The sequence below is a fragment of the Carya illinoinensis genome, chromosome 13, assembly GCF_018687715.1.
Source record: "Carya illinoinensis cultivar Pawnee chromosome 13, C.illinoinensisPawnee_v1, whole genome shotgun sequence".
Taxonomy (NCBI): Eukaryota; Viridiplantae; Streptophyta; class Magnoliopsida; order Fagales; family Juglandaceae; genus Carya; species Carya illinoinensis.
Window position 1 is genome coordinate 11,204,829 of NC_056764.1, and position 144,179 is coordinate 11,349,007.

A 144,179-nucleotide genomic window follows, 5' to 3' on the forward strand; every position below is an offset into this window, starting at 1 on the left:
TCGTCGTAACTGTCCAACAAATCAGTCCCACATGTAGTACTGTTGATTCTGCTCCTTCCACCTCCAGTGATGATGAGGAGGCCGTGACGCCGGTGAGTAAATTCTTGAGATCATTCGTAATAGCTAGCTAGCTAGTTTTGACATGAGTTTGCATTAAAAAAAAAAACAAAAGAATTTTTTAATATTAAACCTCCGTGAATTTATTTTATGGCACTTTTATTAAATTTTTTACTAACACATGCTTGCATGCATTCGTACGTGCTCTCTGCTTTTGGTGAAGGACTTGGAGGAGGATGAGGCAGCAGATACAGAAGAATATACCTCCGCTAGCCTTGTGGTCTCGATGCTGGCAGAGATAGGAATTTATGTTTTTTTATTTATTTATTTTTTATTTTAAGGATGTTAGGAATTTATGTCAGTGACGACGAATTAACGATCTAAGTAAAATTAGTTATAATAAATAAGATCGATTTTGTTCTACCTATTTTTTTTATTATTTTATTTTCTCATTCAGTAAAAACATAAAAACCCTTGCCATTTATGTCTTCTAAGAGATTTAAAGACAATGTACCATGAATGATTGGTATTTAAATTACAGAACATGGGCAGCTCTCCTTCGTGGAAAATGGATGGGATGCTAAGTGTTTATTCCATCCACATCCTTTTTTTTTTTTTTTTTTTCTTTTTGTTTTTTTAATTGTATTAACTGATTTAATATGATTGTTGGCATCTTTCATCCTTTTTGGGTCTAGCATCTTATAATTATTTCGTGTGAATCTATATACGTATATATATATATATAAAATATGTTTGCTTAATAAAATTGAAGTCGTACATCAATGGTACTAATTTGTATTGTTTTAACTTCTTATATGAATATTATATTGTATTGGTTATGAAAAATGATAGACTACCAACCACTTAACAATTTGTTTACAACTTTAGATTAAAGTAATATATTTTTTAAATTTTAATTGGACTTTTGTTTGTACAATTATATTCTAAAGGCTATGTGTAGAGAACATGTAGTAAAATGCTTATATGACATAATTTAATTTTAAAAATAAATTTTAAAATCTTATAAACCAAATATTCTCATTTAAATAATATGGATGGTGTGTTCTAAACACATACTTGAGATAAAATAACTCATATATATATATATATATATTAATCATTTAAATAGTTTAAGACTTAATTAATTATAGAATAAGGAAAGCTGCACAAAATTAAGCTTCTTGGCCAACGAATTTATTGAGACATATCTATAAAATTTTGTGCTATGAGTATGTGGATTTCTTCAATGATGACAAGCCATCCTGACGCTGATTCAGATGAGTGCCTTCTGCCATTTGTGAATCTTGTAGAGTGATGGTTACTTGGGATCATTCTTTATACCAACTGTAATAAAATTTTTTTGATGGAATGGTGTAAAGTATGATATAATAGCTCAATTAGAGGGTGAGAGTCTCCATGAATAAAGAAGGAAGGCATCGAGAGAAAGAAGGAAAATGAATAACAACTTTCATTCAGTTTTTGCATGAAAATGACAGGTACCATAGTGTTCCACCCAAATAGGTCTGACACTGCAGACATAACTAACATATTCCCCTTCTAGAATATTCTATAAAACAACCTACATATTACTAAAACGATATCTAATTGATTAATACTGTAATAGGCCTTAGGCATTCGGACTTAAACTAACTCTGGACTAACCAACGTTTATTACTACGGCCCAACACACAAAAGCAATAACATAGATTAGTTACAATAAGTGGACCCAAAGGCCCGTCACCTCTTCTGACCCAGCCAACTCCACATGACCAAACCCTAAGTTAGGGTTGCTTCACTTCAATTCAGCTTCTTCATTCAGTTTCCCCTTTTGTCTTGCTACTGAAGTGTCACAAAGTCACCCCCATTAAAGTACCTTGCCCACAAGGTGTGGGGAGGAAACTTCAACTGTTCGTATGGCTCCCATGTAGGATCTTCAGTGTGCTGACCCTACCACTGCACCAAGCACTCCGTGAGGGTTTTGTTCTTGCATTTTTTGACCTTGCGTTTGAGGACTCGTTCTGGCTCTGGCTTAGGAACTCCTTCAGCATTAGTGGGGAGTAAGGTGGGTAGAAAGACATGCCTCCTACCTAGTTTCTTCTTCAGCTACGATACATGGAAAATGGGGTAGATGGCCGCCGTTGGAGGAAGTAGTTGCTTGTCTTCTAAGTGATGGGAAAAGGACCGTAGTACCTTGGGGCTAGCTTCAAGCTTTTGTGATGGGCTACATTGAATTGCCTTTAAGGCAGCATGTGTACGTAAACTAGATCTCCCTTTTGAAATTGCTGATCTTTTATTCTTAAGTCATAATACTTCTTCATTCTATTTTGAGCTCTCTATATATTTGAGGATGTTGTTCATGTAGTCTCGGGTCCTTAGAGCATCTTCCACTACTTCCACCTTAGACAATCCTAGCACATAACTGGTTAGCTTAGGAAGGGGGAGGGGGGAAGGGGGGTAGCTGTATAGGGCTTGAAAAGGGGGTTACTCTTGTGGATGAATGTTGGGTGGTGCTATACCACCACTCAACTAGAGGAACCCACTGAGACCAATCTCGGGACCTATCCCCTGCAAAGCACCTTAAAAAATCTTCCACACACTTATTTATAGCCTCTGGTTGCCTATTTGAATGTGGGTGATAGGCATTGCTAAAAGCCAACTGCACCCCTTGGATTGTAAACAATTCTCTCTAGAAATGACTTGTAAAAGTACCATCTCTATTAGATACAATAGAGTTAGGCATCCCATGGAGCTTGAGCACATGTTTGTAAAATAATTGGGCTATGGTTTTGGTTATATAGCGATGAGTGATGGGGACAAAGTGGCTATATCTGGTGAATCTATGCACAACAACCCATATACTATTGAACCCATGGGATGGAGGCAAGCACTCTATAAAATCTATTGAAGTTTGAGTCCACGGTTGAGATGGGATGGGAAGGGGTTGGAGTAGGCCACTAGGCCTTGTTTGGTCAGTTCTGATACCCGGGCAAGTTTCACAATTTCTAATGAAAATTTTCACATCATTCTTCATACTTTCCCAATAGAAATCTCTTCTAAGCCTGTGGAAAGTTTTGTCATACCCCGAATGTCCCCTAATGGAACTTCCATGCAACAACTGTCCCCCACTAATTTCTGCTTAAAACTTGTGGCTTCTACCCTCTGTTCCCCACTTTCCTCTCTCCTACATAAGGCATCTGTTGCACTGTTCTCAGGACCCCTTTCATACTCAACTAGCATGTCATATCCCAATAATTTTGAGTTCCATTTTTGCTTCATGGGTGTCCCCACCTTTTGCTCCAGCAGATACTTCAAACTCTAGTAGTCTATTCATTCCACAAAAAGATGGCCCAGCACATATGGCCTCCATTTTTTGCACTGCCATGACTAGTGCATAAAGTTCCTTCTCATATGTCAACAAGTTCAGAATTCTGCCCTTCAAAGCCTGATTGTAGAAAGCTATGGGTCTGTTTTCTGCATTAATAGAACCCCAAATGCTCTTCCTGAAGCATCACATTCAATTACAAAGGGGAGGGAAAAATTAGGGAGAGCCAAAGCTGGAGGTTGACTTACTATTTTTTTAAACAATTGAAATGCCTCCTTTGCCTCCATACTCCAAACAAATTGGTTTTTCTTTAAGAACTAAGTAATGGGGCTGCTATACTCCCGTGCCCCTTAATAAACCTTCGATAATACCTCGTTAGGCCAAGAAATCCTCTTAAGGCCTTAAGAGATGTAGGATATGGCCAATTTGTTATTGCTGCCAACTTATCTGAATCAGCCCTCACTTCTTTAACCTAAATCACATGGCCCAAATAAGTCACTTCTTGAAAAGCAAACCTGCACTAAGATAACTTTACCAACAAACTGTGTTGTTTTAACACTTCAAAAGTCAGCTGCAAATGCCTAAAATGATCATCCAAGTTAGTACTATAAACCAAGATATCATAAAAAAGACCAATATGAACTTCCTTAAATATGGTCTAAATATTTCATTCATCAAATTTTGGAAAGTGCTAGGGCATTTGTCAACCCAAAAGGCATAATTAGGAACTCGTAGTGCCCTTCGTGTGTCATAAAAGCAGTTTTAGGCACATCTTCATGTTTAACCCTGTTTGGTGGTACCCCAATCTCAGATCTAGCTTGGAAAACAACCTAGATCCACTCAATTCATCTAGCAATTCCTCTACCATGGGAATGGGAAACTTATCTTTAATGATCACCTTATTCAAGGACCTATAGTCGACACACATCCTCCATGTTTCATTTGCTTTCCTCACTAACAACATGGGTGATGAATATGGGCTTTGGCTCGGCCTTATCACTTCTAAGGTTAGCAACTCTCTCACAATTTTCTCTATTTCATCCTTTTGGAAGTAAGGATATCGATATGGTTTAACTGAAATGGGTTGAATGTTTGGCTATAGGGTGATCCTGTAGCCAAACTACTTCATGGGATTGTTTCAGGGGTAGGCCTTTTGGGTCACCAAAAACTACTTCATATTGGTTTAGGAGTTCCTAAACAGGAGAGGGTATTTCTGGGTTTGTAACATCAACATTTACCTCCACTACTTGCAACAACAACCCCTTCTTTTCCAGCTTATTATTCTGATTCATGTTCCCTTCCTCAATTAACTTGGCTGGACATAACCCTTTCAACTCAACTTGATGATTGTTATAATGGAATTTCATAGATAAATCTTTAAAATTCCATAAGATTGAACCTAAATCATACAACCATTGCACCCGTAACACCATATCACAACCAGCTAGTACTAGTACAAATGCATTAGTAACACAAACATTCCCCTACACTTTAACTCTTAAAGCTGCACAACTACCATCACTCAACACTTGTACCCCATTAGCCACTCTCACTTTTATGTTTTTACTAGCATCAACTGGAATTTCCCATTTTTTAACCATGGTAGGGTCTACAAAATTATGAGTGCTTCTAGAGTAGATCAAGATTACTACCTCCTGATTACCCACTCTTCCTTTAACCCTAATAGTTTTAGGATTTAAAGACCCAATCAAGGCATGTAATAATATTTCAAGTTGGTCTAAATTTTTCATAAAATCCAGCACCTCTCCTTCATCAGTCACTTGTTCCACCTTCAATGTATCATTCGGATCATCTTCCAGTTCTTTAATCAGGAATTTTGGGATGTTGGCACTTATGGTCTGGATTCCACTTGGAATTGCAATAGTAACAAAGACCCTTATCCCTTCGGTCTTTCATTTGCTGGTGATTTTTTGTATGGGTACTATGGCCTTTTGTGGGTTATTAGAAAAATGGTTGGAATGGCTAGGTGGGTTTCTTAATATTCCAAGTTCTTAATTGTACCCCACTCTCTTCACACCCTTTTTACTCAACCCGATAGTTTCTTCTTGGATCTTTACTAAACTATAAGCCATTAGCAAATCCACTGAGAAAACATGTTAGTTTATACTCTTCTGACAACCCCCTCAGTCTATTGGATAACCCTTCAAAACTGGTCTTACACTCTTATACTGTACCTGTTTATTTTAGCCTTATTTAAGCTTCCATTGGATCATCATAAAAGGATGGTCCAAACCTCATTAGTAAGGCTCGGGTTAACCCCTCCCAATCCTGCACAGTTATAGATTTCTCAACTTATGTTGAGGCATAGTATGGTAATAAGCAAAATAATGGTTGGTTTTGTACAACCATCCATTCAGATCAACCCCATGAAATACTGGAAAATCAATCCTTACCTACCTCGGCATCTAGTCTTACTCCTGCTCACAATGAGTAAATCTTTGTTGTTGGTTGTCTGAAGAACTCTCGCCCCTTGGTGAGTGATTGTTTCTTTCCTGTAACTCCACTGTGATGGTTGCTAACTGTTGCATTACTGAATTTGACTGTCTTTTCAAAGCTAACATTTCGGTCTCTAGGTTTTTGAGCTGTGAGTCTGTGGATTTCTTCGACTATGAAAAGCCATCTTGAAGCTAATTTAGATGAGTGCTTTCTGCCATTTTTAAAGCTTGTAGAGTGATGGCCACTTGGGATAACTCTCTGATACCAATTGTAATACTATAATAAAGCTTTTCTGATGGAATGGTGTAAAGTATGATAAAATAACTCACTTAGAGGGTGAGAACCTCCTTAAATAAAGAAGGAAGGCATCGAGAGAAAGAAGGAAAATGAATAATAACTTTCATTTAGTTTTTGCATGAAAATGACAGGCACCAGTGTTCCACCCAAATAGGCCTGACACTGCAAATGTAACCAACATATTCTTCTTCTAGAATACTCTATCAGACGACATGCATAATACTAAGACGACATCTAACTGATTAATACTGAAATAGGCCTTAGGCCTTTGGACGTAAATTGACTCTAGACTAACCAACGTTTACTACTATGGCCCAACACACAAAAGCAATAACATAGATTAATTACAATAAGTTGACCCAAATGCCTGTAACCTCTTTTGGCCGAGCTAGCCACCCGACCAAACCCTAAGTTAGGGTTGCTTCACTTAAGTTAAGCTTCTTCATTCAATTTCCCCTTTTGTCTTGCTTCCGAAGTGTCACAATATCATGTGATGAGTGGATTGAGATATTGAGTTTAAATCTATTTTAATTTCTTTTAAGGGAAACTCTCATCATTCATTCATTAAGAAACTTACATCCATGACTGGGTACATTTTGGAATGTCCTCATATCAAACATGACATCATAAACTAAAACAATGTATTTGGAGCTCCACCAGTACACTATTTTTTTTTTTTTTTTGTGGCTAGTTTGGTTTTCACTTCTGCTGATACTTTCTACAAACAAACGTCTAAGAGACAGTATTCTCTCTTAAACAGAGGCTCAACATCACCTTTCATAGAAGGAGAAAACTCAACCTCTACAAAAAATCGGAGAGATGGACCTTTTTTTTAAAAAAAATTTAATTAACAATAAGGAAAACAAAAAGGAAATGAGTAAGTACACTATTTTAACTTTTAAGTAAAGGGGGTTATATACCATAGAGTAATGCTAGATATATGCCACAAATAGACAAGCAACATGCATACTTTTTCGTAAAAATGTGGGTCACACTAAAAAAGAAAAAGTTTTCTTACATTTTTTCACAAAGGGCCTACGCAATACTTGTCTATTGTGTCTTTTACAAATTATTCTCATATGCCATATATCTCACTTAATAAAAGAATAACCAAAGACCAGATGGATGGTTTTGAAACAAGGATTTGTATTAATTTGGTAAAATTTAAATTGCTTAGTTGGATAATATATTACTATTTGGTTTTGGATTGCATAAAAGTCATACATAATTTTAATCTTTTCAAAATCTTATGTTTAAAATATGGTGCACATAAGCTGGAACTCAAATAATTCCTGTTGGCAATCTCAATCAAAGTTTTTGGATAAAAAAGAAAAATTATAATATTATTGATTATTCATCTTATTGGATATTTAAAAGCCATTTACATTAATTAGTACAAACAATTATTAGTTTTTTATTTTTATTTTTATCTATATGTTAACAAGCTCGACAATAATAGTATATTTATATACTAAATTACAAGCAATAGAACTTCTAAAAAAATGTATTTTACCAAACAACCAATTAGAGTTGTATAGAAACTAACTGAATTGAACGTCAACGATTTGAACAGGCCAAAATTGATTAAGAACTGGTCAGCCAGTGGTAGGAACTGTTAGGATCAACCGACACTGGCAAGTTCGATTTCGGTTTGAACTATATTCAAACAGCCAAACCAACTGATATAATATAATATAGTTTTTTTTCTTCTAATATAAAATGACGTTGTTTAACTTAAGTGAGTTAAACAATATAGTTTTTTTTTTTTTTTTTAGATATGTTTCATAAAAAAATATAATAGAAATGACATGGCATCGTCGTTTTGTATTAGGGTTGAAGCCCTAACTTAAGCCTCGCATCCCTCTTCGTCATATATTCACATAGCTCTGTTTCTCACTTTCTCTCTCTCATTTATATTGTTGTTTCTCTTAGATATCTCTCTGTTGTCCATTGGTGAGACTCAACTCACCGGCCCTGTCATCTTGATGTTGTCTCTCTCTGCCTCATGACCCATCTCTTTCTCTCTCATCTCTCTTCCATTAAGTTAAATATCTCTCTCTCAATATTATCATGCCTTCTCAAAATTTTGGCAAGATTCAAGCTCATTCACGGAGATATTTGATGTGGATCATTTTAGCAATACATTGAAGAATGAGTTCTTTTGGAAATTGAAGTGTGATTTATAGTCCAAAGGTAATCTAAGTGTGATTTATATGGCTAATCCTAAAAGTTGATGAAAAAAATTATCATCCCAAGGCCCAAAACCAATTGAGAACCATCGAACTGATCAAAATTGCTCTGACAATTTTCTTCCCCATAATTGGTCTGTTTGGCCAATTTTATACAAATAAAAAGTAGGTCGATTCAGTTTCAGTTTTGGACCAAAACTGAATTGGTCAGTTCGATTTTTGACCCCACAACCCAATATGGATATGATACTAAAAGTTTATCTAGACCTTATTCCCCATTTCACTTTAAATATAACCAAAAACAAAGTAACGATAGTGTTAGGGGATTTCCTCCCCCTAGGCCTAGAATCTGAGCTCGATACCATGAGAGGCCCAGGCCGACCAGACAGTTCACCAGCCCAATTAAAGGATTCCTGGCCCCAAGCAGAGGTCGTCTTATAGCTATAACTTTTTTTTTATTAGCAAAAAGTTTAATGAAAGTTCAAAACATTACAAATACTAAAGAAAATTTCACATGCTTTTAATACTCATTTTGAGTGAAGTTTTAACCAACACAAAACACACCCTTTTGTTTAGGATGATGATGGCTTAAATTTCTATATGAAAGTATGCACTCAAATTTCACCAAGGTGCACACTTAACAATTAAAATCACTCTGAATGGGGTATGATACTCTTAACAATGTAATATGTGAGTGGAATAATGTAAGTAAACCCAAATATCTCACATATAAATGATAAGAAGAAATGCTTGCAAGAAAGAAAATGGATAGTCTCATGGAAGGATGCCAAAGATAGAATTTATGCCACACTTCATTTTATAGTCATGTCAATATCTAAATTATGCAATCCTTAAGATCAAATAAGGACTTTATTGGGAGATAATGTAGGGTAAATGAACGGAAACATATACTATGTGGGTAAAGGTAAAACTAAGAAGTGTTTTCAAGAGTAATTAGACTTTCAATTCTCCTTGGAGTTTTCATTTCGCTACTTTTTCCAACTCATTTTCAATGAAGCACTATATACATATATCCATATATTTTTTCATGATACACTTCTTCAATTTTACAATCTTTCTTTTTTTCTTTCTTTTTTTTTTTTTTGCTCTTTTTTTTCATCCTTTTCTACTAATTTTTTTTTTTTTTCGTAATCCCCACACTTTCATTACACTTTCACCACATTGATGTAAATTAAACAAGTCTATTCTTGGAACACTTTGGGAAAAGGGTTTAAGAAAGAAAGGCTAATCAATAGGCTCAACGGGGTGACTAGCGGTAATGTATCAATAAAAAAAGGTTGAGGCTCAAAATAAACAAAAATGGCCTAATGTCATCTCTCAAAGACTAGCATAATTCTTCAACATCCATGACTTTTTGGGATTAAAATGTGGCATAAAAAATTGATTTGGATTCGGCCAAAATAATGTATAATGAGACTAAAGCCACTATATTTTTTTTTTTTCCACATCCAAATGAAATTTAGAGTAGAAGAAAAATAACCCTATGAAAAAAATAGATTGGCTCAAAACTCACAAGGGTTAACAGTCTCCACATTGTCATCTTCAAGATTTTCTAACCACATTTATCCATCAACAGGAGGCTATGTATGTGTAGCTACGTGCTTGTGTAGTAAAGTGGTCATTAAAACAATGAAACTCTTTATATAGAAGTAGTATAATGAATTCCACATAATCTAATACCAATAATCTTTTTATTTTATTTTTTTTAAGAAACAAATAATGACTACACGAAATAAAGGAAAAAAAAAGAGAGAGAATATATTCAACAAATGATATTGACTTAAAATAGAATAACTCATCCCCCAACATAAATTGAACATTGTCCTCGATGCGAAAAGTTCTATGCTCAAATAGATATCTTTAATATGAAAAATCAAAATATAGTATGAACATGAGAATTCAGAACAGTATAAGTGGGTGAGGAGATAACTACCTAATCAAGCTGATTATTAAAAAACTATATCCGGAAAAATATTAGCTAAAAAGAAAAAGGAAAAGAAAACTAGGTACTAAAACAAAGATCAATTGAAAATGAAAAAAGATAGAAAATAAATAAATAAATAAATGCACTTTTCTAAATCCACTAATCTATGAGAAAATTGTAGATCAATCTTGATAAGAATGATCCTCTAGTGCCAATTCTTCAACTTCTGGACTCTCGATTTCTAAAAATGGTTTCAAACTTTGACCATTAATTTTAAAAATATCACCATTTTTAGGATTTTCAAACTCAACTGCCCTATGTGGATACACTATGTGCACTATGAATGGCCCAACTTATACTGGACTCACCTAATTACTATCAAAGATTGGGTAAATGATACCAACATCCAAATGTTTTAACACTTAGGCTCTCACCACCTCTTGCATGACAGGGTTTAGACATCTTTGTGATTCACGAGAAGTTTTAGCATCCTCTTCCAAGTGAATTCTATGCATAACCATTGATGGACTAATACCATTGATATTAGCAATTGTCCAACCTATAGCTTCCTTATGTTTTTTGAGTACACTTATCAACTGATGCTCCATTGAGTCATTTAAATTTGAATCTATAATGACTGGCAAGGTTTTAGAAGAAACTAACAATATATATTTTAGAGTTTCAAGCAATGGTTTTAACTCTAACTTTGGGGGCTCCACATCAGATGGAAGTGGTGGTGTGGAAGATAGAGGAAGAGAGACCACTTTTGATTGCATCTTCAATTGATTTCTCAATATCAAAACTGCACCCAAAATGAGTAAGACAAGCTTCTAGAGGGTCCTCACAACTTGCATGTACGAAATTGTCCTAGAAAAAACTCTCAATCATATTAACCTCACAAACATCTTCATCATCTGGTATTTGCTTGCTGTTGTGGAAGATATTAAGCTCAACAATCATGTTCTCAAAAGAAATTTTCATCACACAACTTTAACAATTAATTAAAGCATTATATGTGGTTAGGAAATGGCGATCCAAAATAACATGAATTTTTGTACTAACATTCCTTGATCAGGACATCCTCAACAATACATTTGGGGATTTTAACAGACCTATCAGCTAAATGAATTGTCATTTGAGTGGATTTTAGCTCCCCTAAGCCTAACTAAGAATATACAGAATATGGTAGTAGGTTCACACTTGCCCCCAGATCAAATAGAGCTTTCTCAATTTGATGATTTCCAATGTTACATGAAATTGTAGGAGATCCAGGGTCCTTATATTTGACTAGATATTTACTCTAAGTGACATAATTAGCTTGCTCGGTCAAAAATGCATTTTTTGGAACATTATTCTTCCTTTTTACTGTAACAAGATCATTAAGAAATTTCGCCTAGGCAGGTACTTGCTGAATTGCATCAAGGGTATATATTAATTTGTACTTGCTTAAACACCTCTAAAATATCATCAAATTTAGCATTTTATTTGAGGATTTTCCAACTTCTAAGGAAATAGGGCTCTAGGAATAAATTTCTTAATAGGCTTAGAATGACTACAATCATTAACTTTGAGGGACGTTGGGTTGACATTTTTTTATCTGCGGAATCTAACTCCTCATCTCTTATTTGATTATCAACCTATTTACCTGACCTGAGGGTGGTAATGGACTGAACATGCTCTTGTCCTTAAGTAGAACTAGATGCATTATTAAGGGTAAACTATCATTTTGGCTTGGGTATAGGTTGACTTGGAAATTTTCCTCTCTCCCTCTCACCAATATGGGTTGCAATTGGCCAACTTGACTCTCTAATTTTGAAATTTCTTGGGTATTCATTGAGCAAAATTTTTCATCTCTTGAATGGCCTGGTTAGTGGATTGCAAGGATGCATTAAGAGACTTCTCTAAGGATGATTGCTGTTGTGGTGGTGCCACAAATGGAGGAGTCAATTGAGGAATAGGAGGATAACTTGGATTTGGTGGACGGAATTGACTATGCTATTGCATCTGTGGTCCACCTAAATTCATGGAAGGTTGATTCTACCTCCAAGAAAAATTAGGATGATTCCGCCAAGTAGGGTTGAATGTATCTGAAAAAGGACTAGCAAACAGCTTTCCAAAATTATTTAGTGCATTTGCTTTCTCAGCCTAGCACTCTGAATAAGCCTGTGAGGAAGGACATGTTTGTGTTATATGCATGGGACTAGAGCATATAGAACATACTTCATCTTGGACTTGATTGACATAATTCATGGTTCGAGTTAGAGTTAAAGCTTCTATCTTACGAGTGAGATTGTCTAATCTGACCTTAATATCATGATCCTCACATAATTCATACAAACCTCATTTTGTGACTGTCTGGGATGATATCTCTCTACTAGTAGAAAAGTTCCATTGTTGTGAGCTCTCTGATAAATTTTCAAAAAACTTATATGCCTCATCATCCGTTATACTAAAAAATCCACCAACATTCATTGACTTAATCATATTATGGTTTGCCTGAGTTAAACTATTATTAAAATATTGTACTAGTCTCCATGTCTCAAAACCATGGTGGGGACACTTTAGAATCAAGTCCTTAAATCTCTCCCAACTCTCATAAAATTTTGCATTGTCTTTTTGATAAAAATCAACCATCTCTCTTCTCAAAGCATTGGTTTTTGACATTGGAAAAAATTTAGAGAGAAGTTTTGTGACAAGGATATCGCAAGAGATGATAGATCTAGAAGGTAAAGAGTTAACTCAAGCCTTTGCCTTATCCTTCAAAGAAAAAGGAAATAAGCATAGGTAAACTAACTCATAAGTGAAGTTCTAAAATCAAAAGGTAGCACAAATTTCAAGAAAATCCTTTACATGCATGTAAGGATTTTCTCTCTCAAAACCATGAAAAATGAGAATTGGTTGAATTATTTGTGGTTTCAACTCAAAGTGTGCTGCAGTAGTTGTAGGCAATACTATACATGATGGAGGCTTGATGGTAATGGGTGAAAACTTGTTGTGAAATTTTAATTATACTCAAAAGTGCACGAACCATACTGAAGTATAGTTTTAGCAAGAATGAGGTCGAATCTACATGGACTTGTAAAAATGTAGGAAACCGATTAAATATAAACCAAATAAATTCTAATCTAGTTGAGATTGATGAGTTGTAAAAGAAAATAAGAAATTAAAAACTAAATAATCAATTAATCAAAGCAAAAAATAATTAATTTAAAGAACTAGTCACAAGAAAAAGAAGAACTAAAATAAACTATAAAGATAAAAATTAATCTAAACAATGAATAAACTATTAATGGAAAGTGAACTAAGGTTTTGGAATCCATCTCATTAATTTTATAATAATATATTTATGAAAACTGATTCTTCCCCAACATCTACATGATAATCTAGAAATCAATTTTGTTATCATAGAAAATTTCATCGATAAAACTCTTTTTTTATTATTAAAATATATATATATCTAAAGTATATTTTTCTTCGCTCAAAGATATGAAATCAAATCATCACTTGTATATGTTAAAATAAATCACAAAAGATATAAGATTTTATTTTTGACAAAATTATAAACCAGGCTCTCAATTGATATGAAGTAATAACAGTATATCGTTGCCAACATATATAATTGGGGAAAAAAAATCAATCTCATAAATAATCCTTATAATTATTAAATCAGGTTCCATCCTCAACCTTAATTAAAAACTTAACTATACATGTTCATGAAAATAACTCTAAAATCTGAATGCAAATAAACATCAAAACAGTATTTAAAAGAAAATGAAGAAGAATAAAAATTATAATACTCTCAAAATGTAAACATAGTTCTAAAACTGGAGGTAAAAGTCTATTTTTGTTCTTCAATCCGCACGGAATGCTCCAGTGGCACTAGGTAATCTTGTTTTTGGAAAGAAAAATGCTATTTGCACACGGCGTCGCGTACCCTTCGCGTACACGCCGTCCACGTGGCAAGATTAATGAAACGGTGCGTTGCGCACAGCATCGAGGATTCCACCGGGGCTTATCGTTCTGCCTCCCCTCTTCCTTCACGTACAGAGTGAGGATGAAATTAGGGCCAGACGGCTGCCAAAACACTTATCTCGTTTCACTGGATTCCAAAAATTTCTAGGTAAACCATTGTTCAGCGAAACCCATTTGAAAACCAAGTCGTGCGAAACCCAATTCAAAACCAGAAATAAATCCATTGAAACCATGTCTACCCATTCCAAGTCGTGCGAAACCCATTTCAAAACCAGAAATAAATCCATTGAAACCAGGTCTACCCATTCCAAGTCGTGCAAAACCCATTTCAAAACTAGAAATTTCAATAGATCTACCAGGTCGTGCGAAACCCATTTGAAAACCAGAAATTTCACCATTGAAACCAGTCGTGCAAAACCCATTTCAAAACCAGAAATTTCAATAGATCTACCAGGCCGTGCGAAACCCATTTCAAAACCAGAAATCTCACCATTGAAACCAGCTTGTGTGAAACCCATTTCAAAACCAGATATGTGGTGCACCTTCACGCTGCAGAAAACACCCATTTGAAGCCAGGTCGTGTGAAACTGATTGGTCAGGGAGCGAAGAAATTTCCCTCACCTTCGCACTTCTCTCGTCGGCAATTCCAGAAGCCTTGCGTCCATTGTTGAGGTACGCGTTTAGAACTTGGTCATCCTACTGTTTAGAAGTTCATCTTCTTTTGCATTTCGAGAATCCCAGTAGATTTTTGAAGGTGCAGGGTTCCAAAAATGTTGAACTCAGGAAACGATTTGAGTGTGGTTTGTATTGTCCACATTATTTTGGAAATCACCAGATCTTGTCCCAAGAAAAAGAATTTGGGCCTAGTTATATTGCTCTACTGAAGAGGTCACAAAAACAATTTGCTATATGTTTTGGCCGTGATTAGTAGGTTTGGCTTTATTGGAAGAAGAATAATCTTGTTGAATGCCTTGTTAGAACTTATAAACTTCAGAATTTTGATGACACAAAGTGAAGTTGTCCTTGAATCCTAGCCTGATGGTTTGGATGATTTTAAGATTTGGGGTGGATTTGGGCGAGCACAAGAAATGTGTCAGGCTATATGTGAAATTTCAACTTGATTGAGCTTTTCAAAAACTACTTCTTCTTATTTTTTTATAAGTACTTTTCAAAAACTGCTTGCACTATCGGGAGTGAGATTAGAATTTTACTTGGAATAAAAGTTATAAAGTTGGGGGACAGAGCCTTCATGGTTAACAATAGAAGTAGTTGCTATTTTTTTAGAAAAAGATTTTGGGCCTAGTTTATGAAGCATTATATTGCTTGGCTGAAGAGGTTAAAAAAAACATTTTGCTATCTGGTTTGCCCGTGATTAGTAGGTTTGGCTTTATTGGAAGAAGAATAATCTTGTTGAATGCCTTGTTAGAACTTTTCAACTTCAGAAATTTTGTTGACACAAAGTCAAGTTGTCCTTGAATCCTAGCCTGATGGCTTGGATGATTTCAAGATCAAAGGTTGATTTGGGTACACATTATATTACAAGAGAAATTTTTAGGAATTAGGAACCCAATTTTTAAGACATTAATGCAAAACATGAAAGTTGTGGGCTGAGGATGATGAAGAAGAGGCGTTGCATGTGAGACCTATATTGTTCATGCAAGTTGGCACATTAATTTGGTGAATTGGGTGTGGAAGTTTTAATTGGAGAAGTTACTCTTGGACATGCCGATATTTTTGTTTATTCTGGTGTTAAACTTATGTCTAGTTTGAGGTGATATACTTTGGAGTTGGCTTACTCTAATTGATATCATTATTGGGATGAAATAAAAATATGAGTAAATTGAATAATACTACTCATCAATATTATTATCTTTTCATCATCTCATAATATAAAATTAAGACTGTATGAGAAGATGACTAAAAAAATTATGAATAGATTTTTTTTATATAAATTATAAAATTAAAAATATTTTTAGAGAAATTATATTGGTTGATTGTAAAATAGGATATAAAATAATTATTTTTTGATGTTCATCTAACATTTTTTGCTTCAAATGTGTATAAAATCCCAGGGATTACCATATTGTAAGTATTTCAAATGGGTAGATGGCCATGAATACCCATTGTCGGACCCAAGTGAAACTCACATTGAAATTTTCAACAAGGAGAAGGAGCTGAATAAAAAACTGGTCGATATTGAAAAGATCATTATTGATTTGCGTAAAAGAGTAGACGACTTCGAGTTCATACTATCCAATAGAAATGAGGAGTTACTGAAAGAGTTGGTGGCTGTTGTACGTGAAGCAGAAATAAGACGTTCACGCATATTAGTCCGTGGGTTTTGGGCTTTAGCATTTGTTCTAGCATATTACTTGGTGGTTATGTAGTAATTTCAGATTAGTGTTAGAATTTAGTTGCTGCTGTATACATAATGAAACTTCATATATTAGTGAAACTTGTGAACCATGTTTGCCACTGCACCTGAAACATGGTTCTCTTACAAAATCCATGCATTTTTTGTCATCCATTTCTTGTATTGCATGGAAATGATTAATGGGATGGATGTTGTAGTTATGTCAAAACTGTAATTATTTTGTATTACTGAATGACTTTGCATGGAAATGATTCATGCGGCCAGTGGGAATTTAATATCAACTTCATGATGAGACTTTTGCATGAAGTTTTGGTAAATTATATGGCCTCAAAACGCCAACCTGTAAATAACTTCTATTATGTCTTGCCTTATTGTCCAATATCCTGTAAATGAGAAGCTCTTCAATGTCAAGATAGAAATCCAAGTAATTTCAGATTATCTAACCTCCAGAATAGGAGGAAACGGGTCTATAAGAGTATTGTCTTTACAAGAGAAATTAAATCAGCCCACATTCTATCATTCACCTCACTTAGTTAGTGAACGACAATCCGAATGCCACAAACATGAACTTGGGCAGCAAGAACCCAGAATATACAAACAATACTCAACATGTAATACTGTCTCAAATTCCCTTCCCGACCTGGTGATTCCGACAATAAATACATCCAACATTTTTAATAGCCCGTACGCATGTTCCACATGAACTTCATTTCCCTGAATGACTTTGGCTAATCACGTACAATCCAGACAGTGCCCCTTCAATATACTTCCTGCTAGGAGACATTCGGATTATATTCATTAATGAGTACCTACACAACACAATCCGAATTTTGTGTTAGATAAATTACAAAATTAAATTATGTGATTTATTGGTGATAAAATTATTGGCTATAGTCTGTATATATAATTTAAATTAAATCATTTTCCTGCATTCATTCATAGCTTCTGTAGCTATACAACTAATTAGGCCAAGCAAATTCAATGACTATTACTAATAATTCAAATACTCTAATACCAAGATTACCAAAGTATCAAAGTATTTGAATACTCAAATGATCCACATTACCAATAATAAACTTAAAAGTCACTGACCATCTACGGGTTGTGATCCATCAATTGGTTGTGATCCATCCATCCCAAAGAACATCTGCAAGGAGTAATAGCAGTTTCTTAGTGTAATGTCAATATTACATTTCTCGCTAAAAAAGCAATAGAAATATTACTATTTCTTGACTCGCGATCATTGATTCTTGGCGCTCCATTCGACATTTTTCAATTATTGAGTTGTCTTCAACAAGCTGGAGATAACATAAAGATGGGCAAAAATATAATACAACCCAAATATCATTTTCCTGGCAAATAAACTAGCAACCGAAAAATGTAAACTTTCTAAAGTTAATATACCTGCGACAATCCAACTTCACACATATCTTTTTCAGATGGGCCAAATAAATTCCGACGCGTATCTGCAATGGTGTATCTCCTCCATCCCTCTAAAATAAAACAAGTAATCTGTGCATGTTATATATGGAATGCGTTAATAACATATCAAAACCAATTAATAACATGTGATATATTTGGACTCCCAAGTTTCGATAGTGAAGTACCTGTTTCCGTTTTCCCTTGACTGTTGCATTCTTCGCCTTCGCTTTAACTTTCTGCATCTCTTTTTCCATTATCGATGCTCTCCTCAGAGATGGTGGTCTGTCTTTCCCTCTTACTACTAGCGGACTGAGTACTTTCTGTGAACCCGCACATGTAGCTGTCTTCGGTATCGAAGGAATAACATTGGAACCAGTGCATGTTCTTGATGGAGGTTCTTGGCTGAGCCATCAGCAACTCCATCATCTAACTGAGCTGTCTCGGCAACGACATCCGTGGTGGTTTCCATACCATCAGCTCTATCTTTTCCGCTTTCTTCAACTTCAGCGGAGGTCCTAGGGATATCAGTTTCGGAGTCTTCTATATCATCTCTTTTGTTTGCGGTGGATCCAGTAGTCATAGCAGAAGTTGGGTAACCAGCATCGTACTAAAAGAAAAGCGAGCATTTTTTAATAACATATGACATTAATATTAAAAGTCAAACTAAAAATTTACAAAAGTTTAAGAATACAATTGTATCACCTCTTGAATATTGCATGGATATTGGTAGCCATCTAGCTGTTGCATTAGACCTGGTGACCACGTAGGAAGTTCTCCATAGTAATCGTGCATGTGCATGTAATTTTTGAATGTTAGAGAAGTTGACGATATGCCCTAACATGTTATTACACAAGTTATTCATGTACAAAATCCATGGATATCAACCCAACATAGTCCAACAAATTTACTAAAAAGATAACACACCGTGGTTGAGAGATTTGAGCTAGATGGTGTTAGGGGAGATGAGTGTTCTTCCCCTTTTTCCATGATGAGACGATATGAACTGTAAAATTCTACAAAAGTAGATAAAATATGCCTTACAAGTAGTACAAATTTAATGAACAACTTGGAAATAAACACAACTGAACTTGGAGCCGAAATTTAGAAATACTTAACTTAATTGGTCTAAAAAGAGTCTGAAAATAATGTCATAAGTTTTCCAAATTAATACCAAATTGACCCTTTGATTTCAATTAACAATATCAAAATCGATTCAGCCATAGCATTGAAACTACTCAAATGTTTGTCTAGATTTCTACCTTCATCAAATTTGAATGAAACTTCAAAATTTTGTTTCTAACATAAATAAACGTCACTGCCATGTATATAATTAAGCTCGGGATTTTAGCTTAACATATAAAATGGAGATAGATATGAAGCCAACGACAACACTTGAAATTACCAGTAGTTCAAAGTTTTAATTCGAATTTAAAATAGCAAAAACACGTCTTCTTCAATTAAACTAAGAATTTATTTTGGTACATTTTCCATAAACCAGCATGAAGTGAAAATGCAAAGATACTTATCCTTAAAAAAAAATTGCTGAACACTTTAGCACCACGAAATTTCTTACAGACCCGGATTTTCAATCTGATGCCTGATTATCAAGATCATCAACATGCCGCCAAAAGGTTAAGCAAAAGTTGATGAATCATTTAGTTCCATCAAACCCGGGTGAAGTCGATGAGTTAGATTTTATTTTATTCTGTTGATTCAACTCATTGAGTTGTTTTATTATACAGATTCAATGGCATCTTTATGATAAAGATATTATACATGAAGAAGCTGTGCTAAAGTGGGATGATGAGAATCTATCAAATATGCTGATGATTCAGATAAAGTTTTGGTTAAGCAGTCAGAAAAATTCTTTCAAGTAAGTATTATTATTAACTTAACTTAAATTAACTTAAATTAAATTAACTTAAATTAACTTAAAAAAAAAAACAAAAGGGGAAACATATACTAACTTAACTTAAATTAGTTGTTCAAGATATGTTAACGACTTTGTAATTTCATTTCTTTCACAACGACTCTTCTTACTTAGTCAACAGATGAATATTTCCCATTCATTTTCTCCTCTTACCTCTAAGCCTACAGATGAATTTCCTATTCATTTTCATTCATCAAACTTAAAATACCATCTCTCCCATATTGTTCAACTAGAGATAAGGTTAGCACAACCTGAAAATCAATGGCCATCGTTGGAGCCATGCAAATACACAAGCAGTAAGTTTTTAAGTCCGAAATCACGTTAACTAACTACACATTCTATACAGAGCATTCTATACAGAAGATTTTCAACATGAAAATAAAATTTGACCCAAACGTGAGACCCATTAGATTTTGTACACAGACCCAAACGCAAATCTGCTGATTTCTAGAATAATGTGGACAATACAAACCACACCACACTCAAATCGTTTCCCGAGTTTAACATTTTCGGAACCCTGCAACGACAACAATCTACTAGGATTCTAAATGCGTACCTCAACAATGGACGCTGAGCTTCTGCAGCTTGAACCAATGGACGAAAACCTTCTGCAGCGTGAAGGTGCGGCTTTGAAATGGGTCTTCAAATGGGTGTTTTCTGCAGTGTTGAGGTCTGGTTCTGAAATGGGTTTCACAGGTTTCGCACGACCTGGTTTCAAGCAATACTGCTACAGCTTCAGTTTTGAAATAGTATTTTTCTTTGAAATGGGTTTCGCACGAACTGGTTTCAATCATTTTTTTTTTAATATATTGGCTGACGTGGCATTAAGCCACATCAGCGGTTTCGCAACGGGTACCCCACAGCGGGTACCTGTAGCAGTATTGTTTTGGAAAAGTCTGAATGAAGACAAGTTGGGGACCAACTGCGCATCAATCGATGTGTACTATTTAATGAAACGGTGAGTTTTAATCAAACACGCTCGCAGCTGCTGCCAACGATTACCCATTTCCATACTTGCCGTTCTTAACATCCCCTTCTGGTTTCTCGCTCGGAATCTCCATCTCCCCAATCAAAAATGTTAGAAAGTGGTTAAAATAGCATCCCTGTATTCTTTGTCAAGTATTAGCATCCCACAACAACTCAGATCAGTATAAAAAATCCACAGAAGAAAATGCACAAAAAAATGTCTGCTCAAATTAGAAGTACTTGGAAACCCAAAAGCCAATTGTCAATCTGAAAACCAAGAACAAATAACCACGCAACCTTGACAGTAGTGAGAACCACAGTGGCATGCTTCTCCTGCCACTCCGACAGATCTTTCCTCATGTTCGAAGCTGTCGTAGCCCCATCGGACGCCTCTGCTTCTACTGCATCTTCAACACCAATTCATCTATTACAAAATGAAACTCGATTACGAAATGAAACCTCCAGACAAAATCCAAATAAAAAGAAAGAAGAAAAGTACAAAATCAAAATGGAATTCACGGATTACCTTGCATTGGGGAATTCCGAAATGTAATAGCGGTGAGTCTTTTAACGAACTCACATAGATCGTCGGTGACCCCAAACTTTTGGCGTTCCGACTGGCAGTATGCGGCGAGGGTTGATGAACTGGCGACCGAGAGCGAGGAGAGCTGATAGGGTAGAGTCGTAGACTGAGAGTGCGTAGTCGGTGAGTTCACGTTTTTTCTCTGTCTATTTTCTCTTTTACGACATTCTATTTCGCCGATGCCAATTTGAGTTGCTAGTCTAATTAGTCCGGGAACAGGGTGTAAGTCTTGACATGGCAGTACACCATGTCATCTTGGTGCACGGATCGGTCTGCCAAGACGCTGGTACATAGAAGTACTGTACAGTACGTGGTCTATTTATAAAGAGTAATATTACATATAATCATTTTTACATACTCTCTAAACATTCTATTAATATAATTGACTGAATTAATTTTTTTAATACATAATCAATTACATCACTTGAATACATAAAAAAGTATGTAAAAGTGACTGTACATAAAATTTTTAATTTATAACATGTAAAGAGCCCAAAGTCCCGTTTCTTTTGCCCTTGCACGCTACTTTCTTCTTATCCTTTCATTTTTATATGAGTTTTACTACGTATAAATAAAATAGTTTATTAATTTACGTATTAATATTAATTCATTCATATTTAAAATTTAAATTAATACTGTTTTTAATAAAATTTACTTGTTGACCAATCATATTATATTTATATACATATTAGTATATAATTATACTTGCAACTAAATTTTTTTTTATATTTTTTTTTACGTCAATTTCACGTCAGCCTTTTCCGTGAGTTTGTAGTGTAGGACTCCAACTTCAATCGCTTTACACTCCGGCCATCAATCCACAGTACCTATTATTTTATTTTTCTTACTTCACTTTAATTCAACGCCGGCTGCTTTGTTTATCTTCCTTTTTATTCTATTACCATTCTCAGTAAAAGCCTAAAGTCTATCTTCTCCCACAGCTCAACGAATATTAGTCTTGCAATATAATTCTTCCTCACTTCAATTCCTAATCAAGATAAAGATAAAGATAAAATTTAAAGTTAAGTGAGAAGATTAAAATATTTCAAAACTAATAAAAAAATATAATTATTAAAACTATATAATTGTGATAATGTTTTATTTAAAATAGTAAAATCATGCACAATTTCGCTATTATCAACAGCCTTGGAAGCATGAGAAGTCTATGCTTGAGTGAAGAAGGGAGCAACACGCCACCTCACTAGAATTGAACCCTAGATAACCCTGAGGGGACAAGTGAGTGTAGATCATTAGGAGCTCTTGATCCTTTGACGGGAGAAAAAGGAAGAGTCTGACAGTGCTCATCCACAGGCAGTACAAGGCAGAGAGTCATTACACATTAAGTATACCTCCTAGAGAGACACACCACATTAAATGAACACGATGGAAGGAACTACAGAGGGGACACCAGCCTCTGACACAGAGCATGGGCGACTGATCCCATGGACCAGGTATAAAGGGGAGACTCTCAAGTATCAAGATACTCTCTAAACACTCTAGATTCTCTACTTTCCTATTCTATGCTCTAAGAAGATACTGATTTTGGTATCAGAGATTCCCTGTTTTCTTTGTATCCACCAGCCCAAAACTGAGGACCCGAGCTAATGAGGGCTTGGCCTAAAGGTGTATGAAACAAGACATTAACAGTGGCGCCGTCTGTGGGATTCTGATAAACTTTATGTGTCCTTCTATGCCTATGAGAATCTGTTCTTAGGCAACTCGGGAACAAGACGAGACAACGGTATTAATAAGCACGGAAACAAAGATCGTGGAAATAACTCAATGAGGAGGGAAGGAGAAGAAGACGAGTGATAAAGCCATCAATAAGCTGAGAGACAACGTGACACTAAATGAATGAGCAGACTCTAGTGGTGTTGGAGGGGGAGCCAACACCATGATAGAAAGGGAGCATGCGCAGGGTGTCCTCCCACCCCTACCTGAGTGCGCTCCAGCAGAGGGCAAGGTGCGAGACGAGTACACACACTTAGGAAGGTGGAACCAAACAAGCTACTATAATTGGTCTTGCTGGATCCGAATTGCCTAGAAGCCATCACCACGATCGGCAGTGGAATGACCCTCGAGATGAGGGCCGCTATGCAGTAATTTCTCATGGAGCATTACAACGTCTTCACCTGGAGTCATGAGGATATGCTAAGAATTGACCTAGAGATCATGCAGCACCACCTAAGTGTGGACCCTAGGGCTAAGGGGGTAAGGCAGAGACACAGGAGCTTCAACTCAGAAAAGAACGCCACCATTGTGGTGGAGGTTAACCAATTGCTCACGACATGATTCATACGGAAAGCTCACTATCCAGACTGGTTATCCAATGTAGTACTAGTAAAGAAACCTAGTGATAAGTGAAGGATGTGCGTGGACTTCATCGATCTGAACATGGCCTGCTTGAAAGACAACTTTTCTCTTCCTCGCATCTTCCTAATCGTTTACTCAACAAAGGGTCACCGCAAGCTAAGCTTTATGGACGCCTACTCGAGGTACAAAAAAATTAGCAAGAACCTGGATGATAAGGAGAAAAAGTCGTTTATCATAGACCAGGGGCTAAACTACTACTTAGCCATGCCTTTCGGGTTGAAGAATGCTGGCAACACCTATTAGTGATTAGTCAACCGCATGTTCAAGGACCAAATCAAGAGGAATATGGAGGTCTACATGGATGACTTACTGGTCAAAAGTGGGAACCCCGAGTAGCACCCAGACAATCTTCTATAAGCCTTCACGGTGTAGAGGCAGTATCAAATGAAGTTGAAATCGGCAAAGTGTGCTTTCTCGTTGGCTCCGGGAAGGTCCTAGGCTTCATGGTTTCAGAGCGAGGAATTAAAGCCAACCTAGAGAAAGTGGAAGCAATACTCGATATGCCTGCCACTTGGAGGATTAAGGGTCGAGTGGCGGCCCTTAATCGTTTTGTGTCAAGTTCTACCGATAAATGCCCCCTTCTTCAAAGTGTTGTGGAAGGTCCAAAGTTGGAATGAGGAATGCAACAAAGCATTTGACGCTCGAAAAAAAATACCTCACTAGCCTTTCATTGCTCAGCCAACCCAGATGCGAGGAGGTCTTGATCTTGTACCTATTTGTCTCCTCGTAGGCAGCCTTCTGGTCCCTAGTACACGACGATAGTGGGGTCCAAAGGCCAATGTCCTACACTAGCTGAGACTATAAAATGGTCGAGGCTAGGTACCCCTGTATAGAGTAGCTCACCTTCTCCTTGGTAGTAACCTCTCAAAAACTCCACCCCTATTTCCATTTCCAAGTCCACCCAGTCAAAGTCCTCATCAAGGCCCTCCTGAAGAAGATCCTACAAAGACCAGATGTCTCTAGTTGCCTCACGAACTGGGCCTTGGAACAGACGAGTTTGACATCAAGTACGCCCAACGCACCTCGATAAAGGGACAGGTGTTAGCAGATTTCATAGCAAAATTCATAGGCTTCCCCGAGGAAACTACCTATGTACAACCCATGAAGCCCTAGCAAGTCTTTGTAGACGACTTGTCTTGTCGGGTTGGAAGGAGAGTGAGAGTGCATATAATTATATACAAGGGCTAGGAGCACAACTACGCAGTTAAGCTGGCATTCAAAACTACAAATAACAAGGTAGAGTATGAAGCACTATTCTTCAGCCTAATGATTGCCAAGTTTCTAGGTGTTGAGGAGGTGGAGGTTCGGGCCGACTCCCAAGTGATAGTTGTGTGAGGGGAATTTAAGACGAAAAGTGAGAAGTTGAAAAAGTACCTAATGCTGATAGAGGTCGAACGCACTTCTTCAAGTATTTCCATATTTAGCAAATCCTGAGGGTCGAGAACCACAAGGCGCACAGGCTGGCAAGAACTGCATCTGGGCAAGAGAGTGCCCCACTCCTAGAACCAAAAAGTTTTTGGACCATCAAGCTACCTGCTATAGGCATCAAAGTGATGGGGATCAAGCTGAGAGCACTAGAATGGGCGACGAACATTATTAGATACTTGACACCAACGAAGTACCCGACGACAGATGGGGGAGCCAGGAAGGTGAGGAACCAAATGACGTGATACATCATAGTTGATGTCATCCTATATCGCAGTGGATATAGCATGCCCCTCCTGAGGTGCATCTCTTTTAATGGGTATGTCCGAGATCGTTCAAGGTTAGGGACCTCGTGCTGAACTAAACAGAGACTACCACCTGAGATGAAGGAAAGCTAGGACCTCAATGGGAAGGCCCCTACATAGTTGTCACCTGCAATCGCCCAGGAAAAAACCTAAACTGCTGAGGGCCTAGCCTAAAGGTGAATGAAACATAATGTTAACAATGACTCCATGTGTGGGATTCTGATAAACTTTACGTGTCCTTCATATGCCTACAAGAACTTGTTCTCAGGCAGCTTGGGAACAAGACGTAAGTATGGAAACAAGGATCGTGGAAATAATGCAACAAGGAGGGAACGAGAAGGAGATGCGTGATAAAGCTGTCAACGAATTGAGGCAACATGACGCCAAATGAATGTGCGAACTCTAGTGGTGCTGGAGGGGGAGCCAACACCGTGAGAGAAAGGGAGCACATGCAGGACATCCTCCCAAACCCACCTAAGTGTGCTCCAGCAAAGGGCGAGGTGCGAGACGAGTACACACTTAGGAAGGTAGAGCCAAACAAGCCTCGAGAACTAGTCTTGCTGGATCTGAGCCACCCAGAAGCCACTGCCAAGATCATCACAAGAATGGCCCTCGTGATGAGGGCCGCTTTGCAGTAACTTCCCATGGAGCATCGCGACGTCTTCACTAGGAGTCATGATGATATGCTAGGAATCGGCCTAGAGATCATACAACACCACTTGAGTGTGGACCCTAGAGCTAAAGGGGTAAGGCAGAGACACAAGAGCTTTAGTGCAAAGAAGAACACCTCCATTACTACAGAGGTTGACCGATTGCTCACGGTAGGATTCATACGGGAAGCCCGCTACCCGGAATAGTTGTCCAACATGGTGCTAGTAAAGAAGCCTTGTAGTAAGTGGAGTATGTGTGTGGAATTCACCTATCTGAACAAGGCCTGCCTGAAAGACAGCTTTCCGCTTCTTTGCATCGACCTGATCGTCAACTAGCCATTGGGTCACCGCATGCTAAGCTTTATGGGTGCCTACTTTAGGTACAACCATATCCGTACGAACTCAAATTATGAGGATCAGAGGTCATTTATTACAGATTGGGGGCTATACTGCTACTTAACCATGCCTTTGGGGTTGAAGAATTCTAGGGACACCAACCGAGGATTAGGAAACTGCATGTTCAAGGAGCAAATCGAGAGGAATATGGACTTCTACGTGGATGACTTGTTGGTCAAAAGTGGGAACCCTGAGCAACACCTAGACGATCTTTAAGAAGCCTTGCGGTGTTGAGGCAATATAAGATGAAGCTAAACCTGGCAAAGAGTGCTTTTAGAGTGGGCTCCGAGAAGTTCTCGGGCTTCATGGTATCGGAGCGTGCAATCAAAACCTACCCAGAGAAGGTGGAAGCAATACTCAATATGTCTGCCCCTCAAAGCATAAACGACGTCTAGAAGCTCGCGGTCCGGGTGGCGGCCCTTCACCGTTTTGTGTCAAGATCTATCGATAAATGCCTCCCCTTCTTCAAAGTGTTGCAGAAGGCCCAAAGTTGGAATGAGGAATGAGACGAAGCATTTGATGCCCTAAAAAAATTACCTCACTAGCCCCCCGTTGCTCAGCCAACCCAGATGCAAGGAGGTCTTGATCTTGTACCTATCTGACTCCTCATAGGCGGCCTCCTCGGTCCTGGTACAAGATGACAGTAGGTTCCAAAGGCCAGTGTACTTCACCAACTGAGCCTATAGAGGGGCTGAGGCCAGGTACGCCCTCATAGAACAACTCGCATTTGCCTTGGTAGTAACCTCTAGGAAACTCCGCCCCTATTTCCTTGTGCACCCAGTCAAAGTCCTCACCGAGGCCCCTTTGAAGAAGATCCTACAAAAATCGAACGTCTCAAGCCGCCTCACGAACTGGGTTGTGGAACTGACGAATTCGACATCAAGTACGCCCCATGCACCTCAATAAAGGGACAAGTGTTGGTAGATTTCGTAGCGGAATTCATAGGCTTCCTCGAGGAAGCTCCCCATGCACAACCCATGAAGGCCTGACAAGTCTTTGTCGATGACTTGTCTTGCCGACCTAGAGGGAGAATGGGAATGCATACAATTACAGACAAGAGCAAGGAGCAAAATTACGATGTTAAGTTGGTATTCAAAACTACAAATAAAGAGGTAGAGTACGAAACACTGTTATTCGGCCTAACGATTGCCAATTCTCTAGGTTCAAAGGAGTTGGGGGTTCGAGCCAACTCCCAGGTGGTGGTTAGCTAGGTGTGAGGGTAATTCACGGCGAAAAGCGAGAAGTTGGAAAAGCACCTAATGCTGATAGAGGCTGAACACAATGGCTTCAAGTATTTTCATAGTCAGCAAATCTTGAGAGCTGAGAACCATAAGGTGGATAGGCTAGCAAGAACAGCATCTGGGCAAAAGAGTGCCCCGCTCCCAGAACCAACAATTTTTAAGACCGTCAAGGTACCTACCGTCGGGATCAAAGTGATGGAGATCAAGCTGGGAGCACCAGAATGGGCTACGGACATCATCAATTACTTGGACGCCAATGAAGTACCTGACGACAAACAAGGAGCCAGAAAGGTCAAGAACCAAGCAGCGTGATACACTATAGTTGATGGCATCCTATATCGGAGTGGATATAGCACGCCCCTCCCAAGGTGCATCTCTTCTGAGTTGTCCCAACATGTGTTAGCAGATATACAATAGGGAATCCATGGCAATCACTTCGGCGTAAGGCTGCTAGTAGGTGAAGTAATGCTGGTGGGGTAACTCTGGCCACGTGCCCTTAAGGATGTCGAGGAATAGTGCGAGGGTGCAAAATATGCCAAGAGTACTCTAGAATGCCCCATCGCCAACTGGAAAAGCTAACGTTGATCACCTCACGCAGACCCTTAGTTCAAAGGGCAGGTGAAGTTCATGGTGGACTATTTCATCAAGTGGGTGGAGGCTGAGGCGCTGACAACAATCACGACGAGTAACATCATTCGTTTCTTGTGGAAGAACATCGTTTGCAAGTTCGGCACGCCCCGCAACATCATTCTAGATAATGGGAGGCAGTTCGACTCAGATTACTACCCAGACTGGTGTTGTGACTTTGGAATTAGGTTCCGATACTTCTCCCAAGGACAACCCCATCCAACAAAGAGGTGGAGGCGATCAACAAAACTTCGTTGAGGATACTAAAGAAGAAGCTCAATGACTGGAAGGGAACTTCGGTGGAGAAACTCCCTACGGTTCTATGGGTGTGTATCGGGTTACAATAAGGACGCCGACAGGAGAAACCCATGAAGAAGGAAAGCTGGGACCTTAGTGGAAAGGCCCCTATATAGATGTCACCAACAACTGCCCAGGCACATAAAGAGAGTTTTTGAGCAGGTGCCATTATAATCTCTGGAAAAATTTAAAAAAAAAAATACCATTTGTTAACCTTTGTCATGAAAGAGAGGCCAATTAGAAACAAAAAGACCAATTCAGACCTATAATCTGGAATACCATTATAGATCAGGTTTCATGTTTTGATAATTAAGTAAAAGCCAATCTTTAATGACACTAAAAGGCATAGTCCAACAAATAATAGGAAGTATAAATTATAGGTCAAGTTTCACTCTTTCCTTTCCATATATACGTAGAAGATCACAAATTTTCTTCATGAAAGGATTCTAGAAAATTTTGAAACAACAATTTAACGGATTTGGATACCATAGAGTTATTGTCCAAACTTTAAGACTTAGTGTGATAGAAATAGACATACAAAGTGCGTTTCACAATATTTGTGACTCTCTGAATTAATATCTTGAGGATTATCAAATGCTCAAAAAATAATATGAGATCATTTTATATATCCATCTCCCTCATGCTTTAATCCTTAAAGTTCGGACCAGAAATCTACAAAATCTAAGTATGAATCAAACTAACAGTGGAATCTAAGGGCTAATTTGGTTTCATTTCTATACAAATATCATTTAAATATAAAATATTCTAAATTTTAAATTTTAAATTTTTTTCATATAATCATAACGTAATGATTATAAATTTCTCGAACTTCTAAATAAAACATAAAAAATAATACTAATTTTTTAAATTTTAAAAAAATATATTAAAAAAATTATATTTTAACTTTATAATATTATTATTTAATTTTTTTCTCTTATTTTTTAAAATCTAATAAAATATCTTAACACAAATTATTTTATTATTATTTACAAATTATTTCATTAAATCTTCTATCTTCTAAAATATCGTAAAAACACGGGCTAATTAAATATAATTCAATCTAACGGCAATTCAGCAGGAGAGAGAAAAAAAAAATAGTACTTCAATAATTAGCGGAGACAGAGATGGGTCATGGCTATTGTATCTGACGAGCACTGGTCTTCTCTGCACTGTGCTTCAATTATTAATTAATGATAATCCATTACGAATCCTCTTCAATCTCCAACTCCTAATCCTTCTCACAAACCACGTCTATTATAACTTCAATTTATAATATTCCAGACATTAATTTCACTCTTACTAAAATTCTGCTTCTCCAAATCCTAGTCCTAATTAAACAACATATACAAATCTTAGTCCTGCCACTCTATATATACATCTTATCGATCCAATACGTTTAACTGCACTCCAATTCATATCTATCGTTCTTCTACAGAGAGAGCTCAACTGCAAGGAACTAGGATTATTATTATTACTACTTTAGAGTGAGAAAGAGATCATATGGCTGCAAGGTACAGTGTCTATCCCCCAATTCCTGCTGAAGAATACTACCGTGGATTGATGCAAGCATATCTGGATCAACTCCAAGTCGACCTGCGTCGTCAGCGGCAACAACAACGATCCCAATCAACACAAGACGAGCCAAACCAGGCGGAGATCGTCGTACCTGTCCAACAAATCAGTCCCGCTAGTAGTATTGTTGATTCTGCTTCTTCTACCTCCAGTGATGATGAGGAGGAGGCAGTGACGCCGGTGAGTAAATTCTTGAGATCATTCGTAATAGCTAGCTAGTTCTGACATGAGTTTGCACTAAAAAATATATATTTAATTTTTAATATTAAACCTCCGTGAATTTATTTTATGGCACTTTTATTAAAGTTTTTACTAACACATGCTTGCATGCATTTCATGCTCTCTGCTTTTGGTGAAGGACTTGAAGGAGGATGAGGAAGCAGATACAGAAGAAAATCCCTCCACTAGCCTTGTGGTCACGATGCTGGCACTTTTATGTCTTTTTTTATTATTTTTATTTTTCTTATTTTTTACTTTTTTATTTTTTTATTTTAATTTTTAAGGAGGCGCGGTTAGGAATTTATGTTAGTGACTACGAGTTAACGATCTAAGTAAAATTAGTTATAATAAATAAGATCGATGTTGTTCTACCTATTTTTTTTATTATTTTATTTTCTCATTCAGTAAAAACATAAAACCCTTGCCATTTATGTCTTCTATGAGATTTTAAAAGAATACGTACTACGAATGATATATTGGTATTTAAATTACAAGTACTCATTCCATCTATATCCCTTTGCATGAAAAGGACTGGTACCACAACGTTCCCCCCAAATATGTCTGACACTGCAGACGTAACCAACATATTCTCCTTCTAGAATACTCTGTAAAATGACATGCATATTACTAAGACGACATCTAACTGATTAATACTGAAATAAGGCCCCAGGCCTTTGGACATAAACTGACTCTGGACTAACCAACGTTTACTACTACGGCCCAACACACAAAAGTAATAACATAGATTAATTACAATAAGTGGACCAAAGGCCCGTAACCTCTTATGGCCCAGCCAGCTCCACACGGCCGAACCCTAAGTTAATTCAGTTTTCCCTTTTGTCTTTCTGCCGAAGTGTTACAATATCATGTGATGAGTGGATTGAGATATTGAGTTTAAATCTATTTTAATTTTTTTTTTTTTAAAACCGTCATCATTCATTTATTATGAAACTTACATCTATGATTAGATACATTCTGGGATGTTCTCATATCAAATATAACATCATAAATCAAAATAATGTATGTGGAGTTTCACTAGTATACTATTTCTTTTAGTGGCCGGTTTGATCTTCACTACTGTTGATATTCTCTATAGATAAACGTCTGAGAGACAATACTCTCTATTTAAACAAAGATTCAACTTCACCTTTCATAGAATGAGAGGACTCAACCTTTAATTTTAATTAACAATAGAGAAACTAAGAAGGAGAGCAGTAAGTACGCTATTTTAATTTTTAAGTAAAGGGAGATATATGCTATAGAGTAATGCTAGATATAGACCCCAAATAGACAAGCAACATGCATATCTTTTTGTAAAAATGTGAATCACACTAAAATAGAAAAAGTTTTTTACATTTTTTTACAAATGGCCTAGGATTTGTCAATTAAAGCTTGTACAAATTATTTCTCATATGCCATATAAGTAGAACCCACTTGTAGATCTCACTTAATAAAAGAATAATCGAAGCCCGGATGGATGGATGGATTTGAAATGAGGATTTGTATTAATTTGTTAAAATTTAAATTCTTTAGTTGGATGATATATTACTATTTGATTTTGGATTGCATAAAAGTCTTACATACTTTAAGCTTTTCAAAATCTTATGATTGAAAAATGGTGCACATAAGAGGGAACTCAATCAAAGTTTTTGGATTAAAAAAAAAGAAAAATTATATTTACAATATTGTTTATTGATTATTCATCTTATTGGTGATTTAAAAGCCATCTACATTAATTAGTATAAACAATTATTAGTTTTTTATTTTTATATTTATTTTTATCTATAACCTTAATAAGCATGACAATAATAGTATATTTATATGCTAAATAACAAGCAATAGAACTTCTAAAAAAATGTATTTTACCAAACAACCAACTAGGGTTGCATGAAACTTATGGAATCGAACATCAACAATTGGAACAGGCCAAAATTGATGGAGAATCGGTCGACCGACGGTAGGAACTGTTATGATCAATCGATGTCGTCAAATTCAGTTTCAGTTTGAACCGTGTTCAAACAACCAAACTGACCGATATAATATAATATAATTTTTTTTAATTTTCTTATAATATAAAACAACACTGTTTAACTTAAGTGAGTTAAACAACATCGTTTTTTTACATATGTTTTATAAAAATAATAATAATAATATTAGAAATGACACAGCATCGTCGTTTTGTATTAGGGTTGAAGCCCTAACTTAAGCCCCGCATCCCTCTTTTTCATATCTTCACATAGCTCCATTCCTCACTTTCGCTCTCTCATTGATATTGTCGTTTCTCTCAAACATCTCTATGTTGTCTATTGGTCAGACTCAACTTACTGGCCCTATCATCCTAATGTCATCTCTCTACCTCCCAACCCATCTTTTTCTCTCTAATCTCTCTTCCATTAAGTTCAATCTCTCTCTCTCTCTCTCTCTCTCTCTCTCTCTCTCTCTCTCTCTCTCTCTCTCTCTCTCTCTCTCTCTCTCTCTCTCTCTCTCTCTCTCTCTCTCTCTCTCTCTCTCTCTCAATATTATCAAGCCTTCTCAGAATTTTGGCAAGATTCAAGCTCATTTACGGAGATATTTGATGTGGATCATTTTGGCAATACATTGAAGGATGAGTTCTTTTGGAAATCAAAGTGTGATTTATAGTCCAAAGGTAATCCAAGTGTGATTTATACGGCTAATCTTAAAAGTTGATCAAAAAAATTATCATCTGAAAGCCCAAAACCAATCGAAAACCATCGAACCGATCGAAACTGCTCTGACGGTTTTCTTCCCCTTAATTGGTCGATTTGGCCAATTTAATACAAATAAAAGTAGGTCAATTCGGTTTCAGTTGGCCAGTTCGATTTTCAACCCTACAACCTACTATGGATTACATGATACTAAATGTTTATCTAGACCTTATTCTCTATTGCACTTTAAATATAACCAAAAAAAAAAAGTAACAATAGTGTTAGGGGGTTTCCTCCCCCTGAGCTCGAGGCCCAGAATCTGAGCCCGATATCATTAGAGGCTCAGGCCGACTGAATAGTCCACCAACCCAATTAAAGGATTCCTGACCCTAAGCAGAGGTCGGCTTATGGCCTTGGAAGCGCAGGAAGTCCACGCTTGTGCGAAGGAGGGAGGAACACGCAACCTCACCAGAATTGAACCCCAGGTAACCTTGAGGGAACATGTGGGCACATATCACCGGGAGCCCATCCTTTGAAGGGAGAAAAAGCAAGAGTCTAATGTTTCGCATCCCCTGGCAATACAAGGCAGAGAGCCATGCCGCATTAAATACATCCCCCTAGAGAGTCATGCCGCATTAAATGAGCATGGCAGAAGAAACTGCAAAGGGGACACCAACCTTTGACGCAGACATGGGCATCTGATCCCAAGGACCAAGTATAAAGAGGCGACTCCCAGGCATCAAGACTCTCTCTAGACACTCTAAATTCTCTACTTTCCTACTCTCTACTCCAAAACGATTTGACTTTGGCATCGGAGACACCCCGGTCAATATCATGTCCCCCATCTTGCAGTGTTTTCTTTGTATCTGTAAGCCCAAGATTGAAGACCTGAGCTTCTAAGGGCCTGGCCTAAAGGCAAACGAAACAAGACGTTAACAGTGACATCGTTTGTGGGATTCTGATAAACTTTATGTGTCTTTCGTATGCCTACGACAACTTGTTCTCAAGCAGCTCGGGAGCAAGACGAGACAACGAAATTGGTAAGCATGGAAAAAGGGATCATGGAAATAACACAACAAGGATGGAAGGAGAAGGAAACGTGTGATAAAGCTTTCAACGAGTTGAGAGACAATGTGACACCAAACAAATGTGCGGGCTCCAGTGGTGCTTTAGGGGGAGCCAACACCGTGAGAGAAAGGGAGCACACGCAAGGCGTCCTCCCACCCCCACCTAAGTGCGCTCCAATAGAGGGTGAGGTGCGAGATGAGTACACACTTAGGAAGGTGGAGCCAAACAAGCCGCCAGAACTAGTCTTTGTTGGATCTGAGTCGCCTAGAAGCCATCGCCAGGATCGGCATCTGAATGGCCTTCGAGATGAAGGTCGCTATGTAGTAACTTCTCATAGAGCATCAGGACGTCTTCACCTAGAGTCATGAGGAGATGCCAAGAATCGACCCAAAGATCTTGCAGCACCACCTAAGTGTGGACCCCAGGTCTAGGGGGTAAGGCAGAGATGCAGGAGCTTTAGCGTAGAAGAGAACGCATCCATTGCCGAGAGGTTGACCGATTGCTTACGATAGGATTCATACAGGAAGCCCACTACCCAAACAGGTTGTCCAACATGGTTCAGTAAAGAAGCCTAGCAGTAAGTGATGAGCATGTGTAGACTTCACCAATCTGAACGAGACCTGCCTAAAAGACAACTTTCTACTTCCTCGCATCAACCTGGTCATCGACTCAATAGTGGGTCACTGCATGCCAAGCTTTATGGGTGCCTACTCTAGTTACAACCAGATCCACATAAACCTGGATGAAGAGGAGAAGATGTCGTTTATCACAGACCGAGGGCTGTACTGCTACTCAGCCATGCCTTTCAGGTTGAAGAACACTACGGACATCTATCAGCAATTAGTCAACCATATGTTCAAGGACCAAATTGGGAGGAATATGGAGATGTACGTGGATGACCTGCTGGTCAAAAGTGGGAACACCGAATAGCACCTAGACAACCTTTGAGAAGCCTTCGCGGTGTTGAGGCAGTACAAGATGAAGCTGAACCCGAAAAAGTGTGCTTTCGGCGTGGGCACCGAGAAGTTCCTGGGCTTCATGGTGTGGGAGTGAGAAATCAATGCCAACTCTAGAAAAGGTGGAAGCAATACTCAATATGTCTACCCTTGAAGCATAAACGACGTCCAAAAGCTTGCGGACCGGGTGGCTGCCTTTAACTGCTTTGAGTTAAGATCTATCGATAAATGCCTCCCCTTATTCAAAGGGGAGGCCCAAAGTTGGAATGAGGAATGTGACGAAACATTTGACGCCCTCAAAAAATACCTCACTAGCCCCCCGTTGCTCAGCCAACCCAGATGCAGGGCGATCTTGATATCTGTCTGTCTCCCCACAGGCAGCCTTTTCGACCGAGGTACGAGAAGATGATGGGGTCCAGAGGCCAGTGTACTACACCAATTAATCCTATAAAAGGGTTGAGGCCAGGTACCCCTACATAGAACATCTTGCTTTTGCCTTGGTAGTAGCCTCTCTGAAACTTCGCCCCTATTTTGAAGCCCACCCTATCAAAGTTCTCATTGAGACCTCCTTCAAGAAGATCCTCAAAGATTAGATACCTTAGGCCACCTCACGAACTGGGCCATGGAACTGACGAGTTCGACATCAAGTACGACCTATGCACCTTGATAAAGGGACTGATGTTGGCAGGTTTGATAGCGGAATTCATTGGCTTCCTCGAGGAAGCTACCCAAGTACAACCCATGAAACCCTAGTAAGTCTTTGTTGACGATTCATCTTGCCAGACTGGAGGGGGAGTGGGAGTGCATATAATTACTGACAAGGGTGAGGAGCACAACTATGCAGTTATGTTGGTATTCAAAACTACAAACAACGAAGCAGATTATGAAGCACTGTTCTTCTGCCTAACAATTGCAAAGTCTCTAGGTGTTGAGGAGGTGGAGGTTCAGGTCGACTCCTAGGTAGTGGTTAGCTAGGTGTGAGGGAAATTCGCGGCAAAAAGCGAGAAGCTGAAAAATTATCTAATGCTGATAGAGGCCAAACGCTTCAAGTATTTTCATATTTAGCAAATCCCGAGGGCCGAGAACCATAAGGTGGACAAGCTGGCAAGAATGGCATATGAGCAAAATAGTGCCCCGCTCCCAAAACCATCAATTTTGAGGATCATCGAGGTACCTGCCACAAGGATCGAAGTGATGGAGATCAAGCTAGGAGCACCAAAATGGGCTATGAAAATCATTAGATACTTGAACGCTAATGAAGTACCTAATGACAGAAGGGGAGCCAGGAAGGTCAAGAACCAAGTAACATGATACACCATAGTTGATGGCATCCTATATCAGAGTGGATACAGCACACCCCTCCTGAGGTGCATCTCTTTTAAGCTGGCCCAACACGTGCTTGAAGATATACAAAAGGGAATGTGTGGCGACCGCTTCGGCGAAAGGGTGCTAGTAGGTAAAGCAATGTTGGCGGGGTATTACTAGTCGTGCACCTTGACGGATGTCGAGGAATATGTGCAGAGGTGCAAAAAATGCCAAGAGTACTCTATGGTGCCCCATCGCCTGTCGGAAGAGTGATGTCGATCACCTCACCCTGGTCCTTAGCCTAATGGGGGGGTCGACTTGGTGGGCCCTCTCCCCCCAGGCAGATGGGGTGGAGTTCGTGGTGGTCGTGGTGAACTACTTCAACAAGTGGGTGGAGGCCGAGGTGCTAGCAACATTCATCGTGAGTAACATCACCCGTTTCTTGTGAAAGACTGTCGTCTACTGGTTCAGTGTCCCCCATCATTTTAGACAATGGGAGGCAGATCGACTCAAATTACTATCGAGACTGGTGTCAGGACTTAGGAATCAGGTTCCAATACTTCTTCCCAGGACACCCTCATCAAATGGACAGGTGGAGGCGACCAACAAAACTCTGTTGAGGATACTAAAGAAGAAGCTCAATGGTCAAAAGGGAGCTTGGGCAGAGGAACTCCCTGATGTTCTATAGGCATATCGGGTTGTAGTAAAGACGCCGACAGGAGAAACCTCGTTCCTTTCTTGCCTGCGGCTATGAAGACATGCCGCCAATTGAAGTTAAGATTCCCACCTACAGGGTACAACACCTCGAACAAGACTCCAACAACAAACTGCTTGAGCAATAGCTTGACCTAATGTAAAGGGTTAGGGACGAAGCCGAAGTGACGATGGTTGCCTACAAGAAAAGGGTGGAGCGTTGCTTCAATCGAAGGGTATTTTCGAGATCGTTCAAGGTCAAGAACCTCGTGCTGAAGCAAGCAGGGATCACCACCCGAGACAAAGGAAAGCTGAGACTTCAGTGGGAAGGCCCCTACATAGTTGTCACCAGCAACCATCCAGGCACATAAAGAAAGAGTTTGAGGAGGTGCCATTATAATCTTAGGAAAAAAAATTTGACCGTTGGCTAACCTTTGTCATGAAAGAGAAGCCAATTAGAAACAACAAGACCAAATATTAGACCTATAATATAGAATACCATTATAGGTAAGGTTTCATGTTTTGACAATTAAGTAAAACTTTATTAATTAATTATCATAACTTTTTCAAACTTTCAAATCAAATATAAAAGGTAATACTATTTTTTCAAATTAAAAATATATATATATTAAAGAATTATATTTAAATAATATTTTAACTTTATAATATATTTATTCAATTTTGTTTCTCATTTTTCAAAATCTAATAAAATATTTTAACTCAAATTATTTATTACTATTTATAAACTATTTTATTATATCTCCTTGTGAAATATTGTACAAATGTGAGCTAAATATATATAAATCAAACTAACGGCAATTCAGCTGACAAAAAAAAGGAGAGAGAGCGATAGTGATAGACGTCATAGCTATTCTATCTGACAAGCACTCGTCTTTTCAATATCCAACTCCTAATCCTTCTCACAAACCGCGTATATATATAAATATAACTTCAATTTATAATATTCCAATTAAACATTAATTTCAGTCCTACTAAAATTCCGTTTCTCCAAATCCTAGTCCTAATCAAACAACATAAATCTTAGTCCTGCTCACAAACCACCTCATAAACCCACTCTATATATACATCATATATATCGATCCAATACGTTTAACTTCACACCAATTTATACTTATCGTTCATCCACAGAGAAAGCTCAACTGCAAGGAACTAAGATTATTATTATAATTACTACCTTAGAGCGAGAAAGAGATATGGCTGCAAGGTACAGTGTCTATCCCCCAATTCCTGCTGCAGAATACTACAGTGCATTGATGCAAGCATATCTGGATCAACTCCAAGTCGACCTGCGTCGTCAGTGGCAACAACAACGATCCCAATCAACACAAGACGAGGCAAACCAGGCGGAGAGCTTCGTAACTGTCCAAGAAATCAGTCCCAGTAGTCGTAGTACTACTGCTGATTCTGCATCATCCTCCTCCAGAGATGATGAGGAGGCCGTGACGTCGGTGAGTAAATTCTTGATTGAGATCATTCGTAATAGCTAGTTTTGACAAGAGTTTGCATTAAAAATTAATTAATTTTTTATTATTAGACCTGAGTGAATTTATTTTTATGGCGCTATATTTTATTAAATTTTTGACTAACACATGCATGCATGCTGTCTGCTTTTCGTGAAGGACTTGACGGAGGATGAGGCAGAAAAAGATCGCTCCACTAGCATTGTGGTCTCGATGCTGGCAGAGTTAGGAATTTATGTTAGTGACGACGAGATCTAAGTAAAATTAGTTATAATAAATAAGATCGATATTGTTCTACCTTCTCTTTTTTACTATTTTATTTTCTCATTCAGTAAAAAGGAAAAAAAATCCTTGCCATTTATGTCTTCTATGAGATTTAAAGAATATGTACTATATGAATGATTGGTATTTAAATTACAGAACATGGGCAGCTCTCCTTTTTTTTTATTAAGTGTATTAACTGGTTTGATATTATTGTTGGCATCTTTCATGCATCTTTTGACTCTTGCATCTTATAATTATTTCGTGTTTATAAATCACTACATGAAAAATGAAAATTGGTCACAAAAACTCGTTTTTTTGTATAATATATATATAAAAATATGTGTGTGTAATATGTTTGCTTAAAAAAATTGAAGTTGTACATCTATAGTAATATGTATTGTTTTTACTTCTTATATGAATAGTAATTTGTATTGATTATTAGGTTTCTGTCTTTTTGCACTTAATTAGATCTAGATTAAAATTGTGTGAAGCGTAGATAGACGAATAATTAAAATTTAGAAAATAAATTTTAAAATCTTACAAATTAAATATTATCATTTAATTGATATAGATTGTGTGCGCTACACACAAACTTGAAATAGAATAACTCATATATATATATATATATATATATATTAATCATTTAATAGTTTCGGACTTAATTAATTAAAGAATAAGGCAAGGTGCACAAAATTAAGCTTTTTGGCCAATGAATTTACTGAGACATACCTGGGACATTGAGTTTAAATCTATTTTAATTTTTTTAAAGAAAATTGTCATCATTTATTTATTAAAAAACTTATATCCATGATCGGATATAATCTTATATGTTCTCACATCAAACATAACATTATAAACTAAAATAATGCATTTAGAACTTCATCAGTACACTATTTCTTTTTGTGACTATTTTGGCCTTCACCATTACTGATATTTTCTACAGACAAACGTTCAAAAAATAACATTTTCTACCTAAATAGAGACTCAACCTCATTGTTCATCATAGAAGGAGATGACTCAAATATCTCTACATACAAAAATTAGAAAGACGAATTCTTTTTTTTTTTTTAATTAATAGTAAGAAAAGCAAAAAGAAAAGTAATAAGCACACTATTTTAACTTTTTAAGTATAGGGGGATCTATGCCGTAGAGTAATGCTAGGCAGCCCCAAATAGACAAGCAACAAGCATTCCTTTTTGTAAAAATGTGGGTCACATTAAAAAAAAAAAAAAAAAAATTTACACTTGTTTACAAAGGGCCTAAGCAAGACTTGAACAAACTATTTATCATATGCCATTATACAAGTAGATCCCACTTATATATCTCAGTTAATAAAAGAACAACCGAAGCCCACTGGATGGATTTGAAATGAGGATTTGTATTCATATGGAGTTTTTAAAATTTAAATTCCTTATCTGGGTGATATATTACTATTTGGTTTTGGATTGCATAAAAGTCATACATTTAAGCTTTTCAAAATCTTATATTTAAAATATGGTGCAGATAAGAGGTAACTCAAATAATTCCTCTTGGCAATCTCAATCAAAGTTGTTGGATAAAAAAAAAATTATATTTACAATCTCTTTTATTGATTGATCTTATTGGCGATTTAAAAGCCATCTACACTAGTTAGTACGGACAATTATTAGTTTTTTATTTTTATTTTTTATTTTTATCTATAACCTTAATAAGCTTGACAATAATGGTATATTTATATACTAAATTACAACCAATAGAACTTCTGGAAAAATGTATTTTGCCAAACAACCAACTAGGGTTGTACAGAAATTGGTGGAATCGACAGTCAATGATCGAAATAGGTTGAAATTGATGGAAAACCGTTTAGCTGATGGTTTGAACTATTAGGATCAACCGACGTCAGCCAGTTTGGTCTCAATTTGAACCATGTTCAAATAGCCAAACCTATCAATATTATAATATATATTTTTTAATTTTCTTCTAATATAAAATGGCACTATTTAACTTAAGTGTGTTAAACGACATCGTTTTCTACATATGTTTTATAAAAAAAAATATAATAATAGAAATGACGCAGCATCGTCGTTTTGTATTAGGGTTGAAGCCCTAACTTGAGTCCCTCGTCCCTCTTCTTCATATCTTCACACAACTCCATTTCTCTCTTTTTCTCTCTCATCAACATTGTTGTTTCTCTCAAACATCTCTCTGCTATCCTCTGGTGAGACTTAACTCATCGGCCCTGTCACCCCAATGTCATATCTTTCTGCCTCATGTCCCATCTGTTTCTCTCTTATCTCTCTGTCGTTAAGTTAAATATATCTCACTCAATACTATCAAGCCTTCTTAAAATTTTGGCAAGACTCAAGCTCATTCATGGATATATTTGATGTGAATTATTTTAGCAATATATTGAAGGATGAGTCCTTTTGGGAATCGAAGTGTGATTTATACTGTTAATCCAAAAAGTCGATCAAAAAAATTATCATCACAAGGCTCAAAACCAATCAAAAACTACCAACCGATCAAAACTAGTCCAATCGGTTTTCATCCCCTTAATCAATTAGTTTGGCCAGTTTTATACAAACAAAATGCGAGTTGATTCAGTTTTGCCAGTTCAATTTTCAACGCTACTACCCACGTTTGTGGAGACTGCACATTCCAAGACTGCAAATATCATTTCTCTGTCATGAGTTGTGTAAATATTGCATATTTTTTTTAAAAAGATTGGGGTCCACCATTAAAAAAATTAATTTTTTATGTGAATTCCATATCTACTCACTATTAGAACTGAAACCGGCCGCCAAAGTCAAGAACCGGCAAATTCAAATACTAATATTAATAAAACATCTCAATTGTTGGAGATAATATCAAATCAAATTCTCTTTTCTATAAATCAAATTTTCTATAGATTCAAATTAAATTTTTTATTTGATATTATCTTGATTTGATTTTTATAATGATGATCTTTATCTCATCTCAATATAATTTTCCTACAAATAGAGATATATGCTTTGTTTTTTAATAACAAATGAAAATAGCAAAGATTTAGCACTCAAATTCGCTCTCCTTCATTTTCTTTTCTATTATAGTTTATTTTTTGTCATGGTATCATGCCATTGGCTAATGTCAGGCTCAATCATATGGATTTTCTTTTCTAAATTCTTCATCTAGTTGTACTCTCAAAAAAATTTCATCGTCTTTCAACCACATTTCATTCAAGTCAATGTAGTTGGAATATCTTTACCACTTATAAGTCTTTTTATTGGATTTTGGTCTGTTGTTAGCATTGCTTGAAACTTCAAACCCATTTTTAGCATTTTGAGTTTGTTCCTATAGTGCTTAACCAAGACCATAATTAAAACCATTATTAGCTCAATCTTTCAGCCTATTGTTAGCTCTTTTTTGGTTTTGGCCCATTATCAACTTATTATTGGCTACAACTCTAAATTTGATATTCCAGGAACAAGTCGCTTTAGCACCAACGCTTCTTTTATTATTTCATTGGTGACCAACGAAACGGATATGAAGGCTACACTCAAACTTCAAACTCAAGATTTCAAAATTTTCCACCTTAAGTTTAAGGGTATGTTGGAGATAATGTCACATCAAGAATTTGATTTGATATTATCATTATTTTATTTTCATAATTATCAAATAACTTTAATTTGATATTATCTTGATTTGTTTTTTTATTAATATTTATCTTATCTTATTTCAATGAAATTTCGTTATAAATATGTTAATGTCTTTAAAGATCCATGGATTCTACATTATATTTTGCATTTCAATAATTCAGAGATTGAGAAAGATTTAAAAGTTCATTCTTTAATTGATGAGCATACGGGTTGGTGGAATATACAAGCTTTAAGAGCTTTATTCAATCCAAATGTGGTTCAAAAAATTTTGCAGTTGAACGTTTCTATTAATGCAAAAGATTCTTTATCTCATGAGAAAAATGGAATATATTTAGTCAAGAGTGCTTACAAAATGCTACAGCAGAGTTTATCTCATGAAATGGGGCAGCACTCAAGGGAGAGGATGGAATAAGCTTTTTGGAGATGTTTGTGGCACCTGAAAATTCCAAAAAAAATAAAGATCTTTATATGGAGGGCTTGTCATGAAAAACTTCCAACTTTCAAGAATTTAAAAAGCAAACATGTGCTAGAGGATGATAATTGTGTTATTTGTGATAATTGTATTGAAGATGCTGCTCATGCCTTATTTTATTGTACTGATGTGAGAGAGGTGTGTTGCTCTAAATTAGGTGAGGTCAGTTCTTATCTCTCTTTTTGGGAGTTGGCAAATTTGGCTCACGATAGAGGTTCAAATGATTTGTTGGTCAGATTTTTAGTAGTTGCTTGGGGATTATGGCATAAAAGGAACAAGTTTATTTATGAAGATGTTTCTCTGAATACTCATATTGTTGTTAATAATGCTCTTTCTTTACAGCAAGAGTATAACAAGGTGCACATGCTTTCTGTTTTTGATAAAAAGAACAATAAAGTTTTGTGTTGGAATCCCCCTCCAACAGGTTTCTTGAAACTAAATGTTGATGGGGCTACTTTTAGTGATAATTTTTCTGCTGGGGTTGGGGTCATTTTGAGATGTCATAATGGGGATGTTGTAGTAGCTGTTAGTAAAGTGGAAAGGGAGGTTTCCTCTGCTGAATTTATTTAGGCCCTTGCTTTGTTGAGAGGACTTCAACTATGTGCTCGATAGGGTGTTCCAAAAATCTTGTTAGAATCTGATTATTTGATTCTTGTCAACACTTTGAATGAAACTTCTGAGGTTTTAACAGAATTTGATTTTATTTTACAATATATTCGAAAGCTTATGTAAGGGTTTGAAGAAGCAAGACTTAAGCATGTTAATCGCTTGAGTAATGGTGCTGCCCATCGGTAAGATGTGCAAGGGAGGTTGATGACATTGTAATGTGGTGGAATTCATGTCCTTCTTTTGTAAGTCAAGCTATTTGGCTTGATAGAAATTATATTTGTAAGGACTTTTTGATATGAATGAATGATTAACTTGTTATTAAAAAAAAAAAAAATGGTTTGTATTCAATCACAATTGAAAATAGTAAAGATATAACACTCGAATTATCTCGCCTCCTCCTCTATTCTCCATCTTTCTTCTATTATATTTTATTTTCTATCACCAACAACAAAACAATACATAGAAAACTAAACATTTATAAAATTTAAAAATAAAATTCATTCGTATTATACGAGTTGATTGCAGATTTTGCTTGTTGACCTGCAATTGACCTGTACATTAATTAATTGTGTCTTATCAAATTAATCTATTTTGACACAAACTCATTTATATTAAATCCAAACCCACTTATTTTGTATTGTGCTCGTGTTGAATTCTTGACTCGTATCATATATTGTCATTCTAGATATCAATTATCAATATATATAAAAGTGAATAATATTACGTATAGTCGTAGAGTGAATAAACGCCATATAATCTTTTTAAAAAAGAGTATAGTCTACCATAAAAAACTAATTTTTTTCATACGAATATCTTATTAACTCACTTTTTTTAAGGGATTTTGTGTCACTTATATATTTTACAACTGTAAATATCATTTCTCTATAAAAATTAGATAATTTTGCAACGTTTAATTAATTCTTCCTCTTTTCTCGTCGATCACTTGACTAAATTTGAAAGTCAAAACAAACCTTTCAACTCGATCAAAATTCTATCTCCAAATCCTAGTCCCAATGAAAAACCATATTTTATTAATCCATTACAAATCCTGTTTAATCTCCAAATCTTCCTTATCCTACTCAGAAACCGCGAGTAGTACTCATTGTATTTATGTCAAATACGTATATCTGCACCCTCCAAACTTAAATTCAAAGCGTTCATCGACGGAAAAAGAGAGATAACAGCACTCTGTATATTGAATACCTGCAATTGCGCGGGAAAATCGTCATAGAAATCAAAGACTACTGAGAGATATGGCTGGATGGTATATTTTCTTTCCTCTTATTAGTGCCGAAGACTACTACTACATGAGTTTACTCCTGATGCAAGCATATCTGGAGCAACTCCAACGCGAGCTCGAACTCGAACTCGAACTCGAACTCGACCGGTATCGGCAACAACAATCCCAATCAATACTTTTCGAGGAAACCGTACCAGTCGAAGAATTCAACACCGGTACTGTGGATTACTCGCGACTCACATCCTTCTTGAGAGTCGAAAACTCGTTCCTTTCGCCGTGGCATTGGAACCCGCCGATTGACGTTTATAATGACTACAATTCAAATATATACGAGCTAACCGATTTGGATGAATGGCTTTTTTACGGTTCCGATTCCGGTTGGGGTTCCGATTCCGACTGGGGTTCCGATTCCGATGATGATTCATTCGGTATTCAGGAAACGGTGAGTAAAATCTTGCTATTCTTTTCGGTTTCGGCGTGAATTTATGGTACTTTAAATCATTTTACTATATTTTTACTTACACATGGTCGCTGCTTTTGGTTAAGGTCATCACGATCAATGACGAAGAAATAGACACCTACACTAATTAACCAGGTGATCAGCTCGTTCATGGCTGCATACGATTCTTACATTAATAATGGAGGCGACGAAGTCTAAGTAATATTAATTAAGACAAAAAGATTGATATTATGAAATTTCTTGTAGAATATTTCCTAATTCATTTTTTTTTTATTATTGTTGGTTTTTTTGGAATTTTTGCATGTTTATTAGATTTAGGTTAGAATTTCGCGAAGCCAGCTATATACAGATTGGCCCTCTTTTACATAAATATATATATATATATATATAATTTTTATTTATACTATTTTACCTTGTATTTTTGTGATTTTTTTAGTATTTTGATCTACTAGTTGTACTTTTATATATATAAACGAATTTACATATTTAGGCTTCATTTGTTTTCGCAGATAAGATGAGATAAGTACTTGAGAAGTTAAAAATAATATTATTAGAATATATTTTTTATTTTAAAATTTGAAAAAATTGAATTGTTTATTTTATTTTATGTAAAAATTTAAAAAAAATAATAATTAGATAAGATGAGATGAAAAATTTTATAAAAGTGAATGAGACAAATAAAAAATCAAAACAGGTATATAATTTGTTAATTTTTCAATAGATTTCCACCTATTCCGGCCTTCCAAATGGGGTTGGATGGAAATCCGGATTCCGAGTACGGATATCTGGATATTTTACCGTGAAATTATTCAGGAGGAGCAATATTTTAGGATTTCATAAAGGAAATGGAATAAAAATGTACAATTTGTGACAACTCAATAAACTTTTTCTTAATTTTCTTTCCAATTTCAATCATAGGCGGTTACGCCCACCATTAAAGTTGAAAATTTTTTCTCTATACAATAATAAATTAAAATACTCTCAAAATGATCCAATAATGCTTTTTAATTAGTGGGTGTAGTAAAAAATATTACAAGTGTTTTGTAGGAAAATTATATATAATTGATAATTATTTGTTTAAGCGAGTCTTGGTTTCTTAAAATGTTGCTGCTAGGGTGACCGATACCATTGTCCCCAGTGTGACTGATAACTGCAGTTTTAGAGGTATATATTTGGAGGAGCAAGCTAGTATTTTTTCAAAGAAATTTCTTTTTTATTTTTTTCACAAGGAGGCAAAGTGGTATAATATGCTTTTGGGACATAAAAATGACAAGCGCCTATTTATTTGCGACAAGTTATTTTTGTCGCGGCTATCGAAAGTCATTTTTGTCAAAATTATTTGCGACAAAATAACAAATGTCAAAATTCATTTAATTAAATCAATTCTCGTCGAAATTTATTTTTGTCACAAATAAATAGATACTTGTCATTTTTATCTCCCAAGGCATATTATGTCAAATGATAAGGCAATCAAAGAAGATGACTCACAGCAAGACCAACAGCACAATCGGACTATAGAGAAATCATCTCCAGTACACATACGCACTCCGCAGCAGTAACCTGAAACTTCTAGAAAGAATATTGCTCATAATAGAATGTACAGATGGACCAATCACATTGTAGTAGCTGATAGGAATTTGTTCTATAAATAGCTGATTGTATTACTCTGTACAGTGTGTGGAAAACAATATATCAAATACATCCTCGAGGAATTTATTAAGCTTTCTTCTCTACTTGCTTTTGGCCTCTGATATCTTTCTCAATACAAAGTATATTATGTACAGAGACGGGTCATGACCACATGAGGCCATACCAGTGTCAAGGGCTATATATGGACAAGTTAAGCTTGCTTGCTGCATCATGCTTGCATAAATGGACCATTTCTACAATTATGTGCGTATATAACTATGAAGTTATCAATTCACACTTAACAGTATCCGTATATATATATACATATATTAATCAATCATTTAATAGTAATTTGAGTTTGATGGATTTATGGGTATTATAATTAAGTTGCCTGTGGCATTGTGCCGGTACTGAGCAACCAACCTTTAAATTTATCTATATATGTAGATATGATGAGTGGATTGGGATCGAGCTTGAGTTTAAATTTAAATTGGAGATTTATTTGGAGCCAAAACAAGCATTCGATCAGTACTCCTGCTATAAACCTCCCTCATAAACATGTTATAAATATACATATCGATCGAATACGTTTTGACTTGACTGCATGCATGCACTCCAATTTATATCGTTTATCTACAGAGAATATGGCTGCAAGGTACAGTATCTATCCCCCAATTCCTGCTGAAGAATACTACAGTGCATTGATGCAAGCATATCTGGATCAACTCCAAGTCGACTTGCGTCGTCAGCATCGACGTCAACAATCCCAATCAACACAAGTCGAGCCAAACCGGGAGAGGAACGTACCTGTCCAAGAAATTAGTACCGCTATTACTACTGATCATGATTCTGCACCACATGCATCCACCTTCAGTGATGAGGAGGCCGCGGTGAGTATATATATAAAATCTTGAGAATATTATTAATAGCTAACTTTGATGACATGAGTTTTCTGTGTGCATGATGGCGTGATCGAATTTATTTTATGGTACTTTTATCAAGTAGTTTTTACTAACACGTACGTGCATGCATGCTCTCTGCTTTTGATGAAGTTCATGAAGGAGCATGATGATGAGGCAGATTATAATTCAGAAGGATATCCCTACACTAGCACGGTGGTCTCGGTTATGGCAGACTTAGGAATCTATCTTAGTGACGACGAATTAGATGACTAAAATAAATAGATTACTGATATTTTTAATTTATACCTACTCTTTTTTTTTTTTTTTTTTCTCATTCAGTGAAAAAATTCATTGCCATTGTCTTCTATGTATGTTAAGTTTAATTCATTTCTCGTATATAACGACAAGGATTCCTGCATGCATGCACTTACTTTTATCAATTTAATGAAAATGAATGATTGGAGATTTTGTCCCTTTTTTATCACATCGCCAATAGTTTGGATTGATTATTTGGATCCTCTTACAGCTTTTTGCACTTTTATTAGATTGACTACTTGTTTGACAACACAAATAATTATTTCATCTCTTTTTTATAATTTTCTTTCCAAACGTCAATTAAATAAAAATATTTTTTAATTTTTTTAATAATCATTACAACTTTTTTAAACATCTAAATACTTTCTCAAATTTAAAAACAAAAATTATATTCTAATATTATTTTAATTTTATAATAGTTTTATTCCACTTTTTATCACTCATCGTTTACAACTCAATAAAATATCTTAACTCAAACTATTTTACTATTGTTCAAAAAAATTCTCGTTTCATCTCATTATCCAAACATCCCGTAAAGTGGCATGCACTTTTATTTTTGAATAAAGCTAGTCACAATGCTGGTAGCTCCTGATGGGATTTTTTTTTTTTTTTACTTCGTGATTAAGGAAATATTTTTTAATGGTTTTTTAATTTTTTTTTAAAAAAATATTTAAAAGTATTAAAAAATACATGTATAAAAAAGCAAAAAAAAAAAAATTAACACCAAAATGATTGGCAGTAATAGCGGGGAGCTACCAGCGGTGGCTGTAGTGCCACCCTTTATTTTTTGATTTTTTACTTTTTACAATTTTACCTTGTTAATTACTTGTATTGTTGAAATTTTTTTAATTAATAAATTATTTCGTCTCGTTTTTAAAAGGCTTGAGTTTATCCAGAATTGTAGTTTAATCTGTTTCCTCAACAAATAAGAAAGTATATCCAAAACTGAAATTTTAAAGTACTAAAAAGATAATCCAAACGAAGGAACTAATTAAGGCAGCTAGACTGATGGGTGTTAATATATTTGAAGTATGCAATATTGAAGGTGCAGATCGAGGACATGAAATATATCCATCGGTTCGATCTGAGAGAATTAATAAATTTGGTATTTTTTTGAATTTGGGTGGGTATAAGTCGAAATGAGAGCCGAAAATGTTGAAAGAGTAGTTGTAATTGATGATAAATCTTAGCTGCAATACTCATCGGATGACATTTGGACCACATTTTATTGTCGCAATTTATAGAGCCTTAATTGCATATATATATAGATGAAGACGTTATGTATTTTCCTCTATAGAAGACAATATAACCACGCACCAAGTCTTCTTTTTATTTATTTCTTTATTTTTATTTTTATTGACAGGACAAAACTCCACTACGTCTTAATTAATAAGTCTTCCAATTCAATTTGAGAAATGCTAAGTGAACAATAGTTTGACCTATAGTTTGATCGGTTGTGTTTTTTTTTTTTTTAATGATTAAGGAAATGATTATTATTGAATTTTTATTCTTTTTTAAAATAATTATTTAAAAATAGATAAAATAAGGAAAAAAATATATATTTGTTGATGCTCCTATCGATACGAGTAGCAGAACTCAATTCAATTTATAGGAAAACTTGATCATCCGTGAAAATGGTTATTTCACTAATTATTATATATTAGACTTCATGAAGTCTATGTTCCTGCACCTGGATATGCACTCTAGGTTCATATATGCTCAATTTCACTAATTATTTATTTGAAAAATTCAAATTAATATTATGAGATAGAGTAGTGACTACAAAAAAAAAAACGGATTTTTGTAACTAATTTATTGTAACGTACTATTCGTTCAAGTACATTTATATATGAATGGAATCCAAATTTTTGGATTCAACTCATTTTCCTCTATTTGTTTAGGGGTCACCTTGAGAGAGTGGGTTCTTTCTCATTCACTCAATATGGAGATATCTTTTTCCATGAAAAAGGTAGAGAGTTGGAGGAGGAATCCACTACTTACAACAAAATTTACCATTTGTTTTTTCCCTTGATGAGTGAAGGTACTAATTAAATGTGACACTTGGTTCTAAAGCCAATAGGGAGCCCACAACCTCGCACCCCACCCCCACATGGTCGGGGGGAGACGGGGCCAGCCTCACCTCCCATGGGTAGGTGCCACGTCCATCCAGCTTCCTAGGATGAATTGACCTTAGGGCTATCTGCCCATTGCCCATGAGAAGAGAGAGAGAGAGAGAGAGAGAGAGAGAGAGAGAGAGTGTGTGTGTGTGTGTGTGTGTGTGTGTTTTGAAACAAAAAATAGGACCCAAACGATGTCATTTTATTAAAAAATTATTTTCTAAATATATATATATATAGGGCTAGGTGGACAAGTGACATGTAAAAACTCGAGCAGGCTTAGGCCCAGCCTGGGCCCTATTCCTCCGCATCTAAATGCGCACACACCTACCATGTGTGGATGGGTACCCCACCCACCCTAGGCGAGGGCCAAACTAGGGGGGTGATTGGGCAAAATGCGATGGCCCGACGCCCACCCCTAAAGCCAATAACATTGATGGTCTTGAAACTGATTTTAAAATCAAAAATTAGCTTTATAACATCTTCCCCCTCGTCCAACTCCTTGCCCATTAGCACTAGGTTGCAGGGCATCCGCTTGCATGACGAAGCCATGCAGGGATGGGGCTTGGTCTAGGCCTACCTAGGAAATCCCTCATTCGGCACACACACACACACATATAAATAGGTTTATAATAAAATGATATTCCCAAAGTGGTGTGGTTTCATAAGAGGGTTACAAAACTCTATGTATAAATTAAAAATATCACATTCTCTCTCTCTCTCTAAACTTTGAGACCCTCCCTTCCCTCCTTCTCTTCTCCACTCTTCTCTTATAAGTTTTCTTCCTCATCTGTCAGGCTTTCACTCCTCAATGCCAATGCCCACGGCCACCATCTTCTTCTCCTCCTCCTCTAAGCTAGCAAAGATGAGAGAACTTCTTTTCGTAACTTTGTTATCGTGGGTAATAACTAATGATTGCGACCATAGGTGTGTCCATCTGTGATAGGTCTATAAGTTTAATTACACATGGCCACGACCATATGCTATACAAATCTACTCACAGATCTGTATGACCCATGACCACGACGGTGGCCAATGGGTCTGTTCTTTGATTTGTTAGATTTTATCGATATTTTAGGTTTTTTTTTTTTTTTGTTTATATTTAGATTTGTAAGATTTATATTCTGTAATGCTTTGTGTGATTTTGTTGGATTTTTTTTTTTTGTAAGATTTAATTATGTAACAATTGTATAATGTATTATGTAGCCGTGTAATGCAATGTTGGACAAGGTGGTGGACAGAATGGGGGGCTAATCTACCTCCGAGCATCCAGACGGGGGCACTCGCCCAAGGGAGATGGTGCTAAGGTTCGAAGGCCCAAATTGTCCACCTTACCCATGCGATCAGATAGGGCACCCCCTTTCAAGGGGTGCAGTGCCCCTAAGTGTGTTTAAATACAAAGCAACCTGAAGATAAGATAATGTAAATATTTTGATTATTATCAAATTCAAGTCTCTTGATTTGATAATTATAAAAATGAAATTGTTTGATTTGTTAATTATGAAAATCAAAACACTTGATTTGGTTAATAACAATTATCCCTAACAATTATGATTATATAACAAACCTTTGAGAAAGTAAAAAATATCTAGAAAAAGAAAAAAAAAAAAAAAACAACTGGTCTATATCTTTTGTGTTCTATCATATGAACATGAATAAAAAAACCCATTACATATATAACTCGCGGATTACAATTAACAGAAAAAGAAAAAGAAAAAGAGAGAGAATGGCTAAACTACACTAATCTTTTATAATTTCCCGATTGAATCGCAGCAATTTCATTATACCCCTATCTGAATCTTCTGCAATTCTCATGTGGGGATTGTATCTAATTTGTAGACCATCTCGGTTCAACGTTCAAGCGATATTCATACATATATATATATATACAAAAGTACTTCAACCGTACCAAAACATTAATCTAACTCCCCCATGATCATCATCACCAACTGCACAACTTGAGGTCATCTCCCTGCAGCGGGTTCAAATTCAAATCCAAGAACAAAACCCTTTTGCTACTCGGTTTCTTCATCACCGGCTGCAGCGCTGCATGTTTAATCACCAAACCTTCACTCATGACGGCCGCCCTGTGCCTCCTCATGTGGCCCCCCAGCGCCTGTCCAATCGGGAACTCAAGCCCACAAACGGAGCACTCATGGGTTTTCGGCTTCGAGGGCGAGGTTGGGACTCTATGGAAAAGGTCTCCGGCCATCAGCCTCGGCTTCTTGTGGCTGGCTCTGTGGCCTCCCAGGGCCTGGAACGACGGGAACTGCCTGTTGCACGTCTTGCATACGAAAGAAGGAGTGCTAGACTTTCTGTTCAAGTCAGTAGTTTCACCGACTCTGGATAATAGCATCAAGCAATTGGCGATGTCTTCGGTCTCGAGCTTTCCATCCTCTCTGCCTCTCTTCATGGCCACCGACTTCAAGAGATGTAAATATACGTGTGTGAAACTTCCTAAGTAAGAAGAAGCTAGCTAGATTTCTGAATGGAATGGAAGAATTGTTTGCCCCAACATATATATATATATACACACACACGTATCACACAGAGACACAGAGGTAGAGTGGCAAAGTATGACTTAAGTGCTGACGCGTAGTTTTGAAGGCCGTAGTTTGATCTCTTGGGGAGTAAGGTAACGAATAGGTTTGGTATGGGGTGTGAACTGTGAAGCGTGCGTCAGCGCGTTGCTTTACTTTTCCTGAGACCGCGTAGCGGAAGGAAGGTACGTAGATTCCTTGGGAAAGGGGCCGTGTAGTGTGTACGGTACGAGTCTACAGAATAAAGATATAAAAATATAGTAATTAAAATTAGAATAATAATAGCCTTGAACTGGTCCAGTTCATAACTTAAAGAATTGCCAATAGATTATAAATATATAAATAATATTTTTGATGAGTATAAGATAAATTTAAATTTAAATTAATTTATTTATATTAATTTTTATATTAAAATAGTTATTTTTTATTATATAATAATAAAATAATATAAGATAAATTTTATTTTAATTATTCACATCAAATATTTACGTTGAATTATCTATTTATTTAGTATATAATAATGAATAATTAATAATTAAAAAATATGTATTTTTTTAATTATTAATTTATTTTATTTTATCATATTTTACTATTCTACCTATTATATATTAATTAGTAATCATATTCTAATTAAATTATGGGTTAAAAAATTATATTTTTCAATTATATGTAGTCCATTTTCTAATCCAATCATATTTTACTCTACCAAACATTTTGAAAATATTCAGAGGAGAGAGGGAGAGTTCCAGAAAAATAATTAAATAATGATTTTCCCCTTGTACAGTAACTATTAAATTTGATTATGACTTTACATTTACTGTAGCTAAAAGCTAAAAAATTTGAAATTAGATAATTCAATGCAAGCTACTTTTATCTCAAATAGTTAAAAAGTTACTTTATTTTTAGATATAGCTATTCTGGTAACAATGCTCTTAGAGCATTGTTAATGGATTATGCATATGTAAAGAATAATTTTAATGAATGTAAGATAAATTTAGATTTTAGTTATTTCATTTATATAAGTCTCCACATTGGAATAGTTATTTTTTTATTATATAACAATAAAATAATATAAGATAAATTTAACTTTAGCTATTCACATAAAATTTTCACATTGGATATCTATTTATTTATTATATAGTAATGAGTAATTAATAATTTAAAAATATTTAATTTTTTTAATTATTAATTTATTTTATTTTTTCATATTATTATTATTAATTATTAGTTTATTTTATTTTATCACATTTTGCTATTTAATTTAAAGAAACTTATGAAAGTTTGTGGATGTAGATATAGAGAAGAGAAAGAGTGTTATAAACAATAATAAAATAAGATTTACTCATTGTACAGTGTAGACCAAATTTGATCTTTTCTTTACAGATAATGTAGATAAAAACTACAAATTTTGTCAGTAGATAATCCATTGCAAGTGTGTTTTATATCTAATAGTCAAAAAATACAATAAATGCTCTTAAGTTTTAGAAGAGTTTAAAAAATTAATAAAATAATTATATACATTGAGTTTTATAATTTTATAAAGTAAAATATTACTTAACTTCTTTAATGTTATTTTTTAAAATTATCGTTAGAATATTTTTTTTTATTTTAATTTAACTTTTTTACTTAGTTGTTAAAAAAATGATTCTTAGTAAAGTTAAATGTATTTTTTTAATTTTTTAATAGTTAAAAATGTTAAAAAAAGTATTTAAAATAAAATAATAAAAAAGAAACAATTTTATTAATTTTATTAGTGGTAAACTGATACAATTCTAAAATAATTGTATTAACTTAATTATAAACCGGTTGTTAACCGGTTGGAATGTATCATTGTCCTTAAAATTATTATGAATAAAACTATTGTCCTTAAAATAATTTATATTATAAAAATGCATTGTACTGCTCAAGTGTAACTTTTAGTATTTTTTTTTTTATTTTTTTATTTAATAATTTAAGAAATAGTTTTTAATATACAGATGTATTTTTTTTTTATTTTTTAGAACTACTTAAATATATTAAAAAATATATGAAAATAAAAATACAAAAAAATAAAAAAATCACAAATTTGCTAGGCGGCACGCCAACGGTCATTGTTGGGCGGTAGCCAGGCACAAATCTTTATATTATTGTCCATGGGCTAATAATTCTAGAAGATTAATATGGTTCAAGCTCAACACCACATACGCGTAGTGAATTTATTTATATGTTAAGTATATGATGTCATTTTAAGATATTTTCCTCTACCATAGGCTAAGGTTATTAATAAAATATCATAGAAATTTTCTTATCCTTTGAAAAATGTCAAGCATATAATTATACACGCAACTATCACATGCAGTGTAATTTCTTAGGTCTAGTGGTCTTGAGTGATGTTGCAAATGGAGCTTTCTTACACTACCGAGTCGTTGTAGACATGGTTTTTGTATTTGGCGAATCATCGTGTGAATGCTTAGAAAACGGCATGAAATTATAATGTTTTGACTTTAAAAAAACTCTATATTGTATCTTCCGGCTGGTATTTGTTAATAATGTTTTTTCTAAGAACTTGATGATTTTGAGATTTCTATTTGTAACAACGCGGTCAATAATTTTAAGATCGAGATATTAATAATGTTTATTAGGCTTAAATTATATTTAATGAGTTATATTGGATAAGCATATAAGTGATAAATTATTGAAGTTGATTAGGAGTTTTAATTAAACTCAATAACTATGTTAAATCTTTTTTATTATTTATTAAATGAGTTAAACTCATTTCAGAATTTAAAGATTGGTTATTAAAAATTTATTTTAATTTAAACTCATCATTTATTGAAATTCCTTACACAGTCTCAGTTGCTGTCAACTCTACATTAACTGAACTATTAGATCATATTTTTAAATTCAGACTCTATTCTTGAATAATCGTGATCGAGTCTAATTCGAACTCAAACTCGTTGGCATCCTATTCCAATAGGGATTCAACTTTACAATTCATCTTCACGTTAAAACTTTTTAACCGAGTTTAACTCAAGCTGGTTGTCTCCATCTCCTAAATCTCTCTATGGATATCTCCCATATGCATGTTATTTGAAACAAAAAAAAAAAAACTATAAACCTCACAATCTAGCACTGTGATTGATGTTGCGTCGAAAATTTTAAGAAGCAACACTATAAAGTAACTAGTTTAATCATAAATTAGGATTAACATACATTAACTAGTTATATATATTATTATTAAAATCAATTCTTTCAAAGTCAGTGTTTACGTACCATATTTATTGATACTTGCAAGCCCGTCATTCATCATGTTTCATTCATTCCGTATATTATGGTTATGTATGTATTATATCTCTCATGTATCTCACATTACATAAGACACATAAGTTTTTATAAGATCAAGTGTAAGATAAACTCATAACAATTAATCAAATAGACATTCAGATGCATGGTACCAATGCAGTTTCAGAGTGGGCGTGCAAGGCTCACTGCAAGCTACTGACTCAAGTGTGATCCACTATCGTACGCCAGAGTACTTCACAGTTGGCTTCCTTTGCTACATTAATAGGGGAAGTTATGTTTATATTATTATGAGTTTCTTATTGAGTCATCGACTCATTTTAATTTTTTAATATTTTTAAACCATCCCAGATCAGAATATTTATGGAGGTAGTGTTACAAAACGGGACTTAGTCCATGGAAGCTCGATAGTGGCCTAGATTATGTACTGAGATTTTAAGTTATGATTTTTTTATGGCACCAATTTTTAAAAAATTTTAATAAATGATTCTGCACTCTCTCATTTATGTTTTCAATATTTTAATTCAAAATAAATTTATTTATTATAAAGAATTTTTATACTTGACACTTCCTTTAGAATAAAAGAAATATTTTTAAATTAATGTTAAGTAGTAGCACTCCAACTTACAAAAATTTTTAAAAATAACTTTATTTTTAAACCTAGATAGCGGAGTGTTACACTATTGTAACTACCTTATTTTGGTTATATATTTTTCCACCACAAGTCAACGTTTATCAATAAAATTGAGATATTTTTTTAAAAAATAAGTCACACTAAAATATATCAAATTAAAGTTATTTCATTTAAATGATTTTCGTCTAACTAATTTATATAAAAACAATTATCTAAAACATGTGGTATCGGTCGATATAAGTGACAACAATCACCCTGAGATGCCAACAATATGAATAATGCATGCATCTTCCACGACGGATTGTGATTAGCATTGCTCAGTTTCCTAGCTAAAGTCCTACTCCCCAACTAACCTTCAAGACTTCGAGTGCCTTCTTCTGCCGTGATTAATCATGTATATATGTGTCAAAGTGTACGTACGTACGATTTATCGATCCAATTTGAAAAAACATGAATTATGTACTGTTTTTCAAACTGGGGCTGTTTCTAGAATTTATAGGCCTGCCAACTTGAACGTTCGTTTCTTTTATCAAACTTTCGCTTTCTGCCGATCATCGATAAATTTCATCCAGTTCTATTGTGAAAACGTGTGGTAATTATAATAAATTGTATAGAAAAGAAAAATTAAAATAATACAGAGATTTAACATAATTTGACAGTATATTTACATTTACAGAAGTGGGCTGTAGCTAAAATTTTATTATATAAAATTAAGGTTACATTATATGCCTTTTACTAACCCTAATTGTACAGGTGGTTTTAAAAAAATCTTAAAATATCCCTGTATCGTGTCCCCTCACTCCACTCCAATATCAGCCTATTTTTTCTAAATATATGTTTCCTCAATATGAGCCGCAGAATACACTAAGTTCCTTGTGCTGCTATATGTGGGTCAAGGTTGCTTTATTGCAGTTGGAATGGCCAGGAAAATTCTTATCAGTTTCCAGTTACTTGCATTCCTTTTTTAAGTGCCTTTTGAAATTAGTATGAAAGAGACCAAATCTTTTAATAACGTGTATGCATAATATAAAAGCAAAGTTTTAAATATCGTATTAATCAAGGTTTTAGAATAGTTAAATATGAATAAATTATATATAAATACATATATATAAATTATAAATAGTCTAATCTGAATTAGAGATAAAAAAAAGAGCTAGCAATTTAAAGAATTAAAAAAAAATAAAAATTGAAATATCGATCAGTATAGACCAAAATTTAAATCGGTACGAAATAAAAGTCTTCTCTATACCAACTAGATTATGAAAACGAAATATTTTAACTGTATTGTCAAGAAATTTAAAATAATAATATAAATTAGTGAATACTTAGGTAATAGCTTTACACACTTTAAAAAAAGCATGATAATGTGACACATAAATTTTTTAATATTATCCAAAAACGCATCAGATGTTCTATAATTATTTTTTTAAAAGAAAATACTATAATCATAAAAAAAATTATAAAAATAAATTTATAGATAACGTGAGTTCACACGATTCTTCAAATTTATTTTATAATATCGTGTATCACATAAAAATGGGATGGTTAAAAGAGGACTATTCTAGATTTTGTCATGTTTCGTGTGCAGCTTTTTGAAAACGATAAACATGGCGGCACCAAACCATGCACACGGATTAAGTACTGTTTAATTACACTTTTTAACAGTCATTGAATTGATTGCGTGCGCGTGTTGAGCGCTGAAAGCTTGAAACAGATCGAAGACAAATGCAACGCATCATAGTATAAGTAGTTCAAAGAAGTTTACTCGGAACAATTAATATTATATTTATGAGTCCAAAGTCAATAGAGTACCAATTTCTCCATCTCTGATCACATGTCACATGTCAGCCATGATGCCAAATGGCAAATGCATGCGTGGTGGGCAAGACAATTTACACAATTTTTAGTTTAATTCTAGCTGACTTCACTTGGGCTATATTAGGCAGTCGGTTTGTGCATTATACTCGTGCTGTTGTAGAGATTAGTTGTAGAGATTAGCTAGTCAACTTGATGATCTATTATCCCATCTCTGCCTGCAATATTTTCTTGTATTTTTTAGAATCCTGTGGACTCGACTATTGTTTTACCCATAAACTAAAGAGATGTAGAAAGATACTCAAACTGATGTCCATTTCGTTAATTTGGTAAACTCGCTTAGAGTCTCTAGAAATGACCAGGGAAAACTGGGGAATGATCATGGGTCTTTAGTCATCCCGTTTGGTATGAGAGAAAATGTGGATGGAAAGAAATTAAAGATGACAGACAAATAATTGAAGATTTTTTTTTTTCGATAATGCTAGAGTGGCTATCAAAAGTGCACATTAGTACAAATGAGTTGTTTAATTCTTTTAATTTTTTTTAAGTAATTTTTAAACATCCTTAACTATTAAGAATAAAATAAAATAAAAATATATAAATTCACTGCTAGTTACTTCTTTAACTATTAAGAAAAAAATAAAAATATATATATGAATAAGCACATTTAGTAAGCATATTTGATAATCATACTATCATTTTTCTTTTTTTTTTTTCCTCCTATAATTTGAAAAAAAATTATAAAATTTAAGTATATATCCACTAGTTCCCAATTTCTATTATATCCACTAGTTCCCAATTTTTCTATTCCTCGCAGGGTTGGAGACAAGCTTGGTAGCTCACAAGGCTTATAAACTCGAGGTCACGGTTCAAATCCTAAACAAATCTTTCTGTATCGGTTTAAGTTTTTTGAATAAAGAGAGTTGTTGCTTTTACAAAGAGATTTTATAAAAATAAATTTAAATTGACATTAATTTATATAATATATTAAATTTATTTTATAATAAAAAAAACTTTACAACCTAACATACAACTATCAAATTATCTCACTTTATGAATTTATTTGTACAAAATCTTTTTTTTAATTAAAGCATTTCTATTTAACTAAGGCCCGGTTTGGATGTATAGATGAAACTATCTCATCTGAGTTGTACTTTATCTTTTATCTACTTATCCAAACAGTTAAGAAAAAAAAAATCTTATCTAATCTCTAATTTTTCAACTAATGCTACAGTAATTCTATAGTAATGCTAACTACTACATATATATAATTATCTATTATAATTTTTTTATTTTATTGTAATATATAATTAGAAAAATATATTTCAAATTTTATAAAATATAGTATAATAAATAGGTCATCTTATAATCATATAAAAATATATTTTGGAAAAGTCAAAATATTTATGAGTTTTTAAATTAATAATAGATATTACTTATTTTTAATATATTCACAATATTTCCACCCAATAATTAAAAAAGGTAGTGCTACCATGTCCTCTCAATTTGTCCACTTGGTGTGCCCCTAGTGCAAATTACACTTTTCTTTTTCATTTTTACTTTTTATTTCAAATATTTTTTAAACATGTTTAAATATTTTTTAAAAAATAAAAAATTACCAATACACAAAAAGTAACATCCTTAATCAATAAAAAAATAATTTAATACATGAGTGGTTAAAATGAGGATGCATACTAACATTATTCAATTAAAAATACTTATCAATAATTGGTGGAACCCACCACTTTATTAAATTCCTAAAAAGTTAAAACCATCTTATCTCATTTCACTATCTAAACATACATTTTTTTATAAATCGTCTCATCTGATTTTAATTAAAAAATCTCACTACTATTTAAAATATATTATCTCATATCATATTAACTACATAATCAAATGACACCTAAATATTCTCTCACAGACCTAAAAGGAGGTTATGAGACAAAGACAAAGAAGTATGTGTGTTCTTTTTACAAGAGCAATGATACTGTATCAACTAGGGTTGTAAATTGGTCAATTTGGTCTGGTCCGGGTGATGGATCGAAATTTTTTTATCCATCATTTTTTTCAAACCGAACTAGACTGAATATCCATAGGGAACAGACAGGAGTGGTAGCTATCGGTCCATTCAATTCAGTCAAATTTTCTTTTTTTTTTCTTCTTTTTTCAAATAAATTAATAAAAAAATTATTTAAAGGACTAAATTAAAATTAAGTGAATTATTAATATGGATTATATAACTAACTCAATAAAAAAATTATTTTATATGATCAATAATAATAAATTAGATTAAAATTACGTATTTAATTTTACAATTATTATATAAAATAATATATAAAATATATTTAAAAATTACAAATATATATTTTCACAGTTCAATCAGTCCAGTCTAGTTCGAGGAAACCCCACCCTTATTGAAGAAAGTTGTGTATATACAATAATCTGAAAAAATAAATACGATTTTGAGGTATTTAAAACACTATCTTTAAGGTGATAATTGCCCCCACTAGAAAAAGTTTGCTATCAGGTTACAAGCAATTCAACTCCAGGATACAACAAAACCACCAATTGTAAATAGTAATTCTGAAGTCTTTCCTTTAGAATTTCTCTACAAAATTGTGTAAGTGGCTGAAAAAATGAGAGAATGAAATTAATAAATTTATGGGTCTCATTCTCTAGTTATAGAGGGTGAAGTGACACCATATAAAAAAAAATCAAAACTCTTAACTTGGGACTTTTCAACTGGTCGTTATACTTTAAAAGTTATGTTGTTTCATTTAAAGACTAAAGAACATATCTAGTCAAGTGGTTGGACACCTCTCTCCCTAAAGGAAGGTCACTGGTTTGAACCATACCTATTCAACATTTCTGTTGAAATTATTTTGAAGCATTGCACTCATTCAAGTGGGTCTTTAGACGGGCCAGTTCAACCCATGCATGGTGCCCCTTCAACCCAATCATCATGTCTCTTCAGTCCAACCGATTAGGCCCATGCGTGGTGTCTCTTCAACCCCACATGTTCGGCCCAAGTAATGTGTCTATCCAAGTCCAACACTTCACTTATTCCACAAAATAAATGAAAGTGCACTTGTGGAATTTCAAACTCTGACCATTTCATTTGAAACAATACATCATTACTACTGAACTAATGCATCTCTTTGAGATAATGGTTCACTAAAATATATAATAACCCACATTTAATAAATTCACATACTGATATCTTCATGCATACAAGAAGGTATCTCTCGAGTTAAACATTTAATTAGTGTAAGCATCTCAAATTCTTAACAAACTCACTAATTATTTATACTAATACACGTGCTCCATCCTGGCATTCATGACCATTTACAAAAGTAAACCTTAAACTTTTGTTAGAAGTTATCCCCACCTCTTATGTTCACTTAGTTAAAGTTCCTTTTATGTCTCTGTTACTTCAAACACTAATTCAACTATTGAACTTTATTAAGAGCATAATACTCATCCTACATTTAGCGTAACAGCCGGCACTAACCATCCTGGAAGGATTTCTCACATTAAATTAAATTTTAGTGTCATTTCAGCCACTTAACTATAACTTGTTATTACCCATTAAACCTTAAACTATTTATTAATAGTGTAAGGTTGGGTTCCTATTACAGGTGACTTTTTTTTTTTTGAAAAAAAAAGTTTAAAATCCATTCCACTATATGTACTATTCACCAAATCTCTCGAGTCCCTTTGTGAAAGGATCCGCCAAGTTTTTACTTGACCACACATATACAATAGCGATAATTCTATCACTTATTAATTGTTTGACATATTCATGTCTTAAGCTAATATGTTTAGATTTTCCATTATAGACTTTACTATAAACCTTACACATAGTAGCTTCACTATCACATTGCAAAGAAATGGCAGACATCAGTTGTGGCCACAACTTTATGTCAAATAACAAATTCCTCAGCCATTCTGCCTCTTTGCCTGCTGCTGCCGCCAAGGCTACAAATTCATATTCCACAGTAGAATGTGAAATACACATCTGTTTCTTAGAAGCCCATGAAACAGCTCCACTACCAAGTGTGAAAACTCAACCAAACGTAGCCTTATTATCACTTGTTCTAGTAATCCAACTAGCACCACAATATTCTTCTAGTACAGCAGGAAATTTGGTATAATATAGTCCTAACGAACTAGTTTTTTTAAGGTACTCAAGGACTCTACCAATTGCTTTCTAATGCTCCGAACTAGGATTACCTGTATATTTAGAAAGTTTACATACACTGTAAAGGAAATATCTAGCCTAGTGCAATGCATTGCATACATTAAACTACCAATTGCACGAGCATATTCTAACTAAGCAACCACTCTATCAGCATTCTCAGTCAATTTAAATGAAGATTCATATGAGGTATTTGTTTCTTTAATTCCTAGATGTTGAAATTTAAGAAGGATTTTCTTAATAAGATTGATATAAAGCATAACCCCCACTATGTTTCTTTACTTTGACACTAAAAATAGTGTCAACTTCATTAAGATCCTTCATTTTGGATCTTGAAGATAAATACTTCTTAGTTTCAGATATTCCTTTCATATTTGTTCCAAATATAAGAAAGTCATCCACATAAAGACATATTATTATACCATAACAATCTGTGAATTTAGAATAAATACATTTATCAGCATTATTATGCTTAAATCCATGAAATAAAATTACTGAATCAAATTTCTCATGCCATGGTTTTGGTGCTTACTTTAATCCATATAATGACTTAATTAATTTGTAAACTTTCTTTTCTTGCCCATGCATTACAAATCCTTCTGGTTGTTCAATGTCCACCTCTTCTTCTAGTTCACCATTTAGGAAAGTAGTTTTAATTTAACATCTATTTGGTGTACATATAAGTTATATATTGAAGCCAGTGCCATAAGCACTCTAATGGATGTAAATCTAGCCACTGGGACATCTGTATCAAAATAATCTATGCCCTCCTTTTGTTTAAAACCTTTGGCTACTAATATGGACTTGAAAGTTTAAAGAGATCCATCTGTATTGTATTTTCTCCTATATACCCATTTACAACCAATAGGTTTTAATCCAAGAGGCAAGTCAACTAAAACCCAAGTATTGTTTAACAATATTGAGTCCATTTCATCATTTATAGCCTCTTTCCAAAATGCAACATCTCTAGAAGTCATAACTTCTTTAAATATTTTTGGATCTTCTTCTATATTTAATAGAATGGGAATCTTATTTAAAACATCATCTTTATTTCCTTCCAAAAGGAAAACAATAGCCTGAGACAACACAAAATCTAGATCCAAGCTTTTCTCTTTTCTAACCCTTTCACTTCTTCAGTCAATGTGTCAGGAATTATACAATTCATTTTCCGACTTAAATCAGAATTTGGTATTTAAGTAGGGTATGATACAGTTTTAGAGTCATTATAGAATTTATCTTCAATAAACTCCACATCCTTTAATTCTACTATAATGTTATAATCCAAATCTAAAGTCTATATGCTTTTGAATTTTTGAATTCTCAGCATATTCTACAAAAATACTATTGATTGCCCTTGAACCTAACTTTATTCTTTTTGGGTCAGGAACTCTTTTAAAGGCTAAACAGCCTCATACCCTTAGGTAATTTAGATTTGGTTTCCGTCATTTCCACAATTCATATGGTGAAACTTTGAATTTCATAGAAAGTATTCTATTATGCAAATAACATGCCATGAACAATGCTTCTCCCCACAAATTAAAAGACAATTTTGCATTCAAAATCATAGCATTTAACATATCAACTAGTGTCCTATTTTTTCTTTCTGCTAAATCATTTTGCTATGGTGTATAGTAAGCCTGCAACCTGAGCCCAAAATGTCAGGTCTGCGCCCGACTCGAACCGAACATCTCCACTTTAGGCGCCAACCCGACCCAACCCGACCCCTCCAAAACAAGATCGGGCTAAACCTATATGACCCGACTGATCTTAAAATAATAATAATAATAATAATAATAATAATAATAATAATAATAATAATAATAATAATAATAATAAAACTAAAAATACCGCCCCTTTCTTCTTCATTGCAGAGCCGCAGAAGTCCTTTTACATTTTCTTCATTAGCAAAAATCCTACGCTTGGGTCTACGTCTAACCTTGAATCTAAAGCACTCGATGAAGGTCATAACCAATTAAGCGAAAAGGGGCAAGAAATGACACAATCAGATGATTCATACTGGAGAGAAGATCGAACACTGCAAGTGTTGTGGGATTTGATGAACAATTGGGTTTGTCTTTTGTCCTTGATTTCCTGTAGTGGAGGTGATGTTATATAGGAAGGTGTCAGTGCATGCATGTAGTTGGTAGTACGAGCAAGGATAAAGTAGAAGTTTTGAAGCTTGGTGCGTGGGCTAATGGAAAGAGAAAATAAAAGAAAATGAGAAAAGCTAGACTCTGGAGCAATAGCATATTCAGTGTACTGTTTGTATGTGGAGTAGTTGAAGAACCCATGTGGATTGGATGAACCTTCCTCCTATTTAAATATGTTTATTTAATATTCCTTAAAGGTGAAGGTCGCCAAGGAGGCAGGATCCAACAAAACCTCCATTTTCGATCTAAATATGAAGCTTCCAACTCCGAGGCATGTAGATGTTTTAATTTCTACATAGGAAAAATCATTTTAAGTGTAGGAAAATAAATGAAAGTCACCGGGTATTCCCAGGACGAATGATTCATCACGACCGCAAGAGTGATTGAGGTTACGACCAGGGGACTGGGAGGAATGTCGATGATTTGGGACTAGGCAACTAGGGTTTGAGGATTGTGTTTTTATACTTGAATAGGTTGATGTTTAAAATACAAACCGTTACATGTAATGGGTTGGAGACCCGATTAGATGCAAACCGATAAAAGTCAAGTCAGGTCAAATATTTTGATCGGGTCCAACAGCCTAACAGGTGAAATGCACAACCCTAATGTATAGGGTGCACTAGTTTGATGTATTATGCCATTTTCCTCGCAGTACAAAGAAAATTCAGTAGGAAAATATTCACCACCTCCGTCACTACAAAGTATCTTAATTTTCCTTTCTTTTTGATTTTCAACAACAAACTTATAAGATTTGAACATATTGAAGGCCTCATCCTTACTTTTCATTAAGTATACATATGTATATCTTGAGAAATCATCAATAAAAGTAATAAAATAACCATTGCCTCCTATAGTTAAAATACCATTTAGTTCACAAATATCAGAATGCACAAGTACTAATAATTGTGTATTTCTGTTTATTTTAGAAAAATGTTTCTTTGTCATTTTTGCTTGAATGCAAATTTCACATTTAGCACCATGTCCATAATTATATGGAATTAAACTATGTTTTGACATAAACTTTAAAGATTTAAAATTCAAATGTGCTAAGCGATTATACCACAAAATAAAAGACTCAACAATATAAGCAGAATCAGAACTTATTTTATTAATACTTAGTTTATACATTCCATCACAAGAGTATCATTTTCCAACAAACACTCCCTCGTCGGAAAGAATTAAATTAGTAGACTTGATTATGGTCTTGACACCCTTTTTACAAAAAAAAAATTTGCAGATACAAGATTTTTCTTTATTCCTAGGACATGAAGGACATTGATAAGAATAAATTTCTTCCCAGAAGTGAACTGAAGTTCCACAGTTCCTTTTCCCACAACTTTTGCAGAATTGTGATTTCACATTAGTACAACATGTCCATCTACTGCATCTTTATAATTTTTGAATTAAGATTTCTGATTGCAAATATGGACTGTAGCACCTAAATCATACCACCAATCAAATGACTCAGTTATTGTAGTTATATTTAACTCTGTAATCATGTTAATGTGCATTTCAGAGACCATGGCTACAATTTTCAATGTCTCATTTTAAATTAGATTTGCAATATTGGGATTGCCATTTTCTTTCTTGTGTTTTTTCTTGAACATGCATTCACGCTTAAAGTGCCTCTTCTTTCCTCAATTGTAACAAGTTTTTATTTTCTTAGACTTGTCACCATTATTAGAAAAATCATTATATTTTCTCTTGTTTCCTCCAAAATTATCTTGAAAATTATTTTTTTCATCAACAAAATTCAATTTAGAGCCATTTTGAGAAAATAATTTCTTATCATGAATTCGAGTTTCCTCTTCAATTCGTAAATATTTTTGAATTTGCTTTATAGTGAAATCTTCTGTTATATGCATAAATTTATTTCTATAATTATTCCAACTTGGAGGAAGTTTGGCAATAATAACCCCAACTTGCAAAGGTTCAGAAACTTCAAGATTAAGATCTTGAAATTTATTCACCAAAAATTGCAATTCATGGACTTGATCAATCAAAGAAGCTTTATCATTCATTGTAAATTCAAAATATTTCATAATAAGGAATTTATCTGTACCTTGCTTTTTGGTTCTATACTTGAATTCCAATGCCTCCCAAATCTCTTTTGGTGACTTGATTGATGTAAATAAGTCGTAGAGACGATCAAAAAGTGTATTGAAAATGTGCCGTCTACATACCACTTCATCTTCTTTGCGCTTCTTGCGTTCTACCTTGATTTGATCATTATCGTCAGATTTGGGTTATGGAAGTACCGGCAAGTTTGAATCCAAAACATATGAAATCTTCAATGTAGTAAGAATGAATATCAACTTGTCTTTCCAATGAGTAAAATTTGTTCCATCAAACCTATCTAATTTGAAAAAGTCTTGATTCATCATCTTGAAAGTTGTCATTTCAAATTCTAATCCCATTGAGATTATCACCTTAAAATTGTTGAAGAAAGTTGTGTGGATATAGTAATCTGAAAAAATAAATGAGACTTTGAGGCATGTAAAACACTATCTTTAAGGTGATAATTGCCCACACTCGAAAGAGTTTGCTACCAGGTTACAAGCAATTCACCTCCAGGATATAACAAAGTTACCAACTGCAGATAGCAATTATGAAGTCTTTCTTTCAGAGTTTCTCTACAAAATTGTGTAACTGACTGAAAAAATGAGATAATAGAATTAATAAATTCGTGAGTCTCATCCTCTATTTATAGAGGGTGAAGTGACACTATGTAGAAAATTACAACTCTTAGCTTGTGACTTTTCAACTATTAGTTATAGTTTAAAGGTTATGTTGTTTCATTTAAAGACCAAAGAACATATCTGGTTAAGTGGTTGTATATATTTTCTACGTATGTTAATGTGAACTATTAATTTGTATCAATATATACTATATTATTATAAATGCACTTAAAAATACTATTAAATTAGATGATCATCACTAACCTCAAATAGTTTTCAATATCTTCATAGTTATTCAAGACATCCATCGAGCTCTTTCAAACTCTCGCTCACATAAGTCATAGCCCCCTTGTGCACCTATAGGACGTACTTTCTAGGAAAACACGGTAAATGCTGACGAAACTCTCATTTGTTCACCTTCATAATTTCGATCAAATCTCGTAAATCTAGTATCAACCCCACGAAAATATATTGAACAAAATGTATGCCATTCATTATGAATATATGACTCTGCGATCGATCCTTCCGGACGAGTCTTATTCCCCACAGATCACTTAAGTTTTCCTAAAAACCATTCAATAGGATACATCCATCTATACTGAACGAGGCCAGCAACTAAAGCCTCACGAGGTAGATGCATAGTCAAATGAACCATTACATCAAAGAATGAACGCGGGTACAAACTCTCTAACTTACACAATATCAATGCAATGTCAGCTTCCATTTTTAATAAGACATCAACTTTCAACGTTCTACTGGAAATATTCCTGAAAAATTGCCCTAATTTTGTGAGAGCTGTATGAATATCTCAACTAAGCTTTCCACGCACACCAATTAGCAACAATCACTGCAGAAATATATGGCAGTCATGACTTTTGAAACCAGTTATCTTCCAATCATAAGCTCGAACACATCTTGACATGTTCGAAGCATAACCATTGGGTAATGTGATTATCATGAACCAGTCAAAGAATTTCTTTCTCTCATCATTTGAAAGTATATATCATCCAAGGGGCATATAAGCTAACGACCCAGTATCTTACAAATGCAATTCCGATCTTATTCCCAACTCTTTCAAATCTTTACGAGAGTTGACTGTATCTTTTGTCTTCCCTTGTATTGACATCAGGATACCCAAAATATTTTCACATATATTTTTTTTATTATGCATAACGTCTAGATTGTGACACAGTGTCAAGGTAGACCTATATGGCAACTAAAGAAAATACTTTTTTTTGTCCAATTCAATTCTAGTGCTTGTTGTTTTCTCTTTCGACATCTTGCATCCTTCCCAAATCTATTGTCTGGAACATCTTCTAATTGCGTGAGAATATCACCACCAGAATACTCTGGCGGTGATGACCTGCCCTCAACCCTTCCATCAAGCATTACTCTATTTGAACGCCATCTATGATCATAAGGTAGATATCGACGGTGTCCCATGAAACATAATTTCTGGCCATTCGTTAACCACTGAGACTGTGTATCTTTGTTACAAACAAAATAAGCCATTTTTCCTTTTGTGCTCCACCCAAACAAGTTCCTGTATGCTGAAACATCATTTATTGTCCAAACTACTGCAGCATGCATCTTGAATTCACGCGACAAGGCCACATCATATGTATTGACACCCTGTTCCCACAACTCTACCATCATTGGCTGCAAATATATGTCTATTTTATTTCCCGGTGACCTTGGCCCTAGAATCAATAGAGTCATCATAAAATAAGGATCTTTCATACACTTTCATGGTGGCAAATTATAAGGCATTAATATGACAGGCTAGATGCTATGAGAAGTGCTCATGTTGCCAAATTGATTAAAGCCATCAGTTGCTAAACCAAGACATACATTGCGAGGTTTTCTAGCAAACCATGGATACTCGTCATCAAATTTATTCCATTGTAAGGAATCTGCAGGATGTGTGAGGAATTGATCATTTTGAACTCTTTTTGTGTGATGCCAAGTCATATATGTCGCAGTCATCTAGGAAATAAATAATCTTTGAAGTCGTGGAATCAACGGAAAATGTCTTAGCACTTTATGGGGTACATTACGCTTATCTGATGTTCATCTTGATTCATGACACACCGGACATGAATCAAATTCTGCATATTGCTTCCAGAAGATAACACAATCATTCTTACATGCTTGAATGATATTATAATCAAATCCTAACCCTCACTTTAATTTCTTCGCTTCATAAAAATTTTGAGGTACTAAGTTATCTTGTGGGAGAGTCTCTTTAAATAATTCAAGCAGCATATCAATGACCTTTTGTAGAAATACGACAAATAGACTTAATATGAAGCAGCCGGATAGTTAATGACAACTTGCTATGACGGATGCACTCTTCGTATAATTCTCGTTGTGCATCCTCCCAAAGTGATCCAAAGTCTTCATTTCCTCAAATGATTGTGTAGATGTTCATTCTCCATCCCTGGCACCAAATATGTCTGTGCTAAGATCCCCTAACATTTCAGTCATATCTTCTCCATTATTATAACTATTATCAGAAACATCAACATTTATGTCCTCCGTGTTGATCTCGTTACATTCATCTATCTGATTGAGATGACTGCCAAATCTAACTCCTCTAGAAAATGGTTCGCCATATAAAACTTAATATGAATTTAGGATCAATTCCATTTACAAATAAATGATCCTCCACTATGATCATATTATATGAACTAAGGTTTTTGCACTTCTTGCATTGGCATCTTATAAATCCTCGACTTTCAACACTCCCACAAGCAAATTTTAAGAAAGATTTCACCCCTTGTGCATATTGCTTATAGTTTCGACCAAGTCTATCTCCAACAACATCCAACTCTTATCCATCTATAAAAAACCCAATTCATGGGATAAACACTATCAAGAATACATGTGTTTAGTTACCATCTATTTTTAAGGTAGTTGATCATATCCCATTCAAGAAACTATCATCTATATTGCATATATACTCAGTCCAAAACTCGTATATTAGTAAAAATCTTGGCAGCATTTTCCTATAATTCTCCAAGTATGCTAGTTATGATAAGTCATCGACTCTATTCATGGGCCGAGAAACTTATGAACTACATAGTCGAAGAATGTAAGAAAATGCTAAACCAAAATTTTAATTGACTAACACAAGAGTTTTAACTGAATATATATGCCATATAGATAATAGAATCACAAAATATCCACTTTGGACAATTCAAGAATTGTACCCAAACATTTTTTAAGAGAATATTTAGCCACAACTCTCTAACGGGTCTAAAGTTTAACTGCATGTAAAATAACTAGAAAATTCAACAGCTCAGTAGTAAGCATAATAATTGTTATAATCACATTTCAAATCACAAATACATTGCAAAATTACATTACAAGTATACATGATGGGACCTTAAAGGTTTTGAAGTCGACCCTATAATTATTTACTTAAATATTTTATAAGTATATTTTGAAGTATTAATCATTTTATTAGAGTGCTTAAATATTTTTAATTATACATTATAATTCTTTAATTAAATATTTTATAAGTATATTTTAAGTGTTAATCATTTTAATGAGATTACTGCAAATATTTTCAATTATACATTACAATTCTTTAATTAAATATTTTATAAGAATATTTTAAGTATTAATCTATTTAATTAGAGTACTTAAATATTTTCAATTATACATTATAATTCTTTAATTAAATATGTTATAAGAATATTTTAAGTATTGATGCTTAAATATTTTAATTATGCATTATAATTATTTAATTAAATATTTTATAAGTATATTTTAAATGTTAATCATTTTAATTAGAGTACTTAAATATTTTCAAATATTTAATTATAATTTTTTAATTAAATATTTTATAATTATATTTTAAGTATTAATCTATTTAATTAGAGTACTTAAATATTTTCAATTATACATTATAATTCTTTAAGTAAATATTTTATAAGTATATTTTAAGTATTAATCACTTTAATTAGGATGCTTAAAGGGTTTGATACTATTCAAACAAACACTTCAAATGTTCGAACGGAATTCTATTCGAGTCAAATTCCATTCAATCTGAGTAAATTTAATTTGAACGGGATTCAGAGTATTCGAATGAAACCAAGCCAAAAACCAGTCATAAAACAGAACAAAAAGCTGAACCACAAAACCCAATTTTTACATACATGATGGCATATTTCAATACAATACATTGAAAACTATATGATTATCCCTAAATATGATTATTAAATAACTTAGAAAACTATAAAAACTTACTTCTAATTTTTGCAATCCAATAAAAAAATCAATCCACAATACCTATATATATGCATAAAACACATTAAACCTCTGTTTTATCTTAGGAATAAATGCAACAAATATCAAGATAAGTGTAAACGAAAATTGGAATGAAAAATAACAAAGAAAAACATATTACCTCTTGTGCACCCCTTTTCTCTCTCAAGAATATTTTCTCTCTCACTTCTTTCAAGCTCTCTCTCTCCACAACATTCTCTCAAAGCCTTTTGCCATGCTCTCTCTCTCTCAAACTCCAATCCGAGTGAAAATGAAGTGAAAGGACCGGCTTAATAATATGTAAATTTCCGTTCGAACGGATTTTTTAGAAGTTCGAATGCGAAAATAAAAAAATCGCGAATTTTCCCCACAATATTTTCCCCTTTGAAGTAATAATATTAGAGTTCAAACAAAAAAAAAAATGAATATTCTCTAGCGTATACCGATAATTTGGCTCGAATTTTCCCTCCAAACAAAAAAAATTCGTTCGAACATACTTTATCTTTATTCGAACTATTTTGATATTCGTTCGAATAGATAATTATAGCAATATATAAATATACACATAATACAACCAATATTATTATTAGTATATGTTAAAACTATATACACTATATAATACTAAGTGTCACTAATAGTATAATACTAAGTTTTTTATCAATCTATAATATTAAGTATTACTAATAGTATAATATTTTATTTAGTAGCACTAATAGTGTTATACTTATAATTAGTATCACTATAAGTATAATACTAAGTATCACTAATAGTATAATACTAAGTGATATTATAGTACATATAGCATAAATATATGAAAACTAATAGTACTATAATACTTTATAATATATTCTAAGTACTTAGTTTATTACTAATATACAAACTAAGTATATTAAATATATGTATTTTATACTTATATTTAATGCAATGTTTTACTATATACCTAGTATATTACTAATTTATACTGCAATGCTTTACACAATACTATTTTATACTCATCTAATGCATAATATATATAGTATTATATATATATACTAGTTACTTATAATATATATAGGTTTTTAATTAAATACTCTATACTATATAATATAGTTATCTAATATATATTATATATACTATATTATATATACTAGTCTAGAAATTTTTTATTAGTACTAATATTAGTATTATATACTAGTATTAGTAATATAAAATATATTTTTTTTACCTCTTGTATTTATATATATTTTTTCTCATTATTATATAATTCATTCGAACTTATACCCTTTTTGTTCGAACTTATACCCTTTCCATTCGAACAAAATTACGTTATATAAGTTGCGATACAATTTCTTCTCCATTCATTTCGTGCATCCTCTCATTCGAACCGTCTGATTGAATCCTCCGTCGTTCACAGCCACAACGCCGCCACCAACTCCGACCAAGTCCTCAAATCTCCTAAAACAAGAGATATGGGTCCTCATCTAGCTTAAATGGTTGTTATGTTTTGAAAAATTTCGTTGGTTTTGGGGAGGTCAGATTTTGAATCAATCTGATCCCATTTTGTTGTTTTGGGGCCAAATGACACAAAAGTAATCGGTAGAAATGATGAGACTTCACTCCTAAATCATTTCTACCGATTAAAATCTTGGATTATAGTGAATCCAAGAATTGTAGATTTGGGACTAAGTTGATTCAGCTATGTCTGTTTGGCTCAGTTCCGTTTGAATGATCCTAAATTCTATTCAAATGAAATTTAAGGCCATTCGAATGAAATTTATTGTCATTCGAATGGAATATAATTCCATTCAAATGGAATTTAGAGTCATTTAAATGGAATTTATGAGGTCATTCGAATGGATTTTAAGGTCATTCGAATTGAATTTTAATCAATCGAACTAACGATGATATTTGCCAGCCCTTATTCGAACGGATTGGAATCCATTCTAATAAGCAGTTGCCAAACACTGCAGCACAACATCATCATTCCTCTAATTCAGTTTAATTAGATTTCATAATTATTTTATAGATCAACAGTATTCTAATGGCAAGCAGTAGCGGAAGAAAACGTTCCCGACCCCAGACAGGCCAAAGTAGCGAAGCAGCTCCTTCTTAGCTGGCCGTGAGGCCTATACTAGTTGAGCGGGAGATCATTCTGAATGACTTTCATCACCAATCGTGGATGAACCCTGATCTGTTAGCAGAGGGGCACAACATATCCTGAGATGGTCAATGAGTTTTACCATGCCATGGGAGAGCAATCTGGTGATGCTCTATGCTACAACTTAGTAGTCCAGGGAATGAGTATTATCTTCTCTTCTCGCGTTATTGCTGAGTTTCTTGATCTGCGGCGGGAGCTCGGTGCATATCCTGCAGCAACAGCAGCGACTGCACCATCTGGAGAGGACACACCAGTTGTATCCTCATCGCCAACGCCGGGTGTAGAGACCGCAGAGCTGGATGCTGGCTTAGATGATAGTAAGAGTGGCGATGAGGTACCTGATGATGGTCTCACAGACGATCAGGTTCGTGAGCTAGTGCGAGACCCTTCGGCTCCTCCATATGATGGCAGTAACGTGATTTGATAGGTCGACTATATAGCATTTTTCAGAATACTTAATCTGATTATTGGGTATAACATTGATACGAAAAAACACAAGATTGATTTCAGGATCGAGCGGGCCAAATTTTTGTTACAGTTAGCATAGGGGGAGCTGATTGATCTGGCATTATATTTCTTCCTCTGCATTTGAACAGAGTTAAGCTATTCGGGTGAAGGTAGTCTATCATTTGCACTGCTGATAGCTAACCCCCTACTCCAATTGAGGGTTACAGTGATTTCGACTGAGCGGAGGTCGCCATAGATGGGGCCCATTAACAAGATCACATTTAGCAAGAGCAAGGGTCACTTGCCGAAGGCTCATGCAGTACAGGATCAACCTCCGCCTACTGATCTAGCTTCTACTTCTACTGCCTCTGTTGAGAGACAGCCTGCTGGGGCTACTCCGGATGAGATACGAGATATATTGGCGGAGTATCACAAAATTATATTGAGGGACTTCATTCAGCCCATCATGGAGAAGTTTAAGAACCTGAAAGGATGCTTATATACCTTACAGGAGGATTTTGATTTACTTAACAAATAGATATTGTTAGTTATTATTTTACTTTTGTTATGTTATATAGAACGTCTAACTCCTTTTGGGATGTAATTAATGTATGGTTTTTATTTTTAGTTTTTGCTAGCCTCTTTATTGTTAATTATATTTTCTTTTCATTATACTTAATGTTCACGATAATAGAAAAAATGACACTATCTTTAAAGTAATATTTATTTAACTAAAATATTTTTAAATTAATTACAGAAAATTAATTTATTAATTCATAAATATTTTAATTCATTGTAAATCATAATATATAATATATAAACATTTTTATTTACTTTGAAAATGATAAAAAAAATTAATAGAAAAAATATGTATTATTACAATTTTAACAATATATTATTACAATTAAACAATACCGTTTGAACAAGGTAATACTCATTCAAACCTATTATATTGCATTCGAATAGATTAATTATCTATTTGAATTAAATTTTATTGGTTCGAACGGTTTAGACTTTTATCATTTGGAGGCAAAATACTTTTTAGGGATGAAATAAATTTCATCCTTACCAAATTTCGTCCTTAAAAATCAAATTTCTTGTAGTGACTCGATCTTCATTGATGAATATTCCAGTAGTGGATAAATTGTAAATGAGGAATAATTTGGAGGCAATTAAAAATTCTAATAGTTTGGTGGTCATGTTGAAAAAATGAAAATAATATAGTTTTGCTACTCTAGATTTTTTGTTACATCAGAAGATGTGGCATATCTTAAATGACTGTCATTTTTTTAAGTAAGCTCGATATATCATAATTAAGGGATACAAATAGGACAAATCATATAATAAAAAGTTAGATAAAAAATCCAAACCCTATCACAATATACGTCATCGCAAAACTCCACACTATTCTAGAGGAATACATGTGATTCTTGCTCTGGGGCAAAAGTAAAAACAAATAGGGCTCATGGGCTGTGGTGGAGAGATACAGCCAAGGGACCAAAGAGAAGGTGGTGATTGTTGGATGCCAAGGGTTTGAATATTTTACTAAACTTTTTAGATATAAGAGTATCCTAGCAAAGTTTGGGAAAAGTAGTAAAGAAAACAATAAGGAAATTAGTAAAATAGAGGCGAAAATGTACGGATTACAATTTAGACCAACTCCAATGGACTTCAAAATCTGTGAGGCGCATGGGGCTCGATACCCCCACCCCCTCGGGATGTCCGCTTCGCCCCCTCATGGTAGGGTGGGCAACCTGTAAAAGAGTCATTCTACTACACTATAACTTACAAAAAATATGCACTAGCAAATTTAAAAACTATATAGTTTTTAATTATAGTCATTTAAAAATTTGAATTTTTCCATTTGGGTCCAAAAATGTGTTTTTGATCACTTTTAGGACTGAGAATAATTTTTTAGCCTAGTGAGATGTGACTATTATTGCCCCTAGCACCGAAGCTGGTACCTTGGCCCCAGGATGCGGGGGCAAGGTCTGAAGGTGAAAACCCTGCCCCCCACCCATGCAGGGCAAGGGCGGGTAGCATCCTTAATCTTTGCAACCACAACAGTCAAATCTGAAGGATCTAAAGGTGGCAAATCCGTTGGTCCAACGCGTGTGGTGAGAAAAGCTCCCAGAATGGGTGGCATGTGAGGCCATGTGCAGTTGTTGGTAACGCATGAGGTCCATGTGCGGCAATTAGTAGGAAATTGCCACTTCTCTTCGAAAGATTGGCGGCTTGGGAGCCTTCTCATATTATGCACGTCTCTCTAATGTTGCTAGAAAACTACATATCTTCCTTTTTCAGCCTTGGAAGAAAAACAAATCAATTAGAAAAGTGAAACTAACTTTATAGACAAAGTAGGCAGATGGGAAAAGAGGAGACTTTTTGGCAAAAAGAAAAAAATAGGTATGGGAGAGTTTTCTACTAGAGAGAGAGTACTTATCTTTTTACTTTAGTTAAGGTTGTGTTTGGTTGGCATATTTCAACTCATCTCAAACTAATCATTGATATGACTTACTACTTTTTTGTCTTTTTATAAAAAAAGTTAAACACATCTTAATCTATTTCATATATTCAAACACAAATCTCAATATATTGACATTCAAGCACATCTTAATTGGACTCACAAATTACTACTATTTACCTATTAACTTAAATCATCTGAAATCACTTCTATGTTCAAACACAGCCTTAATATCAAAAGGATAAATGACTGTCACTTTTTTTTTTGTCAACATGGTTGTCAATCTTATTAAATTGAAATATGGCATTTAACCAATACAAGAGTTTTTATGCAATCAGCAATACAGTCAATATATAATAATTCAACACCCAAGTTGACTGCAGTTTGTGCTAAACGATGAGCAACACCATTCAAATCTCGCTTAGCATGCAAGATTTTCCACTGAGTATGGCACAGGAGCCTGGTAACATCCAATGTGAATAATAAGATTTAAGATTTAATAAGAGTAATAATAAGATTTAAGATAAAAGAGTAACAAATGTCAAATGTGATCTAATTATTTATTACTTTATAGTTTATATTATTCACTTTGTATACTTCAAAGTGCATATATGTGTGTGTGTGCGCACGCGCGCCTCTATTAAAGGAAGTTCAATATACTTGGTCTGTGTTACAAGTTGTTCGCCTTGTGATAGGTAAAGGGCAGCAAGATCTTGTGGATAGATTTTTTTTTTTTTCTCTTAGCTTGGGCATTTTGGTTTTGTAGACATAAAATGGTTTTTGAGAATCATAACATGCAGATAAGTTAGGTGGTCCAACACGCTCTTCAGTTGTAGTGTCTTCAGCAGGAGGTTAGATATGTTCCTGCAGTTAGTCTGGATGATCATTGTTGTTGGCATGCTCCTCCTACTAGCTTCTATAAATTGAATGTGGATGATGCAATGTTCTATGATATTCACAAGGCAGGTGTTGGTGCAATTGTTAGGAATGAGTAGGGTCATGTGCTTATGGCTGTTAGTAAGCTTGAACATGAGGTGGCTGATCCTAAAGCAATTGAACTGTTGGCAATGTTTCGTGATCTCAAATTTTTTGTGCAGCTGGGAATCTCATGTATCGTTCTTGAAAGTGATTGTTTGTTGTTAGTGAAAGCTTTACAAAAGAATGAAGTTTCAAAGTCAGTTTTGGGCAATCTGATTTGAGAAATTATTAGCCACTATTCATCACTACACACCACACATTCTATTGAAAAATATTCATATATCTTATGAAAAGTATCTTTACATCTTATGAAAAACCTATAAATATGTGGTGTGAAAATAAATAATGACTGATGTATATCACTTCTCATGTGATTTATTAGGACAAACAGTTGCCGTATCACTTCATTCCGTTCAAGTCAAGCATATCTTAAGGCTGGGCAATCGTGTAGCACACAATTTGGCTAGAAAAGCTTGGCATATTGCATATACTAATTTTTGGTTAGGTTCAGTTCCTGATTATATTGCTCAATATGTGTGGTTAGACCAAGTTCATCTGTAACTTGTATGGGTTTTATTATGAATGAAAGTTTGCTGGTTAAAAAAAAAAAAATTAAAAAATTAAAAAAAAAATGTAACCCAAACTCCAAACACCACCTAAAAGCCATGAACCTTTGTGTTGGGGATTGGGGGTACATCCAGAACTTAATTAAGACGGGAATGGAAGAAAACCAAACAGTCCGTACAATGACGGGGGAATCGTCGATTTTCACGCCAAGTCCGTTGCAGATGCTGATGCCCGCGAGAGAATCAGAAGAACCCAACCGTAATGCCGGAAGGGAATTGCAGATAGCGTCCACCTCGGCTCCGTTCAGACTTCCCGATGATTGGTTCGTTGAGTTAAAGCCTCGTGGCTCGACCACCAGCTCCACTGGCCGTGTCGACAAGGTTCGTTCTCTCTCGCTCTCCCTCTCTTTTTTCAATCCTTTTTTTAATCTTTCGAATAATATAACTATTTGCATTGTTGATAGTGTATGTATCTGTATACGAATGCATGCTTCCATAGATTTAGGTTTGTATCTATTATAGTTAACACCTGCATGTATCGACACTTGTGGTTTCTATTATTGTTATCATCATTATCCCTAATAGTAAAGGAAATGACTGGAAAGTGAAATCTGGTCAAGAAGTGCATTCAGATATGTGAAAGGAATCCATTAATGATCTTCAGCGGCTAATTGGAATTCTAAAATGTGTCCAAAATAAATAATCATTATAGAGGCTCGAAAAGGCAAAAAAAAAAAAAAAAAAAAAAAAGGAAAAAGAAGAAGAAGAAGAAAGAAAGAAATAGAAAAAGCAATTGAGGCTCTAAAGTCTTATCTCCTTAATTTATATGTGTGAGATTTGACATATATGTGGGATGGGGGATCTGTTAGCGACACTTGGCTTATGTTACCATGGACAGAAGTGCATTCAGATATTATTTACTTAAGAAACTATGGTTTAGTTGTATACATTCTCTTGTGCTTACATTCAACTTCACTGCTGCCAGATCAAAACAGTTTGGTTTACTGGTAAAGCATCAATTAGCTACATAAAAAGTTAAATAATTTTTTTATTTATTTAAATAAAAACAAGTTCTTATAATCTGGCCATCATTGTTTTTTTCAAACAACTTTTAAAACCCTATTGGTAGAACAGGGTTCATGATGATATCTTCTGCTAGGTATCATATGATGAAGTCCTCTAGCTGCCTGTAGTGATCCTTTATGATAATATAATGGTCTTCTGCAATTTTAGCATACATTTAGATAGCTTGACAGTCAACTTTTTTTTTAATCCATTATTCAGCATCAGAATTATGCAAGTGTGCTCTTATGTATCATACTGCTTGTACCCTTGGGGAGAGGGGATACGTTTCTTAATTTTGAAATTTGGGTGTTAGATTGTTCTGTCTGGAAGTTCGTTCACTTGAATTTATAATGTGTTACATACTTGAGAGCCTCTATCTTGTTTTGCAGTATTACTATGAACCCAGGACTGGACAACAGTTCCGTTCTCTGGTAGCTGTTGAGAGATACTTAAGAGACAAAAAACAAGATACACCTACACCTGATACAGTAAAAGCAAGAAATGAAAATACTGTGAGTTCGAAAGTTGCTTTATTCAGTAGTTATAGATACATGAATTCTGTTGCTGAAAGGATCTTAACTTAGGTCAATGTATTACTGTTGCGATTATTGTGGGTTTTTATTATTTTAAGCTTTGGTTTAAACTTGGTCATCTGCCAAATTAAAGAGAAAAAAGGACTTCACAAGAGCAGGCAAGTTCCATCTTTCTATACAAGAAGAAAGAAAGACATACATTATCATCCCTTTTGTATATAAAATACATGATGATTGGGCTTTGCTTATCTCTACTAACATCCCCCCCTACATATAATCGGATAATAACACCAGAGGGCCGTGCAACTAAAGGCGCAAGAGGGTTGTATTGTTGAGAAAGGAATATTTTTGATAGGTAAATAGAAGTCCACACACGTACAAGATTGAAAACGTGACCTCACACTTCACCTCTTGTTTGAGGAGAGAAGCCATCTGGTTCAAATCTGGAATTGTATTGGTGAAAGTTTTCTATCTTGAACCTAAACTATAATAAAGTTGCAATTGAAAACAGAAGGACTTTCCTTCCATACTTCTCGTTTGTTGATGTCTAACTTGATTAGATGAGTATTAACCTTGCCACAATACCAGACCCTTATTTGCACAATGTAGTCAAGGAACTTGCTATGTTCACTCTTCTTTTCTCTCTCTCCTTTTCCCAAGGATAGTAGCATAAATGAATTTTTCAGACCAATCAAGTTGTAGCTTGTCATGTGGTGTGCATGATCTGAAGGATAATCCTTACGGTAGGGCTCACACTTATGATAATAGAGTAAGTACTCTTGGTTACGCATCTTAGTTTCTCCACTTAATTCTAGAATTGGGTTGCATTGAATAAAGGGATGAATTATGACATTGATTTAAACTTCTTTTTTTATTAGCACCAGGTGTCCAGGAACAGTGTCCCAACTAATCCCAGAGGCTCACAGGCCTTCGACAAGGAGTTTCCTGCAAGTTCATTTCAAGTAATTCAAGGGAAAAATCCTCCAGTCTAATGGCCTCTAGAGATTGTTTATATCCAAGAGGATTTGAACCTTAGACCTTAGACATTAATTTAAACTTGGCAGAACCTTAATCTATGGGGTACCTTTTAATAAATAGGCACCCATGGATCCCAAACATTTCTAAATTCAGACATTTTTCTTTCTTTCTCTTTTTTTTTTTTTTTTTTTTTTTTTTTCTGGTTTTGGGTGGGGTGGGGGGAATGTGACAAAAAGGCTTGTGGTGCCAAAACTAAGAATGGAAAGTCCTCACTGACGATGCTTTAGGTGCTGCAGTTGCAAATTAGGGACTGCACCATCAGGAGCACCTCACCCTTTAAACTACCTGATGATTGGGTCATCGAGGAAAAGCCTCGTAGCAATATCAACTATGCTGGTGTCATTGACAAGGTACACTACAGATCTAGGTATATGGTATCCATCCTGCCTGTTGGGTAAAGTCACTGAAATATTTTAGCAAAATCTTTACTCGTATGTTGTTGTGGTTATTTTCTTACTACCGAGCTTGATTTTCTGTATATGAGATTTAGTTTTATTGTGATCATTTCACTTTTTCCATCTCATTGACCATTTATGAATTTATATGACTATACTGAAGTTATGCAAGATGAATGGGTGGTTTGGATTTAGATTTGTGCCCAGCTTAAATTCCTATGGACCCCTAGAAAAATTTTGAAAGTAACAACTATTCTTTTATTTCCATAGTTTTCTATTAGAATAATGGATGGAAAGTAAGATTTAAGTACCTCTTTGTGATCCTGATTTGTAATCTCAGGTTTCAAGTACAATTGTTACCAGACCTTGACATAAGTGACTATTTCTGAAATTTTAAGGGTGGCCTTCTTTACATGAACTGTCATCCATTTATTCAGTATTCTAGGAAATCCTATTCTGGGCCTTCCAGCGGTTTGGAGCGGATATATTGGTTGCGTGCCTTTGTGTTCTAGCATGAATAGTTTCAATTGCAATCTAGGATATGTTGTACTTTTAGGTGATCCATTTCCCTGAAACAAAACTCTATAAGTTTATTTCCTGCTTACATTTCTGTTCTTGCATGTGCTTTAGACCCCTTTCCTTAACAAAAAGAAGGCTTAGGTTTTTCAGCTACTGTGCTCCAAATAATAAGCACACCTGAAGTTACATATAAGAAGTGTTATCCCTTTATGCAGTTATATATTGAGCCAGAAACTGGGCAGCGGTTTCGTTCTTTGAAAGCCGTTGAGAGATACCTAACAGAAGCGAAGGAAAATACTGCAACACCTAAGGTATTGAAACCAGCCAATCAGCTTAGTGTGGGTTTTAGTTACTGTTACTGCTAAAGCAAATAATTTATTTCCTCCTGTCATCCATGACTATGCATATGCTTGCTTCTCTTAAGGCTTCACAGAATTCTGGTTCATGGAAGAAAAACATTTCTAGTATTATACGGTCACCCAGAGTTGTGAGCAAACACCGGTTGGAAGCTGAAGAAGATAACATCACACTCAAGGCATTGAAATTGTGCCGTTCAAAAGTAAGTCTGAGGACTAACTAGTTAAGTACTATTTGGTTCAGCCTTCAAAGAAAATCTTTCTGTCATCCATCACTATGGATGTGTCTGCTTCTCTTCAGGCTTCACCAAATTCCGGTTCAGGGAAGAAAAACATTCCTGGTATTATACGGACACCAGGAGTTGTGAGCAAATGTTGGTTGGAAGCTGAAGAAGATAACATTACACTCAAGGCATTGAAATTCTGCAACAGTTCAAAAGTAAGTCTGAGGACTAACTAGTTAAGTACTATTTGGTGAAACAAAACTTCTTTTCTCCTGTTATTTTATGCTGTAAACAAACCTTTGTGCCTTTTCAGCCTTCAAGAAAATCTGGTTCAAGGAAGAAATTTGTTTCTAATAAAGGGGTTAATGCTTCAATGCTTGATTGTGCCAGCCCACCAGCAAAGATAAACTGGGTTCTTTCTGGTCCTGGTGGTGGTAATGTATGGAGTGCTTTCATCAATGAATCTATTGTCCCAGATTCAGTAAAGCAAAAATGGTCTGAGAAATTTATAACAACCATCCATGCACAAATTTAATGCACCAAGAGGTATTTTAGTTCTCCAAAGCTTTATTATCCTCGGCACACTATTGCTTCCATTTTCTTCACCTCATGGAGCATACTCCTTTCCAGAATTCTAACTTTTGTTGATTTTCAAATTTTGTGATCCCATCATTTGTAAATTTTCTATTGAGAACTTGGGCATATTTATGTTGTAGGCATGGATCTAGAAACGCTTTCAACATGGACATGACGGATGCATCCATTAGGAGGCAATAAACATCTAGACCTCCCATGGAAATGAAATCATGGAAGTCCATTTTACATGATTCAAAAAGGAGTCCTTATTGTTCTGTCATATCATGTTTTTTTACGGCATTAGTGTAATGCAAGCATGAGGTTCAAGGTGTTGAGCCATAAGCCTTTTGGACTTTATTTTCAAAAATATATTATGTATATTAAAGAATTACTAGAAAACAGGAATTACATAATATGTTAAAAGCCTGGGGCTAACAATTTTAAAAAATCCATGAAACCATTTTTAATTTAGATTCACGTACCTCACTAATTGTGGTTAGAGAAAACCATTCGATATCCAAAACCTGGGGATTCAGTCACAGCACAGAGTTTGTAGATTTTACACCACCGCATAGGCCTTGATGAATTTGAAAATGTTTGGCTTTCTAGAACAGCATTTATTGATATTTAAAGCAATAGAGATATGAAGTCCAACATAGAGAAAGTTCATTACTAGCCATGATTTTTTCGATTCCTACATTGTTTACTCTTTTCTGTTTATGATTTAATTATTTCATGGGCTTACGGCTAGGTGCACCCCTTAGTTCATAAAGGTCGAAGGTGGCAAAGGAAGCTTCCCTTAATGTCCCAGTACATCTCCAGTTCCTAGTATTTTTGGCTCTTCAGGACGTCCCAAATCCACACTGGTAACTTTGTGTGGTGTTGGAACAGAAGTGTACTCCATGTATACTTCATGTGTACTTGGACTATGTATATTTTCAATCAATAAAGTTTTGTTCTTATAATAAAGAATAATTATATGCTGGGTATGACTTGGGACAAGTTATCCTATGAGTGCAGTTTTTACAACTTACAAGTCAGTTCTGCTCAAATCATGGTGCACGGTCCTTAGTCCTTATCATTATGTAAAGCGTTATTGTCATCGAAACATAGCTTGATTGACAGTCGTTCAATTATTTTGCAGGAGCTCAAAATAATGATAGTCACCTTCAGGCTTCAGTACCTAAATTTATTTCTTCGATTCTAAGAGCATTCTCACCGGGTTATGCATTTCCAAAATATATTGTACTTTTTGACTATTAGATATAAAACACACTTGCAATAGATTATCTATTAACAAAATTTGTAGCTTTTAGCTAAAGTATCGGTAAAGAAAAGATCAAATTTGGTCTCTACTGTACAAAGAGTAAATCTTATTTTATTATTTTTTATTAACACTCTTTCTTCTCTCTATCTACATCCACAAACTTTCATAAGTTTCTTTAAATTAAATAGCAAAATGTGATAAAATAAAGTAAACTAATAATTAATAATTAAAATATGATAAAACAAAATAAATTAATAATTAAAAAATTAAATTTTTTTAAATTATTAATTACTCATTACTATATAATAAATAAATAGATATCCAATGTGGAGATTTGATGTGAATAGGTAAAGTTAAATTTATCTTACATTATTTTATTGTTATATAATAAAAAAAATAGCTATTCTAATGTGGAGACTTATATAAATAAAATAGTTAAAATCTAAATTTATTTTATATTTATTAAAATTATCCTTTACATATACATAATTTATTAATAATGCTCTAATACCCTTTGTTACAATTGGTAGAGCCAGCTTGCGTGGACTGCTGGATTGGAGTAGGAATCGAGTTTATTTTAGTTAGTGTCATGGGCTTAGGCCCAAGTAGATTAATGATATAATAGACTCCTTCTTATTTTCTTATTATGCTTATGTTAGTTGTTTAAACTATGCCCAAGAGGCCCAGTAGATGGGAAGCCTTCCAATAGGGAATTTCTATGGGGACGTACTATTGGCTTCTCCAGAAACTAATAGAAAGCTTATTTTCACGTTCATCCTTCTTCTTCTCTCGTTATTCTGGAGGTTCTCAGATTCGAAGTGAGATTATAAGTAACACCGAATTGGCCAATCTAGGAGTGTGTTACAAATAGGTATCTAAGAAGTCAATCTCAAAATGGCCAATCTAGGTAACACCGAATTGCATTTTTATTTTGAAAATTATCATGCTGCTATCAAGAACGAAATTCTTAGGATTCCAGGAGAAAAAGTACTCGTTGTCAAGTGCTTGTTGGAAGATAAAGAGTTACAGATCTTGATTCAGCCCTCTTACACAATCTTTGACGTGAAGTTAAGTATTGAACATGCTTATGGGAGAGAGATTTATCTATTGGAGCAGCAAGAATTGATATGCAATGATATTTGCTTGAAGGATAAACAAACCATGACTAAGACCATGGTGTACGAAAATGGTTCTATCTTCCTTATTGTTTCGGGCTCAATGGAAATAGAAGAACACGAACAGGAGGCAAAAAAGGTGAAAATTAAAGACATAACAAAGCCTTCAGAATCAAAGCTCACATAACTCATGGTGTTGAACTCTGCGCACTACAACTTAGATTTTGATACTGTAGGCAATAGTCTTCAAGGATCTACACTCCATGAGTACTGGTTGGCTTATTGCTTGTCTGGTGTTCATGGCATTTCTACAAGGGGAGGAATCCCAAGCAAAGGACCACGTCATGTATGGCATCCTCCATGGCCAGGAGGCATCACTCACTCATTCACGGTCCACCCCAAAAATCCCAAACCCTAGTCTCTGAGCTCACTGATGGTACGTTCCAGACTAATATCCCAGCTACTCAGGCCAAGACAAAGTGGGTTGGAATCGTGCTCTACCTGGAGCTAATTTATGGTCAGATGCCTCTTATTGGCGAGTTGCCAAGCTCTGAGTGCTTCAACTGTCTCTCTTGGGGCAAGGCCACTACAAGATCCGCTTCCAGCAGTTCTCGCTTGGTCTTATTGCAGGCGGACTCATAAACGAAACCATTGATATTTGGAACCCCCTCATTCTGATCCATTCCGAAGGAAATGAAAATGTTCTTGTGGGACATCTTTCACTGCTTAAAGGGCCAGTGCAGGGTCTTGAAATTAATACGTAACACCAAACATGCTTGCATCTGAGGTTGATGATGCTAAAATTTGCATATGGGATTTGGCAAACCCTGCAGAACCTTCTCATTTTCCACCTCTTAGGAGTAGCAACTCAACGGGAGATATTTTGTGCTTATCTTGGAATAGCAAGGTTCAATAGGTATTGGCATCCACTTCATATATGGGACAAATGTGGTTTGGGACCTAAAGAAGCAAAAGCCAATAATAAGCTTTTCAGACTCCATTAGAAAGAGGTGCTCTGTTTTGCAGTGGGATCCTGATTTTGCCACTCATCTTATTGTTGCATCGGATGAAGATAATTCACCTACGGTGAGGCTATTCTCTCGGCTTCAAAGGTTGGGCTTCAACCTGAAAAATTTCCATACTCTTTTGTCATAAAAGCTTGCGGTCAGTGCTTGATTGTTGGAGAAGGTGGGACAATGCAGTCAGTTGCTATAGGGAATACTTTTTTGAGAATTTATGTCTGTGAGAGAGAGGGCCTTGGAGCTCCATGATTGCAGGATATGTTGCTTACAACTTTTTGTCAGAGACTTTTAAGGTGTTCCTACACATAAGCAAGCAAATGAAAAGCCGAACTTAGTCACTTCGATAAGCTTTGAGGGAGGTTTAATAGAAAAGATGAAAGGCACAAGGAAGTGCTGTTGAATGCTTATGAGCAACAATGTGATGAAGTAGTAAAAATATTTGCAGAGTATCACAAACGTCTTGATTACTAAGTTAATCTAGCAAGAGATGTTCAAAGGTTAAATGTTGGCCCTTTAGATGAAGTATTTAACAACTTTAGTGCAAACAATGATAAGGAAGTTGTTTATTCAACTATTAAGGGCAGTAAATTGGTAGATGACATGATTCTTATTGATAAGAATCGAGAAAGAAGCCTCCGAAATGCGTGTGAATTTCTTAAGCAATTTCTTGAGATTGTGGTCAACAAGAAACCAGATGAGGAGCCTAAACTATGCCAAGCTAATATCTTTATTTGAGGGCTTAATTAGTTCTAATCTAGCTTTACGACCAATAAGCACTAATGGTGCTCAAAAGGTTGGTTAAAAAAGAGGTAGGTTGAATCAAAAGGTTGGTAAAAAATGAGGTAGGTTGAATATAGAGGAAGTAGATGATGGGCAGCCCAAGATAAAGGTTTGTTTAGGAGTCCCTGCTACACAATGGATTTCAATTTACAATGCTAGGCTACCTATGAAATAGTGAAATAGAGGTACCATACAACGTAGCTGATGCAAGGCTGGCACAACATTGGGAGAGAGGACTTCCAGATGGGCTGGCTTATAAGTTGCATGGCATCTTGTTCCAATCTTTGCTCTCATTATGGATGTTTATGGGCTTATCAGCGACAATGCTAAAGGCATTGTTGAGATAGCGGGCTGGAGCCATCAAATCTATGAGAGAATTGACGGAGGAAGAGAAGGATTTGCAACTGTTTCGACCAATCTATTAATTAATATGAGTTGGTCTCAGAAATTGTTGAACTTTGGTGTCGAGTTCTCATTAAATGTACCATTTACTTTTCCTGAATATGTCACCACTGCTGGATATTGGCAAGAAATGCGGGTTGTTGGAGTTGGATATTAGTTTTACTAATACAACATAATTGCATGCACGGATGGAGAAATTGGCAATATTACAATATCTTAAGAACAAAGATTCCAATGATTGTGCTCTGTTATATAGAGAACATCGAATAGACTACCAAGTGTTGGCTAATCTTTTTATAATCAACAGGGACGAGAAATATAAGCTTTTGGTGACTTTTCTTGCACAGAATTTTCAGGAGGAAAAAAACAAAGCAGCCACTTCGAAGAATGATTATGTTTTAATGAGGACACTTACAAAAAAAAAATGTTTTAAAGAGGACACATAAGCTAGAGCTGGTCATTGCTTCCTTTATGCTTGGAGGTGATACCGATTTTACCTCTGGATTTAAAGATGTTGACAACAACTATCGTGTGAGTACAACATAATTAAGTTCTGAGTTTACTGAGAACCATGTTAATGTCAAACAAACCAATTTGTTAGTCTCTGATGCTAATCTGTCAAAGCTCAACATTGACCTCTAGGAGGAAATATATGGTTCAAGTGAGCTTCAAAATTCTAATCTATCGTTAGGTTCTTCTCTTACTACTTTTGCGTACACAATCAATGATCCTATATTTTAGACCCTTCATACTGCTGCAGTAGCATTCAACAGTTTTTTTTTTTTTTTTTTTTGGGAGTTCATCGTACCAGATTGGGACATGTTCTATTGCGACCATTACACAGCTAAGTTCCACAGCTCAGCAAGAGCATTGGGCGAATTGCTATACTTGTGTTTACTTTCACAACTCAACGTAACTTACACTCTACACTTTCATGAGACTCCTCCAGTGTTGCTTACTGAAAAGGCAATAGCAATCGTGGCAATCCTTTTCATAGTCTGGTTTATCATACAAGCTCAAAGAAGCATAACTATACCTTATGGGCAAAATGCTTTAAAGGGAGAGGATTTGTTACAATTTAGTTTACAGCAGGAGCCACCTTGCGTGGACTGCTGGATTGGAGTAGCAACCGAATTTATTTTAGTTAGTGTCATGGACTTAGGCCCAAGTAGATAAATAATGTAATGGACTTCTTTTAATTTCCTTCTTATACTTGTGTTAGTTGTTTAAACCCTGGCACTAGGCCCAGTAGATGGGAGGCCTTCCAGTAGGGAATTCCTACAGTTAGTTGTGTGGACGTACTGTTAGCCTGTCAAGAAACTCATAGAAACCTTATTTTCACGCTCATCCTTCTTCTTCTCTTGCTATTCTGAAAGTTCTCAGCCGCCAAGTGAGATTGTTTGTTCAACCCTTAGGAGTGTGTTAGACCCTTAAATTGGTACTTCTTTTTTAATCTATTTAGTGTGATTAAGCATTGATGTTGGGACAGCCAATTGATTAGTGAAGCTTGTTCAATGCCATTAAAATGCATAAGTGCAGATAGCTTAGGTAAAGAAAATGAATGACACAATGAGACACCGCGTCCCGGACAGGGAACCTTGACTTCTCAGGAAAACATCCCTCACCTGAATGGTCTTCGATCTCTCTAAAACACTTTTTTAAGACTTAGTAACATTTTTTTCAAGTAGAATTACCTCAAGCTCACGCCTGGTTGACTTAGAGCCTGTCATCTTGTTCCTTCTCGAGTGTCTTACTTTGTGTTGCATGTCCATGTAAACCATTTACAATTTAGGACTAAGTCAACGGACGTAGGTTGGTTACAAAAAATCAAACAATTTCATCTCATCTAATCATTATAATTTTTTTAAATTTCCATACAAAATATAATTAATAATTCAACTTTTTCAAATTTCAATATAAAATTAATAATAAAAAATTATATTATAACAATATTTTATTCATTACTATTCAAAATATATTATCTCATCTCATCTGAACTACGTAATCAAACTAAATCTCTGACTTCACTTTCATAATTCTAAGGAGATCCTGATCAAGAAACTCTTTCTATATTAATGACAACAATCTTTACCTAAATAATTTAAATGCAGAAATGAAATGATTTTTTTTTTTTAAATTAAGGATACAACCTTCCCGACAAGTACAGAGACAACTTATCTCTCAAATGCACCCCCTTTATGTCGACGGTTCCACAAATCTGTTGGTGGTAACCTGAGTCATGGTTGTGAGACAAAGGTACTTCGTCCTGCGCCTCATCATCCATATCAATAATAATGTTATGAAGTAGACAGCAAACGAGAATAATCCTCGGCAACCTATGTTTGTCAGGCCTCCACATAACTCCTTGAATGATTCTCCACATGTCTTTCAACCTTGCCAATGCTCTCTGTGCCACTATCCGAGTGGCATGATGACGCCTGTTGAACTCTTCTCTCGATTCTGGGAGTTCTGTCCCTTCATAGGGAATGATAAGATATGGCAATAAAGGGTACCCTAAATCGCCAATTATGTATTCCCTTATTCCTGATCGCTCAGAGAGCTCTAAATCTTTTCCGTTCAACCTCTCACCTTTCTCACAGAGTTTGTAGAAGTTTGAACTCTCAAATACCACCCAGTCCTTCATTTTTCCTGGCCATCCAGTGACTATGTCTCGAAACCTCATGTCTGGGTCCACAATTGCCTGCAACACCATGCTATGATTCTTCTCATGATCGAGCCAGGTGTGACTTGAGGGATCCGATGCAGGCAAACACATCATGATGTGGGTTGTATCCACAACACCACAGCAATTAGGGAGGCCTCGCATTTTCTCAAATTTAGATTTTATTTCCGCCATTTCCGTATCTGTTGAAGGCCACTTCAGGTGATGAAGCCCCCTTTCTTCCATGGATTCCACAAAACGCCAGGTCACTTGGGAGACAGTTGAGTGATTCAACCCAAACGAATCGCCAACTGTCACTAGTGACTCGCCGGAGCTCAGTCTTCTTAAGGCTACAGCTACCTGATCACATAAAGACAATGGCTTGCCATTTGCAAACACAAAATGTGCAGACTTAGCCATCATGTCTTCCTTCACGAGTGAACATATGTAGTCAAAGGTTTTTCTAGATATCTTAAAAACAGATTCAAACCTATCTAGACCCTTGGATGGAGATTGAAGACCTGCAGTGAGAAGTAGAGCAAGGAGAAAATTAAGATTCACAAATGTGGCTCATTTAAATTTGTCTCAAATGCCCTTCACAGGACTTAATGACATAGAACCAACATCATCTTATTCCTAAACTATCAAGGAAAGTCACTTGGTAACAGATGACATACAGAGCATATATATAAGTAATGTGAAATGAAGAGTATAACTTTGTTTGCAGAGTATACTGAAAGGGATTTTCAGAATTAAGGTGATTTTTTTTCTGATAAGTAATGTGATCTCGTGGCAACCCCAGTAGGCTAGTATATTAAAAATCCTATTGATTGAAGATGATCTTGCCAGCAGAATCAATTTATAGGTTAATTCATTGCGATCCACTTGGAGCATGCAAAACATCAAAACATACATATAAGGAGACAACTAAGAAAAAGAGGCGATTTTTTTTTTTTTTTTGGTAAGTAAGAAAAAGATGCGATGTGATTGTTGAACCATTCTATGACATAGAATTATCCTTTTTGCATCACTCAACTGCCTAGTTGACCATGTGTTCCAATAGATATAGACTTGCAGTTATAAGATCGATCAGTACTTTGTGCTATAACTAGTTTCTATATAGAAGCCGTTTCAGCTTTTGCAGAACCCGTACCAACTAACTAACCAGTTTTCTATAGAGAGGTCATTTCAGCTTATGCATAACCCATTCCAACCTTGTCCCAGAACAAAGACTAAAATATAGAGCATAGAGGTAAGAAGTTACCAGTTCTTATGTCAGACTGTTTTGGAGCCAAGTCAAAAGATGAGAAACAAACATCCATCTAAATAAGTTCCTAAGGCGTGATACATGTTGAATGTGCCTTTTTTCTCATTAAGATGAAATTTTCTCTAATTTTAAGCTTGAAGGAGAGATTTTTAACTAGTTGAGCTCAAAGGAATTTAAACTGCAATGTTATAAGGTGAACCACTGCATTATGGCTGCTGGGGACCAGAAATACAGAAACTAAAGGATGTAGTTTATTCAGGCATGCCTGGGTTTATAACTTGTCTATATTCTATTTGTAGAAATGGTCACCACTCATCCTCTCTTAAACGCTATGATACTTTCAGTTACTCTTTACAAGAAAGCTCTTGGAAAGAGGATTCAAATGAGAGGACTACCTGTCCTATTAATTTTCTTTTCTTCTTCTTCAACAAGTACCCGTACTATTCCATTATCATAAAAGAAGGTTCAAAATCTGTCTAGGAAGGAGAGAATGGAAGAGAAGAGAAATCACAGGTGACTGGATTTGTCCTGGCTCTCACTGTTTGTTTCACAGGTGAAGTGAGGTAAAGAAAGTATGAAGAAAATTTTTTAACAATTCCCAAAATTATTTTCAGCGAAGTTTTGGGATAAAGTTTATTAAGGTACAACATTTTAGCAGAATCTACACTTACTTTGCGCAAACAAACATGATAAATAATTAACCAAAAATACGAGATTTTGAGAAAAATCTCTCTCCCTATCAAAATAATAATAATTAGCCAATAAAGATTTCAGAAAAATAGAGATTTTGATGAAACTCTCTCTCCCCCTCCTTTCCTACTTTGTTTTCCCTTTTTATTCTTTTAAATAATAGATCAAATGGGAGTCATAACCTTTTAAATATTATTCAAATATTATCACCAGACAACTACTGGAGGTGAATGAAATCAAACCATTCAAAGCAGGCGCTGGTTTATTCTAGTATACCTAAATATATATCTCATTGCTCTAAGATCTAGGTAACTCCGCCTATGGACCTGTAAAAAATACCTCCATTCCAAGTTTTCTTGGTATCATCTATTAGTGCACTAAACAACCTGGATACATATATTGTATCCACTATTTTCTTCTATGTTGAATATAAATCTTTGAAGCTTATGGATATCTGTATATAACCCTCTCATTAATTCACTTGTTAATAGAACCCCAACTCGTCAGCCTCTTGTAGCAGTTTATCTCATATGCCTGCCTATTATGGTTCCTGAACATCTCAAAGTCTTAGAAAACTGCTACTTTCCCATCAAACACAAGCAAAGCAGGATCATATTCTTGCTTTCTGCTTCTTGGGAAATTAGCAGCGTTTGTACCAAAACAAGCTGGCTAGATTTTTTGAACCAACTTGAATGATTAAGTAAAGATGAAAGGAAAGTTTCTTAATCCAGTCTTAATATTCTTTTTCTTCATAAGAGGGCAGTCTCAATATCATGTTATGCATCAAAACGAGCTTCCCTCCATGAGTGAATTGTTCCCTCTCATTAAAGCTGTGGTCTTACAAATGGTGAGAACCTAAACGCTTTGAAGTCTGAAAATCAATGTGTGCGTGTATGTGAGTTTTCTGAGCTGATTCTCACTTAAATAATTTCCAACCCTAATAAAATTAAGCTAACCTATTGGCAACTGAGGAGTAGGTCATGCAATGCATTCTATTAACTAGTTACTGACTACAAGTTTGTTTTTAGACTATAGAGAGAATGAAACTTTCAAAGTCTTACTGCAATGATTTGATACTTAAAACTCTTATTGAAACTAGTTTTCCATATTACATTTTTTCTTTCTTGATAAGTTAGCAATCTTTATCAACAAGTTCAGAAGAAGCAACCCAAGTACATAGGAAGTATACAAGAGGGACACCTAGCTAGACGCTTCACATTTCCTAAATGATAACCAGTTATTTTTCTGACAACTAAAAATCTATTTGACCACTTCAATAGATAGATTCCAGATGTCTCCCTCACGTCTCAACCTTTTATGTATGCCCCATGCAAAAAATCAAACATTACAAAATTTAGGCAGTGGGGGCAAAATAGCATCAGCTGAACAACTCTCTGTGGCATAGTTAACAAAAACTCTCCCTTGCCTATGGAAGCTGTTTATTATTATTTTTGAACTTTTCCAACTCTAGACACTATAATTGGCACCTTCACAAGCAGCTCTAACTTTTAGTATCGGAGTGTCAATTGATTCACCACTTGAAGTAATTCTCAAAACAATTTTCACTTCCAACTCTAAAGTGGGAACATCTGAAAATTTCTGCTTTTGGAAAAAAAAAAAAAAAAAAATATGCTTTACACCATCCAACTACTTGACGCTCTAGTGGCACACATAATCCACAAGCATTCTCCAACAAGAAAGATATCATTCTTTTCTTAGATTTTATTACGAGGTCATTAATATATCTAATATATAGTCTTGTCCCCACTGCATTCCATAAGACAATCAAACAAGAATGTCCGGTAAAGAGATGATTTTGAAGTCAGACCAGGAATCCTTCCTACATACATAATTTACCTATGATATTTCAGCATATAACATGTATGAGACATAAAGCATAAACCTAATTGGATTAGACCAAATTCAATTCAATTCATGTACCAAAATCCATCGATTATATATGCAAAGCTACATACCTATTATACCAAAAACGATCGTCAAGAGCAAAAATAGTAAAAGAATCATAATCTCAAAGAAGGTATACCATTAATTCTCCGTGAGAACTCATCCCACCAATCTAGAGGCCCCTCCTCCGGCCCCGGGGACCCAGAAGCAGAAGCATTCTCTTCAGGCTTCTTCTCTGTCTTTTTCCTCTTTCTGAATCCTCTTACAGGACCCATCAGCAGAAACAATCCAATTGAATCAAAACCCAGAAACCCACCTTTTTCAAACAACCATAATCAGAAAACAACTGTATAAGAATTCATAAACAAATATTAATAATACCCATTCGTAATAGTAAAATAATATTTACCACAAGCACAGGAAGATCACGAAACAATGATGAAAGAATCAGTGGCTCGTAACATGAAAGGAAGACTGTCAAAAGAGACTGGTAGTTACAGTGTGCCCATAGCAGTTTGTGTGCGTAGTAGGTCTTTATAGCATGCAAGAAAAGCGAGAGCATGAAGAAATGGGAAGAGAGAGAGAGAGAGAGAGAGAGAGACTATGTGCGGGAAACTGACGGCAAATCCAAGCAATACATGTTGTTTGGTGGATGTCTAAGACAAATGTGGGCAGGAGAACAGGGGGACATGAACACAGATAATTTCGCAGCCGTGAGTCTCTCAGTCCGCATTTACGATTCTCCTCCAAGAGATTAAAGTCTTGCTCTTAAATAGGTTTACTCCATTTTGTTGAGGTTTCACTTATATTTATTTAGAAAAGAGAAATTATACGTAGGTTGAAGAAATTATACGTAGACTAAAGTCTTGCTCGGGGCCTTGGCAAGTTTGGTAAATGTGTCAATTCAAAATTTTTATCTTATTATTATAATTTTTTTATATTATTACACAAAATATAATATATAATTTAATTTTTTCAAATCTCAAAATAATAATAATACTTAAAAATAATATTTTAAATTTTTATCTCAATTCAAAATTTTCATTTTACTTAAACTGAGTCCAAGCTCCGATTAAAATGACAACTTTACTACGAACTAGTTCTTTAAGATTCTTTTGATGAATAATTTTATTTAAAAGTTTTTAGAGCATTTTCATTTGGTTCTTTATAATATTCTCTAAAATTTAGATAGAAATCACATTTTTTATAATGTTTTATTAAATTTTACTTATCTTTTAAAAACTTCTAACATTTCGTTTCTATCATTTCTCTATTTTATTAAAATAATTTTTTTTTCTCACTTCCTTTTATATTTTTTCTTTATATTATATTAAAATATAAGTTTAGAATAAAAAAATAAAAAGAATGATGTAGGATATATAGAGTTTTATCAATTAATTTAGGGACAGGATGTAAATGAGTTTTCTTTACTTTTCATTTTGTATCCTATAATTTAGCTAAGGATTAGATATAGGGATACGGATGGGATGCTCTTACACTACATATCATTTACACGATATAATTTAATTTGAAAGATTTAAAATTTATTAATTAAATTATACCATATAAATATTATGTGATGTAAATACCTTCAAATGGTACGTTTTTCTTATTTCAATATATGGTCGCAACGAATTTTTGGACCCATGGCATTCTTATCATTGATTCATTTAGTAAATGATAAAATAAAGGGTTATTTATTAAATATAGGAATGAATCATTTTTATTATTGAAGAAAAAAAAAATGGTGTTTATTTGGAAGAAAACACTGAATAATAAATATAGTAATTTTTAAAAAAAGAGAAAATTATTATCTAAAATATGTTATCTTTCAATACCGTAAATATGCAGTACTGATGAATATGTTAATGACTTTTTGTCTTCATATTGACATGCGATTATAATATTATTTATCCTATTAATATTGTATATAGAAGAACATAAATTATATAAAATGAATAACGGGAAAATAATCAGTTATTATAATATCACTGCCTTGTCCTCTCAATATTAATTTATGGCTCCTCATCTGCTAATAAGATAATGTTTTCTAAGATCACGTGACGCTTAAGATGAACATGTGCTAAGACTCTCAGTTTTCCAAGGCGCCCTACTGCTGTTTTTCCAATGTTCCGATATTTCATATGGGCAAAGAAGTGAAGAACCTCGCTTAATAGAGCTGCATGTGAGCCAAACGCGTGGTCTAAAGTGAGCGCAAGAAATTTAAGTACCACTGTTGAGGGTGCTTTTTTGCCGTCACATGTGGCTTTTTAGAATTTAGGATCACTTAGAGCATTAGTATTAGCTTGACTAAATGCATATCTAAATTTAACTAATATTAACTTAAAAATACATTTGTCTATTCAATCTAAATTTAAGTCCCACATTGAATTAGCCATCCATTCTATATATAATAATAACATAATATTAAAATAATATTTTTTAAAAAAAAATTTATTTTCTCACATTTTATAATTCTACCAATTTAATATTAAGCAATATTATATTATAATTAAATTAATATTAAAAAAAAAACACATTTTCAAAGCTCATTTAGGAATAACAAAATTCTATCAACTAATTTTTTTACTAAATATCTTAACCAAATATCTAGCAACATATGAGAAGTCATGCAAAAATAAAAAATTGCACTTACTTACAGCAACTTAAGGTTACATATGAGAAGAAAATCTGCATTGCAGTTATTAATCAATATGAAGAAAACAGCAACTTAAGGTTACATAAATCAATATGAAGAAAATATGCACTATACTTACATCTACATAAACAAAATTAGGAAATTTGCACTGCATTCTTAACCTTCTTAATTACAAAATCATATACATAAACACCTAGAGGAAATATACACTTCCTCCACCATCTTAATTACAAAACACTTACATAAACACATAGTGGAAATCAAATATTCAAACACCATCTTAATTACAAAAAACACTTACATAAATACCAAGAGGAAATACATAAATCTGCACCTAGTTATCATATACAGCAGTTCAAATATAAACCATCAACTAACATATAACAGCAGTTACAAGTTTCAATATACATCCAAAAAATCAGTCAGTGGGTTCCAAGCTGTCATGAAGTTCCAAAAAGTAGACTTCAATGCAAAAAATAGTCTTCCATTTCATAAATCAGTACCAACTGCAAAACAGATAGACAGAGCAATATTAATCTGTGTTTTTTTATCCAAAAACAGGAACTAGTAATTGTTTTCAGGTATGCAAAACCATCAACTATTCAGTTTATTAACAAAAAATAGCGACTACCAAAAATGGCCAAAAAACAGCAACTACTCACTTCTCCCTCCTCCAGCTACTGCATTTCATTCAATTCAGTCCTATGTTTCTCTAAGATCTTAATTTGAATTGACTTGAAGTATTCTCGCTGCACTGCATTCATGTTATCAACATTCAACATCATGACTTCCATCTCCATCTTCTTCTTCTTAAGTGAGATGATCTCAGCCCTGTCCTTTTCAGCCTTCATTGCCGTCTCCCGTAGCTTAATCATCATTATCCTCCTATCAGCTTCCATGTTACTTAACTTTTCATCAAATTGACTATTACAAGATTCTTCATGTTTCCTTTTCCTTTCCCTTTGTTTTTCAGATTTCTTGCCTAGCGGCCTCTCCAAATTGGTAGACATGCTCTCATTTTCCTCAACATCTATGGCAATGGCAGCTGGAACAGTAGGGCAACCCGTCTTTCTCTTTGTTGGCAAATTATCCATATGCACTTGCCACTTTGGTTGGTGCCTCAATAAGTTCCAACAATGATCCAAATTGTAATTACTTTTTTGTGTCGATCGGTACAATGCCTTTGCCTTGTCAATCTAAACATCAATCATAAAAATATTAGTACATATTTACAACCTAAATTTATGATAAATAGAAACATACATTGTCTTGTTCATTGGTACCGCTTGGATGCATTGATTCGACTTGGGCCAAGCAACCACAAAACTTGTTTGTGGCTTTTTAGATAGTTGACCATCGATTAGTCAACGACCCCACAGAACATTCAGGCCAATTATGTTTTTTATAAGTATTGAAGTAATCATGGATTCTTATCCACAATTGGGTGGACTTTTGATTTGTCCCCTTAATAGCATCTATACTAATGTTCAGCCACCCTGATACAAGGAGGTTGTCTTCCTCCACGTTGAAGGACACACCCCGTTGGGATAGTTTAGTTCGTGCCCTTACTTGCCCTTCGAGTTGTGTCACTTCAACCTTATTAACAATATTATCATGCAAGACACGAGCCATGGGGGGGTTAATAATACCTTCTCCACCACTTTGCAATAGTGTGGTGAAAAAGGGATCATCCAATAAGTGTGAATCCATCTTAAATAAAACAGTCAACAAGTAATAAATTCAATGCATCATTCAGTAAGTAATACAAAAAACAGTGAGCAAGTATGAACACTTCTAAAATAGGTGAGCAAGTAAGAACACTTCTAAAACAAAGAAAATGGTGGAAAAGAAAAAAACCAAAAAATATATTTGAGTATTTAATTACAATACATATTGCATCTTCTTCATCAGATTATTTGAAATACACTACATTCCAAAATAAAAGTCCACATGAAGCAACAACTGAAACTATTGGACCAAAACATTAAACCTACTCTAAATGTAAAGATAGATGCATATAGTCCTACTTGTGCAAGCTTAACTCTCAAAACAAAACACAAATCAGTAGAATAGAAAGATCGTTTGAATCCAGGGGTTACTATATTCAAATTCCTGCAAAGATTATAAATATTTCTAAACCATGAGCAGAGCATTCACCAAACAAAGATTGAACTAATTTCTTTCTTTTCATGGTTATACTCGGGAATGAACCATATTCCAACAAAACAAATAGACACCTCGCAAACCCAGAAAATCAGCATATAACTGCATGATACCTCTCCCAAAAAAATATATTCATCCCATAAATTATAAGCAGAAAATCTAGAGTGTTAATCATAGTTCGGTATCCTTAAGTGGATGATACTTCCATGGAAAATACTTTCCAAGAAAGACCATTTAGATTCCGGACGAAAACAAATGCATTCTTTCCACAAAAACAATTGAAAGTACAAAATGTGAATCCACTAAACCCCGGCAAAGAAAGACCAAAAAATAAATAAAACCCAAAAAAGAACCCTAAAGCCCTATAAACGGAGCAATCCGAACGATTTGTACGGGTTTATGGGCAATGGAAACAGAAGAAGACGGAGGCACAGGAGGGGAAAAAGAATTAATCACTGAAATACAAACCAAAGTGTCATTAATCACTGAAAAACCGAGAGCAAAACAGAGAAAAAGTTAAAGGAAACTTACAGATCGGGACGATTCCGTGAGAGAAAGAGAGTGGCAGGCCCAGCCGTGGGTCGATCGGTGCGCAGCCGTGGGAGTTGACTGTTTCTGTGGAAGCAAATCGAGAGAGAAAAGAAAGAGTTTGGGGAGAAAAGGGTTCGGTACCGAATGGACGGAGTGATTTTCCTTTCGCGCCTTCTATGTGTCTGACTTCAGCTGCCTCGGTTCCAGTGATCAAAGAATTATTTATTATTTGGCCAACGAAAACCCCCTTTCATATTTGGACTGAGACTGTAGCAGAAGTCTAAAATGATTTACATTTGCCCAATTCAATACAGTGAATTTTTAAGTCAAATTAGTACAAATTTAGCCCAGCATCTCATTTGGCCAAGCCAATGAGGATGCTCTTATTACTTCAAATTTGACTAACCTCCGTACTTTCAGAATGACGTATGGCTCTCACATATCATTATTGTTGCTATGTCTGTAATTTATTTTTCTCTAATATTGAGAATGTAAATCTATATCTTTTAAAGATATAATTCATTTTTTTTCCACGTATCCTTAGTTTATATTATATCTTTCATTTTAGAAAAAAAAAACACATCTTTTTTTAATTTTTGTCTATAGAGTTTATCATCTACTCTCTTAGACAGTATGAGATTTGTTAATTTTATCTTAAATAGAGTTGTGTTGTCTCTCAGAAGGTGGTCTATAAAGGTTCGCAGCATACATTAGACCATGTCAATCACAGTTGTGTATTGGGGGTTATTAAGGTTGTAGTTGGCTTGTAATGTCTATCTCAGGTTAAAGTTGTAATGTCCGTTATTAATGAATGTAGTAAAAAAAAAGAAAAAAGACTATTAGTTTATGTGAATGCAAAAAATAAGTTGCTCCCAATAAAACTTTAATGGAGTTTTGGATAGTGAGATGGGATGAGATAAAATGAAAGTTAAAAATTAAATAAAATATTGTTAGAATATTAATTTTTAATATTAATTTTTTTTAAATTCGAAAAAATTGAATTATTTATTGTATTTTATATGAAAATTTGAAAAAATTATAATAATTAGATAAATTGAGTTGAAACTCTCTCTCAATCCAAATGGCTCTATGAAAATCCTAATTTTGTGAAAAGTAGATATTGAGCTCACTGCACTGTTAACTTTAAAGATGAATACTTAGAATATTTCAATATATCTATAAATAGTACTAAAATAGTTTAAATTAAAATATTTTGTTAAATTTTAAAAAATGAGAGATAAAAAGTTAAATAAAAATATAATAAAGTTAAAAAATTGTTTGAATATAATTTTTATTTTAAAATTTAAAAAATATTTTTTATTTGAGTAATGTTCAAAAATGAAATATCTAATAATATCATATGAGAATAGTTATGTTCCTAAACTAATCCAGTTTTATGGAAAAATTTTGTTTTTCTTAGTTTTTAATCAATGTGGTCTCTACATGCATGGCTCAATGTCGTAGCTTTAAATATCTATTTCTTTTAGGTTATATTCTGAAATAAGTATAAGTCTTGAGTCAACGATAACTCATATATCTTTTTTTTTTTTTTTTTTTCCTTCTTCTATTTTTTTTTTTTTTTATAGCTATAAATTAGGATGTTGAAGTCGTCCCTTCTCTAATCAGTATACAAATCTATACTGATTGCTAGTTTAAATAATATCAAAACATTTATTGCAATAAAATTTAGTAATGTTATTCATCAGTTCAATTCTCATCATCTTCTCATGATATGACTTTAAATAATTAAATATTATTTATTATATTTTACTTGTGAATCTATCATTTAATACCACATTATAAGATGATTAAAAGATAATAATAAAAAAAGAGGATGAATATATTTTTTTTTTCTAAAATATATACATATTATGGCATGAAACTTCATCAATGTGTTATTTGGGATTTGGGATTCACTCCTGGCCTTAGGGAATAATCTTTAGACACACAATCCCATTCATCCAAATCATAATTAAATTAGATAATCTAAGAGGATCCCTTCATGCAAGATTGAACATTTATATCGGAATCGAAAACTAATATCTAAATTCACAACTCATCTCAAGTGTGTCCTTTAACTATTGGGTTGATTTCTTTATACAAATCTTCCTATTTTATTTCAAATTTTTAAACAAAATATATTAAATAATTTAAATTTTTTAAATTTTAAAATAAAAATTATATTAAAAATATATATTTTATTTAACTTTCATGCTATATAAATTGCATCCAAACAAGTATTTGACTTTCCCTTCTCTCAAGTTCTCAACACTATTTGCCACATACTATCGATTATTAAAAACTAACGAGATTCTCGGAATGTAACTAAACTGACATTTTGGAAATGATTGAAAATATTATTCATGGGAACTTTCAATAATATGAGATTTATTTATTTGATTTGTTCGTGGGAATTCCGCATAAATTATTTGTATTTCAAAATATATCTTACAATTTTCTTTTATTGATGAAATACTTTAAAAAGCTCATTAACCACAGACATATATAATGACTCATTCTTGCATTTATGACAACTTAAATCACATAATCATATTTTTAGTCATCAGGAAACATAAAAAATATAATCAAATTTATCTAAATAAATGTAAACATGCAACTAGAAAAGTTGGAAAGTGATGTTTTTGTTTATTAGCTTGAGTCAGGTGAGAACGTGGATTCCAACCTCATTACAAGGGAATCACATTTCCTTTTAATAGAAGTTGGAATGGGAATCCAAATTTCCATGGGCATCTAATTTTCTCTCTCTCTTTTTTTTTTTTTAAATATAGTTGGTATTTTTTTTAGAAATAATATTTATAATCATAGAATTTGTAAACACAGCACAATCTTTTTAAAAAAATAAGTAAATATATTAAATATAGGACCTATTGAAAACAAATTAATTTTTTAATAATAAACTCTATATTTTTTTAAAATAATTATACTATAACTGCGCGTAATATTATTTCTTCTTATTCTATTTTTTTATTTTTTTTTTATTTTTAAAGGCTCGGCCGCTCGGCTCCAGATACTGACCGTGACTATCCTTAATAGTTGGACCCCAGGGTTTTCCTCGCATCTACCTTGGTTAGACAATGGGCTCTGCCTATTTTGGGTTGAAGGTTTGATAATTGTGAAAGAATCAACCATCCCCAGGGTTGAATTGGACTTGGGCCACTTGCCTTGGCTGTAAAATGGTCCGGCAGAAAAAAGCAAAACGACGGAGGACTTTTTGGGGATATCTCTGCTTCAACCTGAGAGGAATAGAGTAGTGTACGGATATTCATTGTCATATTTCTACGTACATGAGATCTATCAGATATAGGATCACAATGGCAACATAATAGACAAAGAATACTATTGTCTGAGAATCTTTATAACTTGTTGCCTTATCTGATATTTACCCATTTTCAATTTTTGATCATCTCGGTTAAGCGTGTGTTCTAGGATACACCGATACGTCTCTCTCTCTCTCTCTCCCTCCTTAAGCGTTAATGTTTGGTCAGTGGGGGAGACAAAACAAAAGATAGCGAAACCTGAAATGTTACAAATATTACTACAATCATCTAATTATAATGCGATGTTATCATTTTAAGTGAAGTTTATACTTTACACAATCATTTCTCTGCATAAACATGCATTTTCGATGCTTTAAGGTACCAAAAGAAGTGGGTGAAATGCCCAAATACAATTACCGGCAGATGAAAGCTCAAAGTCATTTAAACATTTCTATCAACAACCAAAATGGGCACAACCATACCTACATAGCTCTCGAGCGCACACACTCCCACACGTAATATAGCTGTCCAAACGCAGAATTTGCACTTTCTTGGTAAGCACCACCACCCCAATCTCCATACACACCATGTCGGCCACAGGAAACAAAATACTCCCCCGGAGGACTATTCCACGTGCAAAGCCATAGACAAAGGTTATTTCATAATTCCCGAGGCGCAACAATATTCTAATTCCTATGTTCCAAAGTCAGATTTATACAAATGGTCGAAAAGGTACACAAACAAACATTAGGAATAGGGGTTAGCGCCGATAACCCGATAATTGAAACCCAATTCCACACCCCCCTGCCTCCTCACCCCTACAGAAAATCAACAGCCCACTTTTTTTTTTACACTAGAACTTGAATTGCCTTGCTGTGACATGCAAAATATTGCACCAGTACCACATACTTGTCGTCTTTCATACGTTTCCTTTTCACCTTTCTTCTTAGTTTTCAGTGACAAAAGTACAAACTACTACAATGGTACGCAATGTCGTGATCAGGTTTTATTTTTATTTTTTTTCAGAATTTTGGATCTTAGACCTCAACTCTTTTGTTCCCACCTTGACTCTCCCTACCGTCGAGACGCGAGCCATCGTAGTTCCCCCCTTTCTTCTTCGTTGGCAGTGCCCTCGATTTCCTCGGTATGCATTTCGTGCGCGCTCCTTCCATCTCTTCTTCCGTCAATTGCAATTGCGAGCTCCTGCATCAGCATGTCCATAAATTCATACATGTATATCGTGAACAAAACAAACCTTCAGAAATATACCAAGAAATTTGCATTATTTATAATATAATATGTATAAGTAGACACATAAATTATTAAGAGAAATATTTATAACAAATAAATGACTATTATAAATTAATCTCGAACTAAGATATTAATAAAAAAATCTGTAATTAAAATAACTAAACATACTAAGGTAGTAGTACAGGAAGTCAACTCGGTCAATTTAGTATTAATAATTTGACTTTAGAGTACAGGAGTTCCAGGATAGAAAGAATTTGTTTATGAATGTTCACACTACGGATCGGTCCCCCCACTGACTTTTCTCTGGCTCACGTATGGACCCTTTCATACAGAAGTGGACTGTGAATAAGGACGGTTGAGTATTTAATACGATAGTTAATAAATCTTGATAGCAAAATAACAGGAGGCAGTACAGATTGAGATTATCACATTCACAGACTCACAGTATATTGGCTCCGGTTTGTTCAGAAAAAGTGGATTAAAGCTAGCTGGCTATTTTGTCAATTATCTATGTATCTCTCTCTATCTCATCCAAGAAGATGGAAAGATCCAAAAGTAGGCCAAAAGGGGACTATCAGAGAATCAAAAGACGTAACTGACCCAGAATCCCAGAAAAGGCTATGCTTGTAAGCAACAGTCCACTGATGGAGTTACTGCCTATGTGAAATTTCAAATCCAGCTTCGATATTCTCCCCCCAATTACTTAAGACTGGTGAATGCTTTCTGAGTACATCACTACTTTGCAATTTACATACTTTCAGAACAAAACAGACCGTTTTCTTATACATATATCCCTTTCCGACTTTGTGTAACTCTGAAAATGAAAATAAAAAAGTGAACGTTTTGGCAACATTCTTTTAAAATACTACGAGTTTAAGACTGCCCATCTCATTGTTGATGGCAAAAACTGTCGTCTACAAAGAATCTAATCTAAATGCATCATTGAAATCTTCATTGAAAATAACAATTTGTCAAGTTTCTAATTTCAGTCGGTTTGGAAAAAAATAATTATTGACAGTGGATGATTGCTGAGTGACAGTGATGTATGTGCGATTTGTTGAAGTGTAACAGACACAGTAAACTCATCCAAATAAAATTTTGAGTTAATAATAATTCAAGGGAGTGGACAGTCACGTACCGATCTGCATTGTAGGAAGAAGACCTCTTCAAATGTGGAAAACCCTCTTCGTTCTTCTTCGTCTCAATCAAGCTCCCGCTAAAATACTCCTTGTCTTCCAATTTCAGCCCCGCAAAACTAGTAATTCCCCTAGAAGTCCCCACGTGATTATTACTATTACTTCCATTATTCCCTGCTCCGCGGGGCAACCTCGCCTTGTAGTGCCCAATCAACGAGAACCCTTCATCCTTCGCTGCCATGCTCCCACAGTCCTTGAACGAGATCGACCCGCACGATATCAACTGCATCAGAACAGACGATGCCTTCGTCCTCCCACTTGGACAAATCTCTGCCGTTGGTGGATTCGAATTGTCGCCATTAGCCCCACTTGAGCAAATCACTAGCCTTCCGTCGGCCTTCATCAGAGACTCTAGCGTTTCGGGGCTCGAATCAGACGGCGGAGGCGAGATCTCGTCCCTGCTCAGCTCCGTGCTTCGACTCTGGCACGTTTCGCGTTGAGCTTTCTCTTCGCGCGCAACTTCTTCGTCTTCCTTCTCCCTGACCGATCTGCGTCTTCTTCGCTTCTCGTCGGTCTGAGTCGACGCGTCGGCTGCAGCCTTTCCGGCTGACTCGCCAGAAGACTCGGCCTTGTAGACCTTGTACTCGTTGAGATCGATCGAGCTCCACGATTGATTCCTTCTCCGCGTGATCACCGGGAAATCGGATTCCTCATCGGACTTGTTTATCTCCGGGGGCCTCAGGGAACGCGATGATGCCGTTCCGTGTACCGCACGGTTCAGAGAGTTGTCGAGGACCTCAGACCCTTTGAGAACGTATTCTTTGCCGTGCGCCGGGCCTATGAAATCGTTCTCCGCGAGGTCGTGCCAGACGAAGCCGTTTTTATAGCTCCTGAAATAATCAGAACCGAGTCAAGATACAATGCGGAACCGTAGTAATTAGATCGGAAAACTCAGGGAGCGGTCACCGTACCGTTTAGATGACCAGGAGTACATGCTAGCCATGCCATTTCCGCGGAGGAGGTTCAAGCGGTTGATTACATCTGAGGAAACAATGTAATTTGACAGTGAGAAAGTCACACTTATCATTGACCTCGGTGTCACGAAGTGGCACAAGATAAAGGCTCTGTTTGGTTGCAAAGTATAAAAGAAAATTGATGAGTTCTACGCGCTGAAAAAATTTCATGTTTGAGGGCGGAGAAACCAATAATGCGCGCTTAATTAGTTGAATTTTGCATTTTCCGCTCTCTTCTATTTTTCCCAGCAGGCAAACAGTTTTAAAATGCATTACGCTTCACGAGGAAGCAAAAAGCTCCGATCAAAAGCCAAGATCATATACAGCAATGCAGATAACATACTTTGAAAAATAGTCACCAGTCCGTGTTTTTACCTCTGAGATAGAGACCGTCGGGAGTGGAAAGAGGGACCTCCATGAAGTGAGGGTGCTCGAGCTGGCCATTCCTGGACAGGTAGTAAACGACGGGGACCGATCTTCTATCGGTCTTAACCTTAGGCTCGGTCCACACCTTGGTTCTATCCGGGCTGCTCTCTCTGTCCTTCCACTTGTTCGGAAGTTGCAGCTCTGTCGCTCTTCCTCTGGTAGCCACCGCCATTTCTTCTTCTTACTGCACGAACAAAACGAAACAAAACAAAGAGCAGTAGTACGAGTGTCAACGAATCGTAAGAAAGAATCTATTGGTTATTGATAAAGAGAAAAGGTGGGAAAGAGGAAGAAAGGGAGAATATTGGATAATACCGTGGGGGCGAGAAAGGAAACGTGATGAGGGGGAAAGAGCTAGCAGTGAGTCGGAGTTTTATATAGAGAGGGAAAGGGTGTGAAATGTGAAGAAAGAGCGAGAGAGATTCAAAATGGGGATGCGGCAGACAACAGCTACCAAACAAGAGAGGGCTGTTTGGGTTTCAGTACTTGCAGTTTCCGTGACAGTGGAGTTCGTATATATTGTTCTTATTTTTATGATATATGATTGGACATTAATTCAGATATTCACATCTAAAACGCCGTCGTTTCAACTTGACTTGACTCCCGCTTCCCCCTTCACTTGATTGATATTTGATAATGTTCTTTCATTTTCATTTTTGTTTTTTTAAATTCTCGAGATTTTCTTTCCCTAAAGTTCAGGTAAAGAGTACTCAGGAGTCTGGATGGAATGAAAAGGTCTTCGCTTTCAATTTTAAAAGACTGGGAGTTGGGAGTGGGAAGCTGTGGTCTTCTAGCACGGCTGGCTAGTTCCTCTGCCTCTCCTACGAATTCTCTGTGTACGTGATAAAATGTCAACCAAAACTTGCAAGCAAAATCATTTAAAAATGGGCAAAAAGGAAAGAATGATTTCTAGACAACCTTTATTCCTAGACGTTCAAAAGCTCGAGGCTATATAATATATCTTTATTCCTACTTGCTTTGAAATTGGTTGAAGGGTCACGAGACAAGTTTTTATAGATATTTTCTTTTTAAAAAATTGATCTCACTGAAAAAACATCTTTTTATATTTTTTAATAATAGAATTTATTTTTTTATAAAAAATTTATCTATTGAAAATCTATATAAATCATTATTGCTTAATGAATCGTGTGTTTATTATTATTATTTTTTAGATTAGGTTCTATTTGGTTGTTAAACTTAACTGTGATAAACTTAATTCAGTTTAATTTTAAATTGAGCTTAATATATAACACCTAATTTTTATACGTAGGATCTACAATCTTTTTCAACTCAATACCTCTTTATAAGTGAAACCCACAATCTATTTCAATTTTCTATAAATATCAAAACTCAACTTAATATTTAAATACATATAAACTCATGTTAAGCGAGCTCATTAAATTCACTCTATCCTCTTAGTTTATTATTGTTCATAAAGAACTCTAAGGGATAATTCAGTTGGTTAGATTTTAGATTTACTCCCTAATGATCACCCGTCCAAGTCTCCTTAAGGCTATTATAGATTTACCTGATCATTAATGTCAGAGTCCCGTAAAATTAATTGGTATACACGCAAATTGATCTGGACACTTACAAATATCAAAACAATTTATTATTATTTATAAAAAATTTAACTTATCTTAATATTTAAAAACACCATATTGTAGCTTTGTAGTTGGATTGTTTGGTATTGTTCCAAAGGTGAGGGAAAAAATAGTACTTTCCCTAGTTTAAGAAGAGAGCAGCATGCAGCCATTTGAAATAGAAAAAATCTAGTTGTAAGTATAATTATATACTAATATATATTAATTTATTGTAATTGATTAAAAAATAGATTTTATTAAAAATAATATTAATTTAAATTTTAAATATAAAAAAATGTGACTTTAACAAATCTTTTTGTAATAGTTGCGAAGGAAAATTCAAATTGAATGAGAGATTGGGTTGACTTGGTTACCTATTCTTTGGTTTTCTAAACCTAACTTTGACTATATAAAAGCGTTGATTGCGTTTGCAGGAGTAGGGTAGTTTACGCAGGACCGCAGGTATACGACGTACGTACGCACGCAGACAGCGAAAATGAAGCTGCCAATCTTGATGGCCAGCCCCATCCCTGTCTCTTCTTCTCTGAAATAACTCACTTTCATACTCCATCCATCCATCCATCAAATATCACTTCCACCCAATATTAGTCATTTAAATATTTAAACCATTTTCTCGAGTTTAGGTTGTGAATTTTCTCAGCTACATCATTAACAATGGCATGAGATTGAAGAAAGTAAAGAAATGTGGCCCCCACATATGAGCATAGGTTTTCATTGTTTCCTAAAGTTCCAACGACGACCAAAAAATTAGAGAAAAGTCTATAATATAAATATGTGATTTTTTCCTTTATTAAAAAAAAACATTTTTATTTTTTATTTTTTTAAAAAAAGTTGTGGTCGGTACTGGAATAAAAAAATTGAAAAATGGTCGGCTTAAGTCCATGTTTTCGGCAAAATAGTCCAAAAGTTTAAACATGTTTCCAAATTCCATACGCACTCGAACGTGGATGTGCACATGCATTGACCTGCATGTCCACGAGGCAGTGGGCCATGGATCGAGGCTCTTTATATTTCGTGGCCCCACGGGAGATATTGCGTGTGACCAAAGTCCAAGTTATTTAGGTTAAAAAAGTAAAATTAAAAAACAAAACAAAACCGACCAGCTGTTTTTGACATCGTTACCGTCTACCACGATTTACAGTAGTGTATAGTTCCTAAGCATCAACGTGTGCGTGTGGAATAGGTTGCTCGTGACCCAACGCTAGAAGCATGGAGCAAAATGTTGCTTGAAAATTGAACTTACAATACCGAGTGGTTGCAAGCTGCATGCATGTGTTATGGGTTTAATAAGATTTTCTATATTGATCTCTACGTAGATGAGTTATTCATCTAATGTTTTCATTTTCAATCCCGCTTGTTACGTATAATATATTAAAAGGTTGTTATTTAACTAATTAAAATGTGTCACATCAATAAATATAATTAAAGACTATCAGATTTATAATAAAGAATATTGCTTGAAAGATTAATTACTTATGGCGTTTGTTTTCTTAAATGAGATTAAATAAATTTAGATAAGTTAAGATTAAAGTTGAATATTGAATAAAATATTATTAGAATATATTATTTTAATATTATTTTCGTATTAAAATTTGAAAAAATCTAATTTTTTATTTTATTTTATATTTAAATTAAAAAAATTATAATAATTAGATAAAAAGTTCTGTAAAACTAAACGTGGCGGACTTAAAAATTGGCTCATATATACATAGTATAAAAGAGCGTGTGAATAATTAGTTGAAACTTAAGACGATGGTTTGATAAAGTTTTAAAAATTGGTGGGACCTATTTTAACGGAGGAAAATGCTATTTGAACATATAATTTTGACGCATAAAAGTTCCCGAGTGATTTTTTATTTTATTTTATTTAATAATTAAAAAAGTAATTGTTAGTGAATTGATTTTTTTAAAATATTTAAATATATATATATATAAAATGATTGAAATAAAAAGAAAAAAAAAATGTTCATATGCACTCATCGATCAGATTTTTCTGATCCTTCGTCGGTTACTCTAACAGCATCCTTTAATGAAATTTAACTATTTCGATTCACGTGCGATCACTTCGAGTAACACAAACATTGTTGAGAATCCAGTGCCTTGAAAATCTAATGGTTTTTCGCAAGGTTTTGTCCATGCATGGAAGGTGAGCCGGGGCCTAAGATTAGGGCTAAAGCGTTGTTGATGGACAACGGGTGAATGGATTGCTGAAGTTTTTCTACTTTTGGTACATTTTCTTCATGATGGCGTGGGGACCCCATTATAAATTTATGTTGGATGTCAAAGCTTTTCCGATAACTTTTTAGAGATAATATAATAAATAATATTACAAAATTTTATTTAAATTTATGAAAACAAAAAACTACCTAATACTGATTAAAATCAATCAATTTTGGTAATAAATAATCATTTTTACCGTAAATAATTTCGTTTAAATTCTCTTTTTTCTTATAGTGGCAGCTACATTGTCTCGCAATTTGGATTGCTGGCAGGGGTCATGTAGATGTCATTTTTCTTCAATAGTCAGTTTCTAGAAATTCTTTAAAAGAAATTATTTTAAAAATAGCTAATTTTTAGATTTTGGAAGGAAGTAGTTTTTAATAGAAAAATTTTCCGACTTTAGAAAATAATAATACCTTTCCCATGCCTGAATTCTTTTACAAAAAGGGTAAAAGTATGATTGAGGTCAATAGTCTTTACCCATTCGATCTGTAAGAATGATTTTGGCCGGGAGAATGATGTAACAGTAGTGGCCATACAGAGAAAAAGAACAAATGATTACAGTAAAATGACAACCTGTGAAGGATTATGAGTTTGATAGGGAAAAGGAAGAAAGAATATAAAGGAGCTTGAGGAACTCATCTTGTAGGTTGACAGCGTAAACATAAGCTAGTTTGAAAATGAAAGAATCGTGTTCCATACCTTTTTTTTTTCCCCCAAATAAACAGTAATTTAAAGCACTCGAGCATATTATTACCTTTGAAAAGGACTCTCCTATCATGAAGATGCCTGCTAAAATTAAACTCGGTCCAAAAGATGAGCTGAATTGACAGAAAAGGAATCCAATTTTCGAAAAAAATTTATGAAACAGTTATGAAATATGTAAATATTATACATTTATTTTATATAGAGCTCATATCTATTTATTTTTATTAAAAGAAGTATGTGTTCTATAATTATAAATATTATTTATTTTGTTTTAAAATGCTTGTTGTCTAGAGGATGTGACTCATGTGAGTATTATTAAAAATAATGAGAAGGTGGATTTGCATTTTGCACGGGAGAACTACATGCAGCTAGCATTGGATGGAGCTTGTAGGACGTGCGTGCGTGCGTGCCCTCACGTGCATCATCGCGGTTCAATCATGAAACAAGAGTTGGTAGTGAAGAATGGCCCGTGTAGATAGAGTTTGGCCGTATTAGAAAAAACAAAATCTAAATCAAATTCGTTATTCAGAGCATCGGCAGCTGACGAATCATGCTAAAAAAAGAGACGATCGAATCATTGAATAGAAAAAAGCCATGAATCAACTGTTGAGATGTAAGAACGGTAAAAGAAAAGGAGATGGAGCATTGAGAGCTCAGAGGGACAAGCACAAGAAGGAAAGAAAGAGAGACAGAAAGAGAGACAAATAAAAAAGGATAAGAATAAAAAGTAGGTGTGTGGTGTAAGACTGTTAATTAGATTTTTTTTTTAAACTTATATATATATAATTATTAATTAGAGTTATATCCAAAAATTCCTATAGGTGAGCAGTGCTTGAAATGTTGCAATCACTGCGGCTCTGGAATATTATATCAAAAAATGCTCATTAACCATTGGATCAACCTTTGTTTTTAAAGTTATAAAGTTTAACATCGATGGATGGATAATGTCGAATCAGTAAGAAAAGAAGTGAAGTGAGATTATAGTATAATATGGCATTTCTCTCACACTAAAATGAAGTAGTAATTTATGTTCTTTAATATTTAATACATGGTCCATGGGCTCAAATGATTACTACAATTGTATTTCCTATTCTTGGGTGATTTGGGTCGGATCCAGAAGGAAAAGGATAGGGCCTCAATTGGGAAATGGGAATGGTCTATTGACACGAATTAAGGCCCATGGGCTAATATGGGTACCCCTTTTAAGGGAGATTTGAGCTGCAATAAAGGTTGAGATAGGGCCTAGTTAAAATATTTGGAGCTCCTGCTTTAAATCAATTTCCTGAGTCTAAAATAAAGTTGAGATAGGGCCCAATAAGGTTCGAGTTCCCGTAAATGCAGTTTTTAAAACCTAAACTAATGAATCTCAATCGATCACAACAATTAAATAAGCAAATGTCGTCTAAAACAGCCGCTTTTGCCGCGAATAATTGTCGTTAAAAATGCATGGAAAAATAAATGAATTGTTTCAGTGTTCCTTTGCAATCATATCTAAAAAAGATAGATGATATTTTGTGTAAGTATCGTACAATAATTTTAAAAAAATTGAATAAATAAAAAATTTAAAAGAAAAAAATTAAATTTTTAATAATAAATTCTACTCTTTTTCAAAATAATTACGTGATGTTTGCGCACTTTACGACTGTATGTAACATTACTAATAAATTATACTCTCTAATTTGTGATCTGAACCTACTTCTCCCAATTCATAAAAAGAATCTAAGTGCGGCTCCTCCCGCCATGATCTCCCCTCCCTTACACTCCCCATTTTGGCCTCTCTCATAGCTTAGAAGTCATGGATTTAAAGATTTTGTGTATTATTATATTTGGGATAAAATGACTGATTTACCATCTTCTAGTCACCTTTAAGCTACATTTGTTGTAGTATATTTCCAAGCTAATATCTACAAAAGTAAGAAGCGGTACTATTGTAGAACGGTGGGCGAGAATGCTTAACGCGCCACTCGAAGTGGCTGGTGTGCCCACGTTTCACTCATTATTGGAGCTCCAAACATCACATGCTCCAATCCATTAATTAGATTTATGTGCCTTATACCCTCAAGGTCTGATCATCCGTCAACAGTATGGGCCGCACCACACATGCACGTCGTCGGTACATATTTGCGTGCTTCTCAAACTCTTGCAAAGATGTGAACGAGTCAACCCTTCATTCTCGCCTATCTTATTACGTTGTCCAGATGATTAACATAAAAAAAGGGGTGAATTGAGTTGTATTTAAAAATTAATAATTATAAATCAAATACACAATATAAAATATAAACAAAATACGAAACAACAATAAATATAAAGAATAAGGATAAGAGAGAAGCAAACTCAGTATGTTAATGAGGTTCGGCCCTACTACCTTCGTCCTCACCTCAAACTACATTTTGAAGATTTTCAAATTCACTATTAAACCTCCTTCAGGTGGAGATAGAAACCTATTACATATTTGAACAACACCGCTACAAAAGATCCGTGTAGAACACCCTTTACACTTGCAATCATCTTACAAGTGTTGATTCAACTATTTCCTGTGTAGAATACTTTCTACACGCATAAAAGTAATAAACACATTTTTACTGATATAAGAGTTTATAGTGGATAAGTTATCAGAAAATACTATTCAATGAGTGAAATAAGAACAATACAACGAAAAATATATCTTTCTCAAAATGAACAAAGTTTTAAACTCAATACTTAGAGAAGAGAGAATAAAGTTTTGAATGAATGTTGTATGCTCTTGGTGTTGTTAATTTGAAGCTATCAAATGATCTATTTATAGGCATATGAGATTTCATATTCAAATTTAAAAATATTCACATGTTAATGACAACATCATTCATTTTTTCAAAAAATTCAAATAAAAGTTTATTTTTTTTCAATTGTCAAAGACAACATCATTCATTTTTCAAAAAATTTAAATAAAAATTTATTCTTTTTCTTTTGTCCAAGACAACATCATTTATTTTTTAAAAATTTTTTAGTTAATCTTTTTACTTTTCACATATGACAAAAAGAGTACTATTTACTTTTCAAGATTTTTAAACAAAATCATCTACCTTTTGCATAAGTCAAAAAGAGTATCAATTACTTTTGAAACAAATTCAAATAAAGCATGCATATGTGAAAGATGACAATCAATCATCTTTAATATTTTCAAAATTCAAACCTTTAATCATGTTATGTACATGTGAAATATGACAATCAATCATCTTTCAAAATTTTCAAATTTAATTTTCAAAATATTATTGCAAATGTGGAAAATGTATTTTAATGCTTTATGATAAAATATTAATTCGGAACCTTAATTATAATTTCAAATTTTTCAAGAGATGTATAACATTACTCTATGAATTTTAATGTGAGTTTATTCTTTTCTTGCTCATACTTGGTTCCTTGATGTGCTTAATTCTATTGTGTAAATAACTTGAGTTTGAAACTCATTTATTTTTTGAATTCATTTGTTATCATCAAAATCAATATGTTCATATATAATTATATGAAACTTGAAATCTAAAGTTTAATATACTACTTTTCTTAAAATCAAAAGTCGCCTATCTTATAATTTTTCATTAAAAAAATTCAGAAAGTGAAAAGAAAGTTGAAAGTACAAAATTCGGTCAAGTAGCTTTATCCATATAATATATGTGTGTATATGTATTATATACCATATCATTTCATGTCATATTCGAGTTGTTATTGTATATGTGGTATTTTTTGTGATTTCAAAGATTAAAACTAGAGTCTAATATCAATTGAGAAGCAAATTAAGGAAGCAGATCAGTGGGATAGATATATAGCTTTGATATTGGGATATATATATATATATATATATATATATATGAGATTTCCTCATTAGTACTGATACAGATATATAACAGCTATATGATCAGCAAATTAATTAACCTAATCTATGCTTGATGGAATTGGACCAAAACGAGTCCAATCAAGGCGGATCTAGCCAGCCCACTGATCTAGATATAAGGCGAAGCTGAACGAGCATACCGAGGACATTCTTCAACCATCCCAAGCATATCTTCAACTATCTCAATCAATATCACACGCAAAATATGTTCCAATCAACCTTCTGTATACATACATACATATACATATATATATATTCACTTGTACAAAAGATATATATATATATACACTTTAATCATAAATGAATTACACAAAAGTAAATTTACAAACTAATTATGTGACTTGATGCATTATGTTAGATTATAAAGTTACTTTTGGTGTAAAATAGATCTAATGAATCATGTCAGTTTGTGAATTTACTTTTGTATAATCTCTTTATATCTGTAGCAGTTATTACACACACACACACACACACATATATATATATATGCAAGTATATTTCCAAATAGCCAATCCTCTCATTGATTTCTCATCATACTCTTAGAATTATTTGATTCCCTCTACTACAACAAAATTGAGATTTAGTGACGCTTTAGAATTGGTGACAGTCCTCAAACTGTCACAAAAAATCAGTTTTTGTGACGATTTATACAAACCGTCACTAAATATAGATGAGAATTCGTCTGACATTCGAATGTAGCCAAATTTATGTTCGAACGTTACATGAACGTTCGAACATTAAATATTTTTACGTGCAAACGTAATATTTTTTGGCGCCAACGTTTGAACGTTAATCAATGACGTTCGAACGTTAATCAGTGACGTTCGAACGTTAGTGGGTGAAGTTCAAACGTTAGATAGAGTATTTGGTAAATATGACTATAATTTAAATTTTATGGAGTTTTTAAATAAAATAATGCATCATTTGTGAACAATTATTATAAATTTAAAGAGATTGAAATTTGAAGCGCAATGATTTAATATTAAAATTGGATAAGCTAACTGCAGTATATTATATACTATATATATAAGATATAATACACTATATTATATACTAGTTAAGTATATAATATATATTATATATAGTCTAGTGCTATATACTATACTATATATAGTCTAGTATATATTATATAGTATATATATAGTATATATATACTCATTATATATTATATATATAGTCATTACATATAATATATAATATATTATATAGTTAATATATATAGTATATATTATAGTATATAGTTAATATTATATATAGTTAATATACTATATATATTATTATATATTATTTATAATAATAGAGTACATTTCTTTCACATACGTTCAAATGTTAGATAGAGTATTTGGTAAATATAACTATAATTTAAATTTTATGTAGTTTTTAAATACAATAATACATCATTTGTGAACAATTATTACAAATTTAAAGAGATTGAAATTTGAAGCACAATGATTTAATATTAAAATTGAATAAGCTAACTGCAATATATTATATACTATATATAATATATAATACACTATATTATATACTAGTTAAGTATATAATATATATTATATATATAGTCATTACATATAATATATAATATATAATATATTATATATAGTTAATATATTATTATATATTATTTATAATAATAAAGTATATTTCTTTCACATACGTTCGAACGTTACTTTTTTTACGTTTGAACGTATATGCAGATATGTTCGAACATTAAAAAATGCGAAAAATTTTCCACTCATTTTTAAATAACATTCGAACGTTAAAATTTAACGTTCGAATGTATATGCATATACATTCAAACGTAAAAAAATATGAAAAATTTTTCACTCATTTTTAAATAACATTCAAACGTTAAAATTTAACGTTCGAACGTTACTTTTTAAACGTTCGAACGTGAAAAAATGTGAGAAATTTTTCACTCCTTTTTAAATAACGTTCGAACATTAAAATTTAACATTCGAACGTTACTTTTTAAATGTTAGAACGTATATGCATATACGTTCGAACGTGAAAAAATGTAAAAAAATTTCCACTCATTTTTAAATAACGTTCAAACGTTAAAATTTAACGTTCGAACGTTACTTTTTAAACATTTGAATGTATATGCATATACGTTCGAACGTGAAAAAATGCGAGAAATTTTTCACTCCTTTTTAAATAACGTTCGAACATTAAAATTTAACATTCAAACGTTACTTTTTAAATGTTCGAACGTATATGCATATATGTTTGAACGTGAAAAAATGTGAAAAATTTCCTACTCATTTTTAAATAACGTTCGAACGTTAAAATTTAACATTCGAACGTTACTTTTTAAACGTTCAAACGTTACTTTTTTAAAGTTTGAATGTCATATTAAATCAGAGTGGTTTTAATGAATAAACGCACGGGAGGAAGCGGAATCATTTCTTCTATTTCTCCCGTGCGTGAAAGAGAGAGTGAGGGTGAGAGAGGGTTGTGGGTTAGAGAGAGAGTGTGTGTTAGTGTGAGAGAGGGTTAGAGAGAGAGAGTAGAGTGAGAGAGGATTAATATTTTTGCTCTCTCCATTGATTTTGGTAAGGAAAAACTCTTTTTTCCTTTAAATGTTTTGCAATTTTATGATATTTATTTTGTGTTTTTTTATATATATGTCTTTAACTAACTAGTGTTGTGATTTTTTTGAAGGATTGGTTGTTGTGACTTGTTCAAAACTTGTGATTTGTAAGATGATATTGTGAGTGAAAGGTATATTTCTAAACTTTATTAATATGTTTATATATTTTGTTGTGTTTTTATTGTGGATAATGATGAATTTTTTGATGTGTATAATGTGAGTTGATTGTGGATTTTGAAGGATTAGATATGGGTATAATATTGTGAGTTGAGTAGTGAATTTTGATTGTCTATATTGTGAATATGTTTTGAATTGGATATTATTGATGAATTAGAAGGAATTGAATTGTTTATGTTGATGAATTAGAAGCAAATCTTTGTGATATGGATTATGTAATATGATAAATTAAAATGAAAAATTGTGTTGTGTGTATGCTTATTCTTAAAATGAAAATATAAATATTTGTGTATATTTATAGATTAAAATGAATATGTTTTACAACTGTGTATGTGAATTTGAAGCATATGTTGTGGTTATTTTTTTGTAACTATGTTTTGGTATTTGTGAATTAGTTATTATTATGCATATGTATATGTGATTTATGAATTAGTTTAGTCTATGGGGAATATGTTTATATATTGTGAATTTGTGTATTACAGTATTTATTAAAATTATTGAAAATATGTAAAATATTGTAAATTTAGTTGTGAATATATTTATATATTGTGGAAATATATGATATCATTTTGAATAAATTTGTGAACTTTTATTGAATATGTTGGGATAATTTATTAAATTATGCAACATGTCATTAATTTAATTTTTATTTGTATTTCTTTTAAAATGTTACTTATTTTGTAGCATTTTTTTTTTTTATCAAATGAGTATATGAGATCAAGACAACAAGAGTTGGAGTCTCTCTTGGAGCAACAGTCTGATTTAGAGATGCATTTGCAGGAGCAACATAGAGACCAGGAGGAAAGAATGTGCAGTGAAGTTTTAGAACAAGTGCAGAGGGAGATGATAGTTCAAATAGGGCGTGTTATGTCACTACAGTAGAATCGCGGTGGGTGAGGAAAGAAGAAGAAATGAAATCAATTCAGTTTTCTCATTGTATAGAACTTTTAATATCTAATTTTGAAACTATATAAAACATTGTTAGTTGTTAATTTGATGGTGTAATATGATGATACAATTTGTATATTTTTTAATTTTATGAAAATAGTATTTTTGATCTATATGTTTGAATATATATAACAAACGTTCGAATGTTGGTTCACATTAAAACTAACGTTCGAATGTAATTACACAAAATTACTAAATAACGTTCGAATGTACGACCCAACGTTCGAACATATTCACTCTCAAAACAAACACAACGTTCGAATGTTTAAACGATTTACGTTTGAACGTTTTGTTTGACGTTCTAACGTAAATATGATACGTTCGAACTATAACCAACGAACGTCAAATTTTCTCATTCGAATGTCAATCAGTCGGGTTAACGTTTGAACGTTCTGTTGGATGTTCGAACGTTACATTTTGTGACAGATTTCAACTGTCACAAAAAATTCCACGTTCGAATATGACATCAAACAAAAGACCTCCAACCGTCACTAAAAATATTTTTTGTGACGGTTGAATAGTAAACTGTTACCAATTGTTTTCTGTGAGGCATATTAGGTGATGGTAATCGTGACGGTTTCGAACCGTCACCAAATGTCTTTAGTGACATTTTGGTAATTTTTTGTAACGTTTTTCTCTATCACAAAAGACCAATTATATTGTAGTGCTCATGCGTTCAATGGAGATCATACATATAACCACACTTAATTACAGTCATCATGTGTACTGCATGCCTTGAATGGTGGAGGACGTACACCACCATAATCCAACCGGGGTCATCACCTTCTAATTCATTCATGTTTAGCAATATATACCAACTCAACTTACAGTACTTACTATTGGGAGTTGTCTCGATTGGTTATAAGATCGGATCGGATCGAATCGAATCGAAAAATCTCTGAGTTTTCAATGACGATTGACTTTATTTATTTCATTTTTCTCTAAGTTATATAAGAGAAATCATGCATGTTGGCGCTGATCTAGCTACTCTATTTCTTTTAAACTAATAATAATAATAAGAAAAAGAATCCCACAATTCCATTCAACCTGCAAAACCACAATTGATCAGTACTACTTGCACGCATGTCGACGTATTGTAGTCTCCTATAGGCTATAACAACAGTAATAGTCAAGGGTACTGGATTAACCATACGTCTAGGCTTATAAATTTGCTGTAAATGGTCCCTCCCAACACTTGGTTATTATGTATTGTAAGTAGATTTTTTGTATGAAGTGGCATACATATATATATATATATGTATATGCATGCAGCTCTCAAGATCAGTTAATTTCTTTAATTTTTTTATTGGATATTGACAAATAAATTGGCATCTTTATAGCTTAAGATTTCTACTCTTACATAATATTTATGTAATTAAGTTGATCCTGATCTCAGCTGGTACGTACGTAGTTCCATCGGCCAGCGCACAGCTGGTAATTTATATATATTTTTTCCCACTTTGTCTTTTCTTTTGCTGTCTAGCTCTTGGATGATCTGGGGCTAGATCATGGGTGGGACCTAATAGCTAGTTATCTAAAGACTCGAATCAAATATTAAGATTTCTTGTGTTCCAATGAGTTCCATCTTTTGTGAATGCGGCATAAGCGAATGGTTAATAATTTGCTAATTACCTGAAGTTTCAAGCTAATTATTAACCATTAATATCATTCCCCTATAGGAATAACTAGCTAGTTGTGACATGATATCCTAAAATGTGATCTTCTAATAAATTAGTATTCTTGAGTTAATATTAGTTTAATTAAGGTCAATATATAATGCGCTTTGAACGTTGAAAACTCATGTTAATTTATTATAATCTGACTCTATAAATATATATATATATATATATATATATATATATATATTAAAGTACTGAAAGCACTTTGCAGAAGGCTGAAATCTGAATAATATGTGGTAGCTAGCTGCTAGTCAACATATGCTGCCATGCAAATTATGCAATTATAAGGACTAGCTAGTACCATATAATATATAATATTATACTCTTGCATGTATGTATGTATGCATGCATTCGTACTGTATGCTAGCTATACATACATGCATATATACATGATACAATTACGAGTTTGAAAAGGGCACTACAAGAAAATCGGATTTTTATGATTAATTTATTATAACTAAAAGATTATTTGTAACCAATTTTAACTGGAAATAGTCATTTCGTTGGAATTAATTGAATGCAAATAAGTAGTTTTCTTGCAGTGCAGGGATTGATCTCTTGCTTCCTGGCCAATTGTCCGGCCAAGATCAAGCTAATTAAGGGATTAAGGATGATTTTATATGGTTAACGTAGGGTTAATTCTGCGTATGATTCCTAATTAATTATTAAAACTTCAAAGTCTACGTATGTGTACGTTCGTCGTCAGTCTTCTTCATGTCTGGCGTAATTAGTGATTGCTCTTATAAGTATATATCAATTGCTAGATATCACATCATTTATGCAGGCCATTTTAGTTCTTCTGATCAGAAATATTTTATATATATATATAGTGTAAACTTCTTATTTTGAACCTGATTAATGACAGAAGAAGTTCTTGGTTTCGTATAACATGAGTATATATTATATACTGAATTGTGAATCATGCGCCTACGTACTTAGAAGAATAAAAACTGTGTAGTACTTAATTATAAGTTAATGTTTCATTATAACATTATGTTATATGGAGAAATTAAGACGATTACTCATTTAAACATATAATGTTGGAGGTTAATTTATAAAATGAGTGCCAATGTAGAGCCCACCAAAAGTCTAGCCCGCCCATTATATTAGGTTGGAAGGGAGGAAGAGAAAATTGACAAAGACAAGGAGTTGATTAGACATTAAATAATGAGGTGACATAAAGTTAAAACGATGATACATGAAATAAGAAGACAGACTAGAAGAGGGAGGCAACGATGAGGAGGGGATCCGAACTTTGTGCTTTGCTTCATTTTGAGACTTGCATGGAGGATCGCCGGAGAGGGGGAGAGATCAACCATTCACATAGCTTCAAAACCATTTTTTCTAGAAGGAATTCTATGAGAGTAATTGTATAGAGTTTACTGAGGGTGGAGTGCTTGTATCAAACTCTTGATCTTATAGTAGGTTTTACATCCAAGACCCATGAACGTCGTAAGCCTTAGCCTTGTTTGGTTTGGTAGATGTCTCATCTAATATTTATAATTTTATCAAATTTTTATATAAAATAAAATAAACAATTTAACTTTTTCAAACTTCAAAATAAAAATAATTTTAAAAAATTTTATTTTAATTAACAATATTTTATTCAATCTTCATAATCTCATCTCATTTGTGTAACCAAACGCCAGCTCGAGTCAAATCACATAAATACTACTTTATTTTTTACCATTTATCGTTAAGCAAGACATGAATGAACAGTACTCCATACACGCTACCCCCAAGAACGTCTATATACCAAGTGAGAGGAGAGGTCATTTATCCGATAAGCATACTTTTGAGGCCGAAAAATAGATCACCAGAATAGATAATTAAATAAATTCTTGTCAAGAAAAGATTGGACGTCGAAGATGGTATACTCTACGATGACAAACGAACAGTACTAGTTTCCAATATTGAAGGTTTGGATGTGTCACATCGGACATGAGCTACTATATAGTAATAAATCCGATCGATCTCTTTTAATTTTCCTCCACTCTTTTTTTTTAATGATTATATATATACACGGCTAGCTCAGGCTTGAAATCTATTCCAATATCTCACGTACCTGTCCAAATTCCAACCTAGTATTACAAATGACAAAATATTAGAGCTTAAAACCATGGGTCGTTGGGTACTGCATATCCTGATCGATGACGATGGATATATATATGCATTTGGAGAGCAACATGTGGTATCACGATAGCGACCGGCCGAGAGGAGATAGCTAAATGCCATCAATCCTGATCTCTCACGTACATTCCAATTTCAATGTCTCCCTCACTCATCAGGTCAGATTGAGGCTATATCGATACGTGTACCTGCGCGCGCTTTCGCCCACCACTTATCATGTAGGGGAAACGCCACCACAGTATTCCTCCTCCGGCTGACGTTAGCTAGGCTTATCTCCAAAGAGGCATTTTATTTAGTGATCATGCGATTAGACACATACACCACTTACTCAATTTTCATAGCTTGCGATCGATCAAATTTATATATATATATATATATATATATATATTATGTGTGTAATTGACGTTCTTTGAAGCTTCCATGGGAAAAATATACGAGGCCATCATGGCATGGGGCTTGATTCCTTATCATAGATCTATCTATATGGAGATAAACATGGCAAAGGGCCATGAACATCTAGCTGCTTTCAAATTAGAAAATAACACGTCCGGCCATGATATAATTGCCGCAACAAAATCCATCTACTGTGGTTATGTAATGCGGGCATGTTTATTCCCAAATACAGTCGTTGCTTCTTTTTTGAGAAAAGACAATTCACGACGTATATGCCTTCTCCTTTACACGACAGTTGTACTTCAAGTTCTTGAGGCTTCCGCCTATAGATAGAATAAAGCAATTAGACATTAGAACAAGAAAGGGGGCTAGCTAGTACTTCACCATTCATGGTAACATGTGATCAATTGAAACCATGTGATGAATTATCAAACATAATGCGATGTGTCAATTACCAAAAACGAATGTCTCGACCACTCAGTACCACAATTTCATAAAACTGATTGTCGTATATCAATACCCAATAACAAAGGAACGGGCATTTTCGGGGACTAGCCCACTTCCCATTACTCAAATATCGATGATAGAGATACATATATTTCATCCGGCCATTGATGTTGTATTGATTTAACTTTAGATTTGAATGTGTCATACAGATGGGTTGCTAATCTACCTAAAGCCATAGTGTTAAGAAAGACCCACTTAAGTCTTTTATAATATTCAACATTGCACCTGATCACCAATTGTTATCAGTGAAGGTCCACTCAAGTCTTCTATGACATTCGATATCACACCTACAGATCACCTGTTTTTAAACATTCGGGAACTGTGTTGTAGATACAAATCAACAGCCCCTCCCTCACGATGATGCTCCCGTAACTCGAATTCATGGCTTCGAGTTCTGATACCACTAGGTTGAGCTGCCAATCTATCTAAAATCAATTGGTATTAAGGAAAGGCCTACTCAAATCTTTTATGAATTCAACATCGTACCTCACATGTATGTTTTTAGAGCTATTGTGAGGGTGGTATTGTGGACATCCCTCAACAAAATGGATGATAATATCGATTTTGTGTTCCAAACTTAAGATTATCTAGTACTTTTCCATGATCCATTATCATGGTGGAAAAGATAACCTTATGATCATGAGAGGTACCAATAGCAAAATATTACACAGAATACAACTTGTCTTGAACGTCAACAAGAATTATGAGTATCTTATAAATTCTTCATAAATAGGCCAACAAGATCCAAGTATGTACCACATACTGCACGATGCTTCATTGAATCCATTCAAAACCTCAACCAATTAACCCCAGATACCGTGAAAGATACACGTACAACTCATGATCAATAGCTTATAGTTGCCATAAGCAATGATGCAGGGAAGACCAAAACAATAGAGCACTAAAGTGAAATTTGACCCACTTGATCAATATATATATGCATATTGTATATATATTATATATATATATATATAAATTTATATATTACTAATATTTCCAATCTTTTTATCCCGTTAATATTGGCTGCTATTCTACCTGCCTTTGACTGATCACCAGTTTTTCCTATTAGGAAAAAGAACTAGAAAAAGGAATTCCCCTTTAGAATCCACTAGCTAGCTAGCTAGGGTTTAGCCAATGGCATGCATGAGAATTTTTTTGAGTGCTATGCTAGGCTTACATCTGATTCTCATCAAGAGGTCAGAAGTTCATACGGTATATAATGATGGTAACCGTGGCTCAATTATATACGGTAAGTTTGATTAAATATATATATAGAAAGAAAGCTATTTTCTCACGCACCATCCCAAAATATGGGATCTTTTACATGACCATTCTAGGCTAGACAATTCCCTCCCCAGTCCCCACCACTTACTTCTATCAGAAAAGAACAAAACGGCATCTCCTTAATTTCTATGTTTTTCCTTTGTCATTGAATATAAAAAACAGGCCATCAAACAAACATTAATAAAAATAATATCTTATCTCGCATTTAATATATATATATATATATAAAATGTTATCATGTAGGTTTATTTAAGTATTCTAGCTAGCTAGTGGGAACTTTATCAGTACTGAGTGACGCATAACTTTTCACACGTGGCGTGCCCTAGTACTGCAACTACGTACGTCGAGGATTGGAATCTCCATTATGATTAAAAAATTGAATTAATAAAGATATATAGCTAAAAACAATATCCAACAGTTAGATATCATCGACGACCTCTCCTTCAATATTTTATAACGAGTAATGATACAGTTTAAATTGTACAAATTTTGGGTAGTACTCTTTTTAAAAAAATGTCAGATTTATTATTAAAAAAGATTTTTTTTTTTTTAATGTGAGTTTCAAATAAATTTATATTTTCAAAAATTTTAAAAAAGTGTAAGAGATTAGCATATCTTAAAATTACAACCATCATTTTTCATATTTTATATATATATAGCCCAAATGGCTGTGGGACAGTCGCAGCACTTAACCAATCACAAACGAGATTCAAGAATTTTGGTCAGCCCGCAAATGGTCCTAAGTTGTAAAACAATGGGAAAGACAAGCAAATCTCTTCAGCCCTTCATGGGTGATCATCACCCTTCTAACCCAGTAGAAGACTTGCAGGCCAGCCAGGACGTGTGTCCATGAATTAGCTAGCCATATGTATGTTTATAAGTGAATATGAATGTATATATGTGTGTCATGCACATTGCACACATAACTCTATGATGAGTTATAACGTCCATCTCTTCAGATAATATATATAATTATTTATCTTCATTTAAAAGAAAAAAACCTAGCTAGGTCTACCAGTCATTATCCCTGCACGAATTAACAAATGACACAGACACGATATTCGAGCGTGCGTACGTATACACAGTTTGAAAACCATATATAAAATAAAGAGAGATCAGGTATAAGTGGGTTGGCCACACAATATATATATTTATTAGTGTAGAACACGTCAGTGGTTGCCCTGGCTGGCCTCCTCTTTCATCACTATCCACTAAGACGGTTCCCTCTGATCTGTCGCCAAGGCAAAGAGCTAGGGCATGCATGCAGTACCCGCCCCTGCCGGATATAGTGCAAATATTAACATACGAATTTTAATGTTCTTAGTATTAGCGGATGCAAATGATCATGCCATGCATATATATGTCCCCATTTTAAATTCTCCATTGTCATATATATTGTTCCTAAGACTAATAAAATATAGCACTTAGCCTGGCCTAGCTGTAATTGTCTGTGTAGCTTTTCGGACTAAGAGAATTGATCTAGAGAAATAAACATTCAAGTTAGATAACAGAAAATCACTAGGAAAACATGTCATTCTAGGTTAAAATTTTTAAGGAGACTATAACTGGAATGCTAGCTTTTGCTGATCTTGAGTCTATAAATCTCGTCTTTCCAAAGATTCCAGACATTAATTGATCAGTACTATGGAGTATATAAATAATGGAAAAAAAAAATGCTGATTTTTATTATTTATACTATTATATTAACTGTTCTTCCATATTTTCAGCTTTACTTATGCATGGGATCAGGCAAACAGATTGAGTATCCTCATTTTGGTCTTTTTTAAAAAAAAAAGAAAAAAATAATTAATTAATTAATTTTTTATTTTTTTTCTCTCTCTTACCCCATCACGGGGTTTTGGCAATAAATTAGATCAAGATCAGGTGTAAGTGCTTGAACTTTCTGACTCTAAGATAACATTACTAATTGATCGAAGGCAATAATTTGGAGCACAATATGAATATATATGAACTGAGATCATCAGATATGGCGATAGATAATCTACAAGCAAAACAAAAATAGTAGACTGGTAAAGACTGATCGATAAAGTTTTTATTATTAATTCCCTCTTGTTTAATGAGGAATTAAGTAAGACGTAGTACATGATGTCTAACACAGTTTTGTCATCATCTTGTAGGCAAATCAAAATAACTAGCAGCCATAGATGCGGATGCCGCATGAATAGTTGATGATCAATTATATCATAGATATATTGCTTATATATAGTATACTTCAACAAAAACTCTATATACAGTCACTTTTAAACATTTTTGACACACTCTATTCATGACTTGATTAATTGGCGAAAGTAATATTTTATATTAAAAAAGTGATGTAGTCAATCACATCAGTAGAGTGCATAAGGAGTACTATGCAAAAGTGATTGTATGTAGTATAATTCATATTTTAATCCCCCATTTTTGGGTCTTCCCTAGCTAGCTAGTCCCTCTTGTTGAATTACTATCCCTAAAAACTCACAAATCACGGGCAATGATTTTTCCTCTTCAACAAATTTTTTTTGGTTCACTGCTAAAAGCTTTCATGCTTATAGAGAAGAGAGGGAAAAAAAATTGAGCAAAACAGTTTTAACGGTTCAAAGATCGATTAAAAAAGCCTTAGGAGTTAACAAAAGACATATTAAATAAACTGCAACCATAAGTGCTGATCGAGTGCATGAATCGTATGACCACTGCATCAAAGTTGAGTTTGAGGAAGTTAAGAGGCAACAGGGTCCATCGATCTTTGGAGTGCAGCAAAGATTAGAGATTGTGGAACTATACGTAGAGATCAGAAAGATTGGTTCTCACACAGATCTTACTAAAATAAAATATACTATATATATAATGGGGTTTGCTCATGTAATGTATCAAATTATAAAACTCTTTTTACAGTAAAGTAAATCTAAAAGGTTATATATATATATATATATATATATATATATATATATATATATATCTAGTCACATCAATTTGTAGACTAGTTTACTTTTCTATCTTTTTATGAATCTAGCACTTGTACTGTTTTAAATATATTTATCAGCATTTGCATGCCTTCTTACATGCCATCATGATTCTAGTTTTTTTTTTTTTTTTGGTCATGTGTTTGCTCTTATTATTATTGTTATATTAATTATTAGATGTAATTGATCAATCTCTTAACTAGCTTGTGAAAACTAACGTGATTTGCAAGATTCTTGGCCTTGTTTGGTTTTGCAGATGATATGAGTTGAGATAAAATTTGAAAGTTGAATAAAATATAGAATTTGAAAAAGTTGAATTATTTATTTTATTTTTTTGTAAGAATTCGAGAAAGTTGTAATGATTAAATCAGATAAAATGAGAAGTTTTGTGAAAGTGAACGAGTTAAAAATGTGATTCGAAGTTGTAAAAGTACCATTTGTCATGGCCGGCTTGAAGATTGGGTGACACCATCTTTCATAACCAACCCTCACTCCCATTATCTTAAACCTACTTCAGATCAATTCCCTCTCTCTACTTTCATGCATTGGAAGCTTTAAATGAGCAAAGTAAAGGGTTTTATAAGAGAGAATCAGATCATGAGGAACCTAAGAGTTTTTTAATAGTTTAAATATTGTTAGAAACCTTTTAGACTTCTTTTAAGTTTAAAGATTTAAGTGACAAATATTTATAACAGAAACAATATATATAAGATCACGGCTTTATAGTAGATAAGCTAATGCTTCGAAAATTATATATGTAATATCATGTTTAGGCTGCACAATTTATTTCTATATTGCAAGCTGTACTTCTATGGTTTTATATGTTGCAGTGAGCATGACAAAGCTGTAGCCGGATGCAGAAAGCATATCTCTTCAGTACTTCATGATCTCCTAGCTAGATGGAGAACTCGATCTCCTCTATCAGAATTTATTTAAAATAGATTTCTTGGATTAATCCCTTATTCCATCTTCTCATTTTTCTATAAAGAAAAGAAAATACCACTTTCGAGGCACATAAAAATAGGTACTACGCCTCTTTTTCCAAGATTTGTCCTTATCTTCCTTTTTCTTTTCTTTAGCTTCTAGTTAATGGCCTTTACTAAAGTCAAGGGGGCACTATCATCATTTCCTCACATCCGATGGTAGGAGAAGAAGATCTAGTGACTTCCATGAATTAACTATCAATTCTACCATATCCAACCAATTAAGAAGAGTGCTCATGAGCTAATTATAATGCTTAGAGAATTCATTAAAAGGGGTTCTTCCATACCATAACCAATTACTATGCAGAAATTAGAATCTTACTTGAAACTACATGATCTTCAAATTCTGTTAATTAAAAAGATTTGTTCTTTCAAATTCAAAAGATTGGTTCTATATCACACCTGTCTAAGGCTGGATCAAATTGCGGTATTTTGTTTGATCAAATGCTCAGTTAATCAAAGAGCAAATCAAAACAAGTAGAGAGAGGGAAGGGGGGGGGGGGGGGGGGGGGGGGGAGAGAGAGAGAGAGACAGAGAGAGACAGAGAGAGAGAGAAGGGGGGGGGGGGGGGTGATAATGAAATGCACATCAACAGATCAATCTCTTACTTTGATTATTTGCCTATAATGGCTGACATCAGAGGCATAAGGTGCCTATCACTGAATGAGCATGTCGAGCACAATATGTACGGTGCAGATGCACCAATCAGTCATATAATATTAAAGAAGCTTTTAGGTACTGTTTCTCCACAATGGAAACTGGCTTATATAAATACTAGCAGTGTATACACCTTGGTGTCCATGTGCCATTGAATAGGTGGAAAAGAATCCCTTTACAGAAAGAGAGAGTTCAAAGAAAGATAGATAAAGAGGGCGGAAAATGAAAATGGTGCAAGAGGGAATCCGAAAGGGTCCATGGACAGAACAGGAGGACTTCAAATTGAGATGCTTTGTGGATTTGTTCGGAGATCGACGATGGGATTCTATAGCAAAAGTTTCAGGTTTGAAGGTGGCGGGAGACAAAAATAATAGGTATGGTTATTTGGAGACGGGGGATTTTGGAAGGAGCTGCCTTTAACCTCTTGATTTTGTTGTAGGTTTGAACAGAACAGGAAAAAGTTGCAGGTTGCGATGGGTTAATTACATGCACCCTGGCCTCAAACGAGGCAAGATGACACCTCAAGAAGAGCGCCTTGTGCTCGAACTTCACGACAAATGGGGAAACAGGTTTGAGAACATAAATAATATAGAAAAAATTGACTACTTTTTACCCATGTTGCCATGTTTATCCTCAAGTTGTGTGCTCTATCAAACACTGATTTAACTGGTTTTCTTGATAACTAGTTCAGTGATTATTGTATTCACTAAGTTTGTGATGATCCAATGCAGATGGTCAAGAATTGCCCGCAAATTACCTGGGCGTACAGATAACGAGATTAAGAATTACTGGAGAACTCATATGAGGAAGAAGGCTCAAGAGAAGAAACAGGCTGTGTCTCCGTCTCCATCTCCATCATCTTGTACTTCTCATTTGTCATCAGCAAGTAATCCTGCTGTGGATTCGTCGCCCTTCCCACAGACTGGAGCAGAGAGCTTTTCTGAAACACGAGGTGCTCGTATCATAGCTTCAGCAGAAAAGCAGAAGAACGAAGAGAAAGTGGGGGAAAGTGGATACTCAATGGATTATATATGGAAAGATGAAGCTGGAGAAGGGAGCTTTCAAGAAACAGGAGCTCCTAAGGTAATAGCCGAGGATTCTCTGCCCTTCCCACAGACTGGAGCAGAGAGCTTTTATGACACCGGAGGTCTCCGTGTCATAGCTCCAGCAGAAAAGCAAAATGAAGAGAAAGTGGGCGAAAATGGGTACTCCATGGATGACATATGGAAAGATATTGCTCTGTCAGAAGAGAACAATATAAAACCAGCCAATGATAGCTATGGTGAAGAGGTTAGAAGTTTCTCTTCTCCTCTGGCTTCCCCACCATGGGAGTTCTCGTTGGACTCGCTATGGAGGTTCGATGAAGAAGAGAGTAAGATGTTCCCGCCCATGGGCGATCAATTTTTCCACTTTTATGAATATGGGAGGGCGTCTCTAACTGGCTAGTCATAATTTTATTGATTAAGATTTGTTCATATGTGTTATATTGCGCCCCATCCCCCCCCCCCCCAAAGAAAAAAAAGAAAAAAAAAAAAGAAAGGAAAGCTCTAACCTGATGTGCAGCATGAAAATCACTGTAAGCTTTCTCTTCTTCCCCCTCTGGCGTCTCTAAGCTTTCTGATTCTGCTCTGCATCACTGTAAATAATCTCATGCATACATCTAGTCTGCCCTTAATATTTTGTGTTTACTTTTCAGAGAGGAAGATAGAACCTCATCAAATCTCCCATACGGAGGTTGGTAAGTTCATGGATGTAATGTATAATATACTACTTGTTACTATTCAATAAAGCTGGCACAGTTCTAATGTTAGAGGGTTTCATTTATATATATTTATATAACTATGGATATGTAGGTAGACAGACTCCTAATTTGCAGCTTGTCCCATAGATTATGGCAGGAAGTTCAAGTAAAAGTATTATTAGAAGATTTATCGGAGGGAGTAAATAGATTGCTGTTGAACTTTGTTCTGGTAGTAGTTTGTGGCAGTCATTGTAGGAATAAACACATAGTAACTTCAAGATTTTCCCAACCAAGTGATTGCGGGTAATATTAAGAGATTTCCGGTTAAAGCATCCAAAGAACTACAGCATTTGAATTTTGATGTTCTACAATTGATATGCATACTCAGAATCTCAGAACCTAAGTAGAGTTCCTAGTCCTGTATAAGATGGCACATTGACTCTTCAAAATGATCTTGAGATAAGAATCTACCAAGGAATATAATACTCTTTTATCTTCTGACCTTATCCTTAACTGGCAAACGAGTAAAGAAATCTCTCCCAGATGTTAAACAGCGCGCTTCTACCCTTGTTGCAGTGAAAATTCAAATAATCCCAACAGTCCAAGTAAGGCTTTTCTTTGTTGGAAACATGGTAAGATATGATGCAAAATTAAAGCAAGTTCTCATTGTTATCAATTATGTCAAAGTTGAGGAAACAAAGTAAATGGATCGGTAGTGAATTAATTGGGACAGTGACATCTACAAGAATATTTTCAAAAGGCATAAAGGCTATTGCACACAGAGCAAGAAGAGTTTCGGCTTTAACATGAGGTGGTCCTGATAAATGGTTTTGATCTTCCTGAAGTAAAATACAAGCTTAGTGGTTAGCCACCCATTTCCAATACATCTGTCTACTTTATTGTTTTGGCTGCACAAGAAAGCCAGACATTCTTCATTACACTAAGAAAGGAAAAAACAAAAAAAGTCAAGACGCCTCCATTTAATCAAATCTGATTTACACATTGCTCTCTTAACCTGGCCGGCCCATAATATGCTGGGGCAGCTGAGTCACATCAGCCAAGTTCCAACAAGACCATCCACTTTTATAGAAAGAGGGGATGGTCTTCTTATAGGAAAAATTAAAAAAATAAAAATAAAATAAATATGATGTATAGTGTCTAGGAATGTTAAGTAGAATTATTCAAGTAAAAAATACTAGAAAAATCCCTTAAGTGCTAAAGACAAGAGAATTGTACTGCATCTTCAGGAATCAAAGCATGAATGCGAAAGAGGTGAGAAGCCAAACAGTTTCAAGCTTTTATGTTCCATCTTTTCGAGTCTTTACTGAAACCAGATATAAAATTAACTCTAAAAAAAGACATCTATCATCTATAGAAGGATAACAGATTACAAAAAAATATTTAGACATGCAAACTTGTATTCCACCTTCATTTTACCAATCACTGGCACAAAAAATGTGACTAATTAATAAAATCTAGCGATGTGTTCTTTACCGCATAACATCATCTAATGTATATAAGCAGAGACTCTTTCAATTGGACAGAAGCTCAACAACATCGATTCAATGTCATTATAGTCCAGCTCCATGTCTATTCAGTATGATAATAGTCCAGATCTCAAATCTGCAGACTGAAACATTATCCATAGTTACTTCTAGAGTGATGTATTTTGCAGATTGTCATGCTTCACATTTGGTCATGAAGATATTGGATGAGCCAATGCTAAGTTCTATATCATTAGAGTATTGGGCTGTATAATCAATTATAAGAGAACCCTAAATTCTAATAATGACTAGTGTAGATGTGGTCAGTTCTTTCCAGATTGTTAATGTAAAAGTTATTGTATTGACATTCTTTCCACTCGTCCTTTTCCCTTGAGATGATGTATAATGGCTTTGGCAGGAAACTTAACTGTTGTGGAACCTGCGGCAATTTTGATAAGTAGTACAGAAAATCAAGAAAAAGAAAGCAAGAAAAACACACAAATTTAACGTAGTTTGACAGTATGTCTACATCCATAAGAGCAAGCAGTGGCTAAATTTTGCTATTGAAGAATATGGTTATATCATATGTATTTAGATCACTAACCCTAGTTGTACAGGGGTATTAGAAAATTTCTAAAATACCCTTGTACCATATATACCGCGGGGGCAAAATTATATTCCACTTAATCGTCCTAGCCAATAAATCAATAAATTACAAGCCCAAAAGGTAGACACCGTTGTTCCACTTGATCGGTATGCTACGCTCCACTTCGTTCCAGTTCCAACAGTAGTCTACTTTCTTTGTATTCTTTGTATACGCGTTCCACTCGATATGGGCCACATGATACAACACTAACTTAAGTAGTAGCATGTTTAACTATAAAGGTTTAGACTCAGATTTCAAGTGAAGATGGTAATGTTCCCTACGCCAGTAGGTTTACATTAGGAACTTAAAGCTAAAGCGTGGTTGGAAATTAAGCATTTTATAGTTTATGTTCCTTTCAGGAATATTATCAGTTGATGCACATATCATTGGCCGGGCTAAACTGCCTTGGGAGCTCCTACTTCGGCTGATTCAAAGAATGAAAGAAAATATCTAAATATTCTTTAGGCAGGAATAAGGGTGTGAATTTCAAATCTGTGTCATGTTATGTTTGCCTTGTACTTACTCTTTCCTAACTTGCTCCAATCCCATCCCTAATTTAGGGATAGATCGATCTTTTTTCAGTAAAAAAAATAAAAAATTATAAAACCATTTTAGGACATCCTATTCATTAGGCACAATGATTGATCTTTGCGATGCCTGCTCTTTCTAGGAGCATATTACAAGAAGAGTTCTATACTCATCATCCATGCATACACTACACACTATACATAACACGTGATTTTTTTATTTTTATTTTTTTTGTTTCATTCTTGCTAAACTAAATGTATTCTTTTATTCAGCATTCTACACTACATATTTGGTAAGGAAAAAAATAAAAATAAAAATCATGTTTGGTGTACGTGTGAGCTCAATCCAAGAAAAAGATAGAATTTAAGTAGAAGAGAAATAAACATATAAAATAGGTTTTAAAGCATTTATTGTTATCAGGCAATATTAGATGTCAAATAAATATTGCATGTCAGCTTGCTTTATATTTCTATATTTCTATCTTTTTCCCGATAAAACCTTTAATTTCAAATTTAGATACTAGCTCACTTGCTTGTACCGCTAGAACTTGTGTGCCATGTACCCTTGCTTCACAATTATTTGATATTGTTATTATATTTATTTCATTTGGGTGGATAGTGTTGGAAATATATTTAAAATAATATATATTATATTTATTATTAATAATATGTTGGGATTTACTTTTGAAAGTTATGAATTATTTTGAGAAGAGAGAAGTTATGGAAACTATATAAGGGTTATATTATTTTGGGTTTACAGATATGCAATAAATTATTACTTGACTTAGTGGTATCGATGTCTCTTCTTTACCTAAAGTCATGGGTTCGAGCTAGCCATGCCTCCCTCAAAAGAGGGATTTTTGTTGATTTTATGTAGCAACACGTGAAGGGGCACAAGCAAGCGCCAAAAATCACACCTATTGGGTTTCACCTGTGTGAGAAGGATGGTAGGAAAGCAGCGTGACCACTGGGTCCAACCTTTCTTAGTAATAGGTACAATAAATATATATGTTCGTATAAGATTACAGAAAAATAAAAAGTTATTATTTTTCATTTACATCCTTTGGCTCTTTATAAATAGACCAATTAGCCTATGAATATAATACAGAAAAATAGAATTGACAGAATACATAAGGCAATTTTGAAATTTCTCTCTCTCAAAAGTCTTCATTTGTTCAAAACTTGTTATTAGGATCTGTTCATTCTACAAAGAATAGATTTCTAATTTCTTTATTTAATAGTAAAATTTGAGGGTATTCAGGGTCTAATTTCGTGTGTGTATAACGCAGTTAAATAAATAGACTTGTTATAGATTTCATTGTATCTTGGAGAAAAATTCGCTTGTAACCCATGTGCATACTGTAATTGGTGGGGACGAATATTGTTTTAAGAAAAATGACATTTGTAATGCGCCTTGAAGCAAACTTTCTCTCATTATTTTTGTTTTGCAGCCCTTTTTGCACCAACAATCTTAAGACAATATTAGATTAATAATGGCACATAGTTTGAGAGAGTTTGCTGCGAATTTTGTAAAACTCGAATGTTTTGATGGAGTCAATTTTTGACGCTGGTAAAAGAAGGTGCACTTTCTCTTGGTCAGTCTCAAAATGGTTTATGTTTTAACTACTCCTAGACCATCTGCAAGTGAAGATGAGACAATCGCTCAAAGTCGAGCAATGATCAAATGGGTACAAGACGACTACATTTGCAAGGGACATATTTGCAATACAATGTCTGACACATTGTTTGACGAGTACCAAAATAAGGCAATCGTCAAGGATCTATGGGACACACTAGAGACTAAGTATGTTTTAGAAGATGCTACAAGTAAGAAATTTTTGGCTACAAAATTCTTCAATTATAATATGATAGATTCTATGCCTGTTGTTGAATATATCAATGAGATTCTGCAAATTCTTGATCAATTCTCTCAACATGACATGAAAATGGATGAATCCATATCAGTTCATCCATTATTGATAAACTTCCTCAATCATGGAAAAACTACAAAAGAAATTTGAAACATAGAAGGGAAGAAATGTCTCTAGAAGAGTTAGGCCAACATTTTCGTATAGAAGAAGAGATAAGGTTTAGAGACAATAATGAAGAGTGCGACTATTTGACTTTCAACATAGACATAGTAGAAGAAGGAAAGACCCACCAACCCAAACAACCCAGTGAATCCGAATATGAAAACTAGAAGAGAGAACAATTTTGGAAGAAAACAAAATCACTTCCAAAATAAAAATCAGAAGAATCTGGGAATAAGTTGCTTCCATTGTGGCAAACAAGGTCATTACAAAAGAGAATGTTGTTTTCTTAAAAAGAAACGACAAGACTCTGGTTCTAAAGATAATTTTGAGGATATGATCTCTGAGACCAACACTCTTGAAGGAGATAACTCCTGGTGGATTGATTCAGGAGCAACAAGGCATGTCTGTAAAGACAAGAGTTTGTTCAAGAGGTACGAGCCAATGGAAGATGCACATGTTCTCTACATGGGAAACTCATCCACTATCGTAATTAAAGAAAAATGGACAATAAAAATGGAGTTTACCTCCGAAAAAGTTCTTACTTTCAAAAATGTGTAATATGTACCAAAAATTAGAAAGAATCTTATATCTGGTAGTCTTCTGAATAAGTTTGTGTTTAAATTAGTTTTTGAGTAAGATAAATTTGTGCTGACCAAAAACGGTAATTTCATGGGGAAGGGATATTTAAGTGAAGGCATGTTCAAACTTGATATTAATAATTAAGGTTTTGCTTAATTTAAAGCATTGTTGTTTAAAACACATGAATGCTAAAAATCTAGTTGATGTGGATAATTTAGATTTTATTTATGAATATGCATGCAAACAAATAAAAGAAAAAATGTGTGACTTCTATGTGATTTTTCTATATATTGTTATGCTTATATAATGCCTTCAAAGAACCAAGTTATTTGTATAGCTGTACAAAGAATTTTATGATATTTGAGAAATATCATAGATTATGATATTGAGTATAGCACATTTCCTTCGCTTATAGAAGGAGATTTCCTTCAGTTGTAGAAGGAATATAAATGCCAGTTAGAAACTGAGTATGATGATCATAAATCAACCAGTAGGTGGATATTTACCGTTTGTGGAGGAGTAATCTCCTCAGATCAAAGAAGCAACCATGCATAACTTATTTAACCATGACGTTGCCTTGTTTGTTTTCAGAGATGAGATGAAACAAGTTGAGATTAAAGTTGAAAGATGAATAAAATATTATTAGAATATATTGTTTTAATATTCTTTTTGTATTAAGATTTGAAAAAGTTAAATTGTTTATTTTATTTTGTATAGAAATTTAAAAAATTTGTAATAATTAAGATGAGATGAGAGTTTTTTGAGAGTAAACAAGGTTGCATTAGCTTCTTGTAGCAAAGAGGCAGAGTAGCTAAGAAAATATTGATAGAGATATCGGATTTGGCCAAAATCAATGCCACCAACATCTTTGCATTGTGATAGTTAGGTTGCATTGCCACGGGCCTAAGCCATATTTATAATGGCAAGTCTAGGTATATATTAAAGCAATTATTCATAGATGGAGTAATTACTACTGATTTTACGAGATATTGCCGAAATTGGCATATCCATTTACTAAAAAACTTGCAAGAGAATTGATGTGGGACATCAAAGGGATGGGCTTCAAGCCAAAACAATAAAATCCCCAATCATGGAAACTCAACTCAACTCTTGAACATATCATGACTTGAGTTCAATGAGCAAAGTACATTATATGTTCGTGATTTGCAAGCACTATGATATTAAATTAGTTTTTCAAACTAATTTACCATCCCAAGATTTTAAGTGCTTGTTAGTGTAATGAAAAGAAGAGATTGAGTAATAAGCTCTTAATAGATTTATAACATGGTTATGTTAAAGTGTTTTAGTACAAGAAATTTTCGATAAATCTACCTATATGAGTGTCGGGGGTGGTGCTGCATCCTATACGAATTAGGCTTTATCTCTAGAGCTCTCATGAAACCAGGATATAAACACAAGACCAATCCATGTGTCGGCTTTTATGAATTACCCAAAGAGAAATAAATTTATATGTAAGATATATCCGGCTAATCGTATAGAATCGCTAGTTCAAAGCATGTCTACTTTGCCATTTTAGTTAGCTTTAATGTATTTTGACTATGTGAAGGTTCAAGTCCACAACACACCTTCATTTATGTATAAGTTTTCCTATTCCAACTCGGATGTATTTTGAAAATGGTGGGGGATTGTTGGAAATATTTTCAAAATAATATATATTATATTTATTATTAATAATATGTTAGGATTTATTTTTGGAAGTTATGAATTATTTTGAGGAGAGAGAAGTTATGGAAAGTGTATGAGGCTTATATTGTTTTGGGTCTAAAATAAGACATAAATTATTATTTGGCTTAGTGGTATTGATGGCTTCTTTTAACCCAAAGGACATGGGTTTGAGTCATGCCTCCTTCAAATGAGGGATTTTTGTTGATTTTATGTAGCAGTGACTGTTAGACTAGGTCTAACCTTTGTGTCACTTAGCAACATATATAATAAATATACTTATTTATATCATATTATAGAAAAATGAAAAGTTACTATTTTTCATTCCCATCTTTTGGCCCTCTATAAATAGACCCATTGACCTATGAATTTAATACAGAAAAATAGAATTGATAGAATACATAAGGCAATTTTGAAATTCTCTCTTTCAAAAGTCTTTATTTTTTCAAAACTTGTTATTAGGATTTGTTCATTCTGCAAAAAAACAGATTTCTAATTTCTTAGTTGAAAAGTAAAATCTGAGAGTATTCGGGATCTAATTTCTTGTGTGCATAATGCAGTTAAACAAACAGACTTGTTTTGGATTTCATTGTATTTTAGAGGCAAATTCGCTTGTAACCCATGTACATACCGTAATTGGTGGGGGCGAATATTATCTTAAAGAAAACAATATTTGTAATGTACATTGAAGCAAACTATCTCTCACTATTTTTGTTTTGCAACCCCTTTTGCACCAACATATAGGATAGGCATTCAGTCTTGGGTTCATAATGGGTTGGGCCAAGTTTGTGGACACTTGAGGAAGTTCCTACCCTCACTCTATGTATGTTTGAAATTGGTCCAATGATTTCTTTATGCTCATTTTGTATATGGAGAAACACAAAGGGATCTCACAAAGAGATTACACAAAGTCGCGTGTTAGCCTTTGGTAGCTTTTGTAATGTTTTATTTCAAATTCCTTTAATATTTCTTTCAATTTTTTATTTGACTTCGTGCCATCAGATCCCCCTCCCCTAACTTTCATTTTTTCTATTCTTTTTCTAACTCCCCCCTCCTACCCACTCTCCCTCCCTCCACTTCACTACCCAAGAGTGAGCCAGCGACCCATTTGTCAATTTAGCCGCACGTCGAGTCTCCAACAGCTCAAATAATGTCACCGATAACTTTCTATCACCGGATATCTCTCTATATTTAGTTGTTGAGAAAATGAAAGGGAAAATTTTGTTTGGTTGTTGAAAAAATGAAAGGGAAATTTTTGTTTAGAAAAAATGAAAGGAAAATAATGCTTGTTCTTTATTAAGTTTTTGAAAGGGAAAATTGCAACTTGTTCATATTGTGTTGTTGAGAAAATGAATGGAAAATAACATTTTTTTTTTGTGTTTGGTTGTTGAGAGGGAAAATCGTAATCTGTTTGGTTGTTGAGAAAATTGCAAAGAAAAATAGAAGAAATGAGAGAGAGAGAGAGAGAGAGAGAGAGAGAGAGAGAGAGAGAGAGGTCTGCTATGGAGGGAAACAAAAAACAAAAAAAGAAAAAAAGGATTGGGGTTGGGGTTGGGAAGGAAATAATAAATAAAAAAATAATTAGATGGGATAGTGACATGTCAATTTGTAGGATCCCTTTATGGGATTCCTGTGTCTCCAACAGTCTTCTTTGTGTATTAACTAAGAAATATTAAGGTAGGGGGTACCAGTCTCCTTCACAGCACACACTCTCTATCCTTCTATGTTTTGGCATCAATATTGAAAACAAGGTACGTGTTTCTCTTCTAGCATTTCATCCATATAGGCAATGAAAATATATAGAGAAGATTATTATGTTTAAATGTTAACGTGTATTTCTTGATTCACTACTCTTTTAAACATTGAAGTCAGGCCATTTATGTAGTTCCCTAAAAATATTCAACTTGGACAAAATTTAGATGGGCAAATGTTTACATGATTGGAAATATTATATGTTAGGAGGAACTTGTATTCTAGCGCAAAGGCTGCAGTACTACTGGGGTCTGTTAAATGGAAATGGGAGTGGAACGTGGCATGGCAGTGCAATTACTGTTGCAAACTTGCAAGACCTGGAAGTAGAGCAGCATTGTAATCTAATATCTGGTTTTTTCAAGTATAAACGACTTTGTGATGCTCTTTGAGATCAATAATCAAATTAAGTATTATCATTGTAATCACGAGTCTCTTTTAGACTTCCTTTTAAGCCACCTGCCCCGGTCCCTTCCCCTCCTAGGCAATAATCCTTTTGTAATGGTCTGACTCATTCTCATTACATAGGATCTGTGGGTAGAAGAAAGGAGATAGGAAAACTGGCATTGACTGCCTGTGTCATGGCCAGAAACCTAACCAGTGTCATGGCCAAGAAACCTAACCAGTGGGCTGGACAGGACTATTGGGGTTGTTGGATTTCCAGCCAAACCTAACCAGGGAGGAATGGCACATTTATTATGCTCAATTGGCATTTTGTATCAGTGATGGAGACTCCTAAACCTACCACCCTTTCATTTTCTATTCTCCCTTTTCTGGTGAGTTCTAAAGAACATGTTTATCCCACTCTACTAAACCCACCACTTTTTGTTATTATTATAATAATCATGATTATTGCCCCTTATATCTAAAAGACTTGTCAAATTCAAAGGAAGAACAAGAAAACTTCTTAAAAATGAGTACAAATTGACACTACTCATCAAAATCATTGCAGGAATACAGGACAGAGTTGACAAGAATCAACAATTAACAAGATACAGACAACATCAAAACACCCACCCACATTGCTGAAACCAAAATAAAACTGCCAGACAAGAGAATGAAGAAAGAGATGATGATACTACTTAAAAATCAGTGGCGGGTAGTGGCTCATGGGTGTTTGGGCTAATGAAGATCATCTCGTACACGAAGGCGGCGATGGCAGAGCCGATGAGGGGACCGACCCAATAGACCCAGTGGTGTGTCCATGACCAACTGACGACAGCAGGGCCAAAGGAGACAGCTGGGTTCATGGATGCACCATCGAAGGCACCACCGGCTAGAATGTTGGCGCCAACTATAAGACCAATTGCAATGGGTGCAATGATACCAATGTTTCCGTTCTTTGGGTCCAAGGCTGTGGCATACACCGTGTACACCAACCCGAAGGTCATCACTATCTCGAACACTACGGCATTCCATACACTCACATCAGATGATAGAGTGAAGGCTGGCGTTGACTGCATCATATTAAGTGAAATTAGTTGATTATAAGTGTCTAAACTAAGATCAGCAATGTCACTTTTCATCTCTAGCCATACTTAATGATGTGACAATTTTAAAAAATGAATAATCATAGCCTAAAATATACCATAAAAGAGAGGAAGGACACGAGAAGATGATTTTTCAGAACCATACATGAAAAAATATGAAAAAGTTGATGCCTTGTGCAAACCATCGTCATCAAGATATTATTGGTCTGATATTCCAGCCAATAAGCAACGAGTTTATACGTTTCCCAACTTTTTGGCTTTGTTCGTTTTCTTTACTTTCTGCCTTTTTCTTTTGCACTTTTGGTAATGGTACTTTACCTTTTATATCACCCGTACGTAATTTTATTTTTTGAGACTAGTAATCACATAATTTTCTCTATGTACTGCAAGTCTCGCATTTTAAAACATTACAAATATATATTTTTATATCAGTCAATATCACAATTTCTTTTATAAAAATACATGCAATTTAAAATAGGGTTATAAAAGAGTTATATTTTTTTAAATATTTTTAAAAAATAATTTTGGAGAATGAGAGAGACTCGTGAGGTGAGTGGTTTCACACGTCCAAATCTCAAAAGCAACAAAAATTATGTTACAAAATTGGTAAATATTTAGTAAATAATGGTTTTGTGAGAAGAGAAATTATTTATATAAATCTCAAATAAATAAATTTTGTGTAAATCTTTATAAAAAGGTGAATTCTACATTTAAAAAGTGTTCAAAAAATATAATAATAATAAATAAATAAAAGAAGGAAAACATCTCAAATTCTCTCGGCTTTCTTTACCAGCCCATCAGATCCATTCTCTCTCCTCTTTGTGCCTACCGGAGTGCTCCTCATTTTGGACTTCTCTCTTCCTTCCCTCCCTTCCCGAAGGCCCGCTGTAAATGTATATTGGTTTTTTTTTTTTTTAAATCCTTTTTAACTCTACGTTGGAAATTGATTGATCTATTACTTTCTAGCAATCAATCTATGCAAAACATGCATCCTACCCACGAATTCTTTGTCAAGTGGTACATTTAAGTCCGTATAAATTTAGAGATGAGTTAAGTTGAATTTTTATGAATAATAATGAGTTGATATAGTAGAGTGAGTTTTGTGAAACCTATCTAAAATGAGTTTAAATATATTTGAATGTTAAAATGAGTTTAGATATATTTATAAAAAATTAAAAGAGATTGTGGATCCCGCATGTAAAGAGGTATTGAGTTAAAAAATTTGTAGATTCTACATATAAAAAAGTTTTAAGTTGAAATAAATTTAATAATTTGAAAGTTAAATATTTAAATATTAGACACAGGTTAAAATTAAAATTCCAAATGTGCCTTATAATTCCATGTTTCTGTCACGTTTGTATGCTACTAAAGTCCCGATAGATCATTAATTTAATGCTACCTATCATATTATGTTTTTATTTGTCTTAGTTAAGGATGTAGAAGATGAAGTGAGCTTTTTTGGTCGAACACCTCGCAAAAAGTGAATGAGGATCGTACCTCCATCCAAAAAAAAAAAAGATCGTACCGGCTACGGTTTTTAACAGTAGTCGTTGATGTTAAGGAGGTGGGAAAAAAACATTCTTGAGAAACTAGCTTTTAAAGACTTCAATATCCATGAATTGAAGGTCTTACCAGTCCACCGGTGGAGAACTTGAGAAGCAAGCAAGCAACCACAGCTCCAAGGAGCTGCCCGATCCAGTACAGAATACCCCTTATGAGTGAGATGTGTCCCCCCAGGAAGGCCCCGAATGTAACTGCAGGGTTTACGTGCCCACCCGAAATGTTGGCGCCTATTGCAACCGCTACGAACAGTCCGAACCCGTGAGCCAGGGCTGCTTGCACGAGCCCCGCCGGCGTTGACGACCCATTATCCGTTAGCTTGTCTGTCAAAACAACATTCATCGATTCAGTTTCTTAAATCTTAATGATATCCAGATACAAACTAAAAGGTTATCAAAGGGAACAAAGAAGTTGCAAACTAAACGAGTCAGTGCTCAGTGGCCTTACTGAATGCCACCCCAGAGCCTTCGCCGGCGAAAACAAAAATGAGCACCGATATGAACTCGGCCAGAGCCGCTTTGAGAGCTCCGGGATGTGCAAACTCGCTCGGAGATCCAACGGCTATCTGAGAAATCGGCATTTTCTGATACTAAAAATTCAGAAACAGCCCCCCTTGAGCTCAGAAAATCTGTTTTCCTCTTGCTTTTTGCTCTACAAGCTTTTACTAGGTGGCAGTGCTGATATATAGCAAGTTGTTCAGGAACCGGAAGAGCCGGTTTTGTATCCGGTGACAGCATCTTTAGAACGAGAAAAAAGAAGAAGGCATTTTCTGGCAGCCACCTGTCCTTGTCTGCAGTGCCTCCATTTCCTTCGCATCATGCCACGTGTAAGGGCAGAAGAAATTAATATCACCGACCAAAACGGTGGGGAATGGTGGTGGTGGCGGGGGTCCACCAATGATTGATTGTTACTGTGGGCGGGGTTTTTGTTTTTTATTTGCTTGACCGACCATTGGATTGTTTATGCTGCCTCGACGTCGACCTCTTCTGTTGCTTGAGCTGGCTTCGTTATTTAATTTTCGCTTTGATAAAAATTCTTAATATAATGTTATTTTTAAGATAAATATATCTCTTTTTATCAGTATTTGTATCGAAAAGCTCAATAAAATAAAGTTCACATGATTTGGTTGAAATTG

At 34.3% G+C, this 144,179-nt stretch overlaps 7 protein-coding genes, 2 long non-coding RNA genes and 1 other non-coding gene across 22 annotated transcripts; 3 read left to right on the top strand and 7 right to left on the bottom strand.

Moving 5' to 3' along the window:
- The first annotated feature begins 12,809 nt into the window (after window positions 1-12,809).
- Window positions 12,810-12,918, top strand: LOC122293130. The gene has a single exon (XR_006237183.1). It is a non-coding gene; the product is annotated as a small nucleolar RNA R71 (small nucleolar RNA).
- A 4,785-nt stretch (window positions 12,919-17,703) lies between these two features.
- Window positions 17,704-18,126, bottom strand: LOC122291848. The gene is made up of 3 exons (XR_006236781.1): window positions 18,018-18,126; window positions 17,837-17,911; window positions 17,704-17,760 (listed from the first exon to the last, which is right to left on the bottom strand). It is a non-coding gene; the product is annotated as an uncharacterized LOC122291848 (long non-coding RNA).
- Window positions 18,127-18,226: 100 nt separating this feature from the next.
- Window positions 18,227-18,864, bottom strand: LOC122291463. The gene is made up of 2 exons (XM_043099186.1): window positions 18,738-18,864; window positions 18,227-18,642 (listed from the first exon to the last, which is right to left on the bottom strand). The coding sequence occupies exons 1-2, from the start codon at window positions 18,831-18,833 to the stop codon at window positions 18,337-18,339; spliced, it is 402 nt and encodes a 133-aa protein (XP_042955120.1). The 5' UTR covers window positions 18,834-18,864; the 3' UTR covers window positions 18,227-18,336.
- Window positions 18,865-52,056: 33,192 nt separating this feature from the next.
- Window positions 52,057-52,953, bottom strand: LOC122291444 (zinc finger protein ZAT11-like). The gene has a single exon (XM_043099164.1). The coding sequence runs from the start codon at window positions 52,821-52,823 to the stop codon at window positions 52,353-52,355; it is 471 nt and encodes a 156-aa protein (XP_042955098.1). The 5' UTR covers window positions 52,824-52,953; the 3' UTR covers window positions 52,057-52,352.
- Window positions 52,954-78,439: 25,486 nt separating this feature from the next.
- On the top strand, window positions 78,440-84,533 carry LOC122290877 (methyl-CpG-binding domain-containing protein 7). 8 transcript variants are annotated; one of them, XM_043098555.1, is made up of 9 exons: window positions 78,440-78,949; window positions 80,023-80,145; window positions 81,045-81,128; window positions 81,441-81,554; window positions 82,334-82,429; window positions 82,552-82,677; window positions 82,776-82,913; window positions 83,012-83,244; window positions 84,026-84,326. In XM_043098555.1, the coding sequence occupies exons 1-8, from the start codon at window positions 78,569-78,571 to the stop codon at window positions 83,231-83,233; spliced, it is 1,284 nt and encodes a 427-aa protein (XP_042954489.1). In that variant the 5' UTR covers window positions 78,440-78,568; the 3' UTR covers window positions 83,234-83,244; window positions 84,026-84,326. The 8 variants fall into 8 exon arrangements, with proteins under 8 accessions (XP_042954489.1, XP_042954488.1, XP_042954494.1 ...); XM_043098554.1 differs by lacking the exon at window positions 84,026-84,326 and adding an exon at window positions 84,419-84,533 and having other exon boundaries at window positions 78,443-78,949; window positions 82,543-82,677; XM_043098553.1 differs by having other exon boundaries at window positions 78,444-78,949; window positions 82,543-82,677; window positions 83,415-84,326.
- A 5,266-nt stretch (window positions 84,534-89,799) lies between these two features.
- On the bottom strand, window positions 89,800-95,165 carry LOC122290769 (protein ALP1-like). 3 transcript variants are annotated; one of them, XM_043098402.1, is made up of 4 exons: window positions 94,987-95,165; window positions 94,794-94,858; window positions 94,524-94,700; window positions 89,800-91,043 (listed from the first exon to the last, which is right to left on the bottom strand). In XM_043098402.1, the coding sequence occupies exons 3-4, from the start codon at window positions 94,657-94,659 to the stop codon at window positions 89,998-90,000; spliced, it is 1,182 nt and encodes a 393-aa protein (XP_042954336.1). In that variant the 5' UTR covers window positions 94,660-94,700; window positions 94,794-94,858; window positions 94,987-95,165; the 3' UTR covers window positions 89,800-89,997. The 3 variants fall into 3 exon arrangements, with proteins under 3 accessions (XP_042954336.1, XP_042954338.1, XP_042954335.1); XM_043098404.1 differs by lacking the exon at window positions 94,794-94,858; XM_043098401.1 differs by having other exon boundaries at window positions 94,794-95,165.
- A 2,010-nt stretch (window positions 95,166-97,175) lies between these two features.
- Window positions 97,176-98,190, bottom strand: LOC122290774. The gene is made up of 2 exons (XR_006236551.1): window positions 97,706-98,190; window positions 97,176-97,549 (listed from the first exon to the last, which is right to left on the bottom strand). It is a non-coding gene; the product is annotated as an uncharacterized LOC122290774 (long non-coding RNA).
- A 5,114-nt stretch (window positions 98,191-103,304) lies between these two features.
- On the bottom strand, window positions 103,305-107,326 carry LOC122290782 (protein SOSEKI 5). Of its 2 annotated transcripts, XM_043098421.1 has the most exons (5): window positions 107,157-107,326; window positions 106,791-107,025; window positions 106,374-106,443; window positions 105,405-106,292; window positions 103,305-104,218 (listed from the first exon to the last, which is right to left on the bottom strand). In XM_043098421.1, exons 2-5 carry the CDS (start codon window positions 107,011-107,013, stop codon window positions 104,053-104,055), a joined length of 1,347 nt encoding a protein of 448 aa, XP_042954355.1. In that variant the 5' UTR covers window positions 107,014-107,025; window positions 107,157-107,326; the 3' UTR covers window positions 103,305-104,052. The 2 variants fall into 2 exon arrangements, with proteins under 2 accessions (XP_042954355.1, XP_042954356.1); XM_043098422.1 differs by lacking the exon at window positions 107,157-107,326 and having other exon boundaries at window positions 106,791-107,149.
- A 22,322-nt stretch (window positions 107,327-129,648) lies between these two features.
- On the top strand, window positions 129,649-131,362 carry LOC122291358 (transcription factor MYB59). Of its 3 annotated transcripts, none has more exons than XM_043099047.1 (3): window positions 129,649-129,926; window positions 130,002-130,121; window positions 130,284-131,362. In XM_043099047.1, exons 1-3 carry the CDS (start codon window positions 129,775-129,777, stop codon window positions 130,996-130,998), a joined length of 987 nt encoding a protein of 328 aa, XP_042954981.1. In that variant the 5' UTR covers window positions 129,649-129,774; the 3' UTR covers window positions 130,999-131,362. The 3 variants fall into 3 exon arrangements, with proteins under 3 accessions (XP_042954981.1, XP_042954982.1, XP_042954984.1); XM_043099048.1 differs by having other exon boundaries at window positions 129,650-129,895; window positions 129,992-130,121; XM_043099050.1 differs by having other exon boundaries at window positions 129,731-129,926; window positions 129,992-130,121.
- A 9,514-nt stretch (window positions 131,363-140,876) lies between these two features.
- LOC122292807 (aquaporin TIP1-1-like) lies at window positions 140,877-143,706 on the bottom strand. Its single transcript, XM_043101326.1, has 3 exons — window positions 143,492-143,706; window positions 143,117-143,367; window positions 140,877-141,451 (listed from the first exon to the last, which is right to left on the bottom strand). Exons 1-3 carry the CDS (start codon window positions 143,622-143,624, stop codon window positions 141,077-141,079), a joined length of 759 nt encoding a protein of 252 aa, XP_042957260.1. The 5' UTR covers window positions 143,625-143,706; the 3' UTR covers window positions 140,877-141,076.
- Between the last annotated feature and the right edge of the window lie 473 nt (window positions 143,707-144,179).

Excerpts from the sequence above, each read along its gene's own strand:
- LOC122291444 (XM_043099164.1), bottom strand. The coding sequence starts at position 52,823 with ATGAAGAGAGGCAGAGAGGATGGAAAGCTCGAGACCGAAGACATCGCC.
- LOC122290877 (XM_043098554.1), top strand. The coding sequence starts at position 78,569 with ATGGGTTTTATTATGAATGAAAGTTTGCTGGTTAAAAAAAAAAAAATT. Across the intron at positions 80,146-81,044 it reads AAGCAAGAAATGAAAATACT|CACCAGGTGTCCAGGAACAG; the intron begins GTGAGTTCGAAA and ends TTTTTTTATTAG. Across the intron at positions 82,914-83,011 it reads AATTCTGCAACAGTTCAAAA|CCTTCAAGAAAATCTGGTTC; the intron begins GTAAGTCTGAGG and ends GTGCCTTTTCAG.
- LOC122292807 (XM_043101326.1), bottom strand. The coding sequence starts at position 143,624 with ATGCCGATTTCTCAGATAGCCGTTGGATCTCCGAGCGAGTTTGCACAT. Across the intron at positions 143,368-143,491 it reads AGGCTCTGGGGTGGCATTCA|ACAAGCTAACGGATAATGGG; the intron begins GTAAGGCCACTG and ends TTGTTTTGACAG. Across the intron at positions 141,452-143,116 it reads AGTTCTCCACCGGTGGACTG|TCAACGCCAGCCTTCACTCT; the intron begins GTAAGACCTTCA and ends AATATGATGCAG.
- LOC122290782 (XM_043098421.1), bottom strand. The coding sequence starts at position 107,013 with ATGGCGGTGGCTACCAGAGGAAGAGCGACAGAGCTGCAACTTCCGAAC. Across the intron at positions 106,444-106,790 it reads CGACGGTCTCTATCTCAGAG|ATGTAATCAACCGCTTGAAC; the intron begins GTAAAAACACGG and ends TTGTTTCCTCAG. Across the intron at positions 106,293-106,373 it reads TACTCCTGGTCATCTAAACG|GAGCTATAAAAACGGCTTCG; the intron begins GTACGGTGACCG and ends TGATTATTTCAG.
- LOC122291463 (XM_043099186.1), bottom strand. The coding sequence starts at position 18,833 with ATGCACATGCACGATTACTATGGAGAACTTCCTACGTGGTCACCAGGT. Across the intron at positions 18,643-18,737 it reads ATCCATGCAATATTCAAGAG|TACGATGCTGGTTACCCAAC; the intron begins GTGATACAATTG and ends CTTTTCTTTTAG.
- LOC122291358 (XM_043099047.1), top strand. The coding sequence starts at position 129,775 with ATGAAAATGGTGCAAGAGGGAATCCGAAAGGGTCCATGGACAGAACAG. Across the intron at positions 129,927-130,001 it reads GCGGGAGACAAAAATAATAG|AACAGGAAAAAGTTGCAGGT; the intron begins GTATGGTTATTT and ends AGGTTTGAACAG. Across the intron at positions 130,122-130,283 it reads CACGACAAATGGGGAAACAG|ATGGTCAAGAATTGCCCGCA; the intron begins GTTTGAGAACAT and ends GATCCAATGCAG.
- LOC122290769 (XM_043098404.1), bottom strand. The coding sequence starts at position 94,659 with ATGGGTCCTGTAAGAGGATTCAGAAAGAGGAAAAAGACAGAGAAGAAG. Across the intron at positions 91,044-94,523 it reads GTTCTCACGGAGAATTAATG|GTCTTCAATCTCCATCCAAG; the intron begins GTATACCTTCTT and ends TTCTCACTGCAG.